This window comes from Lycium barbarum, chromosome 9 (assembly GCF_019175385.1).
Source record: "Lycium barbarum isolate Lr01 chromosome 9, ASM1917538v2, whole genome shotgun sequence".
Lineage (NCBI taxonomy): Eukaryota > Viridiplantae > Streptophyta > Magnoliopsida > Solanales > Solanaceae > Lycium > Lycium barbarum.
This window is the reverse complement of record NC_083345.1, coordinates 67,590,689-67,734,867: the sequence shown is the minus strand read 5'-3', so window position 1 is coordinate 67,734,867 and position 144,179 is coordinate 67,590,689.

The following is a 144,179-nucleotide window of genomic DNA, read 5'->3' as shown; positions in this document are numbered from 1 at the left end:
GTTGCTTCAGTCAAAGTTCTATGGTGGAACAATAATCGGGAAGAAATGACTTGGGAAGCGGAGGAGAAGATGAAATCTATGTACCCCCATTTGTTCCAATCCCCAGAAGAGATTCAAGATGAGACGTTGATGGTGTAAGGTATGTATGTTTTAGTTTTATGTTTTTGGTCATGTGTTGATATTGTGATATAGCCCCCCTGTGATGCGAAGATATTGTGGGTTGTTGTAATGGAAAGGTAGTATCCAATTTACAAAGGAAACTCTGGCAAAAATTTTCCATAATCCCTGAGTGTCGAACATTCGAGGATGAATGTTCCAAAAGGGGGGAAGAATGTTACACCTCGGAAGTTTCTCCGTACTTGTATGATGAGTGGAATGATGAAAAGTTGAGTGAATGATGTTTTGTTAAGTCGGGAACGGCTAATTAAGAATTTTTGGAAATAAGAAAGTCGCAGAAATTTTTTTAGCCAGTGGTCGTATATGGCACTATACGGCCCGTAAAGTGATTTACGGACCGTATAGTGCAATCGTCCTCCAGCTTGTCAAAAATCTCAACTTTCTGTAAATGTTGAATATGGTTAAATACGACCCAGTTTACGGCCCGTAAACTAGTTTACGGACCGTAAACCAGGTCGTAAACTACCATGTCCATCAGCCAAAGCTTTCTGTCTTTGAAATGGTTAAATACGACCACAGTGGACGGAGACTGTAAATCAAAATACGGTCCGTATATGGTGGTTTAAGACCACTGTTCATCCCGACAAGTTTTCATTAAAGATCAGATTTTGAATTATTAAAAGGGAACTTAAGCCCATTTCACGTCATTTTTCATCCAACACTTTAAGAAAACTCTAGAGTGTTCTTCAACACTTCAACTCTAAGAATAGCAAGAAAGGAAACCTAAGATTATCAACACCAAATTCATGAGAATAAGTGTAAGAACACATCAAAGGATCTTCTAAGTCAAGAAATTCCCAAGAAGGTGGAACTAGGGTTTTGGCTAATTGAAGTATTTCAACTTAAGGATTGTTCAACCATCCTCCAAGGTAAGTTTCATGATTATTCCATATTGTTTGAAGTATTGGAAAGCTTAGACACTTGAAATGTAGAAGAACATAGAAATGGGTCATTATTGAGTGAATAGTGACATAAATGAATGATAGTGGAATCGAACTATGAATATTGAAGTGTTGTGAGTACTAATACGTTATAAATAATGTTTATATCATGAAACAAGCAGTAAATGCATGAAAACGCAAGGATGAGCTAGAAGTAGAATAAGGGAAAATTGGAGGAAAATGGTGGATTTTGCCAAACGCACGTAAATGACGATTGTCGATTATGATATTGCGAATAATATTATGAATATTGGGAGTTGATATAGAACGTGAGAAAAGTAGTATGAGCGAAGGAAGCGTTGTCCGACTTCTCCTAGAATTAGCGACACGTTCTTATAGTCAGTTACTAATGTTGATACGAATTCTCTTATGAAGGTAACGACGTGATATCGACGGAGAACAAGTGAGCGATATCTTAGCTAAACGACCAAGGTATGTGAGGCTAGTCCTTCTTTCTATAGGCATGAATCTTTTAACTTGAATCCCTATTTCTTTCGTGAGTTCTTACATTCTAAGAAGTTAAAAGCTTATACTTATGAATGTCTATATGAGATAAGTTATACGATATGATGACACTAGAATGATGATGATGTTATTCCTTGCCTACACTCACCTTATGTACTAGTCCTTTCAAGGTGAGGCAGAATGTCCATGATGGTTCCATAATGTAATCGGGGGATCACGACCTTACGTTACCCCGATAGAGTAGAGTTGATCATGAGTCATATATACGCACTATGATAAGATAAGTATTTTATGATAAGCATATTACTATGAGCATTTACATTGAGCATGTCATGAGCATTTCACACCGGGCCTAGTTGGCCGGGCAGACACTGCTTTGGCGGGCGGCTATACGGATACACCACGACCTACGGGCGTGGGCAGACACCACTAGTGGGCGGCATGAGATGGTACCCCGGACGCGGGAGGCCTGGACGCGGGCTAATATTATTGACTATCACACCGTTCCGACATGGACGGGTAGCTTGCATATGATGCGTACATGTTATGATGATGAGTAAGACAGCATGCATTACTTCATGTATGATTATCAGTCAGATTCAGTTGTCTCATATTGATATTATCCTCATATTACTGATGTTTCCTTTCATTATGTACGCCTCTCATACTCGGTACAATAGTCGTACTGACGTCCTTTCTTCGGACGCTGTGTTCATGCCCATAGGTAGACAGGGAGGAGAGCTTTGCCCAGGTCCTCAGTAGCTGTCAGCTGTTAGATAGCACTCCATTGCTCGGAGGTGCTTATGGCTACCCTTTTGATGTACATTCGTATATGCATATTTTGGGATGACGGAGTCTTGTTCCGTCCATGTATTCATTATGTTAGTAGAGGCTCGTAGATACGCAGTGTGGGTTAGATGGTCTCACAAGAGGTTTTCATATGTATGTATATTATTTTGATGGCCGAGAGGCAATGTATATAAAGTATTTATGTTTCGATTAAATATGATTTTCCTACAATGGGTATGTAAAATTGATAATAGAGTATTAAATGAGCAAGATATGTAGAGTGAGCGGTGCTCGGTAACTAGCTCCGGGTACCCGTCGTGGCCCCTAGCTGGGTCGTGACATTGTTGACCCAAAGGACTTTGGACAAGCACACCACAATCAAGTCTCACAGATTTCACATTTTTTGGAAAAACCAATGATGAGCAAACATAGGAATATGTAAAACCAGGATCAAATAATGTAACAACCCATAAGCCAAATAAGTGAGATTTACCAACAACCACATCTGCTCCATCTTGGTCATCCCGAGGTCTCATAGCATAAGCTCGTGCTGTAGCTCTTGACTCACTAGCTTGATTGGCTCCACCTGCACCTGTTGCTTGTGTGTTTCAAGATCTTGCACCTCTATTCCCTTGAGAAGGAGTGGTAATAGGTTTTTGAACTGAGCCTTCCGTACGCGGAGAAGAAGTGGGGTTAGGATTAAGACAATCATTAACTTTATGATCGAAGCTCCCACAATTAAAACAAGCACCAGAGGCTCTTCTACAGGTACCAAAGTGATTCTTTCCACATTGTGCACAAGTGGGTATACGAGTATTGCCTTGGCCATAGCTTGGAGTGCTAGCAGTAGAGAAATTTGATCTATTTTGCTTATGCTGGGCTAACTTGTGAGCAGTACTAGCTTTGGAATTGTCAAACCTTCCCCTTTTAGATGGACCTCCTGAATCTGCATCAGCTTTTCTGAACTTGTTTTCATTTCTACTAGCTTGTTGCTTGTCGATCCTTTCCCAAGTAAGAGCAGCTGAAACTAATTTACAAAAGTTTTCATGTTGTAGGACCGCTACAGATATCCTGATGGAATTATTCAAACCGTCTTCGTATCGCCTGCACTTATCTTTTTCGTTATTAATAATACCACCAGCATAACGAGAAAGCCTGAGAAACTTCTGCTGATATTCAGCAATAGACATACCCCCTTGCTCTAAATTCAAGAACTCCTTTTTCTTTGCATCATGATAAGAAGGAGGGACATACTTCATATGAAATTCTTTCACAAAATCATTCCAAGTAAGAACAGGAGGTTTTGCCTTGGCATTCGGTACACTTACCCACCAGGCATAGTCATCTTTTTGTAACAGTGAGACAGCATACTTAAATTTGGCAGCGTCTGAACACTCTAATTGCTCAAACACTCTTTCCATCCGCTCCAACCACTGCTCGGCATCTGTAGGATCAGCAGTGCCTTCAAACTCAACTCCACCCATTTTTCTCATTTTCTCAAAGTTCATCATTAGGGTCGGGCATTCTTCTAGCCATGTGACGAAAGAAATCAGCCATTTGTTGAAAAGGAAGATCAACAGCAGGAGCACTATGACTCATTTGAGGGTGTGACCCAACTCTTGTACCCTGATTATTTCCCACTTCGGATCCACTAGTACGAGGAGGATTAGAATCAGAAAAGTGTTCTCCAACCCCTTCTTGTAAGCGAGGTTGGGCATTAGGGTTATTTAAACCCTCACGAGCGGCTTCTATAGGTCTATTAGAAGAAGAAGAAGCCATGACTTAATTCCTACATAAGGGGAGATCACATTGCATTAGGGACATGTACACGATGCATATGCGTAATACACTCAACAAAACTTGTGAAAAAAAAGGAACAAGTATACCAACAAGTCACAACAAAAACCCTAGAATCACAAACCTAGGCTCTGATACCAAAACTTGTAGCAACCCCTTTGAAAGGATACCACTTACAAAACAAAAGCTAATTTCACACTTACAACGTTTAGAAGAAATTTATGCCAAAGGATATTCACACAAAAATGTTTAATAGCGGAAATAGGCCCACGTGAAAAAGGGTTGAAAGTGCGTCATTTTGTTTTTCATTGTACCCTCCAAAAAATTCCTTAGATGAAATACAATATCAAAGTATCAATTTAAAATGGTGATTCTATTCTCAAATAGTCAACACATTTAAGAAACTTCATTTTGAAATTATATTTTCAAATCAACACCATTGCGGGTCCATAAGATACACAAAACTCAAACTTGCGATTATCACAGAACTAGTATCTTTCTTTGTACATAATTACGAGGCAACATGTAAACCCAGTACATGGCATGACTTGGGTTGGTAGCACACCCTAAAATATCAAAACAAGTCACGAAGTTCAAGTTACAAGCATATGGTCTTGTGTCCAACAAGCCTTCAAATTTTCATACATAAGTGCCACACATGGATCATGTACAACTCCCCAAAATTTTACAAGACCTAGATGCATATGCAAATGTGATCTTCACTAAGGCTCCCAAAATATCTACTCCAAATGGCCATCTTCTGTCTCTTCCCGCACATTACCTACGATAGAAAACAACTATCGCTAAGCATAAAGCTTAGTGGTGTATAAACTTTGGGCTTGGAGTCATTAGATTCTCCAATTCCCTTGTCCGTCATAGGTAGCTCAATAAGATAACAATAAACCAAGTAAACAAGTATATCAAAATATTAAATACCAACCTTGAAAAGTTTCAAAAATATCGATAATAATATTCGAAGGCTCAAGTATCAAGAAAGCTTATAATTCAATTCAAGAGAGTTTGTCAAAAAACCAATTTCGCCCAATATGTACGTCATGCCATCACACCAAGCACAATCAATATCAAGATGGACCGAATCCCCAAATCACGAAGGGTCGTCACCCAATAGTCAAGAGAATCAAGGGCCATGTTGAAAGTGGCTTTCCACTCGTACTCGAAAATGGACGAAAATCCATCATCAAGACGAAATGTAAATCCAAAGTCAATATGGGAAAGATCCGAATCGAGAGGCATGCCGATATCGATGAAAGAGTCACCGTAACAAGAAGGACAAAGTCCCAACAAGAATGAAAAATGATCAAGCAATCCGTACAAGTGGGCGATTTAGCGAAAGTCTTGCAATACTTGAGATAATAGCCATACCATGATATAAGATGAAGAGTAAGGAAACAACCTATCAAGGTACTTCAAAAATTCTAGAAAACAAGGATATTCCAAGTTCCAGTTTATACACAAACCTTGGCGTTTTACCACACAACAAGTTCTACCACAGCTCGAGGAGTTCAAATCATCTACGCCATAGACCAACCAAATTCCACTTCGTCAAACAATTCCTCTTAGCTTGTACAAGAGCACATATACCTTAAATACACAATCAAATACCTACTTAAGTTCAAAAGTCTCAGCACATCGAAACTAAACATGAAATCAGTGAAAATCAGCCTAAACTATCAAAACAGGAATTCTGGACAGTACTACTGTCTTGTACTGTCGCTCAGGTTCAAAGGGGTAAATGACAAAAATAGACTTTGAAGCCTTAATGAAAGTTGTAGATATATGTCTTAGGGTCTTAGATAAATTCGAATAACTCCTATAGAAATTTTGTACAAAGAGATATGCTCAAAATACTAACAGCAGTACATGTAGGGTTTGCAAAACGAAAATCTGGGCAGCACCTGCCCTGTACTTCTTCGTCCTTTTTCGAGTGAATACAAGCAAAAATGGGTTTTAGGGCCTGAATGAAAGTTTTCGGTCTATGAAATAGCTTTCTAGAACATCTTGAAGCACTTAAAACTAAGCTTTATACAAGGAGTTATGCCAAAAACACTAACAGTAGTCCAATCCAAAAACAGGTTTGTAACTTACCTCAATCGTGTGGAGTTGTTTGGGGCTCAACCAAGGAAAATCTTGATGATTGATTTGGTGGATGAATGTTATGAGAGGATAGGAGTTTTTGGTCTTCTTTTTCTAGAGAGGAAATGAAAATTATAGAGGTGGGGGGGAATAAGAGACAAAGGGATATATATCTTACTTGATAAGAATGAAAAAATAATAAAATAACTTGTATCTTCCTTGATAAGAATGGAAGAAAATAATAAAATAGAATAAAAAGGTTGCCCACTTTTATAAATATCTAATCCATTAAATAAATTTAATAAGATAATCATAGTAGGAGTAGTTCATATAACTACACTATAACACTTCAAACAAGTTTCAAATGTCGTCAAGTTCACATCCAGGGAGTGCGAAGTAAAATATACCCTTACTATCAAGGTATGGTCAATCAAAAATTCAAGAGCGAGTTGTTTTTTTTTTAAAAAAAATTCGGGGCGTTACACTAATGACCTTCTCAAAGCCGAGCTCGAGTCGGCCACTCAAATCCAAAGGGTCTTCGATGATGAGCGGGATGAACTGGTGCCCAAGCTAGCCTAGGCTGAGGCCGATTTGGCAGAAGCCCTTAGGAGTGTGGAGGCTGCCGAAGCTCATACCATGATTGCGGTGGAGTATGAATGGTGGAAGTCTCGAAAGATCACACTTGAGCAAGCTGAGCATGGCTTTGCGGATCTCCCGACCCTGAGACTCGAAGCTAAAAGGGTCGAGGAAGAAGCTAAAAGAGCCCTCGATACTGACTCCGAAGATTCCGAGCAGACAGTGTCCGAACACTCTGGATAGACTAGGGCCTGTATTTAGCCTTTATTTTGTTTTTCGACTTGGTAGGGGTTTCCGGTGTAAAAACCTTATATAAATGGAACATGCATTTTTCTTAATTTTCTTTGTTCTTTTGCTTGAATGCTTATTATGACTTTTGCTCGAATTGTCGGTCCATTTTAAGGACAAGCAGAGATTCAGAGTCATTATTTCGGACTATGCCTGAATATTGGCTTTTCTCCTCATCCGGTACGTTTTGTCCGGGAATTTGATCGAGTTTTTTGCCCGTGAGACTTATCTAATGCTTTGTGAATTCAGACGTCTCTGAATCACGTTAGGCATTTTTTAGGGCCGGTATTTTTTGGCTAATCACTTGTCACAGATTAGGTTCGGACACCTGAATCCCAACCTTAGCGAATTTTAATGTAGCTGTCCCCATTCGAGGGTGTTAAAGATTTTGGCTCAGTTCATAGTGACCTTGTTGCCTTTGTTGAATTTCGACCGTAGTGCCCGGAATAGGGTATATGAATGAAGCGATGCTGAAATACGGTGGTGGTCACCGGGGTAAGGTGTTTTAACAAGAAGACATATCTGAAATCCGAACTTTCGATAATCTTTGTATTGCAAGCATTTTGTATGTAAATGATGTGAGGATTTTTTCTGTTTCCTTCTATTTTTTGCCGCAACAAATACTAAATGGACAAGATTCACTCTGATCGTTTGGTCCTTACATCGAAAGCTAATATAGAAGGTCCGGTTTTGATTTTGCCGTAGAAAATACTAAGTGGACACGATTCATTCTGATCGTTTGGTCCTTATATCAAAACCTAATACATAAGGTCCGGTTTTGGTTTGTTGAGCTCCTCCGTTTTCCACTAACCGGGGTAAACCTTGATATGGGTACAATAGTCCCCTAGTTCTTATCCGAGCTGCAAGATCGGGTAAGCGCTATCAAGTCCCCACTAGTAGGGTGTGGCCCCGAGTTTCTGGGCGTTTGTCCTTGTCTCTGTCAAGTAACACGTTGTACTTGTTGCCTCATTAAAAACCTTGTCGGAAAACCCATTTTGGGACAAAATCGTACTAAGGAAAAGAGTGCAACATGTGTTTTCAGACCTAGATCCTAACTTTATCCGGTACTTGACTTCCTGCAAAAGAAAAGGGTTAATAGATAAACACGAGGTGCCCATACCTTAGCAGTAGTATCTCTTCAAATGAGCCACATTCCAGTTATTGCGCAATCGTTGCCCGTCCATAGATTCCAGTTGCTACGATCCTTTGCCCGTTACCTCGGTTATCTTGTACGGTCCTTCCCAGTTCGGAGCCAGTTTTCCTTCGTTGGGATTCTTGGTGTTCAAGGTAACTTTCCAAAGCAACAAGTCCCCAACTTCAAAATGTCGAAAATTAGTCCTCCGGTTGTAGTACCTTTCCATTCTTTGCTTCTGGGCTGCAATACGGACCAACGCGTTTTCGCGAAGTTCATCTGTGAGATCGAGTTTTATGGCCATGGCCTCCTCGTTTGACTCCTCGGTGGTGTACCTGAACCGGAGACTCGGTTCACCAACTTCTACGGGAATGAGGGCTTCGGCCCCGTAGACCAACGAGAAAGGTGTTTCTCTCGTGCTTGATTTCGATGTGGTTCTGTAAGCCCACAATACCTCCGGTAGTACTTCCCTCCAGTGATGCTTTGACGCTTCAAGTCTTTTCCTCAGATTTTGAATTATTGTTTTATTCGTGGATTCCGCCTATCCGTTCACACACGGGTGATATGGAGTTGATACGATTTTCTTGATCTTTAACCCTTCGAGGAAATCATAGACTTTGCCGCCCACAAACTGAGGACCATTATCACAAGTTATCTCGGCCGGGATGCCGAAACGACAAATAATGTGGTCCCATATGAAGTCAATGACTTCCTTCTCCCTAATTTTTTCTAAGGCCTGCGCTTCAACCCATTTGGAGAAATAGTCAGTTATAAACAAAATAAAACGGGCTTTACCTGGTGCCCATGGCAATGGATCAACAATGTCCATTCCCTACTCCATGAAGGGCCAAGGTGACACCACCGAATGCAGCAACTCCCCGGGCTGATGAATCATCGGGGCATGTCTTTGACACCGGTCACATTTCCGAACAAAATTCTTCGAATCTTCCACCATCCGGTTCCAGTAGTAACCGACTCTGACAATTTTTCGGACCAAGGCTTTAGCACTGGAGTGGTTGTCGTAGGTCCCCTTGTGCACTTCCCTCATCACATACTCCGTATCTCCGGGACCCAAACACTTGGCCAGGGGTCCGAAGAAAGACCGTCGATATAATTGGCCGTCTACCAAGCAGAAACGCGCAGCTTTTGTCCTTAGTGACCGTGATTCTTTTGGGTCACTCGGGAGCTTTCCCTCTCGCAAGTAGTCGACGTACTTGTTGCGCCAATCCCAAGTTAAACCCATTGTGTTTATTTTGGCATGTCCGTTTTCTATTGCTGAATTCATCAAGTGCACCGTAGTCCCGGGGTTGATTTCTTCCCCTTTGACTGAAGATCCCAAATTGGCCAATGCATTGGCTTCGTTGTTCTGCTCCCGCGGTACATGCTGCATGGTCCATTCTTTAAATCGGTGTAGTATTACTTGGATTTTTTCCAGATACCTTTGCATCCGTTCGTCCTTGACCTCGAAGATGCCATTCACCTGGTTAACGACCAAGAGAGAATCGCACTTTGCCTTAATTATTTCGGCCCCCATACTCTGGGCTATTTCCAAACCTGCAATCATAGCCTCATACTCGGCTTCATTGTTAGTCAATTTAACAGTTCTAATGGATTGTCGAACGGCATCCCCGGTGGGGGTTCTAAGGACGATTCCTAGCCCGGAACCTTTGAGTTTCGAGGCTCCGTCCGTGTGTAGGGACCAAATACCCGAAGCTTTACCCGATGTTAGCAGAAGTTCTTTCTTAACCTCGGGGACCATAGCCGGGGTGAAGTCCGCCACAAAATCAGCCAAGATCTGGGACTTGATGGCCGTCCGAGGCTTGTATTCGATATCATATCCGCTAATCTCTACGGCCCATTTAGTTAGTCTACCCGATAATTCCGGTTTATGCATGATGTTCTTTAAGGGGTAAGTAGTCACTTCATATATCGGATGGCATTGAAAGTAAGGCTTGAGTTTTCTAGAAGCGCTTACCAATGCCAATGCCAACTTTTCCAAGTGGGGATAACGGGTCTCCGCATCCCCTAAAGTTCTACTCACATCGTACATAGGGAATTGCGTACCTGATTCTTCTCGGACCAAAACACCACTTACCGCTACCTCGGAGATGGCAAAGTAGAGAAAAAGATGCTCGTCCGCTTTTGGTATGTGTAGTAGCGGCGGGCTGGACAAGTACCTTTTCAATTCTTGCAAAGCTCTTTGACACTCCGGTGTCCAAACGAAGTCGTTCTTCTTCCTTAGTAAGGAGAAAAAGCGATGACTCTTATCCGAGGACCTCAATATGAAACGACTCAGCGCCGCTATCCTTCCGGTGAGCCTCTGCAGTCCTTTGACGTTATTCACAACCTCAATATCCTCGATGGCTTTGATCTTATCCAGGTTGATTTCAATCCCCCGGTTTGACACCATGAAACACAAAAATTTACCGGACCGGACACCGAAGGCACATTTTTCTGGGTTAAGCTTCATGTTGTACTTGCGGAGTACATCAAAGGTTTCCTGCAAATGCTTTAAATGGTCCTCTGTTTCCAGGGACTTGACCACCATGTCGTCACTATAAACTTCTATTGTTTTCCCTATTTGTTCTTCGAACATTCCATTAACTAGGCGTTGGTAAGTTGCACCGGCATTTTTTAATCCAAAAGGCATGACGTTGTAACAGTAAGTCCCATACCGGGTAATAAAGGATGTTTTCTCTTGATCCTCCGGGTGCATCCAGATTTGGTTATACCCGGAGTAAGCATCGAGAAAACTTAACATCTCATGCCCGGCCGTCGCAACGATCATTCTATCGATGTGAGGCAACGAAAATGAATCCTTCGGGCATGCTTTGTTTAGATCCTTATAATCAACTCACATTCGAAATTTATTACCTTTTTTCGGTACCACTACTACGTTAGCCAGCCAGTCTGGGTACTTTACCTCCCGGATAGAGCCTATTTTTAAAAGCTTCGTTACCTCATCCTTTACGAAGGCGTGTTTCGCCTCTGCCATGGGCCTTCTCTTCTGTTTCACCGGGGGAAACCTCCCGTCTAAGCTGAGTTTGTAAGTTGTTACTTCCGGTGGCACACCTGTCATATCTATATTGGACCATGCGAAGCAATCGACATTAGCTCGAAGAAATTTAATCAACTTGTTCCTGAGCTCCGAGGTTAACCCCGTGCCCAGGTATACCTTTCTGTCCGGTAGATATTCGAACAAGGTGATTTGCTCCAACTCCTCTACTGTTGACTTGGTTGCATCCGAGTCATCCGGCAAGACGAATGATCTGGGTACGCCGAAATCATCCTCTTTATATCCCGGATCCAACCCCGTGTGCTTTAGTTACTATTTGGAGTCCTTGCCCCTGGTTGAATCTTCTTCCTTTTGATCCGATTTTTTGGGCTGAGGTGTCGCTTCCTCGACCGCGAACATCTCCTTTACAGCGGGCTGTTCACCTCAGATGGTTTTTATCCCCTCCGGGGTCGGGAATTTCAACAGCTGATGCAATGTCGACAGCACGACCCTCATGGTATGTATCCAAGGTCTACCCAGCAATGCATTATACTTCATATCTCCTTCGATTACATAGAACACCGTTTGCTGGATAGTGCCATCAATGTTGACCGGCAAAGAGATCTCCCCCTTCATGGTTTCGTTCGCCATGTTGAACCCGCTGAGCACCCGGGCTACCGGTACGATATGATAGAGTAGCCTTAGCTGTTCAACCACTCTCCACCTAATGATGTTGGCCGAGCTACCTGGGTCAATCAAAATACGTTTAACTTGTGATTTAAAAATAAGTATAGAGATTACCAATGCATCATTGTGCAGTTGAATGATGCCTTCTGCATCCTCGTTGCTGAAAGAGATGGAACCCTCGGGTAAGTAATCCCGGCTGCGCTTCTCACGCACAATAGAAACCTTCGTTTGTTTCATCACCGACCCTTGTGGGGTATCGGTACCCCCGATTATCATGTTGATTATATGCTGAGGTTCTACTGGTTCGGTCTGTTTATGAGACTCCCTTTCCTTGTAGTGACCTTTTGATAACAACGAGGTTAGGGAGATCCCAAATTTATAATTAAAATATAAGAAGTGCGGAAGCAAATATAGAAAAGAATCTAAAAACTAGAAAATAAAAGATATGGGAAATTCGAAGGAACAATCCACGAATTTCCAAGAACGTTAGTTCTAAAGTCTTGACAAGATCCAAGTAACAACGTATAGATTTATAGGAAGAAATCTAACGCCTTTACTTGAGATAACAAATCAAAAACAGTAGATTAGGATCCTGACAGCTTTGTGAGTAACTTAAGACAACAATTAGTATTTAGAACTAACCGCCTTCGAAAGAATACCAAAAAGAAATCAAAGATATCAAGGAAGAAATTATCTTACTACCTTGAACTAGGAACTAGTTAAGTTGAAAGATAAATCCTAAAGTAATGCCACAAAGGTTCAAAAGAACTCTCAATATAATATATTTTTCAAAATCTGATTTACAATGAATGACAATCACCCCTTTATATAGTTGTAAAGAAGGAGCTAGTCAAAATAGAAATAAATGGGAATTATCTTCCCTAGAAGCATAGAAGACTTCCCACACTTGGACCAAGGCAGTCAACATAGATTAAAACAACCTAGAAGACTACCCACACTTGGACCAATGCAATTCAACATAGATTAAAACAACAATTAAATATTTATTCTAGAAAATAATAATATTTGGGCTAATTTTGGGCTGCTGGAAACTTCTTCTTTTGGGGCTGATTTGGACCTCATTCCATCTCACTTTGGACTTTAATTTGGGCCTCCAAATAAGTGTAAGACTTGAGGAAAAAATCTGAATTGGGCTGGAGCTCTTCTTCCATCATAAGACACTTTTGAATTGTTGATTGCAGCCCATTAAGCTTGTCTTGCAATTTCCTCGTTTGAGATCTTGTCATGGGTCTTCTTGGAACTTCCAAATCTTCATCCACGTCCTTCAATAATTCTGAGCTACCATGGATGCTATCATTCCCCTCTTCTTGAGATGAATTCGTCCTCGAATTTAAACCTGCATCAAATAAGGAAAGATCAGAAACATTGAAAGTAGCACTAACTTGATACTCACTAGGAAGATCAAGTTTGTAAGCATTGTCTCCAATCCTTTCAAGGACTTCAAATGGACCATCTCCTCTTGGGTCTAGTTTGGATCTTCTTTTGGCAGGAAACCTTTCCTTCCTGAAATGCACCCATACTTGATCCCCGGGCTTAAAAATAACAGATTTTCGCCCCTTATTTCATCTTAAGGCAGTCTGCTCATTCTTCCGCTCAATTGCAAGCTTTGTTTGTTCATGAATCTTCTTCATCATTTCAGCCTTCTTCCTACCATCAAGATTAACAATATTATCAGTAGGCAAAGGCAACAAATCAAGGGGGGTGAGGGGATTAAAGCCATAAACAACTTCAAAAGGAGACTTACCTGTAGAAGAATGGACAGTTCTATTATAGGCAAACTCTACCATGGACAAATGTTCTTCCCAAAATGTTAATTTTCCTTTTAGAACAACCCTCAACATATTCCCTAAAGTCCTATTAACTACTTCTGTTTGCCCGTCAGTTTGCGGGTGACAAGACATAGAAAATAGTAGTTTAGTTCCCAACTTTTCCCAAAGAACTCTCCAAAAGTGACTTTAAAACTTAGCATCCCTATCACTAATAATAGTTTTAGGTATACCATGTAATTTAACCACTTCTTTTACAAACAGATCAGCCACATGTGATGCATCATTAGTCTTCAAACATGGAATAAAGCGAGCCATTTTTGAAAATCTATCTACCACCACAAATATACTGTCCTTACCATGCTTAGTTCTAGGAAAACCTAACACAAAATCCATGGAAATATCAAGCCAAGGGGAAGTGGGAACAGGTAAAGGAGTATAAAGACCATGTGGTAACACTTTCGATTTGGCTTGTTTACATTCAAGACATTGAGAGCACACTTTCTCAACATCCTTTCGCATGCCTGGCCAAAAGAAATGTTTAGCAAGTATATCCAATGTTTTGGGCACTCCGAAGTGTCCCATGAGTCCACCACAATGTGCTTCCCTAACAAACAATTCACGCAAAGAGCAATTAGGGATACACAATTTATTTTCCTTAAAAAGAAATCCATCTTGAAGATTAAACCGTTCATAAGGACCCAACTTACATTATGCATAAACCTTGCCAAAATCAGAATCATTAGCATAAAGGCCCTTGATTTGATCAAAACTCATCAGCTTAGAAGTAAGAGTAGAGACTAAGACATACCTTCTTGACAGTGCATCAGCAACCACATTCTCCTTTCCTTGCTTGTAAGCAATCACATATGGGAAAGTTTCAATAAATTCAACCCATTTTGCATGCCTACGATTAAGCTTACCTTGGCTCTTCAAATATCTCAAGGATTCATGATCAGTCTTAACCACAAACTCTCTAGGCCACAAATAATGCTTCCAAGTAGCTAAAGCCTTTACCAAAGCATAGAGCTCTTTGTCATAAGTTGAGTAGTTCAATGTAGCTCCACTCAACTTTTCACTAAAGTATGCAATAGGCTTGGACTCCTGCATTAAAACATCACCTATTCCTTTTCCAGAAGCATCACATTCAACCTCAAAAGACTTAGAAAAATTAGGTAATTACAAAAGAGGAGCAGAACATAATTTTTCTTTCAACAAGTTAAAAGCATCATCTTGGTCTTTCCCCCATGTAAAACCCTTATCTTTCTTGATAACTTCAGTTAGAGGAGCAGCAATGGTGCTAAAATCTCTAACAAATCTCCTATAAAAACTAGCAAGCCCATGAAAACTTCTAACCTCAGTTACACTCTTAGGTTTAGGCCACTCTCTAATTGCCTTGATTTTCTCTTCATCAACCTCAACTCCCTTAGAACTGACCACAAAACCCAAGAATACCACACGATCCACACAAAAGGCACACTTTTTGAGATTAGCAAACAATTGTTGTTTTCTAAGAACTTCAAAAACTTGTTTTAGGTGTTCTACATGCTCATCTAGAGTTTTAGAAAAGATCAAGATATCATCAAAATAAACCACCACAAACTTTCCATGAAAATCCTTAAAAACATGATTCATCAATCTCATGAACGTGCTAGGTGCATTAGTCAAGCCAAAAGGCATAACTAACCACTCATAAAGCCCATATTTGGTCTTAAAAGCAGTTTTCCATTCATCTCCAGGATTCATTCGAATCTGATGGTAACCACTTTTTAGATTAATTTTAGAAAAGATTTTGGACCCATGCAATTGATCCAACATGTCATCAAGACGAGGAATAGGATGACGATACTTTACCGTAATCTTGTTGATAGCTCGACAATCCACGCACATCCTCCAAGATCCATCTTTTTTGGGCACCAATAGAACAGGAACTGAGCAAGGACTCAAGCTCTCTCGCACAAACCCTTTTTTAAGCAACTCTTCAACCTGCCTTTGCAACTCCTTTGTCTCTTCAGGATTACTCCTATAAGCAGGCCTATTTGGAATCTGTGCACCAGGCACAAAGTCAATTTGGTGTTCAATTCCACGCAAAGGTGCGACCTTTAGGAATATCTTCAGGAAAGATATCATCAATGTCCTCCAAAAGAGAAAAAACACTACTTGGCAAAGAAGAAGTTAGTAGCTCAGAATTAATCAAGACTTCTTTGTAAGTAAGTAGTATTATGGGCTGTCCCTCTTTTCTTGCATTCAAACACTCTTTGGCTTTTATATAGAGACTCTCTTTTTTCTTTCCCTTAGCCTGTTTCCTCTCACCAAAACTTTCTTTTTTTCCACTCAAACCCTCTTTTACCTCTTTGCTTAAGTTGCTGCCCTCTTTCTCTCTCTCTTGGCCATCTTTCATTTCTTTTCCCTCAAGCTCACCTTTTTTCTGTCCCCTTTGTTTTCCCATTGATTCCCTCAATCTCTTTTGATCTTCAAACACCTGAGAAGGTGTTAAAGGTGCAAGAGTATACTTCTTGCCATTAAGCTCAAGTGAATATCTGTTCTTCCTTCCATCATGAAAAGTATTCCTATCGAACTGCCATGGACGACCAAGCAAGATATGACAAGCTTGCATAGGAATGACATCACAAAGAGTATCATCCTCATACCTGCTAACATTGAATGAAATCATGCATTGTTTGTTGACTTTCAGTTCACCACTATCATTCAACCATTGGAGTCTATAGGGCTTAGGGTGTTTCATGCATGCAAGCCCTAACGTATCTACCAAGTGTGAACTCACTACATTAGCACAACTACCACTGTCAATAATCATAGAACAAGTTCTCCCCCTTATCCCACACCTAGTATGGAATATATTTTCCCTTTGTTCTTCACTATTGACTCCTAAATTGATAGCCATAATCCTCCTAACTACTGCAACCAAACTATCATTAAAAGGAAGTTCTACATCATCTTCACTCACACCTCCCTCTTCTTCCTATTTCTCACTTTTTTTACTCTCATTTTCTCCATCAAGAATCTTCCTAGCTACCCCAACAAAACCACTATTAGGCAACTCTACATCATCTTCACTCACACCTCCCTCTTCTTCCTCTACCTCACTTTTTTCACTCTCATACTCTCCATGTTCTTTCATGAGAATATTTCTTCTATTTGGACATTCATGCATCATATGCCCTCTTCCATGACATTTGTAACATTGAATAGAACTAGAAGGTTTTGGTGATTTAGGATTAAAAGTTTTACCTCCCTCCTTTTCATCTACTTTGGCCTTCCCCTTGCCTTCTTGAGGCCTAGAAGTCACATCTTGTTTCGGCCATGGCTTCTTTGAATTGGTGTTTGGCTGACTCCTCCATGAGCTAGCTTGCTGCTTTCTTTTAATTTGCTTTTCTAATTTTACAGCCATATCCACTAACTCATCTAAAGTTACATATTGTTGTATCTCTACTACATCAGCTATTTCTTTATTTAAACCATTAAGAAATCTAGCCATAGTGGCCTCTTCATCTTCTACACAATTAGCTTGGATCATAGCCATATCCATAACTTTGAAGTATTCATCAACAGTCATGGTTCCCTGCTCCAATCTTCGAAGACGCATTTGTAGGTCTCTTTGAAAGTGGGAAGGCACGAACCTCTTCTTCATGACTCTCTTCATCTCAGCCCAAGTAGCAATGGGCGGTTCTCCATCTTGTTGTCTATCCCTTGTAAGCTTTTTCCACCAAATAGAAGCATAGTCAGAAAATTCAACAACGGCAAGTTTTACCTTCTTAGCTTCAGAATAGTTGTGACAATAAAAAATGGCTTCAACTTTTCGCTCCCAATCAAGGTACAAGTCTGGATCTCTTGTGCCCTTGAAAGTTGGCATCTTCATCTTTATGCTATTGATGTTATCATCTTCCACTCTTCCTCGTTGTCCCCTCCTATCTCTCCCTACCCTATCTAGATTTACATCAAGATCATCAACAAAATCATCTATAGGGTTTTCTTGATTTACAATGGGGCCATGGGGCATATTTCTTCTATTTTGAGGCCTAGGATTATTTTGTGGTTGTACAACATGTTGACCTCCCCTCCTAAGTTCAGCTATTGTCTCATTTTGTTCAGCAATGGCATCCTTGATCTCTTGAAATTGCAAGGTCCATCTTTCGAATTGTTGGTGCATAGCTTGTAGAGTGAAGTCATTTCTTCCTCGGATCTCGGCTTCTTGGCGAGCCCTCCTTTCATCATCACTACTACCTGTATTAGTCATCTCAAAAACAATATTTTATCACTCAAAGTTTGGCTTTTTTTTTTTCTCAATTGTTCTCACTCACTCTTGCCTTCTTCCACTCAAATAACCTTTGGAAAAACACTTTATGGATTTATAATTAAACCCCACTAGATTCAAACCCTTGGTAGTAAAATAAAGAATTTTGGGGCACTAAAGAAAGTGAAGAACCAATCCTAGAAAGAATTAGAATTTAGTTGAAACAAGACTCGAACAAAAGGACTTTTTTTTTTTAAACAAGATAAAAGGAGTAAGAAAAAAAATTGTTTGCTTCTTATCTTTAAAGATCTAGGATCCCCTCTTCTTGTTTTCTATCTTAATCTTTAGAAAACAAATAATATGGAAGAAATTTCTTGAAAGCAAACACTAAATTTTTTTTCGTCACTGTTCACGGCTACAATACTTTTTAATTTTTGCTCTTTTTTTGTTTTTTTCAAGAATTCCCCAAGATTATCAAGAACGGAATCTTGATAGAACCGCTCTGATACCACTTGATAACAACGAGGTTAGGGAGATCCCAAATTTATAATTAAAATATAAGAAGTGCGGAAGCAAATATAGAAAAGAATCTAAAAACTAGAAAATAAAAGATATGGGAAATTTGAAGGAACAATCCACGAATTTCAAGAACGTTAGTTCTAAAGTCTTGACAAGATCCAAGTAACAACGTATAGATTTATAGAAAGAAATCTAACGCCTTTACTTGAGATAACAAATCAAAAACAGTAGATTAGGATCCTGACCGCTTTGTGAGTAACTTAAGACAACAATTAGTATTTAGAACTAACCGCCTTCGAAAGAATACCAAAACGAAATCAAAGATATCAAGGAAGAAATTATCTTACTACCTTGAACTAGGAACTAGTTAAGTTGAAAGATAAATCCTAAAGTAATGCCACAAAGGTTCAAAAGAACTCTCAATATAATATATTCTTCAAAATCTGATTTACAATGAATGACAATCACCCCTTTATATAGTTGTAAAGAAGGAGCTAGTCAAAATAGAAATAAATGGGAATTATCTTCCCTAGAAGCATAGAAGACTTCCCACACTTGGACCAAGGCAGTCAACATAGATTAAAACAACCTAGAAGACTACCCACACTTGGACCAATGCAAGTCAACATAGATTAAAACAACAATTAAATATTTATTCTAGAAAATAATAATATTTGGGCTAATTTTGGGCTGCTGGAAACTTCTTCTTTTGGGGCTGATTTGGACCTCATTCCATCTCACTTTGGACTTTAATTTGGGCCTCCAAATAAGTGTAAGACTTGAGGAAAAAATCTGAATTGGGCTGGAGCTCTTCTTCCATCATAAGACACTTTTGAATTGTTGATTGCAGCCCATTAAGCTTGTCTTGCAATTTCCTCGTTTGAGATCTTGTCATGGGTCTTCTTGGAACTTCCAAATCTTCATCCACGTCCTTCAATAATTCTGAGCTACCATGGATGTTATCACCTTTGGCTCGTTCACTTGGCAATTCTCGGAGATGGCCATTCTTCAGTAACCGAGCCACCTCCTCTCTTAGCTAGCGACAATCCTCCGTTCTGTGTCCATGGGTTCCATGGTATTCACACATCACGCTTGACGTTAAAGTTGTACTCCGATATCCTCGACAAGTCTTTGTTGCTGGCCAAGCTTCCGGCGGCTCCTGAATGAGAGACCTAGACTGTTCGACCGGCGCTCGACCCGTTTATCACCCCTTCTGGAGAAATGACTCGGGCCAACCTTTGATTTTTCTGACCTGAAGCTTGGCTTTTCCGAATGAGAGTATGGCCGATACCTTTCCCTCGATAGTCTGGACTCCGGTTCGTAATTCTTTCGCGATCTCTCCGAGCTTTTGTTCATATTCACGGGCTCCAGGGGAAGCTCGAGTTGGTCATCCTCTAGCCGAATCTTTGACTCGTATCGGTTATGGACATCTGCCCAGGTCACAGCCTCGTATTCCAGTAAGTTTTTCGTTTGTTTGAATGAGTCCGTCGAGCTCCGAGGATTGAGCGCTTTGGTGAAAGCTTGTGCAGCCCATTCCTCCGGAACCGGAGGGAGCTCCATTCGTTCCCTTTGGAATCGGTTGACAAATTCACGCAGTATCTCGTCATCCCTTTGGGATATACGGAAAATATTCGTCTTACGAGCCTGCACCTTTTTGGCACCGGCGTGAGCTTTTATGAACGCATCGGCGAGCATTTCGAAAGAAGTGATTGAATGCTCGGGCAGATGGTCGTACCAAGTCAATGCTCCCTTTGATAGAGTTTCCCCGAACTTTTTTAGCAACACGAATTCAATTTCATCCTCTTCCACATCATTGCCTTTTATTGCACAGGTGTATGAAGTCACGTGTTCTTGAGGGTCCGTTGTGCCGTCATATTTCTGGATATCCGGCATCTTGAACCTCTTCGGGATCAATTTCGGAGCTGCACTCGGAGGAAAAGGCCTCTGAATGTACCTCTTCGAATCCGGTCCTTTTAGAATAGGCGGAGCCCCCGAGATTTGGTACACCTGAGAGTTATATGTTTCCACCCTCTTTTCGGTCGAGTCTACCCGCTTCGCCAATGTTTCGAGCATTCTCAGAACTTCGGTGGATGAACCAGCTCCGGACCCATTGCTCTCAACCATCCGCGTCTCATCCCTTCTGGGTTCAGCAACACCTTTTGCCCTCTCCGGGGTCATTTTATCACTTTTGTTCTGCAACTGGGCTATTGCGATTCCTTGTTCGGCAATCGCTGCTCTCTGTTCCTGCAACATTTCAAAAATTAAACGCAAGTCAATATTATCATCCGGGGTATCCGGTACTTTCCGGCCTTGTGTCCGGGACAAAGTAATTGAATTGTGAGTTTTTAAAGGATCGGTGGCCGGCGGGGCAGGATTATCTTGATTCACGGTGTTTTGCCGGTTGAGGCCCTCCCTTGAATTAATGGGGTTCGGGTCGGCGGGATTTTCTGGTAATCCTCATGGCCCACTGTCTTCATTTTCGGCCATAATCTCGTTATTATTGACGTGACCAGATTGTCCACTGTTAGCCATTTGGTCCGTTTTTAGACGAGGAAAAGAATTTTACGATCCTAACGGGTAAGTGATAGAAATCAAGATCAAAGACCACTATTATCCTAGCCCTCACGGTGGGCGCCAAACTGTTTATCCCGAATTTAGGTAATCAATTGAATTTGTAAATGAGGTATAGGATATGTGGATGAGCTTTAATCTATTTGATTGGAAGAAAATGGATACGGATATGCTATGAGCAAGTGAATAACAATCGATGGTTTACACTAAATGTATGTATTAAATAATGTATGAGTATTGTTTAATTAAATAAAGCTAAAGAAGAAACACACTAAATCCGGACCAAAATCAGAGAATGAGAGGGGGAGATTTTATATATTTTGCTATTACAATGTTCTAGATCTGAAGAATCCAACCCTTGAAAGTAGGGTAATGCCCCCTATTTATAGTTTTGCCTTATGGGCCTCATACAACATAAAGCCCTTTTGAATAAAGAAAAACCCTAAAAGGATAAGGTTGGGTCGTACGGTCTGATACCCGTACGATAGGCAAATACAATGTGGCAGAACGGTCTTGACGCGTGGAAATTGTGTAAACGGATCAACCGGACCAACGACCACGAACAACCGGGCCAACGGACACGATCAACCGGACCAACGACCACGATCAACTCGGCTATGGAGAAACTGGACCAAACGATTTCCTTCGCTTTCTTCGAATCAAGCACTTCTCCGGTCCAAAAGAAAGTCTTCATGCTCGTGCTTGTTTCTTTCTTCCCTCGATCTCTGGTCTCACCGGTCTAGCATATGTCCGATTTTTACCGTATACAGTTTTGCCAAGAGCCATCCGACTTCCAATGTGGAGAGAAAAAAAAATCACAATCCATAATTATCTCCTTATATTCCGATACTACGTGTTCTATTTTAGTCTTTAACAAATCAATAATATTGGCAATAAAAATGAGGCTTAATTTATGTACCTAAGGTCATATGTTTACGTTAGACGTATTCATCTCGTAGACTGCACATTGCTTATAGAAAATACTAGTGGGAAAGCCCCAGTGCTTAGCACGGGCCCAACAGCTCGTATCAGACTTCACCTGAGAATCTTTTGATAAAACCTTTTTTGGAGAATGTGAAAAACTTAATGGAATTATTAAAAGATCTTCTAAGAAACCCTTTTTGTCGAAAACGAAAGCAGGTTCGTACAATACAACTTATTACATTGATAAGATATAGTAAATACCAAATAAAATTCCTAGATTGATGGTACAGTGGAACTTACGGTGATAAGATGTAGTAAATACCAAAATAAAATTGCCAGATTAATGATACAGATATTCAACAGTCGTCGTCAGCAGTAGAAACTTGTTCTTCAGCAGTATCTAGCTAGCCAATGACATTTAGTTGGAAACAAATTGTCACGACCCAAACTGATGAGCGGCGACAAGTACCCGACCATTGCTGGTCAAGCCCTCCTATGCCTGTATTTACCTCTCACTGACTATCCTGGGCCCAAACACAACCTGTAACTGAGCTGGACTGTCTCCCGAACAATCAACATAAGAGACACCGTATCGGGAATCCACGGTCAACACATACATATAAACATAAATGCTCAGAGTAACAGCGCAAGCCAATTGGCCGCTTCATATATACTACAACAACATGAGTGCCGACGAGGCTGCATAACAACACGTCTACAGACCTCTATGGAGTATAAACTGTAGAAAGGACAGGACAAGGCCCTGCCATACCCATATGTGTACATAACAGAATAGTATACCGAAGGACTGCAGCTCCGGATCAATGGAGCGTACTGACTGCTGCTAAAGGGAGACCCTACTGCTGCAAGTCGTCTGACTGGCTACCTGATCCTGCGGGCATGAACGCAGCGTCCACAGGAAGGGACGTCACTACGAGTAATGTACCGAGTATGTAAGGCATGAATAGTAACATAATAAGGGATGTAAAGTATGAATAATAACAGAATGGAAAAATGGAGCATATCGTGAGATAAGAGAGTAGCCTGTACATATGAGTGCCTCTTAGGGCGGGTGCCGTGCATGCTTGCTTTCCTTTGAAAAACATTTATTTTTCATATATATAGAAAATAGAACATATCATATTGCCGAAGCGTCGGCTACGCTTCATTCAACCCCATATGTCCCGCGTCCGGGATGATATGTTACACCAACTGATCAGGTGGATACGCGTATATAACGCTCACCCCTTTTCCCATATTCCGCATGTACATATACATATATCATATAAGCAGCATGCAGGAGAGCCCAAGGAAAGTTATGTCTCTATCGGAGTGACGTAAGGTCGGTAACCTCTGATTACATTATATAATAATCATCATCACTTTGTCTCACCTTGAAGGAACAATTATTATAAAGTGAGACTATCAATGAATAATAATAGCATCAAGAGAAAACATAAAACAAGATCGTAAATCTCATAAGGCATCAATTCATATACTTTGGAATCTTTAAAAATAGTCGTCATCCATGAATAAAATTGAGAAAGCAAGAAATAGCTCAACATTCTTACATCGTCATTGAAACCATAACTTGGAACCTTTAAACATGAAATCATTCTCATCATAGTCATCAGAGAAAAATATTCTCATCCTTGGCGTCATTGTCATCATGATAAAAACATGTCTGTCATTGTTGTCATAAGAGTTTGCAGAATCATAAACCTCTGTTTTGGAAAAATACGGACACTTTGGAAAACATTTACGGTTCATCGGGAAAAGAAATCATGCCTTGGAATCATAAACATCTAACTTTTGGCAATAAGGAAGATATGGAAACATTTATGAAACCATAACATCAGAATCATGCCTTTGAAAGAAGGGGACGAGCCTTAACATACCTGTTCCACCTCTTATTAGCTACGCTTATTCGTCCGAGCTCGTAAATCTACATTTAAAGGGATTCACACTAACGTTAGGCTCTTTATCGCACACTTGTTCCAAGTTTCAAATCAAACTATTCCATATTTCTGCCGAAAATCGGGCAGCATCTCCCATGTTTATATGCCTAGCCCAAAATTACAATTCAGCACCCAATCAACAACAACAATAATACCAACATCAACAGCACTATTATTCATACCAATATATCCATAAACATCCCACGAGATGTTTTTCAACATACAACAACAATATATACTTCCTTCCATCCCAATCAAGGAGTATAATCTCATCAACACACCAACAATGTTAGATACCATTTTTATACGCATAAATCAGTCCATCCACACGGCCACAACATGTCCAAAACAGCCCATAAATACAACAACTACAACACAACACTTTATGACCCTTCATCCATAACTATTTTCATTTTTAAAGCTTGCTAGACCTTCAAATAAACTCAACACAAAATATGGAATGAATAACATACCTTATATTTGAAGAAAATCAGCCACATCAACCTTTTTCCAACACCAAGCGTAAGTAGAAGCAAGAACAATTACCTTTCACGGACTAGTTTGGCGTAATCTTGTTAAATTCTTGATTTACCGGACTATAATATTTGGGAGATGTTTTGAGAGACTTATAGGAACTTTTGGAATGTTATTATGCTGAAAAGAAGGGGTTGATGGGGGTATTTATACCCCCCCCCCCCCCCAGGTCGGTTCCACCGACTTACTCATGTGGGGCCCGCGGAGCCATTTTGGCAACTTAGAGTCCTGATCTTAAAATGACCATAACTTTTGATCCCGTTATGGTGTAAGCGCCCACGACCTACGGTTGGAAATATCTTTCAATTATCTACAACTTTCATTCTTTGTGTTTTTCCAAATTCCAAACGTATAATAGCGTTTTGGCCCCTCCAATTCAGGTCATCCGAAAACGTATCTTTAAATCACCCTTTTGGAGGGATTATGCCCATATTTGGCTTAAGGGTTCTTCTTAGGACTTGCTCAACTTCACATGTACTACTCATATATCTCTTCATATGTCCTTTATAAAATCCCGACATGTGGGCCCCACCTTAACTTATGGTTACGAGGGCTATCATCAAGTAACTTGTTAATTGATTTACTCCATACGATCTCCAAATGTCATATATGTATTCTTATACTCAGATAATATAATCTTCATCCCTAATCCTTGTATAAATTTGCTCTCCCTTGAGCTCATACTAAGTCGTCGACAGTCTCGGTAACGCAAAATTTTCCAAGGTGTAACATCCTTCCCCCCTTAGAAACATTCGTCCTTGAATGTTAAGTTCTTAGGGATTTCTATGAAAATTTTGCCAAAGTTTCCCCTGTAATTGTACCACTGTTATCCTGTCACAACAACCCAAAACATATAATCGCCCCACCGGGCTACAACATCAACATCCATATTGACCACACACGACCAAGAAATCACTTTAGAAAAGCATTACATACCTGAGGGTACTGAGGGCTCTGTTTGCATATCCTTTGGGGCCTGAAATAGATGCGGGTACCTAGACTTCATTTCTTAACTCTTTTATTGTCCTCAGTCATCTTCTTTCACTTCTGTGTCTTCATGTACAGGTCGGAAATTAACTAGCACCTCGCTCTCATTTTGTCTCCATTATTGTAGGCTTGACTTATCGTGCCATAACTATTTATCGGCCCGTAAGTATTTCTCTTTTTCTCGTTCCTTGTTTCCTTGTTAGTGGGCAATTACCTTGCTCATATGCGGCACACTCTTTGCGTTTATCTCTTCGGGAATGATAGCATCCATGGCAGCTCAGAATTATTGAAGGACGTGGATGAAGATTTGGAAGTTCCAAGAAGACCCATGACAAGATCTCAAACGAGGAAATTGCAAGACATGCTTAATGGGCTGCAATCAACAATTCAAAAGTGTCTTATGATGGAAGAAGAGCTCCAGCCCAATTCAGATTTTTTTCTCAAGTCTTACACTTATTTGGAGGCCCAAATTAAAGTCCAAAGTGAGATGGAATGAGGTCCAAATCAGCCCCAAAAGAAGAAGTTTCCAGCAGCCCAAAATTAGCCCAAATATTATTATTTTCTAGAATAAATATTTAATTGTTGTTTTAATCTATGTTGACTTGCATTGGTCCAAGTGTGGGTAGTCTTCTAGGTTGTTTTAATCTATGTTGACTGCCTTGGTCCAAGTGTGGGAAGTCTTCTATGCTTCTAGGGAAGATAATTCCCATTTATTTCTATTTTGACTAGCTCCTTCTTTACAACTATATAAAGGGGTGATTGTCATTCATTGTAAGGCAGAGTTTGAAGAATATATTTTATTGAGAGTTCTTTTGAACCTTTGTGGCATTACTTTAGGATTTATCTTTCAACCTAACTAGTTCCTAGTTCAAGGTAGTAAGATAATTTCTTCCTTGATATCTTTGATTTCTTTTTGGTATTCTTTCGAAGGCGGTTAGTTCTAAATACTAATTGTTATCTTAAGTTACTCACAAAGCGGTCAGGATCCTAATCTACTGTTTTTGATTTGTTATCTCAAGTAAAGGCGTTAGATTTCTTCCTATAAATCTATACGTTGTTACTTGGATCTTGTCAAGACTTTAGAACTAACGTTCTTGGAAATTCGTGGATTGTTCCTTCGAATTTCCCATATCTTTTATTTTCTAGTTTTTAAATTCTTTTCTATATTTGCTTCCGCACTTCTTATATTTTAATTATAAATTTGGGATCTCCCTAACCTCGTTGTTATCAAGTGGTATCAGAGCGGTTCTATCAAGATTCCGTTCTTGATAATCTTGGGGAATTCTTGAAAAAAAAAAAAAAAAAAAAAAAGTACTGTAGCAGTGAACAGTGACGAAAAAAAATTAGTGTTTGCTTTCAAGAAATTTCTTCCATCTTATTTGTTTTCTAAAGATTAAGATAGAAAACAAGAAGAGGGGATCCTAGATCTTTAAAGATAAGAAGCAATCAATTTTTTTTTCTTACTCCTTTTATCTTGTTTAAAAAAAAAAAAAAAAAGTCCTTTTCTTCGAGTCTTGTTTCAACTAAATTCTAATTCTTTCTAGGATTGGTTCTTCACTTTCTTTAGTGCCCCAAAATTCTTTATTTTACTACCAAGGGTTTGAATCTAGTGGGGTTTAATTATAAATCCATAAAGTGTTTTTCCAAAGGTTATTTGAGTGGAAAAAGGCAAGAGTGAGTGAGAACAATTGAGAAAAAAAAAAAAGCCAAACTTTGAGTGATAAACTATTGTTTTTGAGATGACTAATACAGGTAGTAGTGATGATGAAAGGAGGGCTCGCCAAGAAGCCGAGATCCGAGGAAGAAATGACTTCACTCTACAAGCTATGCACCAACAATTCGAAAGATGGACCTTGCAATTTCAAGAGATCAAGGATGCCATTGCTGAACAAAATGAGACAATAGCTGAACTTAGGAGGGGAGGTCAACATGTTGTACAACCACAAAATAATCCTAGGCCTCAAAATAGAAGAAATATGCCCCATGGCCCCATTGTAAATCAAGAAAACCCTATAGATGATTTTGTTGATGATCTTGATGTAAATCTAGATAGGGTAGGGAGAGATAGGAGGGGACAACGAGGAAGAGTGGAAGATGATAACATCAATAGCATAAAGATGAAGATGCCAACTTTCAAGGGCACAAGAGATCCAGACTTGTACCTTGATTGGGAGCGGAAAGTTGAAGCCATTTTTGATTGTCACAACTATTCTGAAGCTAAGAAGGTAAAACTTGCCGTTGTTGAATTTTCTGACTATGCTTCTATTTGGTGGAAAAAGCTTACAAGGGATAGACAACAAGATGGAGAACCACCCATTGCTACTTGGGCTGAGATGAAGAGAGTCATGAAGAAGAGGTTCGTGCCTTCCCACTTTCAAAGAGACCTACAAATGCGTCTTCGAAGATTGGAGCAGGGAACCATGACTGTTGATGAATACTTCAAAGCTATGGATATGGCTATGATCCAAGCTAATTGTGTAGAAGATGAAGAGGCCACTATGGCTAGATTTCTTAATGGTTTAAATAAAGAAATAGCTGATGTAGTAGAGATACAACAATATGTAACTTTAGATGAGTTAGTGGACATGGCTGTAAAATTAGAAAAGCAAATTAAAAGAAAGCAGCAAGCTAGCTCATGGAGGAGTCAGCCAAACACCAATTCAAAGAAGCCATGGCCGAAACAAGATGTGACTTCTAGGCCTCAAGAAGGCAAGGGGAAGGCCAAAGTAGATGAAAAGGAGGGAGGTAAAACTTTTAATCCTAAATCACCAAAACCTTCTAGTTCTATTCAATGTTACAAATGTCATGGAAGAGGGCATATGATGCATGAATGTCCAAATAGAAGAAATATTCTCATGAAAGAAGATGGAGAGTATGAGAGTGAAAAAAGTGAGGTAGAGGAAGAAGAGGGAGGTGTGAGTGAAGATGATGTAGAGTTGCCTAATAGTGGTTTTGTTGGGGTAGCTAGGAAGATTCTTGATGGAGAAAATGAGAGTAAAAAAAGTGAGAAAGACGAAGAAGAGGGAGGTGTGAGTGAAGATGATGTAGAACTTCCTTTTAATGATAGTTTGGTTGCAGTAGTTAGGAGGATTATGGCTATCAATTTGGGAGTCAATAGTGAAGAACAAAGGGAAAATATATTCCATACTAGGTGTGGGATAAGGGGGAGAACTTGTTCTATGATTATTGACAGTGGTAGTTGTGCTAATGTAGTGAGTTCACACTTGGTAGATACGTTAGGGCTTGCATGCATGAAACACCCTAAGCCCTATAGACTCCAATGGTTGAATGATAGTGGTGAACTGAAAGTCAACAAACAATGCATGATTTCATTCAATGTTAGCAGGTATGAGGATGATACTCTTTGTGATGTCATTCCTATGCAAGCTTGTCATATCTTGCTTGGTCGTCCATGGCAGTTCAATAGGAATACTTTTCATGATGGAAGGAAGAACAGATATTCACTTGAGCTTAATGGCAAGAAGTATACTCTTGCGCCTTTAACACCTTCTCAGGTGTTTGAAGATCAAAAGAGATTGAGGGAATCAATGGGAAAACAAAGGGGACAGAAAAAAGGTGAGCTTGAGGGAAAAGAAATGAAAGATGGCCAAGAGAGAGAGAAAGAGGGCAGCAACTTAAGCAAAGAGGTAAAAGAGGGTTTGAGTGGAAAAAAAGAAAGTTTTGGTGAGAGGAAAGAGGCTAAGGGAAAGAAAAAAGAGAGTCTCTATATAAAAGCCAAAGAGTGTTTGAATGCAAGAAAAGAGGGACAGCCCATAATACTACTTACTTACAAAGAAGTCTTGATTAATTCTGAGCTACTTACTTCTTCTTTGCCAAGTAGTGTTTTTTCTCTTTTGCAGGACTTTGATGATATCTTTCCTGAAGATATTCCTAAAGGTCTTCCACCTTTGCGTGGAATTGAACACCAAATTGACTTTGTGCCTGGTGCACAGATTCCAAATAGGCCTGCTTATAGGAGTAATCCTGAAGAGACAAAGGAGTTGCAAAGGCAGGTTGAAGAGTTGCTTAAAAAAGGGTTTGTGCGAGAGAGCTTGAGTCCTTTCTCAGTTCCTGTTCTATTGGTGCCCAAAAAAGATGGATCTTGGAGGATGTGCGTGGATTGTCGAGCTATCAACAAGATTACGGTAAAGTATCGTCATCCTATTCCTCGTCTTGATGACATGTTGGATCAATTGCATGGGTCCAAAATCTTTTCTAAAATTGATCTAAAAAGTGGTTACCATCAGATTCGAATGAATCCTGGAGATGAATGGAAAACTGCTTTTAAGACCAAATATGGGCTTTATGAGTGGTTAGTTATGCCTTTTGGCTTGACTAATGCACCCAGCACGTTCATGAGATTGATGAATCATGTTTTTAAGGATTTTCATGGAAAGTTTGTGGTGGTTTATTTTGATGATATCTTGATCTTTTCTAAAACTCTAGATGAGCATGTAGAACACCTAAAACAAGTTTTTGAAGTTCTTAGAAAACAACAATTGTTTGCTAATCTCAAAAAGTGTGCCTTTTGTGTGGATCGTGTGGTATTCTTGGGTTTTGTGGTCAGTTCTAAGGGAGTTGAGGTTGATGAAGAGAAAATCAAGGCAATTAGAGAGTGGCCTAAACCTAAGAGTGTAACTGAGGTTAGAAGTTTTCATGGGCTTGCTAGTTTTTATAGGAGATTTGTTAGAGATTTTAGCACCATTGCTGCTCCTCTAACTGAAGTTATCAAGAAAGATAAGGGTTTTACATGGGGGAAAGACCAAGATGATGCTTTTAACTTGTTGAAAGAAAAATTATGTTCTGCTCCTCTTTTGCAATTACCTAATTTTTCTAAGTCTTTTGAGGTTGAATGTGATGCTTCTGGAAAAGGAATAGGTGCTGTTTTAATGCAGGAATCCAAGCCTATTGCATACTTTAGTGAAAAGTTGAGTGGAGCTACATTGAACTACTCAACTTATGACAAAGAGCTCTATGCTTTGGTAAAGGCTTTAGCTACTTGGCAGCATTATTTGTGGCCTAGAGAGTTTGTGGTTAAGACTGATCATGAATCCTTGAGATATTTGAAGAGCCAAGGTAAGCTTAATCGTAGGCATGCAAAATGGGTTGAATTTATTGAAACTTTCCCATATGTGATTGCTTACAAGCAAGGAAAGGAGAATGTGGTTGCTGATGCATTGTCAAGAAGGTATGTCTTAGTCTCTACTCTTACTTCTAAGCTGATGGGTTTTGATCAAATCAAGGGCCTTTATGCTAATGATTCTGATTTTGGCAAGGTTTTTGCAGAATGTAAGTTGGGTCCTTATGAACGGTTTAATCTTCAAGATGGATTTCTTTTTAAGGAAAATAAATTGTGTATCCCTAATTGCTCTTTGCGTGAATTGTTTGTTAGGGAAGCACATTGTGGTGGACTCATGGGACACTTCGGAGTGCCCAAAACATTGGATATACTTGCCGAACATTTCTTTTGGCCAGGCATGCGAAAGGATGTTGAGAAAGTGTGCTCTCAATGTCTTGAATGTAAACAAGCCAAATCGAAAGTGTTACCACATGGTCTTTATACTCCTTTACCTGTTCCCACTTCCCCTTGGCTTGATATTTCCATGGATTTCGTGTTAGGTTTGCCTAGAACTAAGCATGGTAAGGACAGTATATTTGTGGTGGTAGATAGATTTTCAAAAATGGCTCGCTTTATTCCGTGTTTGAAGACTAATGATGCATCACATGTGGCTGATCTGTTTGTAAAAGAAGTGGTTAAATTACATGGTATACCTAAAACTATTATTAGTGATAGGGATGCTAAGTTTTTAAGTCACTTTTGGAGAGTTCTTTGGGGAAAGTTGGGAACTAAACTACTATTTTCTACGTCTTGTCACCCGCAAACTGACGGGCAAACAGAAGTAGTTAATAGGACTTTAGGGAATATGTTGAGGGCTGTTCTAAAAGGAAAATTAACATTTTGGGAAGAACATTTGTCCATGGTAGAGTTTGCCTATAATAGAACTGTCCATTCTTCTACAGGTAAGTCTCCTTTTGAAGTTGTTTATGGCTTTAATCCCCTCACCCCCCTTGATTTGCTGCCTTTGCCTACTGATAATATTGTTAATCTTGATGGTAGGAAGAAGGCTGAAATGATGAAGAAGATTCATGAACAAACAAAGCTTGCAATTGAGCGGAAGAATGAGCAGACTGCCTTAAGGAGAAATAAGGGGCGAAAATCTGTTATTTTTAAGCCCGGGGATCAAGTATGGGTGCATTTCAGGAAGGAAAGGTTTCCTGCCAAAAGAAGATCCAAACTAGACCCAAGAGGAGATGGTCCATTTGAAGTCCTTGAAAGGATTGGAGACAATGCTTACAAACTTGATCTTCCTAGTGAGTATCAAGTTAGTGCTACTTTCAATGTTTCTGATCTTTCCTTATTTGATGCAGGTTTAAATTCGAGGACGAATTCATCTCAAGAAGAGGGGAATGATAGCATCCATGGCAGCTCAGAATTATTGAAGGACGTGGATGAAGATTTGGAAGTTCCAAGAAGACCCATGACAAGATCTCAAACGAGGAAATTGCAAGACATGCTTAATGGGCTGCAATCAACAATTCAAAAGTGTCTTATGATGGAAGAAGAGCTCCAGCCCAATTCAGATTTTTTTCTCAAGTCTTACACTTATTTGGAGGCCCAAATTAAAGTCCAAAGTGAGATGGAATGAGGTCCAAATCAGCCCCAAAAGAAGAAGTTTCCAGCAGCCCAAAATTAGCCCAAATATTATTATTTTCTAGAATAAATATTTAATTGTTGTTTTAATCTATGTTGACTTGCATTGGTCCAAGTGTGGGTAGTCTTCTAGGTTGTTTTAATCTATGTTGACTGCCTTGGTCCAAGTGTGGGAAGTCTTCTATGCTTCTAGGGAAGATAATTCCCATTTATTTCTATTTTGACTAGCTCCTTCTTTACAACTATATAAAGGGGTGATTGTCATTCATTGTAAGGCAGAGTTTGAAGAATATATTTTATTGAGAGTTCTTTTGAACCTTTGTGGCATTACTTTAGGATTTATCTTTCAACCTAACTAGTTCCTAGTTCAAGGTAGTAAGATAATTTCTTCCTTGATATCTTTGATTTCTTTTTGGTATTCTTTCGAAGGCGGTTAGTTCTAAATACTAATTGTTATCTTAAGTTACTCACAAAGCGGTCAGGATCCTAATCTACTGTTTTTGATTTGTTATCTCAAGTAAAGGCGTTAGATTTCTTCCTATAAATCTATACGTTGTTACTTGGATCTTGTCAAGACTTTAGAACTAACGTTCTTGGAAATTCGTGGATTGTTCCTTCGAATTTCCCATATCTTTTATTTTCTAGTTTTTAAATTCTTTTCTATATTTGCTTCCGCACTTCTTATATTTTAATTATAAATTTGGGATCTCCCTAACCTCGTTGTTATCAGGTACCATCTCGGGCTATCCTTTTTATACCTGTTGATCTTAGACATACACTGCATTAACTCCTTGCAGTTCATTAGTTCAGCTCCCTGTTCTTTTACATCTTGTCACTATCCCTCTTAATCTTACATTCTAAATACTTATCCAATCATGACTTTGTCGCTAATGAGCATAATGGCTATGTTCCTTTCCAAGGCCAGTTATATCAATATCCAAAATACATATATACGTAATGTTTCTTCGCCATTTATTATCCTTCGTAGTGCAGTTACACTTATGGCAATCTTATAATCCGAGCTCAACCTAAATCCCTGGGGCTCCTGCCACAACTTTTTCTTTAGCTTTCTGCTCCCAAATCTCGTGATTCAACCTAGAAGCATAGGATTACGGCAATTCTTACTCCATTACGACCCTCTTACAACATGTCAGTCGTCATTCCTTGTTGACTTTCTGATGTGGCTTTTTACAATTATAGTTGGGCATAGCTTCACATTGACGGTTCATGTAATTCCATAGCACATGCTCTCATGTTCAGTATAATTGGCGATCCGTGAATTTTTTCTAATATCCGGTGAAATCTTTTATTTTCATACGTAGGAGCAGCGTTCTTTCTTTCCTTCAAAGTTTTCCAAACTACCAATCGTTGTTCCTTTTATTATAATAATCGTTGTCGTCCGAAGTGTCCTTTGGGTCCGTCATCCTCTTCATTAACCTTTGTGTACTTGGCTCGTAGACCTTTCTTGTTCTCTTTATTCCCCTTTAGAACACGTCACTGCATACTTAGGTACTGTGCAATTTTGCTCGATGCGAGGGGTTCAAATCATGGTCTAAAAATATCGTAGCTCATGTCGGCATGAAGCATCCTCTTAAGGTGTCTTCCATATTTTCTCCCTATGTCTACCTCGTGGTACACTTATTGTCAATTCATTTCTACGTCTTTTCGTTACCTTCACGATATGCCAACACACCGCGAACCCTGGCCCCGAGCTAATAAATCTCCTTTTCTGGAGCTTGAAACGTCATAGCTCCTTTCAAGTCTAGTATGTTCTTCCCCCCTTATTAAGGAGATCCTTATACGCCAATAGCTTTCAAGTATCCATCGTCTTCGATAATTATCTGCCGTCCTTCACGATCTTCTTAAGGTCGGGGTTCTGTCATCGTATGGTCTGACTTGTCTATCTTTTTGCTAGTTACAGTCTTGTATCCAATCGGAATACTTACAAGGGTTAGATCCAATTTCTATGCCTTCCTTTCCGTCTTTTCACACCTCTGTCTTTTTATGAAGTCTTCGATTATACCTTACTCCTCGTCTTTCTTCCCGACTTTGCTCATAACATACCTAAAACTTTTTACTTTGAGTTCTTCTTCCATTTATGTCTATCAGTGTTCCCTACTCTTCCATCCACTACCAGCCCTTTCACCCGTTTAGCGCACTTACTCGTAATTCTTCTTAACTACGCGTTTGTGTTGCAGCTATGCATCCAAATTTTTCAAGCGTCCTGCTACTTTTGCTCTTAGCACGGAATTCTTATAGTTTACACTCCCTCTATCCTCGTTCATCGAACCTTTATCTCTCTTTCTTATGCTACGACCGGGAGGTCTTCCATGCACGTTCCTTACATTTCATTCATTTCCTTTACGATCGAATCTCTCGGTCCTCACATGCATTCTTATTCCATGCCATTAATTTTCTAATCAATCGTGTTGACTCATCATCCTTGTTTTTATCTCGATGAGTAATCGGTCTCCTACCGCCAATTCGTTAAAGTATCCTTCTTACTCTTATGGTTAAAGATTTCCAGTTACTTTCCTTCTAAATACTCTCCTTTTCCTTCGATCAGCCCATTAGTATACCTTTCCTACTTTCATCCTTAGCCTTCCTTGGGTTTCTTCCTCCTCGAGCACCTTTCTTTTCTTGTTATTTGTAGTATCGGCTCTGGAATCCGTGAAATATTACTTTAAACACGCAAATCCGTTTTATTCTTAAGTCATCTTTTTAGGAAAGCTTCTCTATATCCGAGGCAACCATATCAATATGACTACACATTTATCCTTTTGTAAATATATCTTTCGAGAGTTGGAAATCTCTTAACATCGTCGCAAGGCCTAACCATTCATTCTTTCTTTTACTTCCCATTCCTCGTCGTGGTCACTATCCTTTTAGCCCCACTTATCGAATTCTGTTCTCGAACCCCACACATTTCTCTTTTGTTCCATACTACCACACCTTATCCCTTTCATATGCCTACCTTCGAATTTTGTTTTTCCAAAAAGTCTCGCGCTTTGCCCGTCGTCCCTCTTGGAGGCTTCACTCACTCATTTTTCTTACTTTTCACTTTTTCAACACTTTGATCTCCTTACCTTCCATCCACTCGCTTTCTTTCTTTTCCAAATATCATTGTATTAGAACTTTCCAAGCTTAACCTGTAGTGAAAATAACATCAGCTTATCTGGTAACGTTCTTCCGTCACTTGAATTTTATTACCCTGCTCGATCAATGCCTCCAATATACCGCAACGTCAGTTACTGGGATACACATACCCATTGATACAGCCACATATGGGATATCATACGCATTCATATATATGTATTCTAACGCCTCGCTTACAAAGTATTTCCAAACGCTACTTAAACCCATCCTAGTTCTAGAGTTGTGATCCACCTTCTTTCTCTTCATCGGTCTAGTCCGCCTCGTCCTACACGACCTCTTAAGGTTTCTAACCACTCCGCATACTCTAATTTCCCTTAGGCTACTCTAGCTTCTCATTTGTCTCTTATGTCTGAATTTAGAGGACTTTTAGGACACTTCCCAGGGGTCACCCATCCTAATATTTCTCTCACCCCAGCACGCTTAACCTTAAAACTCTGATGAAATCTGGTGCATTAATGCTGGTATGATTGCATCCACCTCACCGCATGAGCTTCATCACATAATCTGGAGCAAGTTGAAGTCTTAACAGATTCCAAAACATTCTCGTAACGTGTCTCCCTCCGAGTTAGAAAGGGTCTTTTACTCTTCTGACTATACATTTACTATTTTGGCCTTTTCAATCCTCAATATTCACCTTTCATCTGTATGTACGACCACCTTTCATCATAGATTTCCAGATTCCCAATGGTAGCGAACACACCTTGGTCGCCGTTACTTATAATTACTCGGTTATCGGCCTCTTTGGATTTCCGCTCGCCACTCTTATTTAATAATCTACAGCAGAACTCGTTTGTCGACTTTCCCTAAATCCCCCAATAGACCTTGTTCCTACTAAACCTCGAATGTAACCCATTTTAATCCTTCGGACTGCTAATCGTCTTTCTCATAATCATTCTTCTTGCCATGCCAAATCCATAACTCCTCTAAAACAACGCATCCCACTTATTGTCTATTTACGATATTTCCTTTCCACGCTTCTTCCTGTTAGGTGTGCCTAACTAAATGACCTAATTTTGAAAAATTCTGGTAGAGTCTCCTTTACAATTCTTACTATCCAAAACCCACATGCAGCAATTACCAGCAATGCCTCACAGAGCACACACACACATATATATATATATATATATATATATATATATATATATATATATATATATATATATATATATATATATATATACGACATATCCCAGCCACCCAAGGCCCTCAATTTCAGGTAAAAGAACAAAAATATCAAAACTTACCTCTGTGACTTCCCATGTCATCACTCACTTTCTCCCGTCGATACTGTTCTTTTGCTGAGAGCAAAGGTTAGTATAAGGAATCTCATTTCCTAGGACTTGGCTCTATCGCACGATCTAAGACAGAAAGAAGGTCAATGATTCCTAGATGCCCTGCAGCCTCCTGTTCATAAGTGTGGCCGGCTTCACACCCATAAACAGGACTCTACCGGACACGGTCTGTAGACAATCCCTAGGACGAACTGCTCTGATACCACTTTTGTCACGACCCAAACTGATGAGCCGCGACAAGTACTCGACCATTGCTGGTCAAGCACTCCTATGCCTGTATTTACCTCTCACTGACTATCCTGGGCCCATACACAACCTGTAACTGAGCTGGACTGTCTCCCGAACAATTAACATAAGAGACACCGTATCGGGAATCCACGGTCAACACATACATATAAACATAAATGCTCAGAATAACAGCGCAAGCCAATTGGCCGCTTCATATATACTGTACAACAACATGAGTGCCGACGAGGCTGCATAACAACACGTCTACAGACCTCTATGGAGTATAAACTGTAGAAAGGATAGGACAAGGCCCTGCCATACCCATATGTGTACATAACAGAATAGTATACCGAAAGACTGTAGCTCCGGATCAATGGAGCGTACTGACTGCTGCTGAAGGGAGACCCTACTGCTGCAAGTCGTCTGACTGGCTACCTGATCCTGCGGGCATGAACGCAGCGTTCACAGGAAGGGACGTCAGTACGAGTAATGTACCAAGTATGTAAGGCATGAATAGTAACATAATAAGGGATGTAAAGTATGAATAATAACAGAATGGAAATATGGAGCATATCGTGAGATAAGAGAGTAACCTGTACATATGAGTGCCTCTTAGGGCGGGTGCCGTGCATGCTTGCTTTCCTTTGAAAAACATTTCTTTTTCATATATATAGAAAATAGAACATATCATATTGTCGAGGCGTCGGCTACGCTTCATTCAACCCTATATGTCCCGCGTCCGGGATGATATGTTACACCAACTGATCAGGTGGATACGCGTATATAACGCTCACCCCTTTTCCCATATTCCGCATGTACATATACATATATCATATAAGCAGCATGCAGGAGAGCCCAAGGAAAGTTATGTCTCTATCGGAGTGACGTAAGGTCGGTAACCTCTGATTACATTATGGAATAATCATCATCACTTTGTCTCACCTTGAAGGAACAATTATTATAAGGTGAGACTATCAATGAATAATAACATCAAGAGAAAACATAAAACAAGATCGTAAATCTCATAAGGCATCAATTCATATACTTTGGAATCTTTAAAAATAGTCGTCATCCATGAATAAAATTGAGAAAGCAAGAAATAGCTCAACATTCTTACATCGTCATTGAAACCATAACTTGGAACCTTTAAACATGAAATCATTCTCATCATAGTCATCAGAGAAAAATATTCTCATCCTTGGCGTCATTGTCATCATGATAAAAACATGTCTGTCATTGTTGTCATAAGAGTTTGCAGAATCATAAACCTCTGTTTTGGAAAAATACGGACACTTTGGAAAACATTTACGGTTCATCGGGAAAAGAAATCATGCCTTGGAATCATAAACATCTAACTTTTGGCAATAAGGAAGATATGGAAACATTTATGAAACTATAACATCAGAATCATGCCTTTGAAAGAAGGGGACGAGCCTTAACATTCCTGTTCCACCTCTTATTAGCTACGCTTATTCGTCCGAGCTCGTAAATCTACATTTAAAAGGATTCACACTAACATTAGGCTCTTTATCGCACACTTGCTCCAAGTTTCAAATCAAACTATTCCATATTTCTGTCTAAAATCGGGCAGCATCTCCCCAAAATTACAATTCAGCACCCAATCAACAACAACAATAATACCAACATCAACAACACTATTATTCATACCAATATATCCATAAACATCCCACACGATGTTTTTCAACATACAACAACAATATACACTTCCTTCCATCCCAATCAAGGAGTATAATCTCATCAACACACCAACAATGTTAGATACCGTTTTTATACGCATATATCAGTCCATCCACACGGCCACAACATGTCCAAAACATCCCATAAACACAACAACTACAACACAACACTTTATGACCCTTCCTCCATAACTATTTTCATTTTTAAAGCTTGCTAGACCTTCAAATAAACTCAACACAAAAGATTGGATGAATAACATACCTTATATTTGAAGAAACTCAGCCACATCAACCTTTTTCCAACACCAAGCGTAAGTAGAAGTAAGAACAATCACCTTTCACGGACTAGTTTGGCGTAATCTTGTTAAATTCTTGATTTACCGGACTATAATGTTTGGGAGATGTTTTGAGAGACTTCTAGGAACTTTTGGAATGTTATTATGCTGAAAAAAGGGGTTGATGGGGTATTTATACCCCCCCCCCTAGGTCGGTTCCACCGACTTACTCATGTGGGGCCCGCGGAGCCATTTTGGCAGCTTAGAGTCCTGATCTTAAAATGATCATAACTTTTGATCCCGATATGGTGTGAGGGCCCACGATCTACGGTTGGAAATCTCTTTCAATTATCTACAACTTTCATTCTTTGTGTTTTTCCAAATTCCAAACGTATAATAGCGTTTTGGCCCCTCCAAGTCAGGTCATCCGAAAACGTATCTTTAAATCACCCTTTTGGAGGGCTTATGGTATTTGGCTTAAGGGTTCTTCTTACGGATTGCTCAACTTCACATGTACTACTCATATATCTCATCATATGTCCTTTATAAAATTCCGACATGTGGGCCCCACCTTAACTTATGGTTACGAGGGCTATCATCAAGTAACTTGTTAACTGATTTACTCCATACGATCTCCAAATGTCATATATGTATTCTTATACTCAGATAATATAATCTTCATCCCTAATCCTTGCATAAATTTGCTCTCCCTTGAGCTCATACTAAGCCGTCGACAGTCTTGGTAACGCAAAATTTTTCAAGGTGTAACACAAATTTTCTATGTGTTTTACTTCTTTCTCCTATCCTTTTAAGAAGAAAAGTATGTTGATAAAGAAAAATAGCAGCCACAAGTGAGTAGATGAGGGTTTTATTCGATGTACGCTTTTAGCAAACAATTTGACCCCAATATAGCTTAACCATGCCAAACAAAGCTGTAGTCAAGAATTATGAAGGTAAAAGTCTACAATCATACTCAATAGAAACGTCGTCGATGAAGTAAATTGGAGATATTTTAAGAAATACTAAAGGGAAGGATATATGAGGAAAAGGAACACAAATATGATTTGTGCCTTAATCATGCCGAGCAAACATGGCGCTTTGCAGTACTTGTTTCTGCTATTTCTCCAGAAAGAAGTGCTTCGATAAATCATAAAAGTGTGTTGATTAAATGCTAACAGGAAAATATCTACCAAGAGGATACTAAATGTGCCAATACAAACATTATCATTTTTTTAGTTCACCAATCCTATTTCCAATAGAGAAATTAAAGGGTTTAAAAAAAGAAGAAGTTGACATTTAAAGATCTATATCTATATATAATTAAAAAGAGGATAGTTTGCAATAGAATTGTGACAAGTGGCGGGTAGGAGAATGTCATGTGTTAGTTTTAGGACAGAAAATAATTAATTAGTTATTAGTTAGTATTATTTAATATGGATTTAAAATAATTAATTATATATATCCATATATTCTGTTTAAATTGGGAATTACCAATTTAAAACATGAAAAAAAAAAATCCAGATCAAGTGGATACAACTTCCACGTTTAAGTTTTAAAAATTTGCAATTAATTTTCTATTAAATTCTACTAGGAAAAGGAAAAAATAAAGGGGAAATCAGGAAACAAAAAACTAAACTCCTAAAGTACCCCCCATATATGCACCACGTTCCCATTCCTCATATTCAACACAAAAATACTTTCCCCATGAACCTTAAATTAGGGATACCACGATATCAATCAACAACTTTTTCAGGATGGAGCAGTTTTCAGAGTGCAATAAATCACAATGCAGCAGTTTGTCAACACTCACAATTCTTGACAAGAATCCTGGGTGTTCTCTGCAAAAAGCTCTCTTTACATGAAAGTGAGTAATATGATTTCTAATTCATGAATAATACTTAAATTTCTTTAACATAATTGATGTACTTCACATTGATTAACATCTGCACAATATTCTTTTCATAGTTTTACTGTTTTTTCTACATTCATGGGTATATGATTTAGGTATTTGGTGAATTGGGTAACCAAATCATGTTACACCTCGGAAAAATTTTCCGTTCATGCACAGTGAATAGACTGATGAAGGGTACAACGTATGCGATGTTTTGATGAGTAAGGAATAACATTCGATGATTCTAAATGAGATTTCAAAGACATTGGAAGTAAGAGAAGAAAGTTGCCAAGAGGAGGCAAGACATACGAGATGTATCGGAAAGGATTTACGAATAACGAATTAACGATGACTTAATGATGCTTTGGAGAAGAGTTATAACGACCCCTATATTGTTAATGAAGTGATAAACAAGTGTCAAGAAGGTTCCATAAGGATTGGAGATTCGAGTCGACGAAAATGATTTTCGGAAAACTGTGGATTGTACGGTCCATTATACGGACCGTACAAAAGATACGGACCGTAGATCTGGCCGTATAACTTGTCCAGAGAAGAGACTCCACTGGAACCATTATACGGTCACACATACGGACCGTATAAATTGTACGGACCGTATGTGTGTCTGTATAAATGGGACGGGACAGATTTTGTGTATTAATAAAGGGGTCCAAGTTCATTTCATTTCATTTCCCTTCACACCCCTTCTCTCTAAAACATCTCTCTACACTTCTCCAACAAGAATTGAAGGGGTATTTGTGACCAATTACATCAAACCAAGTGAATCAAATGTAAGAAACTCATTAAAGTTCATCCAAGACAAGGAATCCAAGTGAAGGTGAAACTAGGGTTTTGCTCAAGTGAAGTATTTTCACTCAAGGTTCATTCCTACACCATCTAAGGTAAGTTTTATGGTATTTATATATTGTTTAAGGTATTTGAAAGTTGAAACATTTGGATTGCAAAAGGGTATAGAAAATGGGTCATGAAAGTGTGAATAGTGTCATTTTGAGTGATAACTCGAATTGAGTCATGATTATTGACGTGTTGTGATATGGTTATGTTAAATGATATTGAGGACATGGGATAGTTATTATATGCAAGAAAACATGCTAGCATACTATGACCATGATTATGGATGGATTGAAGTGAAATTGTGAAATAGGGGTAATGTAGATGAATGACGATTGATGGTTATGATATTGTGAACGTTATTATGAATGTTTGGGAGTTGATATACAATATGGAAAAGGTTGTATAAACAAAGGAAATGCTGCCCAATTTTCTCTAGCTCTAGTAGGCACATTCATATAATCGATTGGCTAATGTGAATGCGAATTCTCTTGAAGGTAGAAACGTGAGCATTGAAGAAGAACAACCAGGCCATGGAAATTGTTAAATGAAAGAGGTATGTAAGGCTAGTCCTTTCTTTCTAAGGCATGAATCTTATGGTATGAATCCTCCTATCTCTCCATGATTTTTCCTACATATTGGGAACTATGAATCTATGAGTATAAAGAACTTCATATGAGATAAAGAAAAGAGATACGTTACGAACGTCACAATACCGATGATGAATCTAAGTCAAGAAGTCATAAGGCTCATGATATGATGTTCCTACGACGCTAGTGATCCCTATATTATCCCTTTAATTTTATTGCCTTACCTCTCCATGACTTTCCTACCTTCCGGAAAATTAAGAGCCTATGTTCATGAATAGCCATATGGGATAAGATAAGAGGCATGTTATGAATGCGATGGTGATGATGACGAGTCTAAGTCAAAAGATTCTAAGGCCTATAAGATTATGATTCGACAAGGCTAATGATCCATACTATGACCCATTGATGTTGATTCATTGACTACACTCACCTTATATGCTAATTCCTTCGAGGTGAGGCATAATGCTTATGAATGCTCCATAAAGGAAGCGGAGGCTCTCAAATTTATGTCACCCCGACATTGTTATAGATTCTTTATAAGCTCTAATACCATGTCCTATGACCAATGTTCCGAAAAGTTACGAGTCTATGTTCATAGAGGATTTCACATGAGATAAAGGTAAGAGATATAATATAGATGATGGTAACGATGAGCCTAAGTTAGAGATTATAAAGGCTATTATGCGATATTATTACGAAGCTCGTGCTACGAATACGATGCGATTCTCATAGATTGTCTTTAAATCCAAATGTATGCTCCATGAAAGGTTATGATAAGTTTATGAGACATATGTGATGATAATGATGACGATGTTGATAGTGATGATGATAATGATGACGATGATAATTGTGATGACGCTAAAGATATTTATGGGCTTTTATGTATATATATATGTGCTTATGTATGAATATTATGAAACCCCGAGCTTATAAGGCCGGGTAGAATATGTATATATTTATGTAACGCGCGCACACCTCTGCAGGATGAGCGGTGCTCGGTGGATAGCCCCGGGTACCCGTCACGGGCCCTAGTCGGGTCGTGACAAAAGTGGTATCAGAGCAGTTCAGTCCTAGGACGTGTCTACGAGCCGTGTTTAGTAGAGTCTTGTTTATGGTGTGTTGCGCGCCACATCTATAAACAGGAGGCTACAGGGCATTTAGGAGGGTTACTCTTCTTTCATCTCTAAGATCGTGCGATAGAGCTAATCCATAGGAAATGAGATTCCTTATACTAACCCCTGATTGCAGTAGAAGAATGGTAATGATAGAAGAAAGTGATTGATGACATTGAAAGCTACGGAGGTAAGCCCCTTCGTTGAGGCTACGTTATCGAAATATGTAATACTATGATGATGAATTGATTGTCGAGAAAGTAAGTCAGTGTTCATATGATAGAGGAATTGATTAAATGTGCCTCTTGATGATAAGTTCAGCTATAAGTTGAGAACGCAGCAAATTGAATGAATCAGAACAAAGGTAAGCAACGGTACGAAAGATGTGTGTCGAATAAAGTAAGAACATTGAGATATGATCGAAATGTGAAGCCGAAGAATGAAAGAGAAAGTAAATAGGAAGAAGTAACAGGGAAGATCGCTAAAGGATCAGGTACATCTCGAAGCGTGCTATATGAGGTAAGTTTCGACATCTTTGTGCTTTTACTTGAAAGTGGGAGCCCTGTGTGGCTGAGATATGTCGTGTATATATATATATATATATATATTGACCCTGTGAGGCATTGTTGGTATTTGCTGCGTGCAGGTTTTGAGATAGTAAGAAATATAGAGGAAACTCTGTCGAAATTTTCCTAGAATCTAAAGGAGATAAGATATAAGCTTGCAATATGTCCTAACGGGAAATATGTTGTGCAAAAAGTAAGGGCAGGACGAGATTAAGTTAGGAGTATCATTGACGATTATAAGAGATGAGCTAAATGTTGTTGAATTGATAGTAATGGCACTTATACGAGCGACATTGATACGATAAAGAGAAATGCTAGAGTAAATTTAGGAGAGTGGTAGCACTAAAGCATGACATAGAAGAGAAAGGGTAACTCCAATAGAGTGTGATACTGAAGTATTGATTGGAGGGATAAGCACGAGAAGGATACGATAAGTTTATTAGCAAAATAAAGCAGCAGCGTCACGGAGACGGAGGTACGAATATGAAGGGTTATAATGAATGTGAATACATTGGTGAGATGACTTATGTGGTAAGTGAAATAGGAATAATCAGAAAGAGTAACAGATTGAGTATGCTTACTTCATGAGGTTTGTTCTATGTCATAAGCGGAATTGTTATGATCAAGGTATAATGAGAACGTAACAAGAATTGCAATACAAAGTGTAGCGAGGAAACGCCTAAAGATGTGACATGTTCTATATGAATAGAGAGTGTATGCAAATGTGAAACCAACAAGCGAGCCATGAGGCAGTAGATGAGAAAGCTTATAAGACCTTGTTAAGGGGAAGTCCAGCATAGAGGTTCCCTCAATGATAGAAATGATAGCAAGCGAACTTGAAAAAGGAATCAGAGAAATGTGATACGACAAAGTAGTAGTAGTTTGTGATTGGTATAATCAAGAGTACGAGTGATATCTTGGGCTGAATGTAAAAGACTAAGACTACAGAAAGTTGAGTAACGAAATAGGATGATTGTTAGGAAAAGGATCAACACAATAAGGATGAGAGAGGATGATCATAATGAATAGGATAAGTTTTGATGCGAAGAATGGATTGTACAGAGGTAGTATAATCTAAAGGACAAAGCGGTGCTAAGTTGAGAATAAGATTCCTCGTGCGAAGAATCAAGGATTGATTATAAAACGGAAGGAAATAAGATAAATTGAGAAGGAAGGAATGTAAAAGAACAAGAATGGGATTAGAAAGAGAAGGAAATGTGCCGCCAAGTACGCGCGCTTAAGAAGTAGTCGTGTTATGATTAAAGGAAGATGCATCTCCTACGAATATCCTATACTAAGTTAGAACGAGCAGAGTATATGAAGTAATAAGTTGAAAAGGAAAGATGATCATGAGATATGAAGTTTACTGTACGACGATAAAACGATAGAATAAAGCTATCACATGATTGGTTTTGAAACTAATGTTGAGTGCAAAACAAGAGTAAAAGAGTATGAGGCATAAGGAGTATTAGTTGCGCATGAGACTTAGGTCCTGGAAAGCAAAGATGGCGTTACAAGTGAATTTTGAGCACCGAAGAAGAGGGCAAGTGACATTATATGGAGGGTGTGGATAACTATACCTACTACTCTTATGGGCATCCCTATGGGGCAACAAGTTGTGAATTGGAGCGGATTTACACATTGACTTATAACTACCAAATGAGCTAAGTAAAATACATTCTTGTTCGGATTGCTATGCCGGTTGTATTACTTGAAACTGCAAGATGAGTATGTTAAGACCTCCCACATGAATTATCGTAGTTATATATGATGGGAAACAACATAAATGAGATATAGTAAGGGATATATGAATTCAAGATTTGAAGGTGAGGCAACAGATTTGAGAATGGTACAAGTAAAACCCTTAAAGGGGGGAGGCGAGTAAAGAGAATACGAGTGTAGAGATTGAAATGATGGACTCTAAGATGCGACAGATATAGACTATAAAACAAAGAGTGAGAAATGAGTCTAATGACTAGTAAATGAATGAACACGAATTGAGCAAGCATCTGAGACTGTACGGGAGATCATTCATGAAGACCTTGAACCACGTGACATTGAGAGCAAATAACTCAAGGGGTATTGCAAAGGATGGCGATGTGATACTAGAATGGAGGCAAAGGCACTAACGATAGAGTCGTTGTTAATGATATTGCTAATTATAAGTGACAATGAAGAAAGAGACCCAAGGTTTTCTATAGTAGAACGCAAGATATGATAATCAAGGGAAAAATAAAGAAAGGAAGAGGGCATGATGAGATAAGTTACTACAGATAGACAAAAGAGTTTTGGTATGAATGAGCACCGAGCCTAGCCATGGTCGGGCACGCGAAACACCGAACCTTCGTGGTCGGGCATGCTATGTAAATGATATGCATAAGAATATGACTATGGATACGATAAGTAAATGAGTACGATTATGAATACGGATACGGATGTGGATACTTGTATATGTATAGATATGTATGTACACGAATCATGCAAGAACGATTATGTAACTCGCAAGTATTTATGCGTCGCCAATGAAACCAAGTGGGAACTTAAAGAGAGGAGTAAGAAGTGAGCAAGAGTAGTGTGATCATGATACTACGGGTCAGTCGAAGGAAAATATATGGCGAAATTTTCGTAGAATCCCGGATAGCTTAACATTCGAGGACGAATGTTCCCAAGGGGGGAAGAATGTTACACCTCGGAAAAATTTTCCGTTCATGCACAGTGAATAGACTGACGAAGGGTACGACGTATACGATGTTTTGATGAGTAAGGAATAACATTCGATGATTCTAAATGAGATTTCAAAGACATTCGAAGTAAGAGAAGAAAGTTGCCAAGAGGAGGCAAGACATACGAGATGTATCGAAAAGGATTTACGAATAACGAATTAACGATGACTTAATAATGCTTTGGAGAAGAGTTATAACGACCCCTAGATTGTTAATGAAGTGATAAACAAGTGTCAAGAAGGTTCCATAAGGATTGGAGATCAAACGAGTCGACGAAAATGATTTTCGGAAAACTGTGGATTGTACGGTCCGTAGATCTAGTCGTATAACTTGTCCAGAGAAGAGACTCCACTGGAACCATTATACAGTCACACATACGGACCTCGCACACCTTGGTCGTTTAGCTAAGATATCGCTCACTTGTTCTTCGTCGATATCACGTCGTTACCTTCATAAGAGAATTCGTATCAAGATTAGTAACTAACTATAAGAACGCGTCGCTAATTCTAGGGAAAGTCGGACAACACTTCCTTCGCTCATACCACTTTTCCCACGTTTTATATTAACTCCCAACATTCATAATGTTACTCGCAATATCATAATCGACAATCGTCATTTACGTACATTTGGCAAAATCCACCATTTTCCTCCAATTTTCCCTTATTTCTACTTCTAGCTCATCCTTGCGTTTTCATGCATTTAATGCTTGTTTCATGATATAAACATCATTTATAACGTATTTGTACTCACAATACCTCAACATTCGTAATTCAATTCCACTATCATTCATTTATGTCACTATTCACTCAATAATGACCCATTCCTATGTTCTTCTACATTTCAAGTGTCTAAGCTTTCCAATACTTCAAACAACATGGAAAAATCATGAAACTTACCTTGGATGATGGTTGAACAATCCTTAAGTTGAAATACTTCAATTAGCCAAAACCCTAGTTCCACCCTTTGTGGGATTTCTTGACTTAGATGATCCTTTGTTGTGTTCTTACACTTGATTTCATGAATTTGGTGTTGAAAATATTAGGTTTCCTTGGATTTTCTTGATATTCTTAGAGTTGAAGTGTTGAAGAACACTCTGGTCTTTAATGAAAATTTGTCGGGATGAACAGTGGTCGTAAATTGCAGTTTACGGACCGTATTGTGGTTTACGGTCCGTCCTCCATGGTCGTTTTTAATCATCCCAGAAACAGAAAGTTTGGCTGATGATTATGGCAATTTACGACTGAGGTTTACGGACCGTCCTCCAAGTCGTTTTTAACCACTTTCACAATTTACAGAAAGTTGGGATTTTTGACAAGCTGGAGGACGATTGCACTATACGGTCCGTAAATCACTTTACGGGCCGTATAGTGCCATATACGACCACTGGGCTGAAAAAATTTCCGCGACTTTCTTATTTCCAAAAATTCTTAATTAGCCACTCCCGACTTAATAAAACATCATTCACTCAAACTCTTCATCATTCCACTCATCATACAAGTACGGAGAAATTTCCGAGGTGCAACATTCTTCCCCCCTTTTGGAACATTCGTTCTCGAATGTTCGACACTTGGGAATTCTAGAAATTTTTTGCCAGAGTTTCCTTTGTAATTTGGACACTACCTTTCCATTACAACAACCCACAATATCTTCGCCTCACAAGGCTATATCACAATATCCACACATTTATGGCCACACACGACCAAAAACATAAAATTAAAACATACATACCTTACACCATCGACGTCTCATCTTGAATCTCTTCTGGGGATTGGAACAAATGGGGGTACATAGATTTCATCTTCTCCTCCGCTTCCCAAGTCATTTCTTCCCGATTATTCCGCCATAGAACTTTGACTGAAGCAACCTCTTTATTCCGAAGCCTTCATGAGTGTCTATCCAAAATGGCAATGGGCATTTCCTCGTATGTTAGCTTCTCTGTTACTTGCACATCATCAACCGGAACTATTCTTGTTGGGTATCCAATACACTTGCGGAGCATCGAAACATGGAACACTGGATGCACGGATTCGAGCTCTGAAGGCAAGTCCAATTTATAGGCTACTCGACTCACCTTGTGAATGATTTGGTAGGGTTCGATAATATATCTGGGACTTAGCTTTCCCTTCTTGCCAAATCTCATCACTCCCTTCATCGGCAATACCTTCAGGAACACCCAATCGCCCTCTTGAAATTCCAAGTCTCGTCGGCGATTATCTGCATAAGACTTTTGGCAACTTTGTGCTGTTAACAGTCGGTCTCGAATCACTTTAACCTTTTCAACTGCTTGTTGGATCAAGTCGGGGCCTATCAATTGTACTTCTCCAGTTTCAAACTATCCAATTGGAGATCTGCATTTTCTTCCATATAAGGCCTCATACGGGGCCATCTGAATACTGGAATGATAGCTGTTATTATAGGCAAATTCAACAAGAGGTAAATGCTCATTCCAACTACCACCAAAGTCCAATACACATGCCCGTAGCATATCCTCTAAGGTCTGAATAGCACGCTCGGCTTATCCGTCGGTCTGCAGATGGAACGCCGTGCTGAGCTTAACTTGAGTACCTAGACCTTCTTGAAAGGACTTCCAGAACTTGGCTATGAACGGTGACCCTCTGTCTGTGATAATGGCCAAAGGAATACCGTGAAGTCGTACAATATCCTTAAGATACAATTTAGCATAATCTTCCGCTGAATATGTGGTTCTAACGGAGAGAAAGTGAGCTGCTCTCGTGAGTCTATCCACGATCACCCATATAGAATCATACTTCCCTCGCGCACGGGGTAATCCTACCACAAAATCCATGTTAATTTCTTCCCATTTCCACGTAGGAATTTCCATTGCTTGCAATAAGCCTCCTGGTTTTTGATGCTCGGCCTTCACTTGCTGGCAATTTGGGCACTGTGCTACAAATTCTGCTATGTCTCGCTTGATGCCATCCCACCAATACATCAATTTGAGATCATGGTACATCTTGGTTGCACCTGGATGAATAGAATATCGGGAATAATGTGCTTCCTCTAAAATTCGTTGGCGCAAGTTCGCTACATTCGGTACACATAACCTGTCTCGATATCTAAGAACCCCTTCTATGGAAACTTCGAATGGAGACTTTTCCTTTTCATGGGATAGATCTCGATAGTGTCTTAACTGAGGATCTTCATATTGTCGTTCCTTCACTTCTAGATTCAATGATGAAACTGTGGGGTCATTGACGCTAATACCTGCATCTCCTGAATCAATTGGCCATACGCCGAGACTTGCTAACCGATGGACCTCAATAACCATTTCTCGCTTTTCCGAAGGAACTCCGCATATATGAATGTACATCAAAAGAATAGCCATAAGCACCTCCGAACAATGGAGTGCAATCTATCAGCTGACAGCTACTGAGGACCTGGGCCAAGCTCTCCTCCCTGTCTACCTGTGGGCATGAACACCGCGTCCGAAGAAAGGACGTCAGTATGAATATTGTACCGAGTATGAGAGGCATATATATATATATATATCTGTGTGTGTGTGTGTGTGTGTGTGTGACACGACGATGTATGAGTTATGACGATACATGTACCGTGGTAGTATATGATATAGGCATGAAAGGTATCCTCCCTTAAAGGTAAGCACGTTATGTCCTCATCTTAAGTCTTATGATTCTCCATTATGTTTATTTCATTCATGCCTTACATACTCAGTACAATATTCGTACTGACGTCCGTTTCTTTGGACGCTGTGTTCATGCCCACAGGTAAGCAGGGAGGAGACCCAGATTTATAGAAGCCGATGAGCAGAGTTCGAAAGCACTCCATTATTCTGGAGGTGCCATTGATTTAATATTTTTTGTACATATATGCTTTGGGCACGACGGGGTCCTGTCCTGTCCATATGTCTAGCACTCTAGTAGAGGTTCGTAGATACGTATGTGTGGGTAGTATGGTCTCGCGATTTTGATAAGCTGAAAAGGGCTTATGTAATAAAGGTAATTATGTTTACAAATGAAAAATGATTTTGTCACACCCTAATCTCCCTAGGGTGTGGTGGGCACCCGACCCCATATTCGGAGCCGAGCGAACCCGCTGGCTCTTATTACACACATAATCACTTTGGACTCCTTAAATCAAATAAGGATAAAATACATAATAAGGATTTGCAGAATCATCCTTTTCATCGTTCCCAAATCAAATCAAATCTGTAATCATATAAAATTTGTAACATGTAGCATAATAACACATCGGCTGGTGGAGCCTCTTACAAGACTGACATTCTATACCCACGACTCTGTCTGCAAAGTCTCTAACTTCGACCAAGACATCATAGCATAATACTCTGACCCGGCAACACTCCAGGGGCAAATGGAGCTTGCCAACTTTGCTGGAACATCATCTTCTATATTGGCTTCTATTCATCTGGGTGCACCTGCGCGGCATGAAACGCAGCCCCCGAAGAAAGGGGGTCAGTACGGAATATGTACTGAGTATGTAAAGCATGGAATACAGAAAACAGAACCATAATCGAAACAGGCAGTACAAAAGGTAAGTTCATTAGCCAGAATACCAGAGTGCTTATCTTCCGAACGCAAATCATGCATACCGATGTCATATGTCAGAAAAAGTACAGAAAATAAGTAGATCATCCAGAGTGCCAAAATACTTACTTTCCAAACACAGACCATGCATGCTTAGTGCTGCGGAACGTGCAGCCCGATCCATATATATATATACTATATTGCTGCGGAACGTGCAACCCGATCCATTTATATATATTATATTGCTGCGGAACGTGCAGCCCGATCCATTTTGTATATTATATTGCTGCGGAACGTGCAGCCCGATCCATTTATATATATTATATTGCTGCGGAACGTGCAGCCCGATCCATTTATATATTATATTGCTGCGAAACGTGCAGCCCGATCCATTTATATATATTATATTGTTGCGGAACGTGCAGCCCGATCCATTTATATATTATATTGCTGCGGAACGTGCAGCCCGATCCATATATAACATAACATGTTAGTGCCGAGTATAACATAGTGCGCACAATAACATAACCGGCCCGGGACTCGGCGAACGATATAATAATAGTATGCACGAGCAGAGTAGTGAGAAACCATATGCATATAAATCAATTCTAAGACTCGATGGACAAGTATACTGACCGACACCTGAAGGCTCAGAAATAAGTTTCGGGTCAATCCGATTTAGTATAAGAAAGTTATGAGCGTTTGAAGTACAGAATCTTCTACGAACGTTTCAGAAGCCATTTTTGGAAAATCAAGGCAACAATCATATTAGGTACCTTTCGAATATCGTTATGGATTACATCAGATAGAGCTTTTGGAACCATATGTACGTATCAAAATGTATCAATGACTCGATGGAATAATCAAACGTGCTATCATTTGAAAACCAAGACATTAGTCATATCAATTATCTCTCGAATGCCATTCGGAAACATATCACCCGAACTTCGGACATCATAGATACGCATCAAAACCATATGAAACAGCTTATGGAAGTCAAGAATATTAGCCATCCTGGTGGCTCTAAGAATAAGAGTTTCTTTGAAATCATACATATACGTCATTTGCTCGTTTCATAAGGATCATGCCAAAAGAAAGAAAGGGTAAGCCTTACATACCTGTTCCACGTCCTATTAGCTACGCTTGTTTACCCAACAATCAATCCAAAATACATTCTAACATTAACAACCCTTGTCACATAATCCAACGGCTTTTCATTTATATTCAATTCAATCACATATAGTCAAGCTAACACCAATGATCTCACATTCAAGTGTTAATCCGAAACCCTTCTTACATGATTCAAGAACACTTTAAACAATTCACACGATATTCAAAATAATCTAACCAATATGCCATTCCACCCGAAACCTCCAAAGTGCAACAATAACAATAACAACACATTTCCTTCCTTCAATTCATGAACTATACCAATAATTCACACGCTAACAACATTATTCTCATAATTACAAGAAAACATATTAAAATCACATTAATTCCTCCAATAATTTCTCAACGATCACAACTTCATTTCAATTCGTCAACCCTTCATTTTCATCATGGAATCCACAACTACAACAATCAAAATACTAAATAAACATTGGTTCCTCATTCCTACACAACACAACACACACACACGGCCAAGCACCATACCTACACGGCTACAACATAGCATCCACACTTTCATGAATTTCATTCATTTCTTCACTCTACAACATATACAACCATCCATAACATATGAAAAGAAGATTAAACCTTACCTTCTTCCATCCATTCTCTTGCTCGGCTAGGGTTGGGATTTGCACAAATGAATGGTTTGCTTGCTTCAACAACCACTCCATGTTAATGAGGACCTTCCACTTGGTTGGATTGTTAGAAGGAAATAGTTTTTCTTGATCAATTTCTATGGCTTAAATTTTTGGTGCCATGGCCGAATGGCCCCTATTTTCTTGCTTGGAGTTTTCTTGAATTGGAATGAATAATTTTTGTCTTGCCTTGTAAGCTTTCTCATATATATATATATATATATATATATATATATATATATATATGTATAATCCATAAGAGGTTGGACACATGCCCCCACCTCATGGCTCAAGGCTATTGGCCAAGCCATGGGTGGGTCCCACTTTCACACACCACACGGCCAACATGGCCCTTGCAAGACTTCTTGTGAAATTCCCATTTTGCCCTTAGTCTTTCATAATATTACCATGAGGCATTTTGTGAATTTCTCTTTTTACCCTTAGCCTTTCTCAATCCATACTAATAAACAACTCATACATTAAAATAATTTTGGAAAATAGTCTTACCCTTAACTTACCACGACTACCTTGAAATACCCGAATCTACGAAATACGGGATATAACAAATTTTTCTACGATTTGAGTATGGATTTGATGAATGAACGCTTAACGAGTATGATAAGTAGCAGGATGAGCGGTGCTCGGTGGAACTGATTGCCAACACCTACAAACCAAACTACTATCTACATTATACTGTTAAACTTTAAACAACAGCCCATGAGCCAAAGTGGTAATTTCAATAAATCTAAACTCTTTGAGCATCCGGTGGATCTCATGCTTTTACACATTAAAACCCAATATTATTTTGCAGAACTGGACATGAATCTACCAACATATTATGTGTTAAATAAAATTATCTATATTTGTCACCAAATAAAGATTCTGCAATTCCAACATTGTTTTGATTTGAATATTTATGTAATAGCTTTTCAAAGTAGACTTTGTTCAGTGAACACCTAAGTTTCTTGGTGAAGCTTCATTTGGGACTGCCGTGTGAGCAGCACTTCGTGCACTATTTGGAGGTGTGCAGTTAATAATGATCCAAAAAAAAATGGGGAAAAAGATTCCCACAATATGTCACACATTGTACATATACACATGTTTCTATTATCTCCCCCCCCCCCCCCCCCCCCTTTTTTTAATTTTACAATCCGTCCATTGCACGGATACGTATATAATTCTTAAATGTCCACTTAACACTAACATCACTGGTGATAATGCTCCTGGTGAAACTTGGCACATGGTCTAAGTATTGAGGGCATATCACTTAATCTTACAAATTACTTGATGCAATCCAAATTACCATGGTGACGACTAAAGTGTTCAAGCCGAGGAGACCCAAATTGAAGTCCGAAAGGATGTGGATTGAAGCCCAAGATCTGAAAGAACAAGTCTAGCAGCCCAAATTAGGACTTCTAGAAGCTGTAGTGTGAACATGAGGGGCTGGATTAATGTGAACGAAGGAAGCTTCCCTTCCCTTTTTATGTTTTCTAGGCTTATTAAAGGCTATTTTGATTTTCAATATGTGTAGTGGCTTTCTAGGCTTCTAGGAGTATGCATTTTGTAGTCTTCTATGCACCTAGAAGACTACACTTCTATTTAATTCTTTTAACTAGTATATTTTAAGAACCTTATTTAAAGGTGCTTGTAATTGATTTGGAAAAACCCATCTTTGAATATTGAATATTATTGAAACCCTTTAGTCTTGAATGACTAGTGTTAATTTGGTGGACTCCAAATTGTACAACCCCCGTTTGATCTAACAGTTTGCAAGAGATGGCTATTCTCTTGAGGATTGTTCGAATAGGATAGGTGCCTTTTGATCCTTTTGGGAGGTAACTTGGACTAGTTCTTCTAGTTATTGTCCAATTGTTATCAAATTGTGTCTTCTTTCTATCTTTGTTATTTTTCTTGCATCATTTGGTATCAAGAGCCAGTCATAGATTTGTCCCTACAAATCTAGTCCTTGTTTTGTATCAAACTTTATTTAACCAAAAAAAAAAAAAACTGTTTTGGACGAATTTCTTAGTGTTCTTAGGGTTAAACTTCTTGATAGTTGTTGTTTTGGATGAAATTCGTGTTACTTGGAGTATTTGGGTGTTCTTGATCTGTTGGTGAATCTGATTTTGTTTTGTGTTTGAAGACATGTGTTCTTGGATGTTCATATGTTCAAGAAAAAGTTCATGAACTATTATTTTAAAGTCTCCAATCATGCCATTAGTTTAGGTATCTTGGGTGATCCATGGTGATATTTGGAAACTAGGCATCAAGATGGTCATTTTGGTATATCATTTGAAGTGTTTTGAATACTTGTGTTCATGAGTGTTCATAAATATTTTGTGAATGCTCATGTGTGTTCTTGATAATTTCAGATTTACTAACTTTGTTTGATCTAATTTTGGTGATAAGTTAAGCTTTCAAGGTGTTAGGGAGTGTGAAAGCTATTTGGGAAGTCAAAGGGACTAGTCAAGAGTTAATTCCCAAGGAGTTGGTGCATTGAACCCCTCCAAAACGTGGAGAAGGGGGATGCACTCATTAGAAGAAGTAAAAAATCAGTTTGGGGTGTGTGAAAGGGTGTACACGCAAACAAATAGTCAAACCATTAATTGACACAAGTTCCCAAGTCAATTCTTGGGAAGACTAACAGTCACCTTGAGAAAAGAGCGTCCAAGTTCCTAATTACCTATTGGGAAAATGAGAAGTCAAGTGTGCAAGTCCCTAGTCATCTGTTGGGAAGACGAGAAGCTACATTGAAACTTGTAGTAATTAAATTCCAAGACAAGTTGGTCAAAGGATATTTAATTAGTAAGACTTAGGGGTCTGCCTTGCACGTTTTAAGGGGGGTTGGGAAGCTTCTTAATCCTTTCTTTGTGACATAACTTCTAGCTAGTATCCATTGAGTAATTACCTACTCAAAGTTTACTAGTTCTTGAGCTATAACTTTTTCCGTGCTAATTCTTTCAAGCTTTTCTCGTTTTAACTCGTCGTGAATTGTTTGACTCAAGTGCGCCACAATTAAAAGAGTCGTCCGACTATAGAGTCCATAATCTCACTCTAATCCCGAAGAGGTAGCATCTTTTGTATAATTTGGGAGATTGAATAGGAGTTGGTCAATTCCGAGGAAGCCAAGTACTACAAGACGGAGTGAACTAAACCTATGTATCATTGAGTGAACCGAGGGCCACCCAAATAAAGTAAGGGAGTGAGTAAGGTGATTTTTAACTCATAACGTTTTCTTTGAGCTTTGTTATGCAGGTATGATGGACCAAGGTGCAATGAGGACTAAACCCGTTCAATCGGAAGTAAGAACTAGATGGCTTACACAAAGGAGAGGACCACTATTTCCAAGAAAAGGAGAGATGCCTAAGCCAAGGTTTCAAAAATTGAAGGTGAATGTTTGTGGGTATAATGGCTTTGATCTAGAGCTTGACGATTTGTGTGACTCCACATTCATCTCTCCTTATGCGGCTGATTGGTTGAATTTGACATGGGTTAAAAAGAGATATCCATATGACTATAATGGGTATCAAGTTGAGTGGATGGTCAAGGTGGTAATATCTCATGGAGATTATGTTGAAACGGTCCGATGTGATGTGTTTCCCCTAAAAATAAGTCACTTATGCTTTGGACAGCCCTGGTTTCGAAAACACGACGTTCCAAATGTACGAGATTGGATAAGGTATGTCATAGACGAGGAAGGATGGCCTCTCTTTCCATTCCCACTTCCGAAAGAAAATCCCAATAGTGCATATGTCTCTTCTATGCCTATAGGGAAGTGTAATTCCATGCAAAATGGGAAGTCCTGGTTGACTGGAATGAGTGGGCTGCCACAAAAGAAACAAGAGAATGGAATTGAAAAGAACATGAGAGAAAAGAAAGAAGAAAAGAAAAAGAATGAGGGAGAGAAAGTTCTTCACTCTGACACTCACAATCTTTCTTTTTCCTCTAGTTGCTTGAATTCTTTTGTAGGTACCGGTGAAAACAAGATGGAAAGTGAGCCTCCGATAATGGAAACTCATGAAGAGGATGCAATGACTTCGGAAGAGCAGATTTGCCGAAAAGAGGAACTTGAAGGTAAAGAGAACCATTCTTGTGAGCTTGAGGGTAAGTTGACTAAATTCACTACTTTAGATGCTAATGTTGAGCATGCTGATTGTGTGAGTATGAGTAAGGAATTATCTTGTGTGGGCTTAAAATCTTCTTTGTCTTGTGATGATAAGTTGAATGAATCTTGTGGAGATACACTAGTTGTTCTTGGTTGTGATCCTGAAACTGAAACTACTTGTGCGTTTAATGTGATGAAAACTAGTGTTGACACTTGTGATAAGAGTCTTAATGCAAAAGACACAACTTCTGTGGGTGAAAAGAGTGAAAACAAGTTGATTGATTTTAGCGTCTTGTCTTTAGAAAGCAATCTTGAACCTTGTGTGTGTGTGAGCAATATTCCATTATTAGTTGATGATTATTCTGGATATGATGGAATTGTTGGCCATAAATGTGATTGTTTGGAATTAGGCACACCACCCATGTTTGATAAGGAAGAAAGCAATTCATCTTTAAGTCTTTATGATGTTGAATCTGCGAATGATAATGAAATTGACTTGAATGATGAGTTTGAACATGTGAACTTGGGTGAGACCTTTCTTGTGAAACTATTTTTACTTGGAGATGCTTGTTTGTTTAATGATGAGTTTGAGTTTCTTAATACTCTTTCTTGTGATGGAATTAACTCCTTGTTGGATAGTTCACTTGATAGAGGACATTATCTTGGAAAGGAAAGTGTGGAAAGTTGATTAAGTAATAAATCTTCTTTGTGTGGTCCAAATCGTGATCTTGTGCTTAATAATAGTATTCATGATTGTGAAAGTGAACTTACTGATGGTGAAGTGACCTTAAGTAGCACTTTTCTTTACTATTTGTTTGCATATGATGAGGGTCATGATTGTTTTAGGAGCTTTTGTGATGTGGGGGACTTAAAGTGTGACTTTGAGTGTGCTAGACGTGTAGGAAGTGATCTTGAAGAGGATTGGGAAAGTAGTGCAGAATTCTTTAATAGTGAAGAAGAATGTGAGGATGAGTTCTCACTAAGAGCAGAATTTGAGTTGAAATCTCTAGGTGTGATTCTTGAAGCGGAAAAGGAAAGTAGAATGGTGGATGCTAGTTCTAGTGTCTATTACTTTACTTATTGTGATCCTTACATGGATAACTCACTTGAGATAGGCTATACCCAATTCCTTAATGTGGAAGTTATGCATTTGAACCTTGGGATTGTAGTCATGATCTTAGAGGTAAAATTCTTCCTTTTGATAAGTTTGATTGCTTATTTGATTTTTGTGTGAGTTCTTGTCAAAGGAAAAGACGAGAGAAGTATGAGAAATCTGGTCATTACACATGGTTTGATCCCTTTGATGTTTCTAAGATCAATGATGGCACATATTCTTTCTTCATGATTCATGCTTCTCTAGAGTACTCTTGTAGTAATTGGATACATCATTGTCACTCTTGTTTGTTGTTACTATTCGAGTTACTAGTTGATATGCTTGAGACATATGCTAACCTTGATGTGTTGACCATTTTTGTTTTTGACCCTGGAATTGATCATAAGGTTTATAACTTGTTGGAATTGATGACTTTGGGGTGGGCTGGTACATTACTTCGGTATTGGGAGTTGAGTTATTCTACTTGTTTTGTACTTAGCCTTGGAGCGAATTTAGTGTATTTTAAGGTGAATCAGGTGGAAAGCCATTGGAAAGATCCTCCCTGGACATCATTGTGGTATGCAACCACGACTTGCAAACTCCATGAAGATGGTAGGTTTTCTTGGCTCATGCTTCTTCTTGGGCTTTCCAAATCCATGACGGTAATCTCTATTATCTTTGGGCAGTTTTGTAGCACTCTTGTTTTATATCATGATTATTCACTCATGTTGCTACTGAACTCTTACCCGATTGAGACTTGGAAGCTACACACAGTCATTCTCGTCCATGTTTTGCAGGGATCGAATTTGAGGATAAATCCTTTTCAAGAGGGGGAGAATGATGTAATCCGTATAGCCATGATGATGATCCAACTGTGCCATAATGATGTGGTTGAGGTTGATGCTGCGGTTGCTGCGGTCGAGGTTGATATTAATGTTGTAATTTCGAGGACGAAATTCTTCCAAGAAAGGGAGGATGATGCAATCCAAATTACCATGGTGACGACTAAAGTGTTCAAGCCAAGGAGACCCAAATTGAAGTCCGAAAGGATGTGGATTGAAGCCCAAGATCTGAAAGAACAAGTCTAGCAGCCCAAATTAGGACTTCTAGAAGCTCTAGTGTGAACATGAGGGGCTGGACTAATGTGAACGAAGGAAGCTTCCCTTTTTATGTTTTCTAGGCTTATTAAAGGCTATTTTGACTTTCAATATGTGTAGTGGCTTTCTAGGCTTCTAGGAGTATGCATTTTGTAGTCTTCTATACACCTAGAAGACTACACTTCTATTTATTTCTTTTGACTAGTATATTTTAAGAACCTTATTTAAAGGTGCTTGTAATTGATTTGGAAAAACCCATCTTTGATTTTGTAGTCTTCTATGCACCTAGAAGACTACACTTCTACACTTCTATTTATTTCTTTTGACTAGTGTTAATTTGGTGGACTCCAAATTGTACAACCCCCGTTTGATCTAACAGTTTGCAAGAGATGGCTATTCTCTTGAGGATTGTTCGAATAGGATAGGTGCCTTTTGATCCTTTTGGGAGGTAACTAGGACTAGTTCTTCTAGTTATTGTCCAATTGTTATTCAAATTGTGTCTTCTTTCTATCTTTGTTATTTTTCTTGCATCATTACTGGTCTTTTCTATTTGTACTATAAACTGATAGTTTGAGCTAAACTGGTTTTGTTGGGTTGGTCAGGACCCATATAGAGAAGGTGAATCCATTGTTGTGATTGCTGATGGTGAAGATGCCAATGGGAAGCCTCACAAGCACAGATTGTACTCCATTGCATGCTAACAGTGCCCTTGGTCACTTCGCTGACTCCAAAATCGTAAGCTTTTAATTCCTATTTTGTCACGACCCGACTAGGGGCCATGACGAGTACCCGGAGCTAACCACCGAGCACCACTCATTCTACTACTCATCATACTCATTAAGCGTACATTCATTAATCTCACACTTCTAATCATAGGAAAAATCATTTTCATTTGATACATAATTACCTTAAATACTTAAGCCCTTCGGCTATCAAAATAATACACAATATATATATATATATATATATATATAATAAGGTCATCGTGAGGCCATGCTACCCATACATACGTATCTACGAGCCTCTATAAGAGTACTAGACATATGGACGGGATAGGACCCCGTTATGCCCAAAACATATATGTATACCAACAGTAAATCAGTGACACCTTCGGAATAATGGAGTGCTCTCAAAAGTCTGCTTATCGGCCTCTATAAATCTGGGTCGCCTCCCTGTCTATCTGTGGGCATGAACACAGCGTCCAAACAAAACGGACGTCAGTACGAATATTGTACTGAGTATGTAAGGCATGAATGAAATGAACATGATAGAGAAATCATAAGCCATAAGATGAAGATATAACCTGCGTAACTCTTAAGGGTGGGTGCATTTCATCCATATACCTTATATAATCATAATAAATGTATCATCATAGCGCATACATCATCGTATCATATATATATATCGTAGCACCGTATCTGCTCATACACATAAAGCATTATCCATATTTGGCCACATAGTGTGTTACACCTCGGAAAATCTTCCGTTGGTACGCAAGTGAATGACCTAGTGATGAGCTCGTGTATGATGTTTCCATGAGTAAGAAACGACATTTGATGACCCTAAATAAGATTCCAAAGGCAATTGCGATAAGAGATAGGTTATGCTCCACAATGACTAATTATAGGTTTTGGAAATGTGAAAAGTTGCAGGCTTGCATTCTGGCCGGTTGGTCGTAAAGTGAAATACGGACTGTAAAGTGGTATACGGTCCGTAAACTGCCATGTCGTATTTTGGCTTCCAAAACTTCAACTTTTTGCCAATTGATCAAATGGTTAAATACGACCCAAAATACGGACCGTAAAGTGGTTTACGGCCCGTAAACCATGATCGTAAATCACCATGCTTCAGCCTGAGTTTTTGGTTCTGTTATGATTAAATACGACCATGAAGGACGACGGTCCGTAAACTGGAATACGGACCATAAACCAAGTTTACGACCACTGTGCACTTCAGATCAGATTTTTAAGTCATTAAATAAGGGTTGACTTATTTCATTTAAAACATCTCTCTACATTTATTCCACAAGAATTCAAAGATATTTGGTGACCAACAACATAAAACAAGTAAATCAAGAGTAAGAAAACCATCAAAGATCATCTAAGGTCAAGAAATCCAAATGGAGATAAACTAGGATTTTGCTCAAAGTGGAGTATTATCAACTAAAACTTGTTCCTACAACATCTAAGGTAAGATTCATGATGTTTAGGATATTGGAGAGTTGAAATACTTGGAGTGTAGAAGAATATGGTAAAATGGGTCATGAATGATGAATAGTGCTATTTAGAGAATTAGTTGGAATCGAATCATGATTGTTGTTATATTGTGACATGAATGGGTTATAAATGACGTTGAAAGACCATGAAATAGACATTGTATGTGAATGGACGAAATCATGTGTTATAGCTATATATGGGCAAATGAAAGTAAATTGAGGAATGTGGATAATGTGAATGACTAATGGCCATTATTATGATATTGTGAATGTATTGTTGACGTTTGGAAGTTGAATTATGATGTGAAGGAAATGTTGTCCGATTTTCCCCTAGTTTTATCCATGTGTGCATTATCGATTCTGATGATAGTATGACTTTAATGAAGGTAGAAACGCTAACGTTGGAGGGGAACGCGCAAGTGTAGAATAGTGTGACGGAAAGGTATGTAAGGCTAACCCTTCTTTCATAAGGCATGGTTCTTTGGCCAAACATCTAAATCCTCTATACGAGTATGTTGTCTTCCAAATGAATTGATCTTTCAAGCTTGTAAGCTCACGATTCTTGATACGCTATGATTGTACTAAGTTTCTCGTATTACAAGTAGGCCTATTAAGGTAGAAGAGGTGGATGACGATAGTAGTGATAATGCTATTGATGATGACTATAATGATAATAACGATGACGATTATTATAACGATGATTAAAAGTAAAGATGTTTATGAGCTATTATATATATGTACCACTATTATAGAACCCCGAGCTTATGAGGCCGGGTATGATATGTAAATAAGTATGTATACGATTACGTAACGCGCACGCACCTCTGCAGAGGGTACAGATAACCCTGAAGCCTTGGTAGGGCCAGGTATGAGTAACCTTGAGCCTTGGTTGGCCAAGTATGTATGAAACACCGATCCTATATGGTCGGGTATGCTATGGAAATTCTATGTATATGATATGAGTACGAATATGATATGACTATGTATATGAATGTGAATAAGGGCATGTATACGAATACGAGCAAAAATATGGTACGGGTACTATCACGAAATACGGATAATGATGTATGTACACAAATACGTATTAGCAAGGGAAAGTTCCTATGAAAGGAAAGTAAGTGCATATGACGACAATATTGCCATCTCCCATCCTATGCTATTTCTTATGTTGCTATTTATGCTTCTATATTGATATTGATCATGCTTTACATACTCAGTACATTCTTCGTACGAACGTTCTTTTGTTTGTGGACACTGCGTCATGCCCGCAGGTGCACAGGGAGACAGGCTTGATCCATAGCTGCTTTCTCAGAGACTTCACAGCAGAGCTCCATTTCATTCGGAGCCATAGCTTTTGGGTACTTATTCTTTTGTGTACATAATTGTGGGCATAGCGGGGTCCTGTCCCGCTCATGTGATATGTTATACTCTCCTTAGAGGCTCGTAGTCACGTGTGTATGATTAGACGTGTCCGGCCTTGTCGGCCTATATTTTGTATATCTTTTGATAGCCTCGTCGGCTTATATACACTTGATATGGCATAGATGTCAATGATGATTTAAAGATGTTGTCGTCCAATGGGACTAGCGTGATTAATAAGAAAGAGATGTATGTTTAATTGTATGGCTCACCTAGATGTAAGCCAAGGGTGCCCGGGTGGGCTAGCACCGGGTGCTCGTTGCGGCCCTCTAGACGGGTCGTGACATAGTGGCTCGACAATATCACATACATGTCTTCCGTACCCGGCCATAACAAGGCTCGGTATATATCATCATCATCATTGCCATCCAATACATCTCATAAGCTTATCATAACTTTTCATAGAGCATACATTTGAATTTAAAGACAATCTATGAAAATCGTATCATATTCGTAGCATGAACTTCGTATAAATATCGTATGATAGACTTTATAATTCCTAGACTTAGGCTCATCATTACCATCATCGCATCTATGGCATATCTCTTACCTTTATCTCATATAAAATCCTCTACGAACATAGACTCGTAATTTTTTTTTCCAGAACATTGGTCATAGGACATGCATTAGAGCTTATAGACAATCTATAACAATATCGGGGTGACATAAGGTCGAGAACCCCCGATTACATTATGAAGTGACCATATCCATCATATCTCACGTTGAAGGAACTAACAATTTAAGGTGAGTGTACACCATGAACAACATCAAGGGATCGTAAATAGGATCATTAACTTCATACACATCATTTCTGGTTTTAGAATCTCTAGGCTTAAACTTATCCTCATTATTATCATATTCATGACATATTCCTCATCTTTATCTCATAAGATGATCTTCATCAATATTGACTCATAGTTCCCGGAATGTAAGAAAGTCATGGAGAGGTAGGGAAATAATATCATAGGAATCATATGAGGATCACTAGCTTTGTAGGAATATCTTATCATGGGCTTTGGGACTTCTAGACTTAGATTCATCATCGGTATTGTCATGCTCGTAACGTATCTCTTTCCTTTATCTCGTATGAAGCTCTTTATACTCGTAGATTCCTAATTCCCGATATGTAGGAAAATCATGGAAAGATAGGAGGATTCATACCATAAGAGTCATGCCTTAGAAAGAAAGGACTAGCCTTACATACCTTTTCCTTTAGCTATTCTACCGCTTGATCGTCTCTTTCAATGCTCACGTCTTTACCTTCAAGGGAGTTCGTATTAACATTAGTTAGACGATTATAAGAACATGCTTTCTAAAGCTAGAGAAAATTGGGCAGAATTTCCTTTGTTTCTACTACTTTCTCCATATCTTATATCAATTCCCAAACATCCATAACAACATTCACAATATTATAGGCAACAATCATCATTCATCTACATTATCCATATTTCACAATTTCACTTCAATTCCTCCATAATCATGGTCATGGTTCACTATTGCGTTTTCTTACATATAATACTTATCCCATGTTCTAAATGTCACTTATAGCATACTTATAATCACAACATATCAATATTCATAATTCACCCCAAACTACCACTCAACAATGACACTATTCCTACATTTATAACCCATTTTCGATATCCTTCTACAATCCAAGTGTTTTAACTTTTCACACCTTAAACAACATGGAATGATCATAAAACTCACCTTAGATAATGGAAGAATAAGCCTTGAGTGGAAATCCTCTTCTTGCACCAAAACCCTAGGCTCACTTCCCTTGGGATTTCTTGGCTTAGATGAACTTTGTTATGTTTCATACACTTGATTTTTGTGGGTTTGATGAAGTTGATCATGAATCTTTCTTGAGTTCTTGTGGATGAAGAGTAGAGAGGGTTTTCTAGAGTGTTCTTGAAGTGAGAGGTGAAAATGAAATGAAATAAATGAACTTGGGTCCTCTTATATAAATCATACAATCTGTCCCGATACGAACATACGGACCAACATACGGTCCGTACATTTTATACGGGCCGTATGTTTGGTCCAGTGAAGGTTTCCCTTCTGGCCTAAATATACGGCCGAACATACGGCCAGTATGTTAGGCCGTACAATGCCCTGCTATTCCGATTTCGTTCTCGTCGACTCGTTTGATCTCTAATCCTTATGGAACCTTCTTGACATTTGTTTAACACCTCAATACAAATCTAAGGGTCGTTATCACTCTTCTCCAGGACATCATTATGCCATCCTTAACTTTTCACCCGTAATTCTTACCCGACACACAACTTACCCCTTGTTTTCCTTGACAACCTTCTTCTCTCACCTCAAATTTCTTTAAAATTTCGATTAGGATCGTCAAATGCTATTTCTTACTTATCAAAACATTGTATACGTCGTGCCCTTCGTTAGTCTATTCACTGTACGTTAACGGAAAATTTCCAAGGTGTAACATATTTATTTGAAAAATTTCACCTATTACAGATCACTCTTAACAGATTGATAAACATATGCCTAAATTGTGATTAATATTGACACTTATCAATTCTACCAACAACTATAGGTGAACACTATATATATTCCAAGCATAGTCATAGTTGTTTAAGGGCTCACAAGTTAGATGTCTGAATTTGAGATTTTATAAACGTTTCTCCGTACGTCAAAAGGCTTGTGTACACCAATGACAAAAGGGAAGAAGTTAAAGGACTTTGGTCAAACTTCTTATACATAATGAACAGCTCCCTAATTCTCTAAATGATGTAAGATTTGTTTGTGGTTATCTTAGTTTCCCCATACAGATTAAATTTAAGCCACTCTTCCTAACGCATAGTACAAAAACATACATGGTCTTGCTTACTTATGTAGCTACAAATGTTTCATATTTCAGGTGACTTGAAGCTTGGAGCAGAGGTCAAGATTACTAGAGCTATTGGCAAAGAACGCTCATGCCAAAAAATCCAAATGCAACCATTAAAATGGTAAATTTTATTTTAGCTACATTATTGTCTTTAACACACTTCTGCTGCCTTTCAATTTGAATATGCATTTTTTATAATTTCAATTTATCTCTCAGCTTACTATTGGAACTGGAATTACTCGATTCGATTTATTCCTATGGAAAATGTTCTTCAAGAAACATGACGATTACAAGGTACACAAAACCATTTGCTTCCCTTCATTTTTAATTTGATTGGCTTCAGTGCGTCTAGGGAAATGATAAGAACTAAAGAAGAACACTGCTTGGTTATAGGCAGAAAAGTTTGAGTGTTAGATAGATGAACTGGGGGACTATGCTATTTGAGCCAAAGATGAATAGTTATTAAACACTTAATATATCCAACATTAGTTTATTTAAAAGTTTGAATTACAATCACAACTACTCTTTAATATCGGATATGCTCCAAATGCTACCAATGACTTGTGTCGTTACGGTAAGTTGGTTGATTTATTTGATCAACATATGAAAAATCATACATTCGATACATTTTACAATGTCTGACCACTTTCCAAAAATGCAAGGCATAATGAATACTGAAATACAAAATACATAACTGTTGATATTGGTTAATGGATACTTCACGTGCCTGTAAAGTTAGAAAGTTATTCCTATAGTAAGGAAGGGAGGCGTATCTCCGATTGGATTTCCTTTTCTAACTGGATTTTATTCCAAAGATGTGATCTTAGAGCTAAGTTTCTTAGCAGTGTTAGAAGAAGTACATGAATCAATAATCAACAAATCGAAACAAGTCTAAGCACTTTGAGCTCATAATTCAACTGCGATCAATTCCGGCATAGTATCCAACTTGTCAATGTGAGGCGAAAACCTTTTTCTATTTTATCAAGCTCGCAGATTAGGAAAACATTATTCTGTTTTAGAAAGAGAAAAGCAGTCCAGTAATCTTAAAAAGAATGGAGAGATAGATAGAGAGAGAGAGAGAGAGAAGTAGTATATGCATACCAATTACCCAGCAAAGATTAAGCCTTGACAGGGAAATGGCTAAGGAAAAGCTATCATTCACATCATTTGAAGTGTCAAGATTAGCTATTTTACCTTGAAGTTCATACAAAGTATCTTCTACGTGGTTTTCAACTTTTGAGCCCATTTGCTCATTTGGGAAGCCTTCAATTACCCCATAAACTTTCAAAGTTTGAGGTTCATCATTCAGTTTGATTCCAAGAATACAAGTGCCATTATCAAAACAACTAGAGACGAAAGAAAAAGTTACAAGAGTTAGAATGGGGTTGTGACAACTCCCTCATATCACTCCTCACAACCTCTTCTTTTTCCACTCTAGAGTTGTCACTTTTCACTCCCTCACTCCTCTCAATATTTTGTCTCTCAATTTCATTGGAGTTGGGACAAGTGCCAAGTACTTCTTTAGAAGGGTTAGGGAAACCCTACACTTCAATCTTCCCCTTCGCTTCACAAGGATTGAATTTCTTCTCCTTCATTTGTTTTACCTTGTGTAAGTATTCCATCATTAGGTGAATCTCATCTAAATTCTTCTCCCATGTTGATAGATCGGAACCACTCATCATAGGATGGGGTTCACTTGCAATTGCTTCATCTTTAGGAGGTATGGGTGGAAACAGAAGTCTCCATTGCTTTTCCACTGCATACTTGTACCATGTTTGCCCATATGAAACCATATGTTCTTGAAACCAAGGATTTCCCAAACACAAGTGGCAATTTTCTAGGGAAAGTACATCACACCAAATCTTCTCTTGGTATTTACCATGGGTAAATAACACCTTCGCTCCTATTGATACAATATTCAAAACGAAAATGAAGAAAAAAGGACAAGAAAAGTAAAGGATAGATAATTTGACACAACTCAAGACCCAAATTAGCAACCAAAGTTCTTGAATTAACTTGACCTCTAATTTAGGAACTAAAGAGCACCAAACTCTTAGGATGACCAATAGGGATTTGATACCCTAATAACCAATCCTCTCACAAGATTCACAATCTCTAGCTTAGCAAGCTCTCAACACTCAAAAGAGTTCACAATTTCAAGATATCAATATTCAACATAGACTAAGTCTTCTAAATGAAAGAAACTACTATTTATACTAAGGCTCAAAAGAAGACAACTACTCTATTACACTTTTACCCTTAATGAAGTTAGGGCCTTGTTTGGGTGTCTTCTTTTGGGAACAAAGCTTGAATTTGCAAATCTTCAAGTAATGGCCACATTGCAAGTATGGTCATCTTCAAACCTCTTCTCTAAACCATCCTCCCATGCTATCATGAACACTTGCAATCCCCGGGAAGGTGCTAGAGTGTATTCAAGTATGTCCCTCCTCATGAACAATGCTTGCATCGCTTGAAGTTCCTTCGCTTGGCTCCTTGTAAAAGGTCTTGATGCCACTCGAATTGTATCATTCTCCCCTTCTTGAAGATAATTTGTCCTCAAATTTAAGGGATCATCATCTTGCACCACCATAGGAGAGAGATCACAAACATTGAAGGTGTTCTGAACTTGATATTCGGATGGAAGATCAATTTTGTAGGCATTATCATTGAGTCGTTCAAGTACTTCAAATGGACCATCTCCTCGAGGCATCAACTTGGTCTTTCTTTTGTTGGGAAACCTCTCTTTTCGGAAATGTACCCAAACCCAATCACCCGGTTCAAGCACAACTCGTTTGCGACCCTTGTTTACTCTCTTGGCCATTTCTTGATTCTTTTTCTCAAGGTGAAGCCTCACCTTCTCATGCAACTTCTTCATGGCCTCGGCTCGTTTGTTGCCATCTAAACTCAACACAACATCTTGGGATAAAGGGGTTAGATCTAAAGGGGTTAGGGGGTTAAAACCATAAACCACTTCAAAAGGTGACATGCCAATAGTGCTATGAATGACTCTATTGTAAGCAAATTCAACCAATGGCAATTGATCTTCCCAAGATGCTAATTTTCCTTTAACCATGGCCCTAAGCATAGAACCCAAGGTCCTATTGACAACTTCGGTTTGGCCATCGGTTTGTGGGTGACAAGAGGTAGAAAACAACAATTTAGTCCCAAGTCGTCCCCACAATTCTTTCCAAAAGTGGCTAAGGAATTTTGGATCCCTATCGCTCACAATGGTTTTGGGAATACCATGCAACTTTACAACATGTTCAACAAACAAAGAGGCAACATGAGGAGCATCATCAACTTTATGACAAGCAATGAAATGAGCCATTTTAGAAAATCGATCAACCACAACAAAGATGCTATCTTTACCCCTTTTGGTTCTAGGCAAACCCAACACAAAATCCATCGAAATATCAAACCAAGGTTGCTGAGGGGTGGGGAGAGGGGTATACAAACCATGGGGAAGGAGTCTAGACTTGGCGCCGCGACATTCAATGCATTAGCCACAAATCTTAGCCACATCCCTCCGCATATGAGGCCAATAAAATTGCTCCTCAAGAATTCCCAAAGTCTTATCAATCCCAAAATGTCCCATCAATCCCCCATTGTGTGCCTCCCTCACAAATAATTCCCTCCAAGAGCTCATGGGCACACACAAACGCTTGTTTTTGAACAAGAAACCATCAAACCTAGAATAGGGAGTAGAAGACCTATCCCTAATCCACCTCTCCCTTTCCCACTCTTCGCAATCTAGAAAGATTTTGGCAAAGACGGGGTCCTCGGGATACAATGTCTTCAAGCTTTCAAAACCCATCAATTTGGAAGACAAGGTATTAATCAAAACATGTTTCCTTGATAGGGCATCCGCCACTATCTCCTTTCCCTTTTTGTATTGGATTACATAAGGGAAGGTTTCAAGGAATTCAACCCATTTAGCATGCCTTTTGTTCAACTTTCCTTGGGCCTTGAGATGTTTTAAGGACTCATGGTCGGTCCTAATCACAAACTCTTTAGGCCACAAGTAGTGTTGCCAATTACCCAAAGCTCTAATCAAAGCATACAATTCAAGATCATAGGTGGAGTAGTTCAACGTCGCACCCTTAAGCTTTTCACTAAAATAGGCAATGGGTTTTTGGTCTTGCATCAAAACGGCACCAATACCTACTTTGCTAGCATCACATTCAATTTTAAAGATTTTGTCAAAATCGGGTAATTGCAACAACGGTGCGGAGCTAAGCATTTGTTTTAGAGTTTCAAAAGCCTTTGCTTGCTCCACACCCCAAGAAAAAGGTCTATCCTTTCGGATTACCTCAGTCAAACGAGCGGCTATGGTACTAAACCCCTTAACAAACCGTCTATAAAAACTAGCCAATCCATGAAAGCTTCTAACATCGCCAATGGATTTAGGAATTGGCCAATTCTTAATAGCGTCTATTTTGGATTCATCAACCTCAACACCCCTTGAACTCACAACAAAACCCAAGAAAACAACTTCATCAACACAAAAAGAGCATTTAGCAACATTAGCATAAATTTGTTCTTGTCTAAGCACTTCAAACACACATTTCAAGTGAAAACATGCTTATCCCATGGTTTTACTATACACCAAAATATCATCAAAGTAAATAACCACGAATTTGCCAATAAAAGGTTTCATGACATGATTCATCAAACGCATGAAAGTACTAGGAGCGTTAGTGAGACCAAAAGGCATCACCAACCATTCATATAGACCAAACTTGGTCTTGAATGCGGTTTTCCACTCATCTCCGGGATTCATCCGGATTTGATGATACCCACTCCTAAGATCTACCTTAGAGAATATGCATGAACCATTCAACTCATCAAGCATGTCGTCAAGGCGAGGTATGGGATGGCGATACTTTACCGTTATCTTATTGATGGCTCGACAATCAACACACATGCGCACCAAGATCACGGGCACCAAGATCTTTCTTTGGCACCAAGATCCATCCTTCTTTGGCACCAAGATCACGGGCACGGCACAAGGACTCATACTTTCTCGCACAACTCCATTTTCAAGGAGCTCATCCACTTGCCTTTGAAGCTCCTTAGTGTCATCCGGGTTGGCTCTATAAGCCGGTTTGTTTGGCAATTGAGACCCCGGAACAAAGTCAATTTGGTGTTCAATTCCCCTCAAAGGTGGTAACCCCTTTGGGAGTTCCGTTGGGAACACATCATCAAATTCCTGCAAAAGAGAAGACATAGAGCTAGGAAAAGAAGGGGTTAGTTCATTAGTGTGCAATGCATAGTCCCTATGCATGAGGAGAATCACCGGTTGACGCTCCCCCAATTCCTCCCTGATTTCCCCACAATTCGCCAAAAGTGACACCTTGGTTTTTCCTCTAAGCTCTCCTTTCTTTGCACTCACCTCTTGAGAACTACTCTCCTCTACTCCCTCATCCCCCGCATTCTTTTTTTGGAATGCACTATGACCCTTCTCCTTCAACTCCCTCATTTTGTTATAGATCTCACCCACTTGGGAAGGGGTCATGGGATTCAAGACATGTTTGACACCATTGTGGACAAGGGTGTATTGGTTAGTTCTCCCATTATGGTTGACGGACCCATCATATTGCCATGGTCGGCCAAGTAGAAGATGACACGCTTGCATGGGGAAAACATCACACAACACCTCATCGTGATACTTCCCAACGGCAAATTTGATGATAGCTTGCCTAGTCACCTTCAATTCACCACATTCATTGAGCCATTGAAGTTTGTAAGGGTTTTTATGACGGGTGGTGGGAAGTTTCAAGAAATCAACAAGTGTGGTACTAGCAACATTGGCACAACTCCCATTATCAATGATCATGATGCTAGTATTTTGGTTAATGATGCACTTGGAATGGAAGAGATTTTCCCGTTGACTTGGGTCATCCATTGCTTTGCTTATCATGGTCCTACGCACCACATAGAGAGGTACAATAGGCTCATCATCACCTTCAACTCCATCCCCTTCACTATCATGAAGTTCATTCTCATGATTGCCCTCATCATCCGCTTCCTCACATTCTTCCTCATCCTCACTATAAGTGTCTCTCAAAATAAACGCTCTACGATTATGGCACTCGCTTGCTCTATGACCGAAGCCATGACATTTAAAACATAGAACAGGAGTTTTCGTACCTCCTTCCTTTGGAGCAAATTTCGGAGGTTGTTTGTCAACTTGCTTCTCAACTTGAGCATTCTTGACAAATGGTTTCTTGGCTTCTTGCATGGGGCCCTTATTCTTTTGCCAATTGGAGGAGAAAGCCCCTCGTTCTTTGTTATTGTTCCATGAACTCACATAGCCCCTTGACTTATTGATTTTGTCTTCCTTGAGACCCTCCTCTATTTCAATAGCCGCTTGAAGGGTTTCTTCAATGCTCCCATAGTTGTGGAGTCTCATTTGGGAGACAATGTCACCATTTAACCCGGCTCGGAACCGAGTCATAGCATTTAATTCATCCTCGTCAAAGTCGATCCTCATCTTGACAATTTGGAACTCATCATAGTATTCTTCCACACTCTTTTTGTTTTGCCTTAAGGTGTACACCTTCTTGAGTTGTTCTTGTTTGTAGCGTTTGGTGACATACTTACGCCGCATGGCCTCCTTCAATTCATCCCAAGTAGGTGTGGGTGGGAGTCCAATAATTCTTCTTGCCTTCACTTGAGTTTCCCACCACGTGGAGGCATAACCTTCGAATTGAAATGGCGTAAGACGCCTTTTTCACCTCGGACATGTCATTCGTCAAGAAGATTCTATCACAATGCATCACCCAATCAAGGAATGTATCGGGATCACTACTTCCTTTGAAGGATGGGAGAGTAACCTTAATGGAATTGAGACTCGTGTCTCGCCCTCCTCCATAACCGTGATTCCCATTGACATCTCCATCGCCATCATAACCTTGATGGTCACGACCTTGGTACCCTTCACGAGGTTGGTACCCTCTTTGTCTTCCCATGTGAGGGTTAGGACCATTCCTTCCACCCCTCCCTCGATAACCTCCTTGTGCTTGCCCTCGTGGCCTCCAACCTTGGTCACCATAATGTTCGTGCTCAAGAATAGCTTCCTCTATCTCTTCCTCATTTGGTTGTTGGATGTTTGGACGGTTTTGGGGTGGCATTGGTGCATTTAGGGGTGGATCATTTGGATTTTGATCTGGTGGGAGTGGGTTGTCCCGTTGGCCTATGGGAATGTTGTTTGGTGGGGTGAGAGTCGTGTTTTGAGGAGTGTTTCGGGGAGTGGGGTTAAATAGATGATGGAAGGTGCCGGGTGACAATGTAGGTGAAGTGCTTCGAGTAGCTCCACTTGTGCCACCTTGGTATTGCACTTTAGGCGAATATGAGACCTCCCTACTACCTCCTTCAATTGCTTCCACCCTACTTCCCAAGTTTTCCATTCGATCACCCATGTTTTCCATTCGACCACCTATACTATCCACCTTATCGTTCAAGGCTTGTAAGGCTCTCATTACATCAACTAGTGTGAGTTCCCCGGTGGGAACTCGAGTTTCATCCTCAGTAGCCATGGTACCTATTAATACACTCAACAAAACAAGCAAACACGTTAGATTAGTAAAATCAACTCACAAGCGCTCAAGTATGCGCACCTTTGATTGCCTCACAAATTGCTTCCGCCAAAGATTGTGTGCTTGTTAAAGTCGACTAGTCACAAGGGTTCAAATTCTACTCTTGGTCGGAATACATTCTTGTTAGACCAAGAAGAACGAAAACGACTCAATAAAACAAACGCACTTGAGCCAAGAAATTAACAACGAAGTAAAAACGAAGAAAAGCACGAAAGAATTGGCTCGAAGAAATGCGGACACAAGAACTAGCAAACACAAGTAGGAACAACTACTAAACGGCTACTAGTTGAGAGACACAAGAAAATTGAGTGCAAAAATCGGGAAAATAACTAAAATTTCGGGCCCGGGTAAGTGATAACTTGGAAACACGACCGGGAAGCCCCAATTGATCCAAGGTATCAATTTGAAATAATGAAATTTTTTTGTTCCCTACCAAAGGATTAGGGACACAAGACCATCAACTAAGGATCAAGAAATTTTTGTTTTGAGAAATGGAATCAAAGAGAATTAAAGTTGGAAAAACCTGAAATGCGCAACATGCGACACTGGTGCATCACATGCAACTCGCATGTTCAACATGCGAGGGTAATATGCGTTTCGCAGATGAGGCAGCCAAAGGATCAACTCTCTGTCACAGGATGCGACTCGCATGCTCAACATGCGATGGAATATGCGAGTCGCACATGCTGCCACCAAAATCCCAACTCTCTGTCATCAAGTGCGACACAACCTGCGACTCGCAGGTTCAACATGCGACTCGCATGTAGTGTCGCATATGGGCCAATTCGATTATTTTTTTTTCCGCAAAAATAAAAAAAAAATTGACAACTTTTGGATCAAATGGCCCTTTGGAGAGTCTTCTTCCTTATGAAGATTTGAAGGTGTTCAAGAACACAAGAACAAGTCAAAAATTCAACTACCCTCAAATCAACTCCAAATTGACTCAAATTTCGGATTTAAGTTCTCTTCAATGTAGAGAACAAAGCCCAATAGGTTTCAACCTTCAACTTCACCTTCTCCAACAAGACCCACTTTCAAGTTCTTGAAGCTTTGAAGCTCAACAATGGTGGAGCACAAACCCTAACTCCAAATGGATTCGAAATTGAAGATTTAGACTCTAGAAACACTAAGAAACTCTAATCTAACACTAGATTCAACAAAATCAACAAGAAAATCTGATTTTTTTTTTATTTTTTTTTGAATTTCGGTTTTTTTTTTGTTGAATCAACACCCAAGATTAGATTTGGTAGAACAAACCTAAACTAAGCTCTGATACCAATTGATACAATATTCAAAACGAAAATGAAGAAAAAAGGACAAGAAAAGTAAAGGATAGATAATTTGACACAACTCAAGACCCAAATTAGCAACCAAAGTTCTTGAATTAACTTGACCTCTAATTTAGGAACTAAAGAGCACCAAACTCTTAGGATGACCAATAGGGATTTGATACCCTAATAACCAATCCTCTCACAAGATTCACAATCTCTAGCTTAGCAAGCTCTCAACACTCAAAAGAGTTCACAATTTCAAGATATCAATATTCAACATAGACTAAGTCTTCTAAATGAAAGAAACTACTATTTATACTAAGGCTCAAAAGAAGACAACTACTCTATTACACTTTTACCCTTAATGAAGTTAGGGCCTTGTTTGGGTGTCTTCTTTTGGGAACAAAGCTTGAATTTGCAAATCTTCAAGTAATGGCCACATTGCAAGTATGGTCATCTTCAAACCTCTTCTCTAAACCATCCTCCCATGCTATCATGAACAATGCTTGCATCGCTTGAAGTTCCTTCGCTTGGCTCCTTGTAAAAGGTCTTGATGCCACTCGAATTGTATCACCTATCAACCAAGTACCCTCTTTAATCATAGTAAGGGTCTTGTTTCATCACACATTCTATACCCAATTCTTAAACCGCTTGAGGGGAAAGGTAGTTTCCATAGGTAGCATCATCAAACACATGGACATACCCCGCATTACCAAGTAGATTCACCTTTATCTCAAGAATTCTCTTCTTCGGGTCATTTCTTACTTGAGACCTTGCATTTCTTCTACTTCCATCACCTATCAATACTTCCCTCCTACTTTCCACATCATAACCATATTGAGAACATGGCACATTCGTATTAGGATAAGAAGTATGATTCATTGTATTTCTTAAAGTAGGATATCTATACTCTTTACTCTTTCTAGGACGACTCCTACTTGGTCCAACCCACACATTTATACCACTCTCCTTGGGATAGGAAGTAACACAATGCGATGAATATGCATATCTCGTAGAAGACTCTTCACTATTATCATGTTCAAAATCACTATCTTCATAATCATATTCATCACTAGGTATGTAAGCATACATTTCAGGTTCATCACAACTTCCTATTCCATGCAAATCTTCACCAATTGGTTCATAACATATGTGTGAGGAAGGAATTAACCTCAAGTCGCCTTCACATCCATGGTGTGTAGTATGTGAACCGTCATAGCTTTCTTCTTCACCATAAGATTGTTCATAATCATAATCATAACCTCCATTATTATCATACCCATCATCACTAGGGACATAACCTCCCATATCATCACCATAAAACTCTGAGGCTATGGATGACATCCTTATATCTCCTCTTCTTGTACCTACAAAACTAGCAAACAAGATTAGTAGTAAAGTTCCTCATATCGCTTGTATTTGCACTCAAGACTACCACTCAACCTAAAGTTTCTTCCGATGTTGGCCAAGAACAGCTTATTCAAATCAATTTACAAGGTTGCTAATCTTTATGAAAGAATAGGTGTCACGACCCAACCGGAGGGCCGCGACGGGCACCCGGTGCTATCCCACCCGGGCACCCCTTATCATACATTTACATTTATATCTAGGTGAGCCACATACTAAATCATACATTTCTATTTATCAATCATATTAGTCCCATTGGACAACAATACCTTTATATCATCAATGTACATAAGCCGACGAGGCTAACAAAATGAAATCCAAAATCTAGGCCAACAAGGCCAAACACATCTAACCATATATTACGCCCCAGAAAATTTCATGTTACTAAGGCTGCAGACGGCTTAATGTGAGCTCAAGGAGGAGCAAATATTACAAGTATAAATGATAAAATTCTACTGTATTAGCATGAGGATAGCATGAGTATAATATTTGGAATTCGTACAATACGATTGGAATGATACGTTAAAAGATATATAGCCTTCGTAACCGTAAGCTGAGGTGGGGCCCACATGATGGGATTTTTATAAAGGACATATGACAAGTTATATGGATAATATATGTGAAGTTAAACACAACTCAAGAAGGAACCTTGAGCTAAATCAAAGTGGAAGCCCTCCAAAAAGATATTTTTAAATTACGTTTTCGGGTGATCTGACTTCGGGAGGCCATAACCCCATCATTATTTGGGAATTTGGGAAAACTCCTAAAATGAAAGTTGTATATAATTGAAATACCTTTCCAAAAATAGGTCGTGAGCCTGCATGTGAGATAGGGATAAAAATTTATGGACGTTTTAAGGCAGAAAGGTCAAGCTGGGCAGTGGGCTCGGCCCAACCCGATTCCAAGTCAGGTCAGACCCACTTCCCTTGCTATTTAAGGGAAATTTTCAGCCTAATCTGCCTCATTTTTCATACCAAAGGTCCAGAATATTTTAGATAGAGAGAGAGAGGAGAGTTAGAGAGAGAAAGTGGAGAATCGATCAAGTTCAAGGCCCCGAATCCCGAGGCCCGTGAAGGATAAAGTGTAGTACAAGTTGTTGCCGTCGTTTTAAGCTAAAAGTTGAACTTGGGGGATGTTGGTTTCGTGGTGGGTGCTCATATAAGGTATGTTTAAGATGTTCTTACCATGATCATTGATAGATTTGATGGGTTAGAATAGAGAAAATGACGTTGAAAGTTCGGTTATAATTTTTGGATATCAAATAACTTGGGGGATGTTTTGGTATGATTAAATGGATGGAATTAGCTGGATATTGATATAAAATGATTGTTGATATGTTGTTGATAAGTTGCTATTCTTGAATTTGGAAGAATAAAGTGTATGAAGATATCGTATACAAAGCGTATACTGGGTTGTTTTGGTGTATATCTTTGGGAGTTGATGCTTTGAGCTTAAAGAGACTTATATGAGATGGTTGTTGTTGTTGTTGGTTGCTGATTGTGTTGTGAAATTAAATTGGAATTAGAGGGAAGCGAAGATTACAGGGAAAATGCTGCCCGAATTTACGGAAGTTAATTACGAGCTTAGAGAAGTATATGAACCTTTTTCAAGTTGTCTACGGGGTTTCATTTACCTTGATTGTGGATTGGCCAGTGTTTGGAAGCATAAGTTAAGCTAATCACGTAAACAACAAGGTATGTAAGGCAAAATTTCTTCCTTTGTCATGATTCTTGTTGTTATTCGTTCTATATGTACTTCATATGATTCCATTCTTAGACGAATAAGGTCTAAATGTTTCTTGTGATGGATTATTGATATTGTAATCCTATTCTGTTCCGAAGGAAACACCCATAAGGTGCCAAATTGAGTTGTGTATATGGTTTTACTAATGATTTTGAGGAAACGAGTTTTTTTTTTACTAAAGGAAACATAAAGTTTGATTTTCAAAACCACTCCGAAGGATGTGCGAGATTTTACTACTTCATTTCATTTACAATTTATGTTTACATTCCATAGTATCATCCCTTTGTATTGATATGATCATTTATTCTTTGGGTAGGGCATTAAGATGAATTTGAGTAGAATATAAGTAGTAAGAATTTCATAACAATTGTACCCTCAAATCTAGAAGTATGTCCTCCTAAGTCTAGTGAGATACAAATTTGATAACTTCTTATGAAAGACTAAGGCTAATAACTGGATTGTGATGAATTGATTAGTGACTTAAGATATAAATTGAAATTGATATTTGTGGATTGAGTTTGTGTTGATATGATGGTGATATTAAGCCGGAAGCGGCTGCCCGAAGGGGCCATCATTATTAATTCGGAAGCGGCTGCCCGAAGGGGCCATCCGAAGGGACTATTGTGATACTAGCCGGATGCGGCTGTCCGAAGGGACTATTCTGTTAAGATGTCGGAAGCGGCATATGTGTTGGATTGCATTATTTACTTAAAGATTATTTTGAGAATTCGTGTGCACATTTATGTTTCTTCCAGCGAAGGCTGTAGGTATTGAGTTAGGTTGCGATTTCTTCTCTCCTAAGTCAAATTATGATTATGACTTGTTACCATCTTACATACTCAGTACATTGTCCGCACTGACGTCCTTTTGCCTGGGGACGTTGCGTTCATGCCCGCAGCCCCAGATTGTTTGGCAGGTTAAGTGTATAGCTAGGATGCTTGGACGTCAGCTGGGATTGCCAAGTTCCACCTCATGCTGGAGCTGGGCTGAGTCATGTATCGATATGTATGATTATGGTTATGTCAGGGCCCTGTCCTGACTCATAATGTTCAGTTTACTTCTTAGAGACTTCTGCAAACAGTGTCCTGTGGTATATTTGTCGAGATGTCGACAAAGTGATGTCAGTTGAGTCATTTGTGGATTTTAAAAGAGTATGTATTTTAGATGATTTCAATTGGTTTAAAGTACTTATTTGATTGAAAGTTTTCATAATCGTTATAAGGATAATGATTTCTATTTGGAAAAGTTTCATGTTTTTTAATTTTTTTTTGAAATGACAGGTTTTGATAGAGCGAATGTCTAAGGGTTCGCTCGACTCTGATGAGAGTTGGGTGCCCGTCATGCCCTACCATTGTTAGGGTGTGACACCATGTGTCTACGAGCCTCTAAGAAGAGTGTGTCATATCATATAGGCGGGACAGGACCCCGCTATGCCCACAATTATGTACACAAAAGAATCAATACCAAAAGCTATAGCTCCGAATGAAATGGAGCTCCGCTATGTGGTCCCTGAGAAATGTAGCTATGGGCCAAGTCTGTCTCCCTAGGCACCTGCAGGCATGACGCAGCGCCCACAAATAAAAGGACGTCAGTACGAAGAATTTACTGAGTATGTAAAGCATGATCAATATCAATATAGAAGCATAATAAGCGACATGAGAAATAGCATTAGATGGGAGAAAGTAGAATCATCGTCATAAGCACTTACTTGCTTTTCATAGGGACTTTCCATTTCTAACGCGTATTCGTGTACATACATCCATATCCGTATCCGTACTCATATCTGTACTTATTTACATTTCGTATCCATACTCGTATCCATATACATATCCTTATTCACATTCATATCATATACATATTCTTATTCGTATTCGTATCATATCCATATTCATACTCATATCTATATCATATACATATCCATAGCATATACATACCATTTACATAGCATGCCCGACCACGAAGGTTCGGTGTTTCACGTACCCGACCATGGCTAGACTCGGTTATCAATACTTGGCTAACCAAGGCTCAAGGTTACACATACCTAGCCCTACCGAGGCTTCAGGGTTATTCGTACCATCTGCAGAGGTGTGCGCGCTTTACATCAATATATACATATTCTACCCGGCCTTATATGCTCGGGGTTCCATAATAATCATACATAGATACATATACATAATAGCTCATAAGCATCTTTACTATTATCATCACTATCATTATCGTCATCGCTATTATCGTCGTTATCGTTATCGTTATCACTATCATCGTCGTTCATTACATCTATCCTTATAGGATTACTCGTCATATGAGGAACTTAGTACTATCGTAATACATATCAAAAATCATAAGCTTGTAGCTTTGAAGATAGAATCATTTGGAGGACATCATAGACTTATAGAAGATTTAGATGATTGGCCAAAGAACCATGCCTTATGAAAGAAACGCCTTACATACCTTTCCGTTCAATTATTTTACCACTTGCACGTTCTCCTTCAACGCTCACGTTTCTACCTTCATTGAAGTTATACTATCATTAGAAATCGATAGCTAGCATACACGACTAAAGCTAGAGAAAATTGGACAGCACATCTCCTTTATTTATACAACATTCCTCCATATCGTATATCAACTCCCAAACGTCAATAATACATTCACAATATCATAACAATAGTCCTTATTCATCCACATTATCTATATTTCTCAATTCACTTCCAATCACCCATATCCATTGGTCATAACACACGACTACGTTCATTCATATACATTGCCTATCCCGTGTTCTTAACATCATTCATAACATATCAATATCACAATACGTCAAGAATCATGACTCAATTCAAGATATTACTCAAAATGGCACTATTCCACATTCATGACCTATTTTTCTATAATCTTCCACAATCCAAGAATTTCAACTCTCAAATACTTTAAACAACATAGAAATATCATAAATCTTACCTTAGATGTTGTAGGAACAAGCTTTGGGTGGAAATACTTCACTTGAGCCAAAACCCTAGTTCATCTCTAATGAGATTTCTTAACTTGGATGATCTTTAATGGGTTTCTTACACTTGATTCACTTAGTTTATGTTGTTGATCACTAACACCTCTTGAATTCTTATGGAATAAATGTATAGAGATGTTTTAGAGAGAAGGGGTGTGATATGGAAATGAAATGAAACTTGGATCCCTTATTTAATGAGCTAATCTGTCCCCGACCAGGTATACGGACCAACATACGGTTCATACATTTTATACGGACCGTATGTTTGGTCCAGTGAAGTGAGTCATTCTGGGCTGATTATACAGTCCAACATACGGACCGTATATTTTATACGGCCAAACTGGCCGTATAATCCCCAGTGTTCCGAAGTTCGTTTTCGTCGACTCGTTTGATATCCAATCCTTATGGAACCTTCTTAGCACTTGTTTAACACCTCAATACCAATCTAAGGGACGTTATCACTCTTCTCCAAGACATCATTAAAGCCTCGCTAACTCGTTACTCATAATTCCTTTCCGATACCTATCGTATGCCTTGCCTTCTTTTGGCAACTTTCTCCCCTATCTCGAACATCTTTGAAATCTTATCTAGAGTCATAGAATGTCATTCCTTACTTATCAAAATACCGTATACTCGTGCTTTTCACTAGTCTATTCACTTGTGCATCAATGGAAAATTTTCCGAGGTGTAACATCCCCCCCTTAAGAACATTCGTCCTCGTGTTAAGTCGTCAAGGATTCTATAAAAATTTCGCCAGAGTTTCCCATATAATATGGCGCTACCATCCTGTCACAACAACCCATAATAACAATGCCTCACAGGGCCACAACATAATAGCAATAGAATTTGGCCACACACGACCCAAAAGCATAAAAGGAAAACATACATACCTTATGATCTTGACGTCTCATCTTGGATTTCTTCTAAGGGTTGAAATAAATGCGGGTACTTGGATCGCATAGTTTCTTATGCTTCCCATGTCATTTCTTCTAGTTTATTGTTTCTCCATAAAACCATGACTGAGGCCACTTCTTTGTTTCTAAGCCTCTGTACTTGCCTATCTAGTATGGCAATGGATACCTCTTCATAAGTCAGTTTCTCTGTCACTTGAACATCACTTACTAGCACGATCCTAGTAGGATATCCAACACATTTATGAAGCATCGAGACATGGAAAACTGGGTGAACTGACTCCAAATCAGGAGGTAAATCTAACTCATAGGCCACTTTGCCTATTTTGCGTACAATCTCATAAGGCCCAATGTACCGGGGACTAAGCTTCCCCTTTTTTCCAAATCTCATTACACCCTTCATTGGTGACACTTTCAAAAATACCCAATCTTTCACCTAGAACTCTAAGTCCCTTCGACGATTATCCGCATAGGACTTTTGACGACTTTGGGCTGCTAATAACCGATCTTGTATGAGCTTGACTTTCTCTATGGATTGCTAGACCAAGTCTGGCCCTATCAACTTAGTCTCTCCTACCTCAAACCACCCAATTGAGTATCTACACTTTCGCCCATATAGAGCTTCATACGGTGCCATCTGAATGTTAGAATGATAACTATTGTTATAAGCAAATTCAATAAGTGGCAAGTGATTTCCCAATTACCTCCAAAATCTATCATACATGCCCGTAACATATCTTCAAGAGTATGAATGGTGCATTCAGCTTGTCCATCGGTCTGCGGATGAAATGCCGTGCTAAGGTTCACTTGGGTCCCTAAACCCTCTTGGAAGGACTTCCAAATTTAGCTGTAAACTGAGTCCCTCTATCCGAGATAATAGATGCTGGGACACCATTCAGTCGCACTATCTCTCTAACATAAAGCTTTGTGTAATCTTCCGCCACATATGTCGTTCTGACTGGTAAGAAATGAGCTGACTTCGTGAGTCTATACACAATCACCCATATAGAATCATACTTACGACGAGAATAGGGTAAGCCTGTAATGAAATCCATGTTAATTACTTCCCACTTCCAAGTTGGAATTTCTATGGCTTGTAACAATCCGCCCGGCTTTTGGTGCTCGATTTTCACTTGTTGACAGTTGGGACATTAAGCTACGAATTCCGCTATATCTTTCTTCATCCCATTCCACCAATATATAGACGATCATGGTACATTTTCGTCGCTCCAGGGTGAACAGAATAACGGGAACAATGACCTTCTCTCAATATTTGGTGGCGTAGACCTGCCACATCGGGAACACATAATCTGCCCTGGCAGCGAAGAACTCTGTCTTCTGAAATCTCAAATGATAACTCCTCTTTCTGAGGGAGTGTATCTTTGTAATGCATTAGCATGGAATCTTCGTATTTTTGCTCTTTCACTTCCGCTACTAGCGACGAGACTACTGAATTCTGGATGCTAGTTCCCCTGCTACCTGAGTCTACTACTTGAACTCCTAGGCTAGCTAACTGCTGGAGCTCACGAGTCATTTCTCTTTTCTCTGGTCGTACATCATGCAAACTTCCCATAAATCTACGGCTAAGAGCATCAGCCACAACATTTGCCTTTCCGGGGTGATATAGGATATCAACATCATAATACTTTAGTAATTCTAACCATCGTCGTTGCCGCAAATTCAACTCTCTCTGCTTGAAGATATACTGGAGGCTCTTATGATCTGTATAAATATCCACATGGACACCATATAAATAATGTCTCCATATCTTTAATGCATGAACCACTGCAGCCAATTCTAGATCATGGGTTGGATAATTTTTCTCATGTTTCTGTAATTGCCTTGAAGCATACGCAATCACCTTACCATGTTGCATCAACACACAGCCTAGCCCAACGCCTGAAGCATCGCAACAAACAACATATCCTTCCAATCCCTCTGGAAATGTCAGGACTGTGGCGGAAGTCAATCTACCTTTTAACTCTTGGAAACTACGTTCACAAGCATCTGTCCATTGAAACTTTGTTGGTTTCTGGGTCAACTTTGTGAGTGGTGCAGAAATAGAAGAAAAACCTTCAACAAATCTCCTGTAATAACCTGCTAAGCGCAGAAAGCTACTAACCTCCGTAGGAGTTGTGGGCCTTGGCCAAGTCTTCACGGCCTCAATCTTTTGACTATTTACCCGAATACCATCGGCTGCAACAATGTGCCCCAGAAATGTCTCTGAGTTCAACCAAAACTCACACTTAGGAAATTTTGCAAACAACTCTCGAGCTTGAAGAACTCTAAGGACAGTACGCAAATGATCGCATGTTCTACCTCGGATCTAGAATACACCAAGATATCGTCGCTGAATACGATCACAAATAGATCTAAGAAGGGCCTGAACACGTTGTTCATCAAATCCATAAATACTGCCGGTGCATTAGTTAGCCCAAATGACATTACCCGGAACTCAAAATGACCATATCTTGTTCTGAAGGCTGTCTTAGGGATATCTTCCTCCCTAACTCTCACTTGATGATACCTGGACCTCAAATCGATCTTTGAAAACCATTTGGCACCTTGCAATTGATCAAATAAGTCATCAATCCTTGGAAGAGGATATTTGTTCTTAATCGTCACCTTATTCAATTGCCGATAGTCAATGCACATTCTTAAGGATCCATCTTTCTTTCGGACAAACAACACGGGTGCTCCCTACGGGGATGAACTAGGCCTAATAAAGCCTTTCTCAAGCAAGTCTTTCAATCACTCCTTCAACTCTTTCAATTCTGCGGGTGCCATTCTATAAGGAGGAATGGATATAGGCTTAGTGTCTGGCAACACATTAATAGAAAAATTGATTTTCCGCTCGGGAGGAAGGCCTGGAAGCTCTTCCGGCAACACATCCGGAAATTCATTTACTACAGGAACTGACTGAAGAGTTAGCAATTCAGCTTCTACATCTTGAACCCGAACTAGATGATAAATGCATCCTTTCGTGATCATTTTCCTTGCCTTTAGATAGGAAATAAACCTACCTTTTGGTGACGCAGAATTCCCTTTCCATTCTAAAACTGGTTCTCCCAGAAATTGGAAACAAACCATTTTCATTCTGCAATCAACATTGGCATAGCAAGAAGCCAACCAATCCATGCCTATAATAACATCAAAGTCTACCATTTTTAACTCATGTAAGTCAATCATAATACAATGGTCACAAATCACAACTATGCATTTTCTATATACTCGGCTAGCTATTACCGATTCACCAACGGGTGTAGACACCTCAAAAGGTTTGATCAACTCCGGTTCAACTCTAAATCGACCCGCAATATACGGAATAACACATGACAAAGTGGATCCCGGATCAATCAAAGCATATACATCATGAGAGAATACCGATAATATACCTGCGACCACATCAGGAGAAGACTCAAGATCTTGGCCTCCAGCTAAAGCATAAATACGGTGCTGAGGATGGCTAGAACTGGGAACTCTCCCTCTGCCTCTACCATGGCCAATTGGCGCATGTGAACCTGGACCCATAGGGCGTGCAGATGCTGAAGGGATAGCTACCGACCCTGAAGGCTGGGTCCTACCTCTACCATGAACTGAGGGGCAATCACGCATAATATGGCCTGGTCGACCACATGAATAACAAACCTCTGATCCCAATAGGCATAGGCCCCAATGTAACTTCCCACATTGGGAAGATCGTGGCACGTGTGGCCTCGCCTGACCCTAATCACCTCTGAACTGAGATCCCAAAAAACTCTGACTGGGTCTGGAATGTGTGGATCTATCAAATCTCTGGCCTGAAAACTGTGGAGGCACACTAGTCATAGAATGGCCTGAATGCCTAGAAATCTGTTGTCTGTGCCCGCCTCTAAACTCACTCATCGGACCCAAAGATCTAGCCCTCTTGTTATGTCCCCTATCATTCTCACGTTCACTTCTTTGCTGTTGTAGACTTTCTTCTAAAGTTTGAGCATGGGCCTGAATGCGTGAAATATCCATATTGTCCTGAAGGGACGCAGTCAAGCACCTATCCATCAAATGTGGCCCTAGTCTAGCCTTTCACAAATCGGTGTACCCGGTCACCCATATCCGCTACCATGGCCGAAGCATACCTAGCCAAAGTGATGCAAGACGAGTTGCCTCAAGGACACTTAAAGGACCGTCTCGTAGAGCCAAAGTTTGGATGATAGCATGGAGAGGACGGATGGGAGATGGAACAGCATTAAAGTGGCCACCGAGCAAGGAAGGCTATACGCAAGAGGCCACATCCGCAAATTCAAGATTTCCATCTCCACAAGACTAGCCAAACAAGGCCCTTGCCTCATTAATGGCATTTATGTAATAATAATAGGGTCTTCTATTATTTAGTTAGTATAAATACATTGTCTTTCATTTATTTAGGGGGACTTTTGACATTTGAAGAAAAGATGAGTGATTTTTGAGAGAGTTGTCTCTAGAGAGAGAAACTTGTGAGAGAGGCCATGGATGGCTCTTGTTGAACCTTTGATTGTGAGAGGATTGGTTGCTTGGGAATTCAATTCCCTTGAGGTCATCCTAAGAGGTTGGTGCTTGTAATGTTGATTAATTGAGGTCTTTAGGTTTGATACACCTTTAGGTTGCTTTTAATTCCATTTTCTTGTGTCAATCTATCTATCATTTACTTTCCTTGTCATTTTATTGTTTCCGCGTATCCGTTATTGTATCAATTGGTATCAGAGCTTAGTTTAGGTTTGTTCTACCAAATCTAATCTTGGGTTTTGATTCAACAAAAAAAAAATCCGAAATTAAAAAAAAACAAAAAAAAAATAAAAAAAATCGAATTTTCTTGTTGATTTTGTTGAATCTGGTGTTAGATTAGAGTTTCTTAGTGTTTCTAGAGTCTAAATCTTCAATTTCGAATCCATTGGGAGTTAGGGTTTGTGTTCCACCATTGTTGAGCTTCAAAGCTTCAAGAACTTGAAAGTGGGTCTTGTTGGAGAAGGTGAAGTTGAAGGTTGAAACCTATTGGGCTTTGTTCTCTACATTGAAGAGAACTTAAATCCGAAATTTTGAGTCATTTCAAGTTGTTTTGAGATTTTCACCATTGTTGAGTTGAAGAACTTGAAGAACTTGAAATGGGTCTTGTTGAGTTGGGTGAAATTGGGACTTGAAACTTATTGGGCTTTGTTCTAAAAGTCTTGGGGAGTCTAAATCTGAAATTTGAAAGAGAAACGAGTTCATTTGAGTGGTGCTAGCCGAGCACAAACGAGTGTAAACACGAGTGTGGTGAGGTTTGTTTACTACTAACGTGTTTGCTAAGTGTTCTCTGCAGGTACTTCTCCATGGAGAGGCGATTCATGTGGTGGTGATAATGACTGTTATGACGATGATGGTTGTAGTTATGAAGGGGAGGACTATGGGAGCTATGAAGAGTGTGACGATGGGGAATATGAGACATATATAGGAAATGGTGATTATGAGGAAATTCGAGGGGAGAATTACTATTTTGAAGGAGAATGTGTAGAGAGTGGTACTCATGTGTCTCCCGAGGAAGATGGGGATGAAGACCCTTGTTGTGATTCGCATGGTGAAGATAATGAAGCAGAATATTCTTGTGCTATACATCATGAAGATGAAGACGACTCGAGGTATGACTCTCCTTCGCATGTGTCTTATGAGTCTTATGGTGAAAATCTTTATACAAATAGGACTCGTGGAGGGTATGTCTATGGAGGTAGTGGAAGTGCTAATGTTGATTATGGAAGGACTTCTAGTGGGCATGCATATGCTTCTTCTTGTAGTACTTCCTATCCGAAGCAAAGGGGCATGAGTGGGAATGTGAGTACTAGTTGGAGTCGTCCTATGCAAAAGAAGGTGGTTCCAAAGAGGAGATTCATGGAGACCAAGGTGAACCTTTTTGGTAAAGAGGGAATCCTTGTGCTTGATGACGATTGTTACACCAATTTCATCACCCCTCGTGCGGTTGAAGAGTTAAGGCTACCTTGTGTGATTAGGAGAAATCCTTACTATGACGAGGGAGGGTATTGGGTTGATAAGAGAGTGATGGTATTCATTTCACTTGGTGAGTACCAAGAGGAGGTTTGGTGTGATGTGCTTCCAATGGATACTTGTCACGTATGTTTAGGTGGCCCTTGGTTTCAAAGGCATGAGATCCCATATGAGCAAGAGTGGCATCGATTTGTAGTGGACAAGAATGGAAAATTTCTCTTTCCATGCATACTTTCTAGGAAGAGTCCAAGTACAAAAGTGCGAGATACCTATGTCAAATGGCCTACCTTAGCTAAGGAAGCTAGTGGAGAAGAATATGAGAGATGGGAGTCCATAATAGATGAAATTTTCACTAGCTACAACTATTCGCAAGAAATGAAGATGGACTTAGCCGTCCAAACTTTTGACTCAAAGCTTGTCCAATATTGGGAGTATGTGAAATGTTGTGGGAGACGAGTGAGGAGTCCAATCAAGACTTGGGAGGACATGAAAGGGATATTGAGAGGCCAATATCCCAAGCCTCATGTGAGAAGAAATAAATCTTTGAAGGGTACCTCTTTTGAGAGAACCCCATGCTTAAAGGCAAAGACGGCGGCCCCAACCATTCCTTCCATTGGTCAAAGGAGCTTACGTGAACATCAAGGTAAGATCATTCATCCTTATACTCCTATATCTTTGTGTGATTTTAATGCCGAGTCAAGTATGAAAGTTACCTTATCGTGCGTTAAGCCTAAAGCTTCTTTGTCGTCTATTGGTAATGCCATTATTGAAAATGTCCCCATACTAGTTGATCCTATTGATGACCGAATTTATCCTTCTTGTAAGGCCGATTTGTGTCCACCTAGTGTTGACATTTGTGCTTTGAATGATAGTGCATTATCGAATAAAGGTGCTCAAACACTAGTTGATCCTTTAGATGACAAAATTGATTCTTCTTGCAAGATCGATTTGTGTCCATCTAGTAGTGTTGACACTTACGAATTGAATGGTAGTTTGTCATGTGGTCACCATGTTAGTAATTCTTGCGAGATTGACATACTACCAACTATTGCTGAAACTTGTGTTGATCAACTTGTTTGTAATGATAATTCACTACTTGAGGATCCTTGTGACGTGCTTAATGTACCTCTAGTTAGTGATGATGTTGATATAGTTGGTCAATTGAAAGAATATGACATCTCACCCTTTCCTGTGTGTCATGTAGATAGTCATGTGAGCGAAAATGCATTGAAAGATGACATTGGTTCTTTTGAGAGTGAAAAGACATGCTTTGACTCCTCATTGTTCATGGATTACTCTCTTGTAAAGGATAATGTTTTATTTGAGGATGACATGACTGTTGAGAGTGAAATACCTAGTGGGATGTTTGGTAATGTTGAACGTTTAGTTTTCTTTGGAGGCTATAATGTGATATGTAACCCACTATGGAATGAAGACACTCTTTCCCATGATGGAGATCTTCCTTTGAGGAATTGTGATCCATTTGTGGGGAAGGAAAGTGTTACAAAGGAAGGTAATTCTTGTCTAGAAATTGCAAATTCTTCCTTTCATGTTCAACTTCATAGTAACCCCTTGGATAATCTTGTCCTTGAACCGTATGGTGAGGTTCCATTGGGGAGTGATATTGATGAGGAAGTTATTTTACGTGATACCTTCCTTTATTACTTGTTGGCATATCATCACATTCTTGAGCATATAGGGAGTGCTTCTTATGTGGGAGAAGGCTCTTATGATCTAGCCGATTGTGTTCTTGACCATGCTAGATGGATGTTCATCCCATTTGATCCAGGTGCCACCTTGTGTGATTTGAAAGCACTATCTTGGGGGAGTCCTTGCTTGAAAAATGAGAGTGTTCTTGTTTGGACATTATGCTACATGTCAAATAGAACCAATGTCGAGTTGCATACTTCGTATTTTGAACCCATTGGTTTTATTACTCCCTTATGTCATGAACCTTGGTCCATCAACTGCTTGATACCTCATGTGTGCAAATGTTAGTCATGATTGTCATAGATGTGTGGTTGTACCACAAGTTTGTTCATCCTTGGCATGAATATGTGATTATTGCATTGTGTGCTAACCCTCAATCCTTGAGGAGTATGTTTTTGTTTGTCTCCCTTATGGTTTTTCAAGCTTTAGATTCGAGGACGAATCCTTTTCAAGAAGGGGAGAATGATGCAAGACGAGTTGCCTCAAGGACACTTAAAGGACCGTCTCGTAGAGCCAAAGTTTGGATGATAGCATGGAGAGGACGGATGGGAGATGGAACAGCATTAAAGTGGCCACCGAGCAAGGAAGGCTATACGCAAGAGGCCACATCCGCAAATTCAAGATTTCCATCTCCACAAGACTAGCCAAACAAGGCCCTTGCCTCATTAATGGCATTTATGTAATAATAGGGTCTTCTATTATTTAGTTAGTATAAATACATTGTCTTTCATTTCATTAGGGGGACTTTTGACATTTGAAGAAAAGATGAGTGATTTTTGAGAGAGTTGTCTCTAGAGAGAGAAACTTGTGAGAGAGGCCATGGATGGCTCTTGTTGAACCTTTGATTGTGAGAGGATTGGTTGCTTGGGAATTCAATTCCCTTGAGGTCATCCTAAGAGGTTGGTGCTTGTAATGTTGATTAATTGAGGTCTTTAGGTTTGATACACCTTTAGGTTGCTTTTAATTCCATTTTCTTGTGTCAATCTATCTATCATTTACTTTCCTTGTCATTTTATTGTTTCCGCGTATCCGTTATTGTATCAATTGGTATCAGAGCTTAGTTTAGGTTTGTTCTACCAAATCTAATCTTGGGTTTTGATTCAACAAAAAAAAAATCCGAAATTAAAAAAAAACAAAAAAAAAATAAAAAAAATCGAATTTTCTTGTTGATTTTGTTGAATCTGGTGTTAGATTAGAGTTTCTTAGTGTTTCTAGAGTCTAAATCTTCAATTTCGAATCCATTGGGAGTTAGGGTTTGTGTTCCACCATTGTTGAGCTTCAAAGCTTCAAGAACTTGAAAGTGGGTCTTGTTGGAGAAGGTGAAGTTGAAGGTTGAAACCTATTGGGCTTTGTTCTCTACATTGAAGAGAACTTAAATCCGAAATTTTGAGTCATTTCAAGTTGTTTTGAGATTTTCACCATTGTTGAGTTGAAGAACTTGAAGAACTTGAAATGGGTCTTGTTGAGTTGGGTGAAATTGGGACTTGAAACTTATTGGGCTTTGTTCTAAAAGTCTTGGGGAGTCTAAATCTGAAATTTGAAAGAGAAACAAGTTGATTTGAGGGTAGTTGAATTTTTGACTTGTTCTTGTGTTCTTGAACACCTTCAAATCTTCATAAGGAAGAAGACTCTCCAAAGGGCCATTTGATCCAAAAGTTGACAAAGTTTTCAGATTTTTGCGAAAAAAAAAAAAAAAAAAATTTAAGTCCCAACGTTGGCCCAAATGCGACGCCATATGCGACATCTGCGAGTCGCATGTATCACCTGCGAGTCGCAGGTGAAGTCGCGCCTGGTGACAGAGAGTTGAACGTTTTGGGGTGCCTCATCTGCGAGCCGCGGAACACCATCGCGGGTTGCACCTGCGAGTCGCAGGTGGTGTCGCACCTTGTGACAGAGAATTGACATTTTGGCTGCATCAACCGCGAGCCGCGGATCACTATCGCAGGTTGAACCGCGAGTCCCAGGTGCTGCACAGGCGTCGCGGGTTGCACATTTCAGGTTTTTCAACTTTAATTCTCTTTGATTTCAATTCTCAAAACAAAAATTTCTTGATCCTTAGTTGATGATATTGTGTCCCTAATCCTTTGGTAGGGAACAAAAACAAAAATAAAAAAAATTGATACCTTGGATCAATTGGGGCTTCCTGGTCGTGTTTTCAAGTTATCAGAACCTACCCGGGCCCGAAATTTAGTTATTTTCCCGATTTTTGCATTCCAATTTTCTTGTGTCTCTCAACTAGTAGCCATTTAGTAGTTGTTCCTACTTGTGTTTGCTAGTTCTTGTGTCCGCATATCTTTCGTGCCAATTCTTTCGTGCTTTTCTTCGTTTTATCTCGTTGTTAATTTCTTGGCTCAAGTGCGTTTGTTTTAATTGAGTCGTCCTCGTTCTTTTTCTGTCTACAAGAATCCATTCCGATCTAGAGTAGCAATTGTGCACCTTGAAAGCAACCGAATCCAATCGAGAATCAACCTCGGCCAATCTATTTGAGTGAAAAAAAAAGGCAAGAGTGCGTGAGTTCATTTGAGTGGTGCTAGCCGAGCACAAACGAGTGTAAACACGAGTGTGGTGAGGTTTGTTTACTACTAACGTGTTTGCTAAGTGTTCTCTGCAGGTACTTCTCCATGGAGAGGCGATTCATGTGGTGGTGATAATGACTGTTATGACGATGATGGTTGTAGTTATGAAGGGGAGGACTATGGGAGCTATGAAGAGTGTGACGATGGGGAATATGAGACATATATAGGAAATGGTGATTATGAGGAAATTCGAGGGGAGAATTACTATTTTGAAGGAGAATGTGTAGAGAGTGGTACTCATGTGTCTCCCGAGGAAGATGGGGATGAAGACCCTTGTTGTGATTCGCATGGTGAAGATAATGAAGCAGAATATTCTTGTGCTATACATCATGAAGATGAAGACGACTCGAGGTATGACTCTCCTTCGCATGTGTCTTATGAGTCTTATGGTGAAAATCTTTATACAAATAGGACTCGTGGAGGGTATGTCTATGGAGGTAGTGGAAGTGCTAATGTTGATTATGGAAGGACTTCTAGTGGGCATGCATATGCTTCTTCTTGTAGTACTTCCTATCCGAAGCAAAGGGGCATGAGTGGGAATGTGAGTACTAGTTGGAGTCGTCCTATGCAAAAGAAGGTGGTTCCAAAGAGGAGATTCATGGAGACCAAGGTGAACCTTTTTGGTAAAGAGGGAATCCTTGTGCTTGATGACGATTGTTACACCAATTTCATCACCCCTCGTGCGGTTGAAGAGTTAAGGCTACCTTGTGTGATTAGGAGAAATCCTTACTATGACGAGGGAGGGTATTGGGTTGATAAGAGAGTGATGGTATTCATTTCACTTGGTGAGTACCAAGAGGAGGTTTGGTGTGATGTGCTTCCAATGGATACTTGTCACGTATGTTTAGGTGGCCCTTGGTTTCAAAGGCATGAGATCCCATATGAGCAAGAGTGGCATCGATTTGTAGTGGACAAGAATGGAAAATTTCTCTTTCCATGCATACTTTCTAGGAAGAGTCCAAGTACAAAAGTGCGAGATACCTATGTCAAATGGCCTACCTTAGCTAAGGAAGCTAGTGGAGAAGAATATGAGAGATGGGAGTCCATAATAGCTGAAATTTTCACTAGCTACAACTATTCGCAAGAAATGAAGATGGACTTAGCCGTCCAAACTTTTGACTCAAAGCTTGTCCAATATTGGGAGTATGTGAAATGTTGTGGGAGACGAGTGAGGAGTCCAATCAAGACTTGGGAGGACATGAAAGGGATATTGAGAGGCCAATATCCCAAGCCTCATGTGAGAAGAAATAAATCTTTGAAGGGTACCTCTTTTGAGAGAACCCCATGCTTAAAGGCAAGGACGGCGGCCCCAACCATTCCTTCCATTGGTCAAAGGAGCTTACGTGAACATCAAGGTAAGATCATTCATCCTTATACTCCTATATCTTTGTGTGATTTTAATGCCGAGTCAAGTATGAAAGTTACCTTATCGTGCGTTAAGCCTAAAGCTTCTTTGTCGTCTATTGGTAATGCCATTATTGAAAATGTCCCCATACTAGTTGATCCTATTGATGACCGAATTTATCCTTCTTGTAAGGCCGATTTGTGTCCACCTAGTGTTGACATTTGTGCTTTGAATGATAGTGCATTATCGAATAAAGGTGCTCAAACACTAGTTGATCCTTTAGATGACAAAATTGATTCTTCTTGCAAGATCGATTTGTGTCCATCTAGTGTTGACACTTACGAATTGAATGGTAGTTTGTCATGTGGTCACCATGTTAGTAATTCTTGCGAGATTGACATACTACCAACTATTGCTGAAACTTGTGTTGATCAACTTGTTTGTAATGATAATTCACTACTTGAGGATCCTTGTGACGTGCTTAATGTACCTCTAGTTAGTGATGATGTTGATATAGTTGGTCAATTGAAAGAATATGACATCTCACCCTTTCCTGTGTGTCATGTAGATAGTCATGTGAGCGAAAATGCATTGAAAGATGACATTGGTTCTTTTGAGAGTGAAAAGACATGCTTTGACTCCTCATTGTTCATGGATTACTCTCTTGTAAAGGATAATGTTTTATTTGAGGATGACATGACTGTTGAGAGTGAAATACCTAGTGGGATGTTTGGTAATGTTGAACGTTTAGTTTTCTTTGGAGGCTATAATGTGATATGTAACCCACTATGGAATGAAGACACTCTTTCCCATGATGGAGATCTTCCTTTGAGGAATTGTGATCCATTTGTGGGGAAGGAAAGTGTTACAAAGGAAGGTAATTCTTGTCTAGAAATTGCAAATTCTTCCTTTCATGTTCAACTTCATAGTAACCCCTTGGATAATCTTGTCCTTGAACCGTATGGTGAGGTTCCATTGGGGAGTGATATTGATGAGGAAGTTATTTTACGTGATACCTTCCTTTATTACTTGTTGGCATATCATCACATTCTTGAGCATATAGGGAGTGCTTCTTATGTGGGAGAAGGCTCTTATGATCTAGCCGATTGTGTTCTTGACCATGCTAGATGGATGTTCATCCCATTTGATCCAGGTGCCACCTTGTGTGATTTGAAAGCACTATCTTGGGGGAGTCCTTGCTTGAAAAATGAGAGTGTTCTTGTTTGGACATTATGCTACATGTCAAATAGAACCAATGTCGAGTTGCATACTTCGTATTTTGAACCCATTGGTTTTATTACTCCCTTATGTCATGAACCTTGGTCCATCAACTGCTTGATACCTCATGTGTGCAAATGTTAGTCATGATTGTCATAGATGTGTGGTTGTACCACAAGTTTGTTCATCCTTGGCATGAATATGTGATTATTGCATTGTGTGCTAACCCTCAATCCTTGAGGAGTATGTTTTTGTTTGTCTCCCTTATGGTTTTTCAAGCTTTAGATTCGAGGACGAATCCTTTTCAAGAAGGGGAGAATGATGCAAGACGAGTTGCCTCAAGGACACTTAAAGGACCGTCTCGTAGAGCCAAAGTTTGGATGATAGCATGGAGAGGACGGATGGGAGATGGAACAGCATTAAAGTGGCCACCGAGCAAGGAAGGCTATACGCAAGAGGCCACATCCGCAAATTCAAGATTTCCATCTCCACAAGACTAGCCAAACAAGGCCCTTGCCTCATTAATGGCATTTATGTAATAATAGGGTCTTCTATTATTTAGTTAGTATAAATACATTGTCTTTCATTTCATTAGGGGGACTTTTGACATTTGAAGAAAAGATGAGTGATTTTTGAGAGAGTTGTCTCTAGAGAGAGAAACTTGTGAGAGAGGCCATGGATGGCTCTTGTTGAACCTTTGATTGTGAGAGGATTGGTTGCTTGGGAATTCAATTCCCTTGAGGTCATCCTAAGAGGTTGGTGCTTGTAATGTTGATTAATTGAGGTCTTTAGGTTTGATACACCTTTAGGTTGCTTTTAATTCCATTTTCTTGTGTCAATCTATCTATCATTTACTTTCCTTGTCATTTTATTGTTTCCGCGTATCCGTTATTGTATCAATTGGTATCAGAGCTTAGTTTAGGTTTGTTCTACCAAATCTAATCTTGGGTTTTGATTCAACAAAAAAAAAATCCGAAATTAAAAAAAAACAAAAAAAAAATAAAAAAAATCGAATTTTCTTGTTGATTTTGTTGAATCTGGTGTTAGATTAGAGTTTCTTAGTGTTTCTAGAGTCTAAATCTTCAATTTCGAATCCATTGGGAGTTAGGGTTTGTGTTCCACCATTGTTGAGCTTCAAAGCTTCAAGAACTTGAAAGTGGGTCTTGTTGGAGAAGGTGAAGTTGAAGGTTGAAACCTATTGGGCTTTGTTCTCTACATTGAAGAGAACTTAAATCCGAAATTTTGAGTCATTTCAAGTTGTTTTGAGATTTTCACCATTGTTGAGTTGAAGAACTTGAAGAACTTGAAATGGGTCTTGTTGAGTTGGGTGAAATTGGGACTTGAAACTTATTGGGCTTTGTTCTAAAAGTCTTGGGGAGTCTAAATCTGAAATTTGAAAGAGAAACAAGTTGATTTGAGGGTAGTTGAATTTTTGACTTGTTCTTGTGTTCTTGAACACCTTCAAATCTTCATAAGGAAGAAGACTCTCCAAAGGGCCATTTGATCCAAAAGTTGACAAAGTTTTCAGATTTTTGCGAAAAAAAAAAAAAAAAAATTTAAGTCCCAACGTTGGCCCAAATGCGACGCCATATGCGACATCTGCGAGTCGCATGTATCACCTGCGAGTCGCAGGTGAAGTCGCGCCTGGTGACAGAGAGTTGAACGTTTTGGGGTGCCTCATCTGCGAGCCGCGGAACACCATCGCGGGTTGCACCTGCGAGTCGCAGGTGGTGTCGCACCTTGTGACAGAGAATTGACATTTTGGCTGCATCAACCGCGAGCCGCGGATCACTATCGCAGGTTGAACCGCGAGTCCCAGGTGCTGCACAGGCGTCGCGGGTTGCACATTTCAGGTTTTTCAACTTTAATTCTCTTTGATTTCAATTCTCAAAACAAAAATTTCTTGATCCTTAGTTGATGATATTGTGTCCCTAATCCTTTGGTAGGGAACAAAAACAAAAATAAAAAAAATTGATACCTTGGATCAATTGGGGCTTCCTGGTCGTGTTTTCAAGTTATCAGAACCTACCCGGGCCCGAAATTTAGTTATTTTCCCGATTTTTGCATTCCAATTTTCTTGTGTCTCTCAACTAGTAGCCATTTAGTAGTTGTTCCTACTTGTGTTTGCTAGTTCTTGTGTCCGCATATCTTTCGTGCCAATTCTTTCGTGCTTTTCTTCGTTTTATCTCGTTGTTAATTTCTTGGCTCAAGTGCGTTTGTTTTAATTGAGTCGTCCTCGTTCTTTTTCTGTCTACAAGAATCCATTCCGATCTAGAGTAGCAATTGTGCACCTTGAAAGCAACCGAATCCAATCGAGAATCAACCTCGGCCAATCTATTTGAGTGAAAAAAAAAGGCAAGAGTGCGTGAGTTCATTTGAGTGGTGCTAGCCGAGCACAAACGAGTGTAAACACGAGTGTGGTGAGGTTTGTTTACTACTAACGTGTTTGCTAAGTGTTCTCTGCAGGTACTTCTCCATGGAGAGGCGATTCATGTGGTGGTGATAATGACTGTTATGACGATGATGGTTGTAGTTATGAAGGGGAGGACTATGGGAGCTATGAAGAGTGTGACGATGGGGAATATGAGACATATATAGGAAATGGTGATTATGAGGAAATTCGAGGGGAGAATTACTATTTTGAAGGAGAATGTGTAGAGAGTGGTACTCATGTGTCTCCCGAGGAAGATGGGGATGAAGACCCTTGTTGTGATTCGCATGGTGAAGATAATGAAGCAGAATATTCTTGTGCTATACATCATGAAGATGAAGACGACTCGAGGTATGACTCTCCTTCGCATGTGTCTTATGAGTCTTATGGTGAAAATCTTTATACAAATAGGACTCGTGGAGGGTATGTCTATGGAGGTAGTGGAAGTGCTAATGTTGATTATGGAAGGACTTCTAGTGGGCATGCATATGCTTCTTCTTGTAGTACTTCCTATCCGAAGCAAAGGGGCATGAGTGGGAATGTGAGTACTAGTTGGAGTCGTCCTATGCAAAAGAAGGTGGTTCCAAAGAGGAGATTCATGGAGACCAAGGTGAACCTTTTTGGTAAAGAGGGAATCCTTGTGCTTGATGACGATTGTTACACCAATTTCATCACCCCTCGTGCGGTTGAAGAGTTAAGGCTACCTTGTGTGATTAGGAGAAATCCTTACTATGACGAGGGAGGGTATTGGGTTGATAAGAGAGTGATGGTATTCATTTCACTTGGTGAGTACCAAGAGGAGGTTTGGTGTGATGTGCTTCCAATGGATACTTGTCACGTATGTTTAGGTGGCCCTTGGTTTCAAAGGCATGAGATCCCATATGAGCAAGAGTGGCATCGATTTGTAGTGGACAAGAATGGAAAATTTCTCTTTCCATGCATACTTTCTAGGAAGAGTCCAAGTACAAAAGTGCGAGATACCTATGTCAAATGGCCTACCTTAGCTAAGGAAGCTAGTGGAGAAGAATATGAGAGATGGGAGTCCATAATAGCTGAAATTTTCACTAGCTACAACTATTCGCAAGAAATGAAGATGGACTTAGCCGTCCAAACTTTTGACTCAAAGCTTGTCCAATATTGGGAGTATGTGAAATGTTGTGGGAGACGAGTGAGGAGTCCAATCAAGACTTGGGAGGACATGAAAGGGATATTGAGAGGCCAATATCCCAAGCCTCATGTGAGAAGAAATAAATCTTTGAAGGGTACCTCTTTTGAGAGAACCCCATGCTTAAAGGCAAGGACGGCGGCCCCAACCATTCCTTCCATTGGTCAAAGGAGCTTACGTGAACATCAAGGTAAGATCATTCATCCTTATACTCCTATATCTTTGTGTGATTTTAATGCCGAGTCAAGTATGAAAGTTACCTTATCGTGCGTTAAGCCTAAAGCTTCTTTGTCGTCTATTGGTAATGCCATTATTGAAAATGTCCCCATACTAGTTGATCCTATTGATGACCGAATTTATCCTTCTTGTAAGGCCGATTTGTGTCCACCTAGTGTTGACATTTGTGCTTTGAATGATAGTGCATTATCGAATAAAGGTGCTCAAACACTAGTTGATCCTTTAGATGACAAAATTGATTCTTCTTGCAAGATCGATTTGTGTCCATCTAGTGTTGACACTTACGAATTGAATGGTAGTTTGTCATGTGGTCACCATGTTAGTAATTCTTGCGAGATTGACATACTACCAACTATTGCTGAAACTTGTGTTGATCAACTTGTTTGTAATGATAATTCACTACTTGAGGATCCTTGTGACGTGCTTAATGTACCTCTAGTTAGTGATGATGTTGATATAGTTGGTCAATTGAAAGAATATGACATCTCACCCTTTCCTGTGTGTCATGTAGATAGTCATGTGAGCGAAAATGCATTGAAAGATGACATTGGTTCTTTTGAGAGTGAAAAGACATGCTTTGACTCCTCATTGTTCATGGATTACTCTCTTGTAAAGGATAATGTTTTATTTGAGGATGACATGACTGTTGAGAGTGAAATACCTAGTGGGATGTTTGGTAATGTTGAACGTTTAGTTTTCTTTGGAGGCTATAATGTGATATGTAACCCACTATGGAATGAAGACACTCTTTCCCATGATGGAGATCTTCCTTTGAGGAATTGTGATCCATTTGTGGGGAAGGAAAGTGTTACAAAGGAAGGTAATTCTTGTCTAGAAATTGCAAATTCTTCCTTTCATGTTCAACTTCATAGTAACCCCTTGGATAATCTTGTCCTTGAACCGTATGGTGAGGTTCCATTGGGGAGTGATATTGATGAGGAAGTTATTTTACGTGATACCTTCCTTTATTACTTGTTGGCATATCATCACATTCTTGAGCATATAGGGAGTGCTTCTTATGTGGGAGAAGGCTCTTATGATCTAGCCGATTGTGTTCTTGACCATGCTAGATGGATGTTCATCCCATTTGATCCAGGTGCCACCTTGTGTGATTTGAAAGCACTATCTTGGGGGAGTCCTTGCTTGAAAAATGAGAGTGTTCTTGTTTGGACATTATGCTACATGTCAAATAGAACCAATGTCGAGTTGCATACTTCGTATTTTGAACCCATTGGTTTTATTACTCCCTTATGTCATGAACCTTGGTCCATCAACTGCTTGATACCTCATGTGTGCAAATGTTAGTCATGATTGTCATAGATGTGTGGTTGTACCACAAGTTTGTTCATCCTTGGCATGAATATGTGATTATTGCATTGTGTGCTAACCCTCAATCCTTGAGGAGTATGTTTTTGTTTGTCTCCCTTATGGTTTTTCAAGCTTTAGATTCGAGGACGAATCCTTTTCAAGAAGGGGAGAATGATGCAAGACGAGTTGCCTCAAGGACACTTAAAGGACCGTCTCGTAGAGCCAAAGTTTGGATGATAGCATGGAGAGGACGGATGGGAGATGGAACAGCATTAAAGTGGCCACCGAGCAAGGAAGGCTATACGCAAGAGGCCACATCCGCAAATTCAAGATTTCCATCTCCACAAGACTAGCCAAACAAGGCCCTTGCCTCATTAATGGCATTTATGTAATAATAGGGTCTTCTATTATTTAGTTAGTATAAATACATTGTCTTTCATTTCATTAGGGGGACTTTTGACATTTGAAGAAAAGATGAGTGATTTTTGAGAGAGTTGTCTCTAGAGAGAGAAACTTGTGAGAGAGGCCATGGATGGCTCTTGTTGAACCTTTGATTGTGAGAGGATTGGTTGCTTGGGAATTCAATTCCCTTGAGGTCATCCTAAGAGGTTGGTGCTTGTAATGTTGATTAATTGAGGTCTTTAGGTTTGATACACCTTTAGGTTGCTTTTAATTCCATTTTCTTGTGTCAATCTATCTATCATTTACTTTCCTTGTCATTTTATTGTTTCCGCGTATCCGTTATTGTATCACAAAGAGTTGAAGCGGAGACTATACTCTAAAGCACTCATGCTACCTTGCTTCAAATTCAAGAATTTATCGGCTCTAGCTCGCCGAACTTCTGGAGGCATATAATGTCGGAGGAAAGCATCAACAAATTCTGTCCATAACGGGGTAGGCGTATTGGCTTTCCGTGAAGCCATCCAAACTGTGTACCAATGGATCGAGACATCCCTCAATCTATATGACGCTAACTCCACCGATTTGGTGTCCGAAGCATGTATCAAACGAAGCGTCCTCAACATTCCATCAATAAAATTCTGAGGGTCCTCATCCGGCTTTGATCCAAAGAATTTCGGAGGGTTAAGCTAATGAAGTCACGGGCCCTTGCACTAAAAGCCCTGATAACCTTGCCCTGTACTTTGTCGCTGAGTTTGGGCAACAACCAATTGAGTAAGCAAATGAATGACCTCTTTTACATCTTGGCCTGAAGCATCCGGTGGAGGATCCGGAGGTGCTGGAGCTGGAGCTGAGGTTCCCTCACGCTCCTCAGAAATAGGCACTGTCTGGGAGGACTGAGATTGAGCCGCATTCTGGGACTCACTTTCCTCTACAACTGCTGGCGGTGCTCTTTCAGCCCACTTTTCTACCGCTGTCTTGCCCTTTTGGGCTGCTGTAGCCTTTCTCTTTACAGGCATCTCTGAAATACACAATACACGGTTAAGGAGAAGGAATTTCTTATATCATAGCTCTCTTGCACGATGTTATGAAGAAAGAAGGTCAATCATTCCTAAAATGCCCACAGCCTCTTCTTTATGAGTATGGCGCGCAAAACACCCATAACCAAGACTCTGCTGGACACGGCTCATAGACACACCCTAGGACGGAACTGCTCTAATACCACTTTTGTCACGACCCAACTGGGTGCCCGTCGCGGCCCTCCGGTTGGGTCGTGACAATAGGTTCCTGTTAATTGAAAGATGGACGACTCGATTAAACTAAAGGACTTGAGCCAAGAAGTTTCAACAATGTTAAAATGAGAAAAGCTTAAAAGAATTGGCACAAAATGAAATTCGAGCTCAAGAACTAGTTAATAACAAGTAAGATCGATTACTACTTGTTAATTAGTTGGAAGAATCAAAGAAAATAGATTTGGAAAGATTCAAACCGTTTTGGACACTTAGAAAAGTTTTTGGAAAAATCACTGATGGACCCGCGTTAGACCTGCGTTGCAGGTGTATCGCGCGAAATTATGCCTCTCAAAGTGTAGTACACGGGCCCTGATTTTTCTGAAATTTGACAAAAAAATTCCCCACGCGCGTTGGGCCCGCGTCGCTCTTGTGTGCACTCTTTTCTCGAACTTTAGGCTAGATTTTCTGGATTTGCTGACTTCTTTGGGCACACAACTTAGTATTTGCTCTTTTTGGGCAAACAAATACCTTTCCACAATTTGGATGAAATTTTTTGGGATCAACCTTTCTTTTTAGGTGTCTTTTTCATTTGAAGATGTGAAGATTGCTCCAGAACTCAAGAACACCTAAATCTTCAATCTATCTCCAAATTAGCTTGTTTTTCTTCCAAATCGCAAATCTAGATTCCCCTTCATGTGTAGAACAAAGCCTAATATGAATTGATGATATGATCCTAGATGGCACAAACGGCACAAAGATGGTTGGAAGGACATGGGACGTTTGGATGATAGCTTGAGAAGAGATTGTGAAGGCTTCTACACCAAGTGGCTAAAAGCGCCAAGGGCTAAAATTGCAAATTGTGGCTATACGATGCAAATCATACCAAGAATACAAATTCAAGGCTAGGGATGAATTATGAATAATACTCTTTGGAGTGAGAGTTTGTTTAGCTAGGTAGCTATAGATAGTTATAGTTCATCATATGTTGATTCCATTGTTGGATATGAATCATTTTCCATTGATTTCATGAAAGGTTGTTCATTTGTGGATTTCAATTAAATTTCCCTTGCCTTGATTTCAAATAGTATAGGATCTTTGAATTGAATCAAATTGAGAGGGTCTAGATTTCATATATCTAGGTTTGCTCATAGGTTCATTATTCAATGGGTCTTGCTTTTATCCTCTTTCCTGGTCTAGATTTCTTGTTTATCGTTAATTTTCGTATTTTTGGAATTGATTTGGTTCTTCCCCAAATCGATTCCTTATCATTTGGTATCAAAGCAAGGTTGAGGAGTTGTTCTATTAATTCTTCAATCCTTGGTTGAACAAAAAAAAAATGAAAATCCAAAAATTTGTTGTTGTTTGTTAATTTTGTTGTTAGCTATGAGTTTGTTGAGGTGAAAAACCCTTGAATATGAAATTTGAACTTATTTGGAAGGGTTTTGAAGTTTTCACCATTGAAGGGCCTTCAAAGCTTGAAAACTTCAACATGGGTTTGTTGATTGAAGGTTTAATTGGTTTTAATTCCTATTGGGCTTTGTTCTCCTACTCATTAGGAGTTTAGATAAGCAATTTGGAGAGAAAAAAGTGATTTGGAGTAGATTTGAAATTTGGGTGTTCTTCAAGTTCATAGGCATCTTCATATCTTCATAGGGAAGAAGAAGACCCAAAAAGGAAGTTTGATCCAAAGAAATTCACTCAAGTTGTGAAAAGTTGTTTTTCTAGCCCAAAAAGAAAAGGTCCTAGGTTGAGTGGGCCCAATACATCAGAAAAAATTAGAAAATTTAACCCAAAGTTCGAGAAAATCATCACAGGAACCTGCGCATCTGGTCCTCATACCCATAGCCTTCATCACTTTCACATTCATACTCTCCATTACTAGAGGCATAGTCTCCCATATCATCATCACAAGACTTCGAGGCTATGGATGACATAATTCCTTATATCTCGTCTTCCTTATGACTTCACTTCTTGTACCTACAAAACGAGTAAACAAGATTAGTAGTAAGGTTCCTCACGTCACTCGTATGACACTCAAGCTTACCTCTCATTCCTAAAGCTTCTTCCAAAGTTGGCCGAGAACCACTTATCCAAATCAATTCACAAGGTCGCTAATCTTTGTGGAAGAATAGATCTTGTTAATTGAAAGACGGACGACTCGATTAAATGAAAGGACTTGAGCCAAGAAGTTTCAATGAGATTAAAATGAGAAAAGCTTGAAAGAAATTGGCATGAAATGAATTCGGACTCAAGAACTACTTAGCAACTAATAAGAGCGATTACTAGTTGTTAATTAGTTGTAAGAATCAAAGAAAAGAAGTTAGGAAAGATTCAAACCATCTTTCACACTTAGAAAAAATTTCATAACCTTTTAGAAACTCAGGCTTTCCTTGCGCTTTGCAGATGGATCGCACAAAAATTAACTCTCTGAAGTTGTGTAACACGCGAAGTGATGAAGGCTATGGGTATGAGGGTAATGGAGACGATGGTCAAGTTGATCATGATGATGAGTACTACTCCAGAGGTGAATACGAGATGAGTGGATCTCAAGGGTCTTACGAAGAAGATAAAGGAGTAGAAGAGCCTTATAAAGAAAGAGTCCAATGGTGAAGGTGAAAGCTGTGAAGAGTCTCATACTCCACACCATGGACATGGAGGCGACTTGGGGTATATTCCTTCCTCACAATTACGTTATGATCCATTGATGGAGACTTGCATGAAATGGGAAGTTGTGATGAATATGAACCTTGTGAGGAATCTTCTAGTAGACATACATTGTCTTGTGATACTTCTTATACTAAGGCAAGATTGTATAAGTGAGTGGATTGGAGGAAGTAGAAGTCTACCTAGGAGGTGAAAAGAGTGTACATTTCCTACTTCACAAAATACAAGGAATCATTATTCTTATCCTAATGCGAATGGGCCATGTTCTCAATATAGTTATGATGTTGAAGTTAGAAGGGAAGTAGTGAAAGGTGATAGAAGTAGAAGAAATATGAGGTCTCAAGTGAGGAATGACCCGAAGAGGCGAAGACTTGAGACAAAGGTGAACTTACTTCGTAGTATGGGGTATATTCTTGTGTTGGATGATAGTAGCTATGGCAACTACTTTGCACCTCAAGCGGTTGAAAAATTAGGTATAGAATGTGTTAAAAAACGAGACCCTATGTGAAAAAATGAGACCCTTACTTTGATCAAAGAGGGTACTTGGTTGATAGAAGCGCAAAACTGTTCTTTACCCATGGTAAATACCAAGAGGAAGTTTGGTGTGATATGCTTCCACTAGAAAATTGTCACTTGTATTTGGAGAGTCCTTGGTTCTAAGAACATAAGGTTCCATATGAGCAAGAATGGCACAAGTATGTGGTGGAAAAGGATGGGAGGTATCTCTTCCTATCCATACTCCCTGATGATACAAGCCGAGTTGCCTCAAAGACATTTCGAGGACCGTCCCGTGGAGTCAAAGTTTTGATAATAGCATGGAGAGGACGGATGGGAGATGGAAGAGCATTAAGTGGCCACCGAGCAGGGAAGGTTATGTTTACGAGAGGCCACATTCGGAAATTCAAGATTTCCATCTCCACAAGACAAGCCAAACAAGGCCCTTGCCTCATTAATGGCATTTATGTAATAATAGGGTCTTCTATTATTTAGTTAGTATAAATAGTTAGTCTTTCATTTCATTTAGGGACTTTTGACATTTGGATGAATGATGAAAATAGATGAGTGAGTTTGAGAGTTGTCTCTAGAAAGAGAAACTTGTGAGAGAGGCCATGGATGGCTCTTGTTGAACCTTTGATTGTGAGAGGATTGGTTGCTTGGGAATTCAATTCCCTTGAGGTCATCCTAAGAGGTTGGTGCTTGTAATGTTGATTAATTGAGGTCTTTAGGTTTGATACACCTTTAGGTTGCTTTTAATTCCATTTTCTTGTGTCAATCTATCTATCATTTACTTTCCTTGTCATTTTATTGCTTCCGCGTATCCGTTATTGTATCAATTGGTATCAGAGCTTAGTTTAGATTTGTTCCACCAAATCTAAATCTTGGGTTTTGATTCAACAAAAAAAAAAAAAAAAATCCGAAATAAAAAAAAAAACGAATTTTTTCTTGTTGATTTTGTTGAATCTAGTGTTAGATTAGAGTTTCTTAGTGTTTCTAGAGTCTAAATCTTCAATTTCGAATCCATTTGGAGTTAGGGTTTGCGTTCCACCATTGTTGAGCTTCAAAGCTTCAAGAACTTGAAAGTGGGTCTTGTTGAAGAAGGTGAAGTTGAAGGTTGAAACCTATTGGGCTTTGTTCTCTACATTAAAGAGAACTTAAATCCGAAATTTGAGCCAATTTGGAGTTGATTTGAGGGTAGTTGAATTTTTGACTTGTTCTTGTGTTCTTGAACACCTTCAAATCTTCATAAGGAAGAAGACTCTCCAAAGGGCCATTTGATCCAAAAGTTGTCAAAGTTTTCTGATTTTTGCGAAAAGAAAAAAAAAGCATCGAATTGGCCCATATGCGACACTACATGCGAGCCGCATGTTGAACCTGCGAGTCGCAGGTTGTGTCGCACCTTGTGACAGAGAGTTGAACGTTTTGGGGTGCCTCATCTACGAGTCGCGGAACACCATCGCGGGTTGCACCTGCGAGTCGCAGGTGGTGTCGCACCTTGTGACAGAGAGTTGGCATTTTTGGCTGCATCATCCGCGAGCCGCGGATCACTATCGTAGGTTGAACCGCGAGTCGCAGGTGCTGCACAGGCGTCGCGGGTTGCACATTTCAAGTTTTTACGACTTTAATTCTCTTTGATTCCATTTCTCAAAAACAAAAATTTCTTGATCCTTAGTTGATGGTATTGTGTCCCTAATCCTTTGGTAGGGAACAAAAAAAAAAAAAAAAAAAAAAAAAAAGAGTATAGAAATTTAAAAATTTTCATTAGTTCAAATTGATACCTTGGATCAATTGGGGCTTCCCGATCGTGTTTTCAAATTATCACCTACCCGGGTCTGAAATTTTAGTTATTTTCCCGATTTTTGCACTCCATTTTCTTGTGTCTCTCAACTAGTAGCCATTTAGTAGTTGTTCCTACTTGTGTTTGCTAGTTCTTATGTACGCATTTCTTTCGTGCTTTTCTTCGTTTTACTTCGTTGTCAATTTCTTGGCTCAAGTGCGTTTGTTTTTGTTGAGTCGTCCTCATTCTTCTTGAGTCTACAAGAATCCATTCCGATCTCGAGTAGTAATTGTGCACCTTGCAAGCAACCGAATCCAATCGAGAATCAACATCGGCCAATCCATTTGAGTGGTAAAAGGCAAGAGTGTGTGAGTTCATTTGAGTGGTGCTAGCCAAGCACAAACGAGTGTAAACACGAGTGTGGTGAGGTTTCTTTACTACTAACGTGTTTGCTAAGTGTTCTTTGCAGGTACTTCTCCATGGATTCCGATTCATGTGGTGACGATTATGATTGTTATGACGATAATGGTTGTAGTTATGAAGAGGAGGACTATGGGAGCTATCAAGAGTGTGGCGATGAGGAATATGAGGGCTATATGGGAAATGGTGATTATGAGGAAGTTCGAGGAGAGAATTACCATTTTGAAGGAGAATATGAAGAGAGTGGTACTCATGTGTCTCATGAAGAAGATGGGGATGAAGAAGAAACTTGTTATGCTTCACATGATGAAGGTGAAGGTTCTTGTGCTATACATCACGATGATAAAGACGACTTGAGGTATAACTCTCCTTCACACGTATCTTATGGGTCTTATGGGGAAAATCCTTATACAAATAAGAATTGTGGAGAGTATGTCTATGAAGGTAGTGGAAGTGCTAATGTTGATTACGGAAGGACTTCTAGTGGGCATGCGTATACTTTTTCTTGTAGTACTTCCTATCCGACGCAAAGAGGCATGAGTGGGAATGTGAGTACTAGTTGGAGTCGTCCTATGCAAAAGAAGGTGGTTCCAAAGAGGAGATTCATGGAGACCAAGGTGAACCTTTGTGGTAGAGAGGGAATCCTTGTGCTTGATGATGATTGTTACACCAATTTCATCACCCCTCGTGCGGTTGAAGAGTTAAGGCTACCTTGTGTGAATAGGCGAAATCCTTATTATGACGAGGGAGGGTATTGGGTTGATAAGAGAGTGATGGTATCCATTTCACTTGGCGAGTACCAAGAGGAGGTTTGGTGTGATGTTCTTCCAATGGATAATTGTCATGTATGTTTAGGAGTCCCTTGGTTCCAAAAGTATGGAATCCCACATGAACAAGATTGGCATCGATTTGTAGTGGACAAGAAAGGGAAATTTCTCTTTCCATGCATACTTTCTAGGAAGAGTCCAAGTTCGAAAGTGCGAGATACCCATGTGAAATGGCCTACCTTGGCTAAGGAAGCTAGTGGAGAAGAATATGAGAAATGGGAGTCCATAATAGATGAAATCTTCGCTAGCTACAACTACTCACAAGAAATGCAGATGGACTTAGCCGTTCAAACTTTTGACTCAAAGCTTGTCAAATATTGGGAGTATGTGAAATGTTGTGGGAGACAAGTGGGGAGTCCCATCATGACTTGGGAGGACATTAAAAGGATATTGAGAAGCCAATATCCCAAGTCACATGTGAGAAGAAATGAATCTTTGAGGGGTACCTGGCTTTGATACCAATTGATACAATAACGGATACGCGGAAGCAATAAAATGACAAGGAAAGTAAATGATAGATAGATTGACACAAGAAAATGGAATTAAAAGCAACCTAAAGGTGTATCAAACCTAAAGACCTCAATTAATCAACATTACAAGCACCAACCTCTTAGGATGACCTCAAGGGAATTGAATTCCCAAGCAACCAATCCTCTCACAATCAAAGGTTCAACAAGAGCCATCCATGGCCTCTCTCACAAGTTTCTCTTTCTAGAGACAACTCTCAAACTCACTCATCTATTTTCATCATTCATCCAAATGTCAAAAGTCCCTAAATGAAATGAAAGACTAACTATTTATACTAACTAAATAATAGAAGACCCTATTATTACATAAATGCCATTAATGAGGCAAGGGCCTTGTTTGGCTTGTCTTGTGGAGATGGAAATCTTGAATTTCCGAATGTGGCCTCTCGTAAACATAGCCTTCCCTGCTCGGTGGCCACTTAATGCTCTTCCATCTCTCATCCGTCCTCTCCATGCTATTATCCAAACTTTGACTCCACGGGACGGTCCTCGAAATGTCTTTGAGGCAACTCGGCTTGTATCACCTGAAGAAGAAACAAGCGCAAGTGAAAGTATCAAAGTGATGGTGGAGCATGTAAACCTCTTGAAGGAATGCTTACTCAAGGGGAAACAATTGAAGAAAAAGACATCCAACCCTTGTGAAGCGAAGGAGAAGTTGGAAGTGGAGGGTTTCCCTAACCATTCAAAAAAAGAACTTGGCACTTGCAACTCCCATGAAATTCAGAGAGAAAAGATTGAGAGAAGTAAGGGAGTGAAAAGTGACAACTCTAGAGTGGAAAAAGGAGAGGTTGTGAGGAGTGATGTGAGGGAGTTGTCACAGCCCTATTCTAACTCTTGTACCTTTTCTTTCTTCTTTAGTTGTCTTAATGATGGTGCAGGTATTCTTGGAAGTAAACCGAGTGATGGGCCTTGAACTTTGAAAGTTCATAAGGTAGTTGAAAGCTTCCCGAAGGAGCAAATGGGCTCCATTGTTGAACTCCGAGGTAAAGAAGATGTTGTATGTGATCTTCAAGGTAACATAGCTAATCTTAACTCCCCATATGATGTGAGTGATCATGTTGTTGAGGTAAGTGTGAGTGAAATCTTGTCTTTATGTGAGCTTCATAACCAGGACCTTGTGATGATCTTAGTGAGTCTTCATTGATTGTTGACAATGTAGTTGATATGGGTGATCCAACACTAGTTGATCCTATTGATGACCATCTTGAATATTCTTGTGAGATCAATTTGTGTCCACCCAATGTTAACACTTGCGATTCGCATGTTAGTACATTGCCATGTGATATGATAGCTCACCCACTAGTTGATCCTAGCGATGACCGAATTGATCCTTCTGGCAAGATCGATTTGTGTCCAACCAGTGTGGATACTTGTTTTGATCAATTTGCTTGCCATGATAATCCACTATTTGAGAAACTTTGTGACGTGCTTAATGAACCTCAATTTAGTGATGATATTGATGTAATTGATTATGTGAATAGTCATGTTAATAAAAATACTTTGGTAGATGACATTTGTCTTTTTGAGAATAAGACTGCATACTTTGACTCTTCATTGTCCATTGAATCTTTTCCCCTTAAAGATAATGTCTTATTGAAGTTGACATGACTTGCAGAAATGATGTACCTAGTGAGATGTTTGGTAATGTTGCAAGTGTAGTTTCCTTTGAAGACTACAAGTTATTTAATAACCCATTATGGGATGATGATGATGGGGTGGTTGAAGCTCTTGACACTATCCCCGATGACGAAGAGTCCTTCTTGAGGGTTTGTGACCAACTTGATGGACCAACGTCGAATTTGGAAAAGGCTTCCCAAAGTGATGAGTGCTCTTTATAGAAGGGGAGCCATTTGAAGGGGAAAGAGAACACTTCTTGGAAGGACTATACTGGATCTTCTATTCTAAGGGGTGAGGAAATGATACTCTTAGCTTGGCATAGGTTCGAAGAGCCTAAAGGTAAAAATCCTTCTTTTAGTGAACTTGAGTATGTGATTAACTTGTTTGTGGAGAGTTTCATCAAAGGAGGAAATTTGAAGAGGATAACTATTGGAGAAGACCTCATTGGACTACGCTTTGGTATGAAGTGACATCTTGTACTTCCTTCACGGACAGTATGTATTCGTGGCTCATGCTTATTCTTGGGCTTTCTAAAGCCATGGAGGTAACTTCTTGAATGTTGAAAATAGTAGTAGCACTTCTGTCCATTCATGTGATTATTTTCTAGTGTTATTACTTAATATCTTCTTGGGCTTGCATGGAGTATGTGGGAACAGTTGTGTGGGAGATACCTTTGTCCTTGACCCCGGCGTTGACTTAGGAGTGATTCTTTCATTGATGTGGGATAGTATAGTGATTAGGCCTTTGACTTGGGTTGGACTTGTTTGTGAAATTACACTTAGCCAAGAAGGTTGTTACTTGTGTCTTGACTTAAGGGGAAATATTTGCTTATTGATTTGCTAGAACAATTGAGAACTTGCATGATTGCTTTCCTAAAAGCATTAGATCCTTTGATTTACCCCTTTGCCCCATTATCTTGAATAGCCAAGTGTCTTTGGCATTATTTGGATACATGTTCTTTCTAGATCCATTTGATGCTTGGTTATATCATAAGAGTGAGCCGTTTAGTGCGTTGATTGCATCCTATGCTTACTTTAGGTATTATCATTTGCCATATGATGATTACCTTGTTTGTTTGTGCGAGGATGTCTACTCATACTCTTCTATGTTTTTTGGAAGGTTCGGATTCGAGGACGAATCCTTTTGAAGAAGGGGAGGATGATATGATCCTATATGGCATTAAGGGCACAAAGATGCTTGGAAGGATGTGGGATGTTTGGATGATACCTTGGGAAGAGATTTGGAGGCTTCTTGATACGATTCTACCTAGAAAACTCTAGAAAAACAAAAGAATAAGAAAATCAAAATAAAGGGTGGATGAAGAATAGAAATGGAAGAGGATAGATGGATAGATACTTGACCCAAGAGCAAGAAATCTATGGAGAAGAATGGGTATACCAAACCCTAACCCTTCCAATTAGATTTACAGACCCTAGAACCTAAGCAATTCGAATCAACAAACGACTCAAATGAATCCACAAATGAGCAACATTGAATTCGATGGAAATAAGCAATTCACTTCACAACTAGGAAACAACACTTGGTTAAACAACCAAACAATCTATAATAATCTAAGACTATCAACTACAATCTCTCATAAGAGTTTTCTTCATTCAATATAATCTAAGGATGAAAATAACTAAGTCCAGTATTTATACTAAGACACTTAAGAGCTAGGCTAGTTATTACAAGAATGTCATTAATGAGGCAAGGGCCTTGTTTGGCTAGTTGGATGTTGGCTTGAAATCCGAAAAGGCTCATCTTGCACATATATCCATCATCCAATTCTCAAACTTGCAATTGTGACAATTTGCATCTATGGCCCTTTTTCACACCCCAGTCCTGATAGGGTATGACGGGCACCCGACTCTCATCAGAGTCGAGCGAACCCTTAGACATTCACTCTATCAAAACCTATCATTTCAAAAACTTTTAAAAACATGAAACTTTTCCAACTAGAGATCATTATCTTTATAATGATTATGAAAACTTTCAATCAATTAAGTACTTTAAACCAATTGAAATCATCTAAAATACATACTCTTTTAAAATCTACAAATGATTCGCCTGACATCATTTTGTCGACATCTCGACAAACATACCACAGGACACTGTCTGCAGAAGTCTCTAAGAAGTGAACTGAACATTATGAGTCAGGACAGGGCCCTAACATACCCATAATCACGCATATCTAGACATGACTCAGCACAGCTCCAGGATGAGGTGGAACTTGCCAATCCCAGCAGATGTCAGAGCATCCTAGTTGTATACTCAACCTGCCAAACAATCTGGGGCTGCGGGCATGAACACAGCGTCCCCAGGCAAAAGGATGTCAGTACGGACAATGTACTAAGTATGTAAGGTGGTAACAAATCATAACCATAACTTGATTTAGGAGAGAAGAAATCACAATCAGACTCAATACCTGCAGCCTTCGCTGGAAGAAACATAAATGTATACACGAGGTCTCAAAACAATCTTTAAGTAAATAATGCAATCCAACCAACATTCTTTAAGTAAATAATGAAATCTAACACACATTCTTTAAGTAAATAATGCAATCTAACACACGTGCCGCTTCCGACATGTTAACAAAATGGTCCCTTCGGACGGCCGCTTCCGGCATAGTAGATGGCCCCTTCGGGCAGCCGCTTCCGGCTCAATAACAATGATGGCCCCTTCGGGCAGCCACTTCCGGCTTAATAATGATGATGGCCCTTTCGGGCAGCCGCTTCCGGCTTAATAATAATGATGATGGCCCCTTCGGCTGCTTCCGGCTTAATAATAATGATGGCCCCTTCGGGTAGCCGCTTCCAGCTTAATAATAATGATGATGGCCCCTTCGGGCAGCCGCTTCCGGCTTAATAATAATGATGGCCCCTTCGGGCTGGTTTTAAAAGTCTAAATAGTAAATCTCGCACCCCTTCGGAGTGGTTTTGAAAGTCTAAATAACTTTATGTTTTCTTTAGTAGAAAACTAATTTCCTCGAAATCATTAGTAAAACCATATACACAACTCAACTGGCACCTTATGGGTGTTCCCTTCGGAACAGAATAAGAGTACAATATCAATAAACCCTCACAAGGAACATTTAGACCTTACTCGTCTAGGAATGGAATACATATAGAATGAATGGCACAAGAATCATGAATCACATTCGAAACCTATGAATAGAGTTACCCCAAAGTTCATATCATTCATCACTTACATCTAAGACATGCCAAGAGAAAGAAGGGTTAGCCTTACATACCTGTTCAACCTCCTATTAACTACGCTCATTCGTTCGAGCTTGAAAATCTACATTCGAGAGGATTAGCACTACATTAGTCTCCATATCCCACACTTATTCCGAGTTTCAAATTTTTACTATTCTATATTCTGCCGAAAATCGGGCAGCATCTCCCCTGTTTATATGCCTAGCCCGAAATTACAATTCAGCAACCAATCAACAACAACAATAATACCAACATCAACAACACTATTATTCGTACCAACATATTCCATAAACATCCCACACGACGTTTTTCAACATACAACAACAATATGCACTTTCTTCCTTCCCAATCGAGGAGTATAGTCCCACCAACACACCAACAATGTTAGATACCGTTTTTATATGCATAAATCAGTCCATCCACACGGCCACAACATGTTCAAAACAGCCCATAAACACGACAACTACAACACAACACTTTATGACCTTTTCTCCATAACTATTTTTTTTATTTTTAAGGCTTGCTAGATGTTACACCTCGGAAATTTCTCCGTACTTGTATGAAGAGTGGAACGATGAAAAGTTGAGTAAATGATGTTTTATTAAGTCGGGAATGGCTAATTAAGAAAAATTTGGAAATAAGAAAGTCGCGGAAAATTTCCACCCAGTGGTCGTGTGTGGCACTATACGGCCCGTAAAGTGATTTACGGACCGTATAGTGCAATCGTCTTTCATTGCGTCAAAAATCTCAAGTTTCTGTTAAGTGTTGAGATGGTTAAAAACGACCCAGGATACGGCCCGTAAACTGGTTTACGTACCGTAAACTAGGTCGTAAACCACCAGGTCCCTCAGCCAAGACTTTCTTTAAATGTTGAATATGGTTAAATACGACCCAGTTTACGGCCCGTAAACTGGTTTACGGACCGTAAACCAGGTCGTAAACTGCCATGTCCAGAAGCCAAACTCTCTGTTTTTGAAACGCTTAAATACGACCACAGTGGACGACCCGTAAATCAAAATACGGTCCGTAAACTGCAGTTTACGACCACTGTTCACCCGACGAGAATTCATTAAAGATCAGATTTTGGGATTATTAAAAGAGACTTCGACATCATGTTCTTCCATTATTCATCAACACAACTCGAGAGACCTCTAGAACTTTCCAAATATTTTCTCCACAAGAATTCAAGAGAATCACAAGGAACATCAAGATCAACACCACCAAACTTATGAAATCAAGTGTAAGAACACCATAAAAGATCATCCAGGTCAAGAAATCCCACAAAGGGTGGAACTAGGGTTTTGGCTAAGTGAAGAATCTCAACTTAAGGATTGTTCAACCTTCATCCAAGGTAAGTTTTATGATTATTCCATATTGTTTGAAGTATTGGAAAGCTTAGACACTTGAAATGTAGAAGGACATAGAAATGGGTCATTATTGAGTGAATAGTGTTGTAAATGAATGCTAGTGGAATTGAACTGCGAATATTGGAGTGTTGTGAGTACAAATACATTATGAATGATGTTTACATCATGAAACAAGCGCTAAACACATGAAAACGCAAAGACGAGTCATAAGGCTAAAAATGGGGAAATTGGAGGGAAATGGTGGATTTGCTAAATGTACGTTAATGACGATGGTCGATTGTGCTATTATGAGTAATGTTAGGAATGTTAAGAGTTGAGATAAAGCATGAGAAAATTAGTATGAACGAAGGAAGAGTTGTCCGACTTTCCTACAATTAGCGATACATTCTTGTAGTTAGTTACTAATGCTGATCCAAATTCTCTTATGAAGGTAACGACGTGATATTGAAGAAGAGCAAGTGAGCGATAGTATAGCTAAACGACCAGGTATGTGAGGCTAGTCCTTTCCTTATGATGGCATGAATCTTGTTGTATGAAATTCCTATTCTCTTCATGAGTTCCTATAGTCTGAAAGGCTAAGAGTCTAACTCCTTAATGTCTATATAAGATGAGGAATACGATATGATGATGCTAGTATAATGATGATGCTAATTATTGCTTCCACTCACCTTATGTACTAGTTCCTTCAAGGTGAGGCAGAGTATCAATAGTTGTCCCATAATGGAATTGGGGGATCACGACCTTATGTCACCCCGATAGAGTAAGGTTGATCTTGAGCCTTGTGCATGTATTATAAGGAGTATATTATTATTATGAGCATTTTGTGATAAGCATGGCATGAGCATTTCACACCGCGCCCAGTTGGCCGGGCAGTCACCGTCAAGGCGGGCAGCTATACGGATACACCATGACCTTTTGGCATGGGCAGACACCACTAGTGGGCGGCATGAGATGGTACCCCGGACGCGGGAGGCCTGGACGCGGGCTAATATTATTGATTTTCACACCGTTCCGACATGGACGGACAACTTGCATATGATGCATACATGTTATGATGATGAGTATGAGTAAGACAGCATGCATTACTTCTTTTATGATTATCGGTCAGATTCAGATGCTTCCTGTTGATGTTATCACTATGTTATTTATGTCTCCTTTCATTATATATGTCTCTCATACTCGGTACAATATTCGTACTGACGTCCTTTCTTCGGACGCTGTGTTCATGCCCACAGGTAGACAGGGAGGAGCACTTGGTCCAGATCCCCAGTAGTTGTCCGCTGATAGATAGCACTCCATTGTTCGGAGGTGCAGACTATTCTTTTGGTGTACATTTATATATGCATATTTTGGGCATGGCGGAGTCTTGTTCCGTCTATGTATTCATTATGTAGTAGAGGCTCGTAGATACGCAGTGTGGGTTAGATGGTCTCACAAGACGTTTTCATATGCGTGTATATTATTTTGATGGCCGAAAGACAATTGTATATAAAGTATTTATGTTTGTTTAATTATGATTTTCCTACAACTGGTATGTAAATTGATAAAAGAATATTAAATGAGCAAGATAAGTAGTAGAGTGAGCGGTGCTCGGTAACTAGCTCCGGGTACCCGTCGCGGCCCCTAGTTGGGTCGTGACACTAGACCTTCAAATAAACTCAACATAAAAGATGGGATAAATAACATACCTTATACTTGAAAAAAAACTCAGCCACGTCAACCTTTTCCAACACCAAGCTTAAGTAGAAGCAAGAAAATCACTTTTCACGGACTAGTTTGGCGTAATCTTGTCAATTTCTTGATTTATCGGACTATAATGTTTGGGAGATGTTTTGAGAGGATTCTAGGAACTTTTGGAATGTTAATTTGCTGAAAGAATGGGGTTGATGGGGGTATTTATACCCCCCCTCCTAGGTCGGGTTCACCGACCTTCCCATGTGGGGCCCGCGGATCCACTTAGGCAGCTTAGGGTCTTGTTCTTAAAATGGCCATAAATTTTGATTCTGATATAGTGTGAGGGCCCACGACCTATGGTTGGAAATATCTTTCAATTATCTACAACTTTTATTTCTGGGAGTTTTCCCAAATTGCAAACTTATAATGCCATTTTTGCCCCTCCAAGTCAGATCATCCGAAAACGTTTCCTTAAATCGTCCTTTTGGAGGGATTATGTCCATATTTGGCTTATGGGTCCTTCTTAGGACTTGCTCAACTTCACATGTACTACCCATATATCTCTTCATATGTCTTTTATAAAATCCCGACATGTGGGCCCCACCTTAACTTATGGTTACGAGGGCTATTATCAGGTAACTTGTTAACTGATTTATTCCATAAGATCTCCAAATGTCACATGAATACTCTTATACGCAGATAATATTGCTTCATCCCTAATTCTTGTATAACTCTGCTCTCCCTTGAGCTCACCGACAGTCTTGGTGACGCAAACTTTCCGGGGTGTAACATCCTTCCCCCTCTTTTAAAAACATTCGTCCTCGAATGTTAAACTCTCGGGGATCTTGATACAATCCTAGTTGCCCCAAGATCACCTATGTGGAATCAAGTCAAGGAACCCCAAACATCACAAGGGTTGCACATGAAGATAGGCACTTGTGAGCATGCATTAGCGCCCATACCAAGGATCTCAAGTGTGGAAGATTGCTTGGAAGGATGGTTTGGAGAAGAGGGATGAAGATGTTCATGCTTGCAATGTGGCTATTACTTGAAGATTTGCAATTTCAAGTTCTTTTCCCAAAAGAAGACACCCAAACAAGGCCCTTACTTCATTAAGGGTAAAAGTGTAATAGTGTAGTTGTCTTCTTTTGAGCCTTAGTATAAATAGTAGTTTCTTTAATTTAGAAGACTTAGACTATTTTGATTATTACTTGATATTTGGATATTGTAACTCTTGAGAGTTGAGTGATTGTTTAGCCTTGGATTGGGTATTTTGTTGAGAGGATAGGTTATTAGGGATTCTAATCCCTTTTGGTCATCCTAAGAATTTGGTGTTTCTTTTGATGATAATTTAGAGGTCTTAGTTTTATATAACTTTGGTTGCTAAATTGAATCTTAAGTTGTGTCAAATTATCTATCTTTTCTTTTCTTGCACTTTAATTCTATTTTCGTTTTTAATATTGTATCAATTGGTATCAGAGCTTAGTTTAGATTTGTTCCACCAAATCTAGTCTTGGGTTTTGATTCAACAAAAAAAAAATCGAAATTCAAAAAAAAAAAAAAATCTCGAATTTTCTTGTTGATTTTTGTTGAATCTAGTGTTAGATTAGAGTTTCTTAGTGTTTCTAGAGTCCAAATCTTCAATTTCGAGCTATTTGGAGGGTTTGTGTTCCACCATTGTTGAGCTTCAAGAACAATGTTGGTGGGTTTGAAGAAGGAGAAGAATTGAAGGTTCAAGTTGATTGGGGTTTGTTCTCTAGTGGATAAGGACTCTAAATCCGAAATTTGGAGGTATTTGACCAAAGATTTAAGGATCTACCATTTTTGGTATTTGAAGCTTTAAAGAAACTCAAGAACTTGAAAAGTGGGTCTTGTGATTCGGTTGAAATTGAAGGTTAAAACTTATTGGGTTTTGTTCTCTACATCAAAGAGAACTTAAATCCGAAATTTGAGCTAATTTGGAGTTGGTTTGAGGGTAGTTGAATTTTTGAATTGATCTTGTGTTCTTGAAGACCTTCAAATCTTCATAAGGAAGAAGACTCTCCAAAGGGCCATTTGATCCAAAAGTTGTCAAATAAAGTTGTGAAAAATGTTTGTGGGCCCAACCAAAAAAAATCAGAAATACTTAGTCTAAATTTCTGATTTTTTTTCAAAAAAAAAAAGGTACTGTTCATCCGCTTTTCATCCGCGAAGCGGAAGGAAAGCGTGAATCACTGAAGAGTTTTCGAAAAAAAATTCCAAGTGTCAAAATGGTTTGATTCTTTCCTAACTTCTTTTCTTTGATTCTTACAACTAATTAACAACTAGTAATCGACCTTATTAGTTGCTAATTAGTTCTTGAGTCCTTTCTTTCAAACCAATTCTTTTCGTTCTTTTCTCGTTTTACAACTTCGTAGTTAATTTCTTGATTCAAGTGCGTTTGCTTTAAATTGAGTCGTCCATTCTTTCTTCGAGTCAATAAGAATCCACTCTTGACCTCGAGTAGTGAACGGTACCTTGTGACCCAACCGGATTAACAAGCATACAACCATTAGCCGAAGCAATTTGTGAGGCATTCAAAAGGTGCGCATACTTGAGCGTTTGGTGAGTTATTTTTAACTAACGTAACGTGTTTGCTTGCTTTATTGAGTTTCTTAAATAGGTACTAATGGCTAATCAAGGCGGAGAAATGCAAGTTCCCACCGGGGAACCTACAATTGTTGATTTGATGAGGTTGTTGCATGATATGAACAACAAGGTAGGGAGATTGAATAGTCAAATGGATCACCTGAATAGTCAATTGGATCGCCTAGAGAGTAGGATAGAAATCGCGGAATGTAAGGAGAAACGACGAAGAGAGCGTGATTGGTTCGAAACTCATGGAACTACCTATGAAAGAGAGGGGAACAAGTATGTAGTGGACAATTGTGGGAGTCTTCTCTTTCCACAACCTATTCCACAAGAGACAATGAATGCAAAGTTGCAAAAATACCCACCCATGGAAACCTTGTCAACTAAATAAGATTCTTCGTGTGAACTTCAAGGTACGATAGCTAAACTCAACACTTCCAACTCTTTGAATGCACAAGTTTGTGATGTGAGTGTGAGTAGTAGCTTGTCGTTGTGTGACTTTAATGATTCTTTACCATGTGATGATAATGTCATTGTTGAAAGTGTCCCTACACTAGTTGATCCTTTAGATGACCGAATTGATTCTTCTTGCAAGATTGATTTGTGTCCACCTAGTGTTGACACTTATGCTTTGAATGAAAATACATTATCATGTGATCAACTTGAGTGTAATGTTAGTCCACTAGTAAAAGTATTTTGTGATGTGATTAATGAACCTCCGATTAGTGATGACGTGGTTCTAGTTGATCATTTGAATGAGTTTGACACCCCACCCTTGTTTGATGAACGTGGAAATGAGTCTCTTAGCTTTATCTTTATGTCGAGTGATGAGACTCTCGTTTGTGATGGTGATGTGTATCATGTGGATAGTCATGTAAATGAAGGTACTTTGAAAAATGACATTTGTCTTTTTGATAATGAAATTACATGCTTCGGCTTACCATTGTTCATTGATTATTCTCTCTTTAAAGATAATGTCTTATTTGATGATAACATGACTAATAAGAGTGAAGTGCCTAGTGGAATGTATTGTAATGTTGAAAATGTAGCCACTTTGGGGGACTACATGGTATTTGAAAATCCACTATGGAATGGTAACACTCTTCCCTATGATAGAAAACTTCCCTTGGGAAATGATAATACACTTGTGGGGAAAGAGTGTTTTGAAAAGAGAGGTGATACTTGCTTGCAAATTATTAACTCTTCCTTGTGTGTTCCGAGTCTTAGTAGTATGATTGAGCATGTACTTGAAATTAATAGTGAAGCTACATGTGAGGACACCATAGATGAAGTTTTTTGTGTGAAACCTTTCTTTACTATCTATTCGCATATGATGATATTCATGCTTGTGTTAGGGGTGCATCTTATGTTGGGAGGGGGTCTAATGGGGTAGATAGTCGTTCTCTTGGCCACGATGTGTGGATATTCTTCCCGTTCGACCCCGGTGATATTTCAAATTTGTGTGCCATGTCTAGTAGAATCAATGTGGTATTGCCTTTTCGGTATTTTGAAACCATTGGTTCCTCTATGATATATTCATTTCATGTTCTTTGCGATAACCAAGTTCTTAGTGCTCTAAATGAGAGCTTGTTCTTCTTAATCATGGTTGATACTTGGTTATATCACAAGTGTGTGCATATTTGGCAAGTTCGTAGAGTAGGCTACTCTAACACTAACCCTCATCCTTTGAGGACCTTGTTGTTTCTTGTCTTCCCTATGGTTTTGCAAGGTTTAGATTCGAAGACGAATCCTTTTCAAGAAGGGGAGAATGATACAAGCCGAGCTTCATCAAGAATATCCATTTTAAGTCGAGCTACGGATCACGTCTTTGGAGACTTACTAGGTTCTTGGATTGAAGGCAAGAAGCTCAAGAATATGCTAAAATGGAAGTATAGGCCTCATTTGGATGAAGTAGGGAGAAGAAGGCCTTTCTCATCTTTTGAAAAGACTACTAACCAAACAAGGCCCTTACTAAGATTAAGGGTATTATTGTAATAGCCATAGTAGTCTTCCTTTTCTATCTAGTATAAATACTATCTTAGTTTATTTCATTAAAAGGGACTTTTATGATATGAAATATTGAAATTGTGAAATTGTAAGACTCCATTGGGAGCATGAGAGATGAGAGCTTTGTTGAGAAGGTCGGTTGCTTGGGACTTTGTTTCCCTTGAGGTCACCTTAAGAATTTGGTGTTTCTTTTTTATGATAATTTAGAGGTCTTAGTTTTATATAACTTTGGTTGCTAAATTGAATCTTAAGTTGTGTCAAATTATCTATCTTTTCTTTCCCTTTTGTTTATCTTCTTACTTTCTCGTTTCCGCGTATCCGTTATTGTATCAATATGATACAAGCCGAGCTTCATCAAGAATATCCATTTCAAGTCGAGCTACGGATCACGTCTTTGGAGACTTACTAGGTGCTTGGATTGAAGTCAAGAAGCTCAAGAATATGCTAAAATGGAAGTATAGGCCTCATTTGGATGAAGTAGGGAGAAGAAGGCCTTTCGCATCTTTTGAGAAGACTACTAACCAAACAAGGCCCTTACTTCATTAAGGGTATTATTGTAATAGCCATAGTAGTCTTCCTTTTCTATCTAGTATAAATACTATCTTAGTTTATTTCATTAAAAGGGACTTTTATGATATGAAATATTGAAATTGTGAAATTGTAAGACTCCATTGGGAGCATGAGAGATGAGAGCTTGTTGAAGCTTTTGGTTGAATTCTTTGTTGAGAAGGTCGGTTGCTTGGGACTTTGTTTCCCTTGAGGTCACCTTAAGAATTTGGTGTTTCTTTTGATGATAATTTAGAGGTCTTAGTTTTATATAACTTTGGTTGCTAAATTGAATCTTAAGTTGTGTCAAATTATCTATCTTTTCTTTCCCTTTTGTTTATCTTCTTACTTTCTCGTTTCCGCGTATCCGTCCTCCGTCTTTCTTAGTCTAACAAGAATCTATTCCGACCAAGAGTAGAATTTGAACCCTTGTGACTAGTCGACATTAACAAGCACACAATCTTTGGCGGAAGCAATTTGTGAGGCAATCACGCATACTTGAGCGATTGTGAGTTGATTTTACTATTCTAACGTCTTTGCTTGTTTTGTTGAGTGTCTTAATAGGTACCATGGCTACGGAGGATGAAACTCGAGTTCGCACCGGGGAACTCACACTAGTTGATGTAATGAGGGCCTTACAAGCCTTGAACGATAAGGTGGATAGTATAGGTGGTCGAATGAAAAACATGGATGGTCGAATGGAAAACTTGGGAAGTAGGGTGGAAGCAATTGAAGGAGGTAGTAGGGAGGTCGCGTATTCACCCCGAGTGCAATACCAAGGAGGCACAAGTGGAGCTACTCGAAGCACTTCACTTACATTGTCACCCGGCACCTTCCATCATCTATATAACCCCACTCCCCAAAACACCCCCCAAAACACCCCCCTCAAAACACAACCCTTACTCCACCATCAACATTCCCCTAGGCCAACGGAACAATCCACCCCCACAAGATCAAACTCCAAATGATCCACATCCAAATGATCCGCGCCTAAATGCACCTATGCCACCCCAACACCATCCAAACATCCAACAACCAAATGACTATGAGATAGAAGAAACTATACTCGAGCACGAACGATATGGAGACCAAGGTTGGAGGCAACGAGGGCAAGAACAAGGAGGTTATCGAGGGAGGGGTGGAAGGCATGGTCCTAACCCTCACATGGGTAGGCAAAGAGGGTACCAAGCTCGTGAAGGCACGACCATCAAGGTTATGATGACGATGGAGATTTCAATGGGAATCACGGTTATGGAGGAGGGCGAGACACGAGTCTCAATTCCATTAAGGTTACTCTCCCAACCTTCAAAGGAAGTAGTGATCCCGATACATTCCTTGATTGGGTGATGCATTGTGATAGAATCTTCTTGACGAACGACATGTCCGAGGTGAAAAAGGCTTCTTACGCCATTTCTCAATTCGAAGGCTATGCCTCCACATGGTGGGAAACTCAAGTGAAAGCAAGAAGAATTATTGGACTCCCACCCACACCTACTTAGGATGAATTGAAGGATGCCATGCGGCGTAAGTATGTCACCGAATGCTACAAACAAGAACAACTCAAGAAGGTATATACCTTAAGGCAAAACAAAAAGAGTGTGGAAGAATACTATGATGAGTTCCAAATTGTCAAGATGAGAATAGACTTTGACGAGGATGAGTTAAATGCTATGACTCGGTTCCGAGCCGGGTTAAATGGTGACATTGTCTCCCAAATGAGACTCCACAACTATGGGAGAATTGAAGAAACCCTTCAAGCGGCTATTGAGATAGAGGAGGGTCTCAAGGAAGACAAAATCAATAAGTCGAGGGGCTATGTGAGTTCATGGATCAATAACAAAGAAGGAGGAACTTCTTCCTCAAATTGGCAAAAGAGTAAAGGCACCATGCAGGAAATCAAGAACCCCTTTGAAAAGAACGCTCAAATTGAGAAGCAAGTTGATAAACAACCTCCAAAGTTCGCCCCAAAGGAAGGAGGTACGAAGGCTCCCATCTAATGTTTTAAATGTCATGGCTTTGGTCATAAAGCCAGTGAGTGCCCTAATCGACGAACCTTTATTTTGAGAGACACTTGTGGCCACGATAACGGAGAATGTGAGGAACGAGATGACGAGGGTAATCATGAGAATGATGAACTTGGGAGTAATGAAGAACAAGATGATGGTGATATCACTGTTCCACTTTACTTGGCAAGAAAGGTGTTAACATGTGTGAACGTGCCTCAAGAAGGGGAGCGTACCATACCACATTGGGTAGACACTTTTGTAGGTTCCCAAAGAAAAGAATTGCTAAAAGAGTCCTCATGTGAAGAACTTCCATACTTGGAGGAAAGAAGTGAGCCCATGGAAGAAGATTTTTTTCTTGAGCATCAAGGTAAGTTATTTATCCCTAATACGTCAAGTGTTCATGATGTTATTAATGAAAGTGATCATACACTAGTTGATCCTTTTGTTGACCGAATTGAATCTTTTCGCAAGATTAATTTGTGTCCATCTAGTTTTGACATGTGTGAAGAGAATGGTAGTATTGTTGAGACCTTGAATGTGAGTGGTGGCTTGTCCTTGTGTAACCTTGGTAATTCGTCTTCTTGCATTGTTAACCAAAGCGAACGTAGTTGTCTTGATTCCTCTTCTTGTAAAGGCATGATTTCTAGTGGTACAAGTAACTTTGAGTTGAGTTTGAAGAATGCAAGTGCAATGTCATGTGCCGGCAAGAGAAGAAAGAGTAATTTTCTTGAAAGGAAAGATAGCATGATAAAATTTCATTCTTTATTCTATTTCATGAATGCCATTAAGAACATAGGTTGTGATGAAGGTTTTGCTAACTATTCCCTAGTTGATGTGGACCTATCTCTTAACAAATGATGATCCTTTGGTTGAGGAAGAATTTGATTTGCTCGATTATTTGCGAACCCCAACTAAAGATTATTCTTGCAATGTTGGCATTGATAGTGAGTCCTTGTATGATTCTCCTCCCATTTATGATGATGATATTCATGCTTGTTTTTTTTCAAGTGATCCATTGCCCGATGAGAACGCTGGCGAGGAAGATTATCTTCATGCTAAGAGTATCATCCTTGATTAGGTCAATTGATAAGCTTGACTTTGATGTTGTGAGTGATCTCGATGATAGCTATGTTGATGGTATTGTTTTGGTAGATACTTTTCTTGCTAAATTGTTTGCATGTGAAGTCTCTTATGATGACCAAAAGTCATATGTGCCCAATGGGGATTTTACAATTGAATTTAAGCTAAGAGACACTTTCCTCTACTACGTGTTTGCTTATGATGATTGTCATTGTGGGGTGATCCTAGCGGATCTCTCTAGTACTAATGAATTTTGTAGTGGAGGCATGTTGTCTTCTTGTTGGATGTGTGTAGGTGATCCCTTAAATTTGAGGACAAATTCCTTTCAAGATGGGGAGAATGATACAATCCTAGTTGCCCCAAGATCACCTATGTGGAATCAAGTCAAGGAACCCCAAACATCACAAGGGTTGCACATGAAGATAGGCACTTGTGAGCATGCATTAGCGCCCATACCAAGGATCTCAAGTGTGGAAGATTGCTTGGAAGGATGGTTTGGAGAAGAGGGATGAAGATGGTCATGCTTGCAATGTGGCTATTACTTGAAGATTTGCAATTTCAAGTTCTTTTCCCAAAAGAAGACACCCAAACAAGGCCCTTACTTCATTAAGGGTAAAAGTGTAATAGTGTAGTTGTCTTCTTTTGAGCCTTAGTATAAATAGTAGTTTCTTTCATTTAGAAGACTTAGACTATTTTGATTATTACTTGATATTTGGATATTGTAACTCTTGAGAGTTGAGTGATTGTTTAGCCTTGGATTGGGTGTTTTGTTGAGAGGATAGGTTATTAGGGATTCTAATCCCTCTTGGTCATCCTAAGAATTTGGTGTTTCTTTTGATGATAATTTAGAGGTCTTAGTTTTATATAACTTTGGCTGCTAAATTGAATCTTAAGTTGTGTCAAATTATCTATCTTTTCTTTTCTTGCATTTTAATTCTATTTTCATTTTTAATATTGTATCAGATCTTATAAAAATTTCGGCATAGCTTTCTTTGTGCGATACTTTCAACCTGTCTTGCGGTAAACTAACAGCACAATGCCACACAGGGCTCCCAATTTCCGGTAAAAGAACAAAGATATCAAAACTTACCTCATATATCACACCTCGAGATGTACCTGATCCTTTAGCAATCTCCCTTATTATACCTTCTTGTTTACCTTCCCTTTTCATTCTTTAGCCTTCCATCTCAATCATACATGCAATATTCTTACCTTACCCGACATACATCTTTCGTGCCATTGCTTACCTTTGTCCCGTTCAAAAATTTATGACTGAACTCATCATCAAGAGATACATTTAATCAATTCCTCTACTTGTTCTTACACCGACTTACCTCTATGTCAACCGATCCATTTATATATATATATATATATATATATATATATATATATATATATATTCTGATAACGTAGCCTCAACGAAGTGACTTACCTCTGTGACTTCCCATGTCATCACACACTTTCTCCCGTCGATACTGCGCTTCTACTGAGATCAAAGGTTAGTATAAGGAATCTCATTTCCTATGACTTGGCTCTATCGCACGATCTTAGATGTGAAAGAAGAGTAACCACCCTAGATGCCCCGTAGCCTCCTGTTTATAAATATGGCGCGCTTCACACCATAAACAGGACTCTACTGGACACGACTTTGCAGACAACCCCTAGGACGAACTGCTCTGATACCACTTTGTCACACCCCAGTCCTGATAGGGCATGACGAGCACTTGACTCTCATCAGAGTCGAGCGAACCCTTAGACTCTATCAAAACCTGTCATTTCAAAAACTTTTAAAAACATGAAACTTTTCCAACTAGAGATCATTATCTTTATAATGATTATGAAAACTTTCAATCAATTAAGTATTTTAAACCAATTGAAATCATATAAAATACATACTCTTTTAAAATCTACAAATGATTCGCCTGACATCATTTTGTCGACATCTCGACAAACATACCACAGGACACTGTCTGCAGAAGTCTCTAAGAAGTGAACTGAACATTATGAGTCAGGACAGGGCCCTAACATACCCATAATCACGCATATCTAGACATGACTCAGCACAACTCCAGGATGAGGTGGAACTTGCCAATCCTAGCAGATGTCAGAGCATCCTAGTTGTATACTCAACCTGCCAAACAATCTGGGGCTGCGGGCATGAACGCAGCGTCCCCAGGCAAAAGGACGTCAGTACGGACAATGTACTGAGTATGTAAGGTGGTAACAAATCATAACCATAACTTGATTTAGGAGAGAAGAAATCACAATCAGACTCAATACCTGCAGCCTTCGCTGGAAGAAACATAAATGTATACACGAGGTCTCAAAACAATCTTTAAGTAAATAATGCAATCCAACCAACATTCTTTAAGTAAATAATGCAATCTAAAACACGTGCCGCTTCCGACATGTTAACAAAATGGTCCCTTCGGACGGCCGCTTCTGGCATAGTAATAATGGCCCCTTCGAGCAGCCGCTTCCGGCTCAATAACAATGATAGCCCCTTCGGGCAGCCGCTTCCGGCTTAATAATGATGATGGCCCCTTCGGGCAGCCGCTTCCGGCTTAATAATAATGATGGCCCCTTCGGGCAGCCGCTTCCGGCTTAATAATGATGATGGCCCCTTCGGGCAGCCGCTTCCGGCTTAATAATAATGATGGCCCCTTCTGGCTGGTTTTGAAAGTCTAAATAGTAAATCTCGCACCCCCTTCGGAGTGGTTTTGAAAGTCTAAATAGTAACATCTCGCACCCCCTTCGGAGTGTTTTTGAAAGTCTAACTTTATGTTTCCTTTAGTATAAAACTAATTTTCTCGAAATCATTAGTAAAACCATATACACAACTCAACTGGCACCTTATGGGTGTTCCCTTCGGAACAGAATAGGAGTACAATATCAATAAACCCTCACAAGGAACATTTAGACCTTACTCGTCTAGGAATGGAATCATATGGAGTACATATAGAATGAATGGCACAAGAATCATGAATCACATTCGGAACCTATGAATAGAGTTACCCCAAAGTTCATATCATTCATCACTTACATCTAAGACATGCCAAGAGAAAGAAGGGTTAGCCTTACATACCTGTTCAACCTCCTATTAGCTACGCTCATTCGTTCGAGCTCGTAAATCTACATTCGAGAGGATTAGCACTACATTAGTCTCCATATCCCACACTTATTCCGAGTTTCAAATTTTTACTATTCTATATTCTGCCGAAAATCGGGCAGCATCTCCCCTGTTTATATGCCTAGCCCGAAAATACAATTCAGCAACCAATCAAAAACAACAATAATACCAACATCAACAACACTATTATTCGTACCAACATATTCCATAAACATCCCACACGACGTTTTTCAACATACAACAACAATATGCACTTTCTTCCTTCCCAATCGAGGAGTATAGTCCCACCAACACACCAACAATGTTAGATACCGTTTTTATATGCATAAATCAGTCCATCCACATGGCCACAACATGTTCAAAACAGCCCATAAACACGACAACTACAACACAACACTTTATGACCTTTTCTCCATAACTATTTATTTTTATTTTTAAGGCTTGCTAGACCTTCAAATAAACTCAACATAAAAGATGGGATAAATAACATACCTTATACTTGAAAAAAAACTCAGCCACGTCAACCTTTTCCAACACCAAGCTTAAGTAGAAGCAAGAACAATCACTTTTCACGGACTAGTTTGGCGTAATCTTGTCAATTTCTTGATTTATCGGACTATAATGTTTGGGAGATGTTTTGAGAGGATTCTAGGAACTTTTGGAATGTTAATTTGCTGAAAGAATGGGGTTGATGGGGGTATTTATACCCCCCCTCCTAGGTCGGGTTCACCGACCTTCCCATGTGGGGCCCGCGGATCCACTTAGGCAGCTTAGGGTCTTGTTCTTAAAATGGCCATAAATTTTGATTCTGATATAGTGTGAGGGCCCACGACCTATGGTTGGAAATATCTTTCAATTATCTACAACTTTTATTTCTGGGAGTTTTCCCAAATTGCAAACTTATAATGCCATTTTTGCCCCTCCAAGTCAGATCATCCGAAAACGTTTCCTTAAATCGTCCTTTTGGAGGGATTATGTCCATATTTGGCTTATGGGTCCTTCTTAGGACTTGCTCAACTTCACATGTACTACCCATATATCTCTTCATATGTCTTTTATAAAATCCCGACATGTGGGCCCCACCTTAACTTATGGTTACGAGGGCTATTATTAGGTAACTTGTTAACTGATTTATTCCATACGATCTCCAAATGTCACATGAATACTCTTATACGCAGCTAATACAATCTTCATCCCTAATTCTTGTATAACTCTGCTCTCTCTTAAGCTCATACTAAGACGCCGACTTTTCGGGGGACGCAAACTTTTCGGGGTGTAACATCCTTCTTTTGCACGTTTAGCGATATTTGCATTTCTATCCCTTTGCGACTCTAGCCACTTTGAGTGTTGGCCTTCTTTCTTGTAGCTTCTTCTTCCATTCCTCTCCAAGCTACTTTCTATACTTCATAGGCCTTCTTATGGGGCTTGTATGCCTCTCCATGGGTCTCCAATGCTCCTTTGGTCATCCTCCTAGCTTGAATGGATTGGAGTCCCATGCCTTGTTCTTCAATGTAAGCCTTCAAGTTAAGTGTGCCTAGTAGGGTCATATCATCCTCCCATTCTTGAAAAGGATTCGTCCTCAAATCCGAACCTTGAAAAAGCCAAAGGAAGATGTAAGAAAACATACTCCTCAAGGATTGAGGGTTAGCACACACAATGATAACCACATAGTCATGCCAAGGATGAACAAATTTGTGGTACAACCACACATCAATAGTAATCATGCATAGAGAGTGCATACATGGGATTTCAACAACGTGATTTCCCCAAAATTCAAGAAATAAGGGTAATATGAAGGAACTAATGCTATTAGAATAGGGAACAAAGGATGCCACATTGAGCCCCCAAAGAGATAAAGCACATTAATTCCTCACTTCCTGATAGCAACCATGGAGGCTCAAATGCATTAAGGAGCAAAAAAGGTCACCACCAAGATTCGGGACGAATCTTCTATAAGACGGGGAGAATGATAGCAACCAAGGAAGCTTAATTTTCGTTGAAGACTAAAAAATATCAAGATGCTTTAATGGGCTTCATTTGGTAATGACATGTCATGTTATGGAGGAATAGCTCCAGCCCAAAGGAGATCTTTAGGGAAAGTCTTAATACTAATTGGAGGCCCAAATTCTTGATAACAACACGGTTAGCGGAAGACTTTAGAATTGAAAATTAGAAAGGGGGAAGGATTGATTCTTGAGAAAGAAGAACACAAGTTCAAGTATTTGATACTTAAAACGTTGTTTAATAGTGAAAGATGGATTCGAATCAATTAAGAAGAAGAAGAAATGGAGGGAGGGAACTCAAACAAGGAATCTTACCATCGAAGAATCCGAGTTGCGGTTCAAAGTAGAACAAAAAGGGCATAACCCAAAAGAGAACCTCAAAGGTCTCCACAAGCACAAGGCTAATATTATTAATATTCAAACTTAGTTACAATGAAAGAGAAAACACCCCTTTATATAGGAGAAATGGTGGCTGCCACCCTAAAGAAAATAAAGTTGGTCAAACTAAATTAATTAAGGTGCAATTTCCAAGCTGCATAGAAGACCACCAATTCTTTGTTCCAAAGTGCATAGAAGACCACCAAACATTTGTTCCAATGTGCATAGAAGACCACCAACACTTTGTTCAATAAAAACATTAAATGTAGTCAACATAGCATTAAATGATCTTCTAGAAACATAAGTATGGGCTGCTGAACTTGTTCCTTCTTTGGGCATGTTTTGGGCCATAATCCAACTCATCTTGGTCTTCAATTTGGGCCTCCAATTAGTATTAAGACTTTCCCTAAAGATCTCCTTTGGGCTGGAGTTATTCCTCCATTACATGACATGTCATTACCAAATGAAGCCCATTAAAGCATCTTGATATTTTTTAGTCTTCAACGAAAATTAAGCTTCCTTGGTTGCTATCATTCTCCCCCTCTTATAGAAGATTCGTCCCGAATCTTGGTGGTGACCTTTTTTGCTCCTTAATGCATTTGAGCCACCATGGTTGCTATCAGAACTTGACCAAATTGACAAAGGTGATGTGCTTCAATAAAAAGGTAACAAAGCTCACCCTTTTACTTTAGCAAATGTGGATCACTATGGTAGAACCTTCTTGGGAAGTGATAGCAACCATGGAGGCTCAAATGCATTAAGGAGCAAAAAAGGTCACCACCAAGATTCGGGACGAATCTTCTATAAGAGGGGGAGAATGATAGCAACCAAGGAAGCTTAATTTTCATTGAAGACTAAAAAATATCAAGATGCTTTAATGGGCTTCATTTGGTAATGACATGTCATGTAATGGAGGAATAGCTCCAGCCCAAAGGAGATCTTTAGGGAAAGTCTTAATACTAATTGGAGGCCCAAATTGAAGACCAAGATGAGTTGGATTATGGCCCAAAACATGCCCAAAGAAGGAACAAGTTCAGCAACCCATACTTATGCTTCTAGAAGATCATTTAATGCTATGTTGACTACATTTAATGTTTTTATTGAACAAAGTGTTGGTGGTCTTCTATGCACATTGGAACAAATGTTTGGTGGTCTTCTATGCACTTTGGAACAAAGAATTGGTGGTCTTCTATGCAGCTTGGAAATTGCACCTTAATTAATTTAGTTTGACCAACTTTATTTTCTTTAGGGTGGCAGCCACCATTTCTCCTATATAAAGGGGTGTTTTCTCTTTCATTGTAACTAAGTTTGAATATTAATAATATTAGCCTTGTGCTTGTGGAGACCTTTGAGGTTCTCTTTTGGGTTATGCCCTTTTTGTTCTACTTTGAACCGCAACTCGGATTCTTCGATGGTAAGATTCCTTGTTTGAGTTCCCTCCCTCCATTTCTTCTTCTTCTTAATTGATTCAAATCCTTCTTTCACTATTAAACAACGTTTTAAGTATCAAATACTTGAACTTGTGTTCTTCTTTCTCAAGAATCAATCCTCCCCCCTTTCTAATTTTCAATTCTAAAGTCTTCCGCTAACCGTGTTGTTATCAAGTTCCTTGTTTTGGCCTTCTTTTTGGAAGAGGGTAGCACTACTTCACCCTCCAAAGGAACTTGGAAAATCGGGTCCATGTCCTCTTTGGGGTGACCATCCACATAAGTACCTACAAAAGGAACAAGACAACTAAAAGAACTAGAAAGTTAGAGGGGTTAGCTTGACTTGGCACCAAATCCTTCTCTTCACCACACCTTTCCTCTCCTCCTAACGAGTCTAGCTACCATACTGATATAAGAACGTATATGCGGAAATGAGAAATTACGAAGATATAAACAAAGGAAAAGAAAAGATAGATAATTTGACACAACTTAAGATTCAATTTAGTAACCAAAGTTATATAAAACTAAGACCTCTAAATTATTATCAAAAGAAACCCCAAATTCTTAAGTTGACCTCAAGGGAATTGAATTCCCAAGCAACCAATCTCTCAACAATACAAGATTCAACAAGAGCCTACCAAAGGCCTCTCACAAGTTTCTCTCTCTAGAGATAACCCTAAAAACACTCAAAATATTCATAATTCATCAAAAGGTAAGTATTGAAATTTTAGTCTACTATTTCTACTAAGAAAATAAGGAAGACAACTAGCTCTATTACAATTATACCCTTAATGAAGTAAGGGCCTTTTTGGATGTCTTCCATGGAAGTGAAACTTGAAAAGGCTTGCATTTAAGTACTAGCCCCTTTTGCATGCATAGCCTCCTTCTTCAAATAGCCTCCCAAGCTATCTTCCATATCTTGAATATGACGTTCTTAAAGCCTTCCATCCAAGCTATCTCCCATATCTTGAAGGCCATCCTATGTGGACCTCCCGTGATCTTCAAAGACTCCATCTTCATGAAGCTCGATGGAGCCAATCTTGTATCATTCTCCCCTTCTTGAAAAGGATTCGTCCTCGAATCTAAATCTTGCAAAACCATGAAGGAGACAAACAAAAACCAAGTCCTCAAAGGATGAGGGTTAGTGTTAGGGTGGACTAACCTACCACCATACCAAGTAAGCACAAATTTGTGATATAGCCAAGTATCAACCATTTTCAAGCAACATAAGCTCTCAAGTAGAGCACTAAGAACTTGGCTAACCCAAAGATTAAAAAATGAGGATATTCTAAAAGAGCCAAGGGTTTCAAGACACCAAGTTGGCAGGACATACAAATGATCCTCAATTGCAAAATGACACCATTCACACCAAGTTAAGACTTCGCCGAGGTCAAAGGGAAAAGATACCCACATATCACGGGCAAGGCAACAACTAAGTACCCCAATAGGACCCCGCCCTCCATAAGATGCACAACCCAAAAGATTATGAATGTCATCATATGCAAAAAGATAATAAAGAAAGGTGTCACGCAAAACAACTTCATCTATGGTGTCCTCAAATGTAGCCTCACTATTAGGTTTAAGAACAAGATCTAGCATGTTACTACGAGTAAGAACACACAATGAAGAAGTACCAATTTGTAAACAAGAATCACCTTCCTTTGCAAAATACTCTTTCCCCATAAGTGGATCAGAATTCCTCAATGGAGGATCTCCATCATAGGGAAGAGTGTTATCATCCCATAGTGGATTTTTAAATATCATGTAGTCACCAAAAGTGGCCACACTTTCAACATTACAAAACATCCCCCTAGGTACTTCACTCTCGATAGTCATGTCATCCTCAAATAAAACATTATCCTTTACAAGAGAGTAATTACTGAACAATGAGGATTCAAAGCATGCCATTTCACTCTCAAAAGAACCAATGTCATCTTTCAATGCCTTTTCGCTCACATGACTATCTACATGACACACATCACCACTACCAATTGGAGTCTTATCACATGACACTAAAGTAAGATCAAGAGACCCATTTTGACATGAAACAAACAAGGGAGAGATGTCACATTCTTTGAATTGACCAACTATATCAACATTATCACTAGTTATATTAAACGCATCACAAGGATCCTCAAGTAGTGAATTATCATTACAAGCAAGTTGATCAACATAAGTTTCAACACTAGTTGGTAGTATGTCAAACTCGCAAGAATTACTAACATGATGACCACATGACATTGTACTACCATTTAATTCACAAGTGTCAACACTAGGTGGACACAAATCGATCTTGCAAGAAGAATCAATTTGGTCATCTAGGATCAACTAGTGTTTGAGCACCTGCATTCGATAATGCACTATCATTCAAAGCATAAGAGTCAACAATAGGTGGACAAAAATCGACCTTGCAAGAAGGATCAATTCGGTCATCAATAGGATCAACTAGTGTAGGGACACATTCAACAATGACATTATCAAGACATGGCAAGGATTCACTAGGCTCAATGCAAGGTAAACTAACTTTCATACTCAAATTGGCATTAAGATCACTCAACAAGGTAAGAGTATTAGGATAAGTTATTTTACCTTGATTCTCATGTAGGGGATCTTCCTTGCTTTGAGACACCAAAGGGAAGCTCATTTGACCACGTGAATTAATGGTCTTGTTCGCCGTTCCTCCTTTCAACCACTTCCTTTTCGATGCCACCCAAATCTCACTTGGGGTTTCTATAGGTGAGGGAATATGTTGAATTTGTGGCATCTCACAAGAGGGACTTTGCTTCTTCCCTTTTGACTTCTTCTCTTGGGAAGGGGTTTTGTTCCTATACCCCTTTTCATGTGGTTCGGGATAATGGCCTTTCAAGCTCTCTTTTGTTGCATCCCAAGTAGTGATTGGATCTCCCCTCTTGTACGCCCCATAATGTGCAAGCTTCTTCTCAAAAGTCCCAATAGCCAATTTCATCTTCCTTTCTTGGGAATAAGGGTAACTAGCAAAGATTTCTTCCATCATGAACTCCCATTTCACATACTCTTCTCCTCTAGTTTCCATAATCAAGATAGGCCATCTCACGTTGGGCTCTTGCACTTTTATACTTAGATTCATTCTACAAAGTACGTATGGAAATAGAGGTTTCCTCCTTTCATCCATGACATACTTATGCCACTCTTGCTCATACGTGACAAGTATCCATTGGAAGCACATCACACCAAACTTCCTCTTGGTACTCACCAAGTGAAATGAATATCATCACTCTCCTATCAACCCGATACCCTCCCTCGTCATAATAAGGATTTCGCCTAATCACACAAGGTAACCTTAACTCTTCAACCGCACGAGGGGTGATGAAGTTGGTGTAACAATCGTCATCAAGCACAAAAATTCTCTCTCTACCACAAAGGATTACTTTGGTCTCCATGAATCGCCTCTTTGGAACCACCTTCTTTAGCATAGGACGACTCCAACTAGTACTCACATTCCCACTCATGCCATTTTGCTTCGGATAGGAAGTACTACAAGACGTAGCATAGGCATGTCTACTAGAAGACTTTCCATAGTCAACATTAGCAGACCCACTACCTTCATAGACCCTTCACAAGTCCTATTTGTATAAGGACTTCCCCCATAAGACCAATAAGATACGTGTGAAGGAAAGTCATATCTCGAGTCTTCTTCATCTTCATGATGTATAGCACAAGAATTTTCAGCTTCATTATCTTCACCATACGAATCATAGCAAGGTTTTTCTTCATCTAGATCTTCCTCATGAGACACATGAGTACCACTTTCTTCATATTCTCCTTCAAAATGGTAATTCTCTCTCCGAACTTCCTCATGATCACCATTTCCCATATAGCTCTCATTTTCCCCATCACCACACTCTTGATAGCTCCCATAGTCCTCCCCTTCAGAACTACAACTATCATCGCCATAACAATCATAATCGCCACCACATGAATCGGAATCCATGGAGAAGTACCTGCAAAGAACAGTTAGCAAACACGTTAGTAGTAAAGAAACCTCACCACACTCGTGTTTACACTCATTTGTGCTCGGCTAGCACCACTCAAATGAACTCACACACTCTTGCCTTTTACCATTCAAATGGATTGGCCGATGTTGACTCTCGATTGGGTTCGGTTGCTTGCAAGGTGCACAATTGTTACTTGAGGTCATAATGGATTCTTGTTAGACTCGAAGAAAGAGGACGACTCAATTCAAAATAAATGCACTTGAGCCAAGAAATTAACAACGAGGTAAAAATGAAGAAAAGCACGAAAAGAATTAGCACGAATGAAAAGGCGGACACAAGAACTAGTAAACACAAAGTAGGAATAACTACTAAATGGCTACTAGTTGAGAGACACAAGAAAATGGAATGCAAAAATAGGGAAAATAACTAAAATTTCGGGCCCGGGTAGGTGATAACTTGAAAACACGACCGTGAAGCCCCAATTGATCCAAGGTATCAATTTGAAATAACGAAATTTTTTAAATTTCTATACTCTTTTTATTTGGATCCCTACCAAAGGAATAGGGACACAAAACCAACAAGCAATCCCAAGAATTTTTTTGGAATTGAAATGAATTAAGAACAAGATTTGAGGCTTCAGAATGAGATAAAAGTGAAAGGAATCGAAGTGGAATCAAGATACGAATACCATGAACAATGTTTTTGAAATTGGAGTTTCACGACCAAAATTGGTGTTTCACGACCCGTATTTTGTTTCACGAACACCAACCACTTTCACGATCAACAAATGGTTTTCACGAACTTAAGATCATCTTTTACGAACCACAAATGAGTTTCACGATCCAAGAGTTGGCCTCTTGTTTTTGAGGTAGAACGTTAGATTTTGGATCCAAGTTTCACGAGTGCCTCAAGTGTACTTTCACGGACCATATAGTGTTTTATGGTCCGTGGAACTCTTCCATATTTTAGGACCAAAATTGGGCAGAAACTGTTCCAAACCCGTTGAATTTCACGGCCAACTTTTATGGACCATATAATATTATATGGTCCACATAATAACACCTGGAACTGAACGCTACTGCCCTTCTTTGGCTCGTGATTTGTGCATAATTCTCTTGGATTTGTTGACCTATTGGGACCCAATCTACCTAGGATTTACACCTTTAGGGTAGAAAACACCTTTTCACAATTTTGGAAAATTCTTTTGGATCAAATGCCCTTTGGAGAGTCTTCTTCCTTATGAAGATTTGAAGGTCTTTAAGAATACAAGAACAATTCAAAAATTCAACTATCCTCAAATCAACTCCAAATTAGCTAAAATTTTGAATCTAAGTTCTCTTTGATGTGGAGAACAAAGCCCAATAGGTTTCAACCTTCAATTTCACCTTCTTCAACAAGACCCACTTTAAAGATCTTGAAGTTTTCAAAGCTTCAAATTCCAAAAATGGCAGATCCTTCAAATCTACTCCAAATGCTTTCAAATTTTAGATTTCAACTCTTCTTTACTAAGAGAACACAACCCAACAACTTTCAATCCTCAATTTTGATTTATACTATAAAACCCACTTTCACGTTCTTGAAGCTTTGAAGCTCAACAATGGTGGAACACAAACCCTAATTCCAATTAGCTCAAAATGGAAGATTTAGACTCTAGACATACTAAGAAAGTCTAATCTAACACTAGATTCAACAAAAATCAACAAGAAAATTTCAATTTTTTTTTCCGATTTTTTTTGTTGAATAAAATCCCAAGCTAGATTTGTTGAAACAAACCTAATTTAGGCTTTGATACCAATTGATACAAGAACGGATACGCGGAAATGAGGAATTACGAATAAACAAAGGAAAGGAAAAGCTAGATAATTTGACACAACTTAAGATTCAATTTAGCAACCAAAGTTATATAAAACTAAGACCTCTAAATTATCATCAAAAGAAACACCAAATTCTTAAGTTGACCTCAAGGGAATTGAATTCCCAAGCAACCAACCTCTCAACAATACAAGATTCAACAAGCGCCTACCAAAGACCTCTCACAAGTTTCTCTCTCTAGAGATAACCCTAAAAACACTCAAAATATTCATAATTCATCAAAAGCTAAGTATTGAAATTTTAATCTACTATTTATACTAAGAAAATAAGGAAGACAACGAGCTCTATTACAATTATACCCTTAATGAAGTAAGGGCCTTGTTTATTGTCTTCCATGGAAGTGAAACAAGCAAAAGGCTTGCATTTAAGTACTAGCCCCTTTTGCATGCATAGCCTCCTTCTCCAAATAGCCTCCCAAGCTATCTTCCATATCTTGAATGTGACGTTGTTGAAGCCTTCCATCCAAGCTATCTCTCATGTCTTGAAGGCCATCCTATGTGGAACTCCCATAATCTTCAAAGACTCCTTCTTCATGAAGCTCGATGGAGTTGGTCTTATATCACATACACTTCTTACTCTTCTCTTGGGTCGAACCTTGTCCTCCTTGAGAAATCAAGGTCTCCTTTTCACTCACAACCATTTCCTCCCTTTTTATCTTTTCACGTAGCTCTTTCATGACTCTATAGTCTTCACACACTTCATGGGGAGTCAATGGAGCAAGGACATACTTTTTACCTTTGACCACAAAAGAATACTTGTTGGTCCGCCCAGTAAGTTGAGCATCCACATCAAATTGCCAAGGTCTTCCAAGAAAAATATGGCACGCTTGCATTGGCATCATCTCACATGAGATTTCATCCTCATATCTTCCAATGCTCTATTGGATAATCGCTTGCTTGGTCACCCGCATTTCTCCACTTTCATTGAACCATTGAAGCTTGTAGGTGATAGGGTGTTTTTTTGTGGGGAATTTCATACTTTCAACAAAGAATTGGCTAACCGCATTAGTGCAACTCCCACCATCAATGATCAAGGAACAAACCTTGTCCAAAATCTTACACCTAACATGAAAGAGATTTTCCCTTTGATCTACTTCTTCTCTAGCTAAGGCCCCCATGGCTCTTCTCACGACAATGGCATGGTTCAGTTTTTCTTCGTACCTTATTTCAACCTCGTCATCTGAATCACCCTCACACTCACTACTTTCTCCCTCATGTTCATCACCAACCTTTCTCTCATTTTCATCATCAGTCCGATACCCATCTCTCACAATGGTGATAGTCCTCCGGTTGGGACATTCACTTGCAATGTGACCACTTCCTTGACATTTAAAGAATTGAATGGTAGAAGGACGATTATAATAGGGTTTACAGTTGTTACCTTATTTAGCCTTGTCATCACCTTTGCTTGAGGTGTTGGATTCGGGATTTTCCCAAGTGGAAACCTTCCACCTATCTTTACCTTTGCTCCAAGTTGAAGTTGTTTTGCCCTTGTCTTTGTAAGACTTCTCCTCTTACAAATCCGATTCAACCTTGGACGCAACATGAAATTCCTCTTCAAGACGAGATTATAAGTTCTGAGCCTTAGTGGTTTAGCAATGTCCATATTCAAGTTGGCTACAAACCTTATAATAGTGCTTTCCATTGGCTCCTCTATCTTGGAATTCATCCTCATATTCTCAAATTCATCGAAGTACTCCCCCAATACTCTTGGAGCCTTGTCTCAATATGTATAACTTCTTGAGGACGTCTTGACGATATATGGGTGGAAGTCACCTTGTCTCCATGAGCTCCATCAAGCCTTTCCAAGTAGGAAGATCAAAAACTTGCTGTTGAGCTCTTTCAAACTTCTTGGATTCCCACTATGTCAATACGTACCCCTCAAATTGGGTGAGGGCATACCTTGTTTTTAAAGCTTCCGACACATTGTTGGTGAGGAATATCCTCTCACTTTGCAACTTCTACTCTAGGAACTCTTCTGGATCACAACTCCTCGTGAACTTAAGGAGGTTCACCTTGATAGTATTCAAGTTCTGATCATTGTCCCATCGAGCATCATTGCCTTGCCATCCTCCGTGGCCTACATAGTCTTGGAATCTATCATCATTGTTACACCTCGAAAATTTTTCCGTTCATACACAATGAATAGACTGACGAAGGGCATGACGTGTGCGATGATATGATAAGTAAGAAATAACATTTGAGGATTCTAAATGAGATTTCAAAGACATTCAAAGTAAGAGAAGAAAGTTTGCCTAGAGGAGGCATAACATACGAGAAGTATCGAAAAGGATTTATGAGTAACGAGTTAATGATGATTTAGTGATGCTTTGGAGAAGAGTTATAACGACCCTTAGATTGGTATTGAGGTGTTCAGCAAGTGTCAAGAAGGTTCCATAAGGATTGGAGATCAAACGAGTCAACGAGAACGACTTTAAAAAAACTGTGGATTGTACGGTCCACTATACGGACCGTACAAAAGACACGGACCGTAAGTCTGGCCGTATAACCTGTCCAGAGAAGGGCCTCCGCTGGAACCATTATACGGTCACACATACGGACCGTAAAAATTGTACGGACCGTATGTGTGTCCGTATAAATGTGTCGGGACCGATTTTGGGTATTTAATAAGGGGCCAAGCTCATTCCATTTCATTTTCCCCTTCACTCTCCTTCTCTCTAGAACTTTCTAGAACACTCCCCCACAAGAATTCAAGACATATTAGTGATCAAATTCATCAAACCAAGGAAATCAAGTGTAAGAAACTCATTGGAGTTCATCCAAGGCAAGAAACCCCATTGGATTGAAGCTAGGGTTTTTCTTCAAGTGAAAGATTATCATCCAAAACTTTCTCCTACACTATCTAAGGTAATATTTATGGTATTCCCATTTTTTTAAGGTGCTTGAAAGTTGAAACACTTGGATTGTAGAATGATATGGGAAATGGGCCATAAACCTGAGAATAATGAGATTTTGAGTAGTAATTTAGAATGAGTTGTGAATATTGATATGTTGTGATTATAAGTATGTTATAAATGATATTGAGAACACAGGATAGGTATTATATGCAAGTATACTCTGACCATGATTATGGATGAATTGAAGTGGAATTGTGAAATGAGGTTAGTGTAGATGAATGAAGATTGTTGGTTATAATATTGTGAACGTTATTGTAAATGTTTGGGAGTTGATATACGATATGGGAAAAGTTTTATAAACAAAGGAAATGCTGCCAAATTTTCTCTAGCTCTAGTAAGCACGTTCATAAAATCGATTAGCTAATGTGAATGTGAATTCCCTTGAAGGTAGAAACGTGAGCATTGAAGGAGAACAATCAAGCGATGGAAATTGTTAAACGAAAGAGGTATGTAAGGCTAGTCCTTTCTTTATAAGGCGTGACTCTTTTGGTATTAATCGTCCTATCTTTCCATGATTTTTAATACATATCGGGAATTATGAGTCTACGAGTATAAAGAGCTTCATACGAGATAAAGAAAAGAGATGCGTTACGAGCATGACAATACCGATGATGAATCTAAGTCTAGAAGTCCTAAAGCTCATGATACGATATTCCTACGAAGCTAATGATCCTTATATGATTCCTATGATATTATTTTCCCTACTTCTCCATGACTTTCTTGCTTTCCAGGAACTATGAGACAATATCAATAAAGAGCTTCTTATGAGATAAAAATGAGAAATATGTCATGAATACGAAAATGATGATGGTAAGTTTAAGCCTAGAGATTCTAAAGTAAGACATGATGTCTATGAAGTTAAAGATCCTACTTATGATCCCTTGATGTTGTTCATGGTGTACACTCACCTTAAAATGTTAGTTCCTTCAAGGTGAGATATGCTGAATATGATTACTCCATAATGGAATCGGGGGTTCTCGACCTTATGTCACCCCGACATTGTTATAGAGTGTCTATAAGCTCTAATGCATGTCCTATGACCAATGTTCTGAAAAGTTACGAGTCTATGTTCATAGGGGGTTCCATATGAGATTAAGGTAAGAGATATGCCATAGATACGATGATGGTAATGATGAGCCTAAGTTAGAGATTATAAAGTCTATCATGCGATATCTTTATGAAGTTCATGCTACGAAAATGATACGATTCTCATAGATTGTCTTTAAATTCAAATACATGCTCTATGAAAAGTTATGATAAGTTTATGAGATACATGTGATGACAATAATGACGATGTTGATAGCGATGATGATAATAATGACGATATTGATAGTGATGATGATAATGATGATGATGATAATAGTGGTGATGCTAAAGATATTTATGGGATTTTATGTATATATGTGCCTATGTATGGCTATTAGGAAACCTCGAGCTTATATGGTCGGGTAGAATATGTATATATATATATATATATATATATATATATATATATATATATATATATATATATATATATGATGATGCGCGCGCATCACTGCAGTTGGGTATGGAGAACACTGAGCCTTGGTAGGGCCAGGCACGGATATCACTGAGCCTTGGTAGGGCTAGGAACGGACAACACTGAGCCTTGGTAGGGCCAGGCACGTATAACACCAATCTTTATTATAGCTGGGCACATAAGACACCGACCCTATATATTCGGGCACGATACTACTATGATTATATATATGATATATGTATGAAAAGCCCAGAAGATATGTATGTGATATTGTCGAGCCACTACGTGGCCGAATACGGATAACGTTTAATGTGTATGAGCAGATACGGTATTATGATATATATATATATATATATATATATATATATATATATATATATATATATATATATATATATATATATATATATATATATATATGATACGATGATGTATGCACTATGATGATACATGTACTGTGATCATATATGTTATAGGCATGAAAGGTATCCTCCCTTAAAAGTTACACAGGTTATATCTTCATCTTATGTCCTTATGATTTCTCTAATATGTTCATTTCATTCATGCCTTACATACTCAGTACAATATTCGTACTGACGTCTGTTTTCTTTGGACGCTGTGTTCATGCCCACAGGTAGACAGGGAGGCGACCCAGATTTATAGAAGCCGATAAGCAGACTTTTTGAGAGCGCTCCATTATTCCGGAGGTGCCAGTGACTTGCTATTGTATATACATATATGTTCTGGGCACGACTGGGTCCTGTCCCGTCTATATGTCTAGTACTCTAGTAGAGGCTCGTAGATACGTATGTGTGGGTAGTATGGTCTCACGGGTTCTCCTCATTTGTATATATTGTTTTGATAGCCGGAAGGCTTATGTATATAAGGTAATTATGTTTCCAAATGAAAAATGGTTTTCCTATGATTATATGAGCATATGAATATTAAAGAAGCGTATTATGAGTATGATGAGCAATAGAATGAGTGGTGCTCGATGGTTAGCCCCGGGTACCCGTCATGGCCCTCAGTCGGGTCGTGACAAAAGTGGTATCAGAGCAGTTCAGTCCTAGTAAGTGTCTACGAGCCGTGTCTAGTAGAGTCTTGTTGATGGTGTGTTGCGCGCCACATCTATAAACAGGAGGCTACAGGGCATTTAGGATGGTTACTCTTCTTTCATCCCTAAGATCGTGCGATAGAGCTAAGCCATAGGAAATGAGATTCCTTGTACTAACCCTGATTGTAGCAGAAGAACGGTATTGACCGAAGAAAGTGATTAATGATGTTGAAGCTATAGATGTAAGTCACTTCACTGAGACCACGTTATCAGGGTGCGTATTCATATGTTAATGAATTGGTTGTCATAGAGGTAAATCTATGTAAGTACAATAGAGAAATTGATTAAATGTATCTCTTGATGATAAGTTCAGTTATAAGTTGAGAACTAAGCAAATTGAATGAATCAGAACAAAGGTAAGCGACGGTACGAAAGATGTGTGTCGAATAAAGTAAGAATATTGAGATATGATTGAAATGTAAAGCTGAAGGATGTCAGAGAAGGTAAATAGGAAGGGATAACAGGGTAGATCGCTAAAGAATCAGGCACATCTCGAAGCGTGATATATGAGGTAAGTTTCGACATTTTTGCGCTTTTTCTTTGACAGTGGAAGCCTTGTGTGGCCGAGATATGTCGTATGTATATATTGGCCCTGTGAGGCATTGCTGGTATTTGCTGCGTGCAGGTTTTGGGATAGTAAGAAATATAGAGAAAACTCTGCCGAAATATTTCTAGAATCTAAAGGAGATAAGATATAAGCTTATATGTCCTAACAAGAAAAGATGATATGCAAAAAGTAATGGCAGGACGGGATTTAATTAGGAGTATCGTTAATAACTACACGAGGTGAGTTAAACACTACTGAATATAGTAATGGAAGTTATAAGAGCGACATTGATACGGTAAAGAGAAATGCTAGAGTAAGTTAGAGAGACTGGTAGTGCTAAAGCATGACATAGAAGAGAAAAGGGTAACTCCAATGGAGTGTGATATTGAAGTATTGATTGGAGGGATAAGCACGAGTAAAATGTGACGAGTTTATTAGCAAAATGAAGTAACAACATGACTGAGGCAGGGGTATGACGAATGTGAATCCATTGGTAAAACAATTTATATTGATACAACTCGAATGGCATCAAGACCTTTTACAAGGAGCCAAGCGAGGGAACTTCAAGCTATGCAAGCATTGTTCATGAGGAGGGACATACTTGAATACACTCTAACACCTTCCCGGGGATTGCAAGTGTTCATGATAGCATGGGAGGATGGTTTGGAGAAGAGGTTGGAAGATGGTCATACTTTCAATGTGACTATTACTTGAAGATTTGCAAATTCAAGTTTTGTTCCCAAAAGAAGACACCCAAACAAGGCCCTTACTTCATTAAGGGTAAAAGTGTAATAGTGTAGTTGTCTTCTTTTGAACCTTAGTATAAGTAGTAGTCTATTTCATTTGGAAGACTTAGTCTATGTTGAATATTGATGTCTTGAAATTGTGAACTCTTTTGAGTGTTGAGAGCTTGCTAAGCTAGAGATTGTGAATCTTGTGAGAGGATTGGTTATTAGGGTATCAAATCCCTATTGGTCATCCTAAGAGTTTGGTGCTCTTTAGTTCCTAAATTAGGGGTCAAGTTAATTCAAGAACTTTGGTTGCTAATTTGGGTCTTTAGTTGTGTCAAATTATCTATCCTTTATGTTTCTTGTCCTTTTTCTTCATTTTCGTATGGAATATTGTATCAATTGGTATCAGAGCTTAGTTTAGGTTTGTTCTACCAAATCTAATCTTGGGTTTTGATTCAACAAGAAAAAAAAAATCGAATTTTCTTGTTGATTTTGTTGAATCTGGTGTTAGATTAGAGTTTCTTAGTGT